Consider the following 143,537-nt stretch of genomic DNA (forward strand, 5'->3'; position numbering starts at 1 on the left):
CGTAAACGTTGCTTGACTTTTTGAAATGTGTTTTTTTTATTAAGAAGTAGAACAAATGTTTTAATTGATAATAGTTTTAAGCACGAATTTTGGTCATATTCCTTCCTGTTATAAATAAATTGTAATTTTCACATCAAATTAAGTATTTAATTTTTCAATTTTATCAAACCATAATATATAATAGGTTAAATTAGTTTTTATCCTCTAATTTATTATTTAGGTTCAATTTAGTCTTTTAATTTTTTGGGTTCAATTTAGTCCTTTAATTTTTGAAATCAATTCAATTTGGTCTTCTATTTTTTATAGATTATTTTGGTTCTCTAATTTTTAAAATCAATTCATTTTTTTTAAAAAAATATGTATTTTTTGACAATTTAAAATCACTTATTGATAATTTTGAACTACTACAAAATGAAATTTCTTACAATTTAAATTGAAGAACCAAAATTAATTGATTTAAAAAATTAGAGAACCAAATTGAATCTAAAAAACTAATTTAACATATATAATATCATTGAATGTATGGATTAATTATGTAGGCAAGGGGTCACACTCTCAAACGTATTCCCTTGTATTGGTCCATGTCAGCTAAATTTTTAAACCCTTGTTTGTTGACAAGTTATGTAGGTTCATCCTTTTTGTAGTTTTTATCTATTTATTTATATATCTCATTGATCATCCGTCAAATGAGTATAATCTTTTATTTTAATCTCTTCGTACTCACACACTCAAGGTTGAAGGACTCTATATCCCTTCTGTCGATCAAGTGATCATGGTACATGTTAACCAATTGACTATTTTTACGATTGAGTTCTCTACACCAGTGGACCACTTGTTATTATCTTCCTACCATGTCACGAGGCCATGATACATGCTCACAATATAATCATTCTTGTATGAATTCAATGGTCTCGAGATGGAGGTTGATTCAAATATGAGAAGTTATTCTTAAAACATTGAGATCCAATCTGATACAGTTAAGGATATATAACCCAACATTTAACTTAAGGATGAACAAATTACACATACTTACTTGAATGATTATGAGATATGTTTCTTAAATCCTATGTGCGATTTAGTTACAAAATTATTATTATTATTATGAAGGTAGGCACTGGACCATGAAAAAAAATCCAAATTCCCCTCACCTTAAGCAAATCCAAAACCTAAATGAAATGCTCTTTTTCTTCACTGGGTAAATTTGAAACGAATAACTAATTAAAACACAATCCTAACAACAAATCAAGATGGATGGGTGGTGGCAAAGGGATCAATGTCAACATTGTATAAGAGTGTGGATGAACAATAACTTTTGCCACCTAACGTTGCTCTTGAGATAGAGTCCCCGACCACGTGAGGTAAGGATTTGAATACTGTGAATAATATGTTTCGGTTTTCATTCCTATTTTTCAAAGATGCTAAATTTGTATTGGAGCAATCACTGCATGTTTATACGTGTGGGCTTATGTTAAAGATTTAATTATAAATTTAGAATTGACTATGAAGTGGAATAACTTTAGATAATATGTTTTGCATTTGATAAAAAAATTATATTGAATTTTGTTACTAAATTTCTATTAGGAAAACAACATCTAAATACAAACCAAATGCTTTCAAATTAAATTTTAATTAAAATTAATTTCCTTCAAATCAATTTTAGATTCGCCTAAACACATACTTTATCTATTCTCCTTCTAAAGATGAAGTTGGACTAATTTTGTTTCTTAATGAAAAACAAAACTTGTGTAAGACGCGACGCATCTAGCAGCACGACCACGAGTATAAGATGAGGAATCATAATAAAATGGGATGATCACCACATAATCCAAGGGTGAAAAATGGCCTAACAAGTAGGAAGGTGACCTTAGTACCACACCCTGGACGCAAATATCTAGCACAGTGCACACTTGACACCAAGCTAAAGCCACCCACTAGTATTTTATTGACCAATTATTCTAACTTTCCAACAACTCACTCAATATAAAATTCAACCAACTCATCACGCCGAGGGCACTTTTGTAATTTGTGCAACTTCCATCCGCGATTCAAAATTATAAATGAATTGGGATGGATTCCATCACATGAAACCGTCTCATTAATTAACATTTTTTAACGTTAAAACAACAACACTACAACATAAATACTCTTCATGATGTTTTTCACCGTCTTAGGTACCTATTTGTTACATTAACTATTACTCTCTTAAGTTTCTTATTAACTTGAGTATTGAAGTGGCTTGACAAATATCCAATTCCTACTTCCATTGAAGCTCAATAACAGGAGAGAAACTAAATCAAACTCAACATTAAACATGTAAAACCACATCTAATCATTAGATAAAAATTTGTCAGTTTAAATTACATAGTTAATTATAAATTTAATGTATTTAATTCAATTTAAAGGTTCCATTACGAAAGTTTTAATTAAACACATAATTTAAATAGTTGGTTTTAATTTAATAAGTATAGTTAAATATTTTAAAATATATATATTTTTTCTAATTTCTATCGTCATACATTTTTTTGATTTTGTAGTCTACGTAAGTTGATTCTTTGTTAATTTTTGTTCATTTAAGCTTTTTTAATTATTTAGATTTGTAGTTTTTTTATTGGACAAAAAATATGAACTTACGAGAATGAAAAATAAAAAAATAAAATTTAAAGGAACTAAAATTTAAAAAACACAAACTTAAATGATTTAAAATCAACAAAAAACACCAAGGAACCAAAATTTTAAAAAAATACAAACTTATACAAATTAAAATAAAAAAATTATAGAACCAAAATTGAAAATTTTGAAAAGTGCAAACTTTATGGAGTAAAAATATATTTATTTATTAATAATGTTGTGTCACTTTATCATGTGTCTTAATGAGCGAGAAACAAAGATAGTATAAAATTAAATTAAATATAGATTGAAGTATTTTTCAGTTCTTGTAATTTAATTTTTTTATTTTTAATTCTTAAAATATTTTAGATAACGTTTTCAACCGTAAAAAATAATTTATTTAAAGTATTATAAAAATAAAAAATAAAATAAACATAATTTATAAATTCTAAAAATAAAAAAAAATTAATTTATAAGGATAAAAAAATTAAATCATAAAAATCAAAAAGATATTTCAACCTTAACGTTAAATACATATGTAATAATACAGTTAGAATTACAAATAAGGTGACTGCAGTAGAATATATGTGTAATGACGATGGATGGGCATCCATGTCCATGATAAAGATGGATGGACATGAACATACATACATATGTGTAAGAGTAGCATGACGTGACACGGGGTAGGACTCAGGAGGTGAGAGGAAAATATCATTGCCACGTATTCAATCAATCTAGGCTTCTCAGAGCTGCTAAAGATCTTCTCTTTCTTTCTCTCTCCCAGTTGTGTTCTCTTCTCTAGTTTGTTTCTGCAGTTTTGCCTCTCTCTCTCTCTCTCTCTCTCACTATCTATCTATCCCACCATAACCATTAACCACCACCTCTTAAATATTTTTCCACAAATCACCAAAATTTCCCATTTTTTTCACCCTCTGAATCACAATTTTTTTCTTTCTAACTAAAATCGCCTCTACACACAAGGATTCAGGTACATTTTTTTCCTGAATTTTCTTAATTAATAAATTGATAATTAATCAATAAAAAATATATATTTTTAGGTTTTGTTGTTGCTGTTTGTGTTAATTTCCGAACTGGATTTGATTGTCTCTTTATATGGTGAATCTGAGTTGTTAGATATTTGAGGGGCTTGCTTTTTTTTTTTTTTACTTATTGTAACTATATTTATTATTTATTTTTTTAATTTGTATTAGCTTTTGAATCTTAGCTGACCTCTTTGGCCTTGAGAGAAATTCAATATTTCTCCTACAAATTCTCATTATCACTACAAATTCTCCTTTGCTCTGTTTGGCAGGATTCTGTTTCAGATTTATCTGTGTTCTGATATTTCATTATTTAGAAAACAATTTTGATTATTTTTTAGCGGTTTTAGAGAGAAAAGAAGCTTAAAGATAACCAATAAATTTGAAAAGTACATAGATTGAAGCTGCATAGGAGGGCAACTAGTTGTTGTGGTAAATATCTATAATTTTCTCGAGATGCATTTGGTTGACATCTTTTGAACTTGCTTTCTGTCAAAAACAAAGCTTCTTCTGATACATGATTTGGTGGATGATTAATTGTTAGTGATGGATTGGTTACTAAGGTAAAAAAAAAAAATATCTGGCCATGGTGAACAGGGAATGGTGAATTATGATATTTTAATTCTTGATTGGTAGCATGTTTTGGCTGGAAGTTGGATAACTGCTTTTGATTCTCAGAGGCAGAAGGAAACAATACCTTGAAAGTAAATAGATGTCGTCATCTTCGTCTTCGATGGCTGCTTCCAGTGAAAGGTGGATTGACCGTCTTCAGTACTCCTCATTGTTCTGGCCTCCCCCACCAGATGGTCAACAAAGAAAGGTGCCATTTCAATCTTGATTCCTCCTCCCAATCCTTTTCTGTAATGTTCTTATCTCAAAATAAACTTTAACTTCAGTGCATTGAATGTCAGTTGCATTATTATTTGGATAATAATAAGAATAATGATAATAATAATATTGTTTTGCCTAAAGTTTCAATGTTTGGAGTAAAGCTTTTAAAACTTCATCAGTTAAGAAATGGAAATTCTCTATGGATATAATAGAATCTATATGTGATCTTTCTATCCTGTGCACTTGATGTATATGTTAAGGGGACAAAAATGGAAAAATTTTATTGAAAAAGGAAAGTATTTATTATACTAGTAACACAAAAATTATTTAGTGCTTGCTTTTATAAGTAATTGAAAGCATTTAGGAGTGTGTTTAATGCCCCTTGACCTATTTGGTTCTTGGTGCATAGGATAGAAAAAATCATTAGCCAACATGTTTGAGGCTTGAAGATGATGAGGTCGAGCACATATTACATACATATGTTTTTAAAAAGTTGGAAATTTTGAAGCATAAATTACATATTCTGATGTGATACAATCAAAAGGACATTTTTTTAGGCTAGTTTTGTTTTGGAAATTGTTTCATTTGTTTTTCTTGTAGTATTACCATTTTGGGTGATGGGCACCTTTTTCTATGCTTTAAATTAATTTATGTGTGTATGAATGCAGAAGTAGAGGTGCAATATTTTCATTAATAATTAGGATGAAAAACTACTTTATTTTTCCTATGCTGATTTTGAAGTTTGTTAAGCTCAATATGTGGCACCATTGGCTGTTGCAATGTCCTTGTAAGAGTATATAATATATAAATTTGTTGGGCTACATATTTGGATTCTTTCATGTTGTAGAAAATATTCATCCAAATTTTTTATATCATTAAATTGATTGCATTTGAAAAAAGTATGGGCATTGGGTGTATTCAATCTAATGAAATTTTCTGGATCTTTCCTGAGTATTTTCCAAATTTCTTTTTTTTCCTCTTCATATTTCTGATATTTTGTTGAAAAAATTGAGTGAAGGTATCATAGTGTTATTGTTTGGACTAATGCATGTGCGTGTACATAATGTTATTGTACCTTTTTAATTATTGATTCATTTGATCCTTAATTAATTATTAATTTAGGGTGACATTGGCTATGGCAATGATGATAAATGAAAGAGGCAGCAGATTAACAAGGTTTTAGAGGGTCTGAGTCTTGCGCTTTTGGTGCATTTTGACTCTGCATAAGTCTGCATTTTCTTCTTTGGTCATAAAATGTCTGCTCAACTCATGGTGATTTTTTTCAAGTATGCTCGTCCATAGCCTTTGGGATGGAACCTTTCCATAGCCACAAATTCATATAGCAACAAAATGATTAGCAACTTTTTACCTCTCCAAAAGATTAGTTAAGGATTTTTTAACAGATTGAAAATGAAATTGTTAAGGTTGCAGTATAAAACTTTCATGTGACTTTACTGAACAACTTAAGCTTTACATGATATTGGAATCTTTATGAACAACTGGTCTATAGTTTGATCCTTGCTGCTCCCATTATCCTAATGAAAAAGTTTAATTTCAGCACAATTTAGGTGGGTCCATGCATTATCCAAGCTTTAAACACAAAGGGCACTTGTGTGAGGGGAATGTATTGGAGATACAATATAAAACCATTCACGTGCCTTTACCTAAGAACTTAAGTTGTTGAGATAGTTGGTTCATAACTGGGATGATATGGAGGGATGCATCTTTGTACTTTAGCCTTAGCATGAAACTAGCAGCTATTTGTATTTAACACAGTCTAGCTGTTAGATATTTGTGATTCTCTGGTATTTTTGGTGACTGTTAGATATCTTGAGAATTTGGAAAACTTTCTTGTATGTCATTTCAAATGTTTTGGGGGGAGTAATTATTAAGGGAGACAAGATTCTACACTGGAATCCAAAGTGTTTATGGTTGGACAAAAGTGCCAGAATTTTTAAGGATAATTTTGTTTCCAGTTGCATTATTTTATGGAATTAAATGATCTTTTTGCTAGCTCAACTAATCTCTATTTTTGAGGGGGTCTCTTTGCTGATAGGCTGGAGAGCTTTGTTCACTTTATGTGCAAGTCTTTTTTTTTTTTTTTGAATTTCTCTTTTGAGGATACCATATCTTCTATTGATGAAAAATTCTCTGAAATGGGATGATATAATCAATTGTTTTGTAATCTTTTCTCAATGTAGTTTCAGACAAGTTTCCCCCATAACCATATTAAGTGGGTTGTTTTTTCAATATTATCTCTTAAAGTTTGTATTTAATCTTACATGTAAGAAATTGGAAACTCTTCAATCTTATTGTACTGGCAAGAAAGCAGCAGTCTTTTGGTGATTTTTTTTATTTTTATTTTATTTTTAAAACAGTCTTTAGTGAATCGTAATGCTGTAAATAATTGCTTCTCAATCTATATGTAAACATTTTCACGTCTTCTGCTGTATCAGAAGCTCATTATTGATTTATTGTTCCATTTTGCTGTTTTTTCTCATATTACTTATGCTTTCCCTAGGATCAAATTGCTGCATATGTTGAGTACTTCATTCAGTTTACATCAGAACAATTTGCTGATGATATTGCTGAGGTATGATAAAATGCACCCATATTTACTGACAAATCTTGTGAACTCGAATAGAAATATAATTATTTCACAAATTCAATTTTTTTTGTATTAATTTTTGCAAGAGAAGGCTAAGAGTTTTTATCAAATGCCACTCACTGTTCAATATTATTTTGACAGTTGATCCGTAACCATTATCCATCCAAGGATATTCTTCTCTTTGATGATGTTTTGGGTATTTATGCTCTATCCCATGTCAGTTTAACTTATGATTGACTCAACATAAATATGGTTACCATGATTTATTTCTATTTTATTTGTAATAACTTCTTTATGTTTTCACATGTAAATCTAGCGACATTTGTCCTTCATCATCCAGAGCATGGGCATGCAGTTGTGCTTCCAATTATTTCATGTATTATTGATGGTACACTAGTCTATGATAAGGCTAGTCCTCCATTTGCTTCTTTCATATCTTCAGTCTGCCCAAAAATTGAGGTATAATTATAATTCCCTGCCCGATATTTTGATTTTATTCATATATAATTCAATTTCATAGCTAAAATGTCTCTTGCTTTCTTCTTTCAGTTTCTATACTGATTTAATATAGCAATTATTCAGTTTCAGTATCTACAAAGGGGTTCTCTATTATTTTCATTTCTTATGTGTATAATTTTGCAGAATGAATACTCGGAGGAATGGGCTCTAGCATGTGGTGAAATTTTGCGCATTTTAACTCATTACAATCGCCCTATTTACAAAACAGAAAGACAATCTGGTGAAACCGAAAGAAGCACTAGTGGCAGTCATGCCACAACTAGTGAACCTGGGAAATCTGGGCATAATTCTTTGACACAGCATGAGAAGAAACCTATAAGGCCGTTGTCCCCCTGGATTACTGATATTTTGTTGGCTTCACCAGTAGGTATTCGAAGTGACTATTTCCGATGGTGAGTATTTCTTAAAAGTAATAGATAATTTAGCTCTATTTATTTGGCCAGAAGTAGTTAATCATGTATGCATGTATGTTTTAACTTTGCTTGCAAGTCCTAAGGGTGTCGAGGTTCAGTTTGGTTCACTTTAAGGTTTGACCCCAGACTCAACCATTTTTCATGGTTCATAATTTCAAAAACAAACTAAGACATCCATCATGGTTTGGTTCACTTTCAAACCATGGTTTATTATTGTTTCAAGTTTCGTCAGTACCACTTGAAATAAAAAGGAAGAACTGAATATATTTTTGTGTGTTTCTAATACAAGCTCTAATCCTTTTTTATAGTCTAAATGGCTAATCCTATTAAAGGAAATAGGGAAATTAACATAAAAAGGAAAGTAAGACAAATATATATTTGCCTATCGAGATAATATCAAAGATATTTACTACACTCCCTCTCAAGTTGGTAAATGAATATCAATTATTCCCAACTTACTAGTAAGTTCATGGAATCTTGCTGTAGGGAGTCCCTTGGTGGATACATTTGCCAATTGAAGCCATGAAGGGATGTAGGCTGTGGCTATAAGATAGTTGCCAACTTTTCCTTGATAAAGTGCTTGTCAATCTCTATATGCTTGGTTTTGTCATGTTGTAGTTGTATGGGATTGTGGGCAATGCTAATAGCCGGATTATCACAAAACAACCTTTTAGGGTCTTCATACTTTATCTTGAGGTCATCAAGAATGACCTTCATCCATAACACTTCATAGATATTATGTGCCATAGTTCGAAACTCCGCTTTTGCATTAGATCGAGCTACTGCATTTTATTTTTTATTCCTCCATGTCACCAGATTTCCTCCCATAAACATGTAGTACTCTGAGGTGGATCTTCTATCAACAATTGACCGGCATAGTCTGCATCTATATATACTTCCATGGATAATGTACATTCTCTTTTGAATAACAATCCTTTTCCTGTACTTGCCTTCAAATATTGGAGGATTTTATTTAATGCCGACAAGTGTATCTTTTGGGGATCATGCATGAATTGACTTCCTACACTTACAACAGAAGCAATGTTTGGTCTAGTTTGGTATAAATAGATGAGATTTCCCACCAATCTTTGGTATTGAGACTTCTCTGTTAGAAAGTCCCACATCACTTGTCTCAATTCTTGGGGTACAACTTATATATCTGTTGGACAACTTCACTTAGAGTCAATTGGTTTTAAGTTGAAATCTAACATGGTATCAAAGCCTATAGCCCATCTTAGTTCTTGCCTATTCTAGTAGGCTCATCTAACATTCTCTACTGTTGATCTTTTCTCCTCACTTCCAATCTTGTGGTTCAATTTGAACTCTAGATGTTTACACCCTAATTTGTTTGTTTGTTTTTTTTTTTAAATATCTAGTACATGCATTCTTTGGGAGATAAAAATACCTTGTTTGGAATAGGCAACCTCTATCCCAAGAAAGTACATGGGAAAACTGCTTCATATCAAACTAGGTTGCCAATTTTTCCCTCAGAACATTCTTTTTAGTCTCATTATTACATGCAATGACCATGTCATCCACATAGACTAGGAGTGTGAGTTTGCCATCATGGGAGTAATGCTTAATGAAAAAGGGTACGATCCCGTTGACATTGTCTGTACTCTAGGGATATCATATCTTTGGTGAATCTTCCAAACCATGCTCGAGGAGATTGTTTGTGGCCATACAGTGTCTTCTTAAGCCTACACACACTTTATTCTTTTCATTATAAGAATCAAATCCTGGTACTCTCCTTTATTAATAACACATATAATTTTGCCGATCAAAAAAAAAAATTATAAGAATCAAATCCTAGAGGAATTTCCGTATACAGTTCACTTTCCAGGTCTCCATGAAGTAAAACATTTTTATCATTGAGTTGTTGTAGGTCCCAGCCAAAGTGAGCAACTAGTAAAAGGATAATTCTCATTGTATTCATATTTGCTATTAAGGGAAACGTCTCTTCCTAATCAATCCCATATCTCTGGGCCCTTTGCAACTAATCTCGTCTTATACCAATGTAGGGTGCCATCAAATTTATATTTCAGTGGCTGATAAAAAAAAATTATATTTCAGTGTATATTCACCTGTAACCGTCTGCCTTCTAATCTTTTGACTTGTCTACAATCTATAACAGGTCAAGTAATTTTTTTTCTTATAATGTCGTCATTTCTTTATTCATGTCCCAAACCTAGTTCTCATCCGTTAAAGCTTCTTGAATTAAGGTGGGAGTTTTGATTTTGTTAAATATATGATATGATTAGATTTATTGTAAAAAGGGAAACTGTGAATGTTTGTTCATACGCGATGCATGCGCCCACATGCATTGCCCTTCTCCGACATGTCAGATTCATGCGCTTTCACCTAATAGGTGGGCAACACCCTCTTCTAACGACCCTCCCTTGTGCTGTTTGGCTTCTGTTTTCATGGCTTCTGATGGTTCCATTTCCAATTCAGCCTTTGCCATGACTTTTACCACCATTCTGCTGATCTCATGCGAGAAACTGATCGGGACAGCAAACTACAGTACTTGGGTTGTCCTGTCTAACTGTGGGTCCATGTTTGGTAGATTCAATTGCCTTCCTTTCACCAGGCCAGACATCACCTTTGCAGTAAGTGTGGTAAGTCAATTCCTTAATGCCCCTTGTAATAGCCATTGGGATGCTATCATGCACATTCTTAGATACATCAAGAATGCACCAGGTTGTGGACTCCTATATGAAGATGAAGGCAATGCCAAGATTGTTGGTTACTGTCTTGTTGATTGGACAGGATCACCATCAGACAGGAGGTCTACCTCTGGTTATTTTGTACTTCTTGGGGGGAAGTTGATCTCATGGAGAAGCAAAATACAGTTTTGCTAAATCCAGCACCAAAGCTGAATATTGTGCCATGACAACATCTGCATGTGAAATCACATTTATATGTGCGTTATCTTGTAGTTATTAGTTGATAGAAATCAGTGATTGTATTTCCTAATAATCAACAATTGATTAACTGTGTAATCAATTACTGATTCTTGGTTGAGATTTCACGACTATCGTGTCTCACCGGGGACTCACTGTCCTCGGTGGGCCCTCCGCTCGCTGTCTCTTTCAAGTGACCTGTTTAAGGTTTTCTGGTGACTGTCGGCGGCTGCTGCTGGTGCTCCAACGACCTTTCTGGCCAAACAACCCGCGTATCTGAACCACCTTCTGCCGATCTACCCCGCGCCATTGACAGCGTCTTGAAAGAACCACCGACACACTCTCATGCACTTCCTTTTGCTGTGCCAAACAGCAGTCAAACAACCCCTGTTCCCAGCGCATAGCAGGGAATCCAGCCATCGTTTTCAGTGCCAGGCTTGCCAGATTGAGGTGCACAAAGCCTAGTCCTCTTCGGGATGTTTCGTAATTGTTGCCTCGACCTTTCCTTTTTTTCTTTCCACCTCTGGACATGTTGTTCTTCACGGGTGCACAGTACTCGCCACCACTATTGTGAACTCCAGCCTTCGCTGCTTTTCTTATTATTCACGGGTGAACAATACCCATTGCCACGACGGGCCTTCGCTGGCTGCTGCCGAGCCATGTTTATCCAGTGCAACCACATGATTGGAACCATCTTCTGTTTCTATTGGGTTTACCATATTTGTAACAAGCTTGGTTCATGTCACATATATGCTCCAGCTTGAGGGGGAGTGTTAGATTACATTTCATCTGTACGTTATCTTGTACACATGATCGAAATCAGTGATTGTATTCCCTAATAATCAGTAATTAATTGATCATGTAATCATTACTGATTCTGTTTCTCTATTATAAATAAGGATCAGATGTGGTAATCTAAGACACAATTACACTAAACACTTTTATAATCCACAACACCTCATAAATTTTTTGAGCCATTGCTCAAAACTCTTTGTTTGCACTCAACCTTGTAATCTCATTTAGCTTTTTACTCCTTCAAGCAATCAAGTTTCCACCCAAGAACACGCGATATCTTGAGGCAGATCTTCTATCAACAATCAACCACTATATAAGTCTGCATATACTTCCTTGGATAACTTTTCGCTCATATTGAAGAGAAGTTCTCTTCCTGGACTTGCCTTCAAATACTAAATAATCTAATTTGTAGATGTCTTTCACATAGACCGTGCATGAACAGTTGCCTGATCATAATTATTGCAAAAACAATATCTGGTCTAGTGTGGGCTAGATAAATAAGTTTTCCCTATCAGTCTTTGATATCAAGCCTATTTGAGCTCTCCCATTCCTATCCAATGATTTTGCTTGATGAGCTCTCCATATGTTTTACGACCCAATTTGCTTGTCTCTCTAAGAAGATCAATGGCATATTTTCTTTGAGAGATAACGATGCCTTTTTTGGAGCAGGCAACTTCTATTTTCAGGATTTTTTTCAGCTTTCCTAGTTGCTTCATTTCAAATTGAGTTGTCAACCTTTCCCTTAGGATTTGTTTTCAACTTCATCATTTCCTGCAACAAACATATCATCTACTTAGACCAAAAGGATTGCCAATTTACCTGTCTGAAAATGCTTTATAGAGTGTGGTCACCTTGACTCTACTTATACCCCAAAGAGAGCATAGCTTGGGTAAACATCCCAAACCAAGCATGCAAAGACTATTTAAGCCCATATTTCCTCCATAATCCATTAGTGAAGTCATACATTGGTGGAATCTCCATATACACCTCCTATAGGTCTCCATGTAGAAATGCATTTTTTACTTCAAACTGTTGTAAGTCTCATCCAAGTGAGCTACCAATGAGAGAATAATCCTTCCTGATATTCATCTTTGCTACCAGAGCAAAGGTCTTCTCATAGTTTGTTTTGTACATCCATCTGTATCATTGTCCTTTTGTCACTCAGTTTATCAACTATCTCCCAAGTCTTATTTCTCTCCATTGCTTTCATCTCTTCATTCATGGTTCAGACCCAATTTTCATCCTCAAGGCATCTTGGACTGTTTTGGAAATTCTGATAGAATCAATAGCTGAAACAGAATTCTAAAGTTGTGCAGAAATATGTTCAATACACAACAATTTGAGATATAGGATACTAAGCCTGGCGAACACTGTAATGCCAATGCCACCACCCACACCGCTCGTTTGTAGTTGAGGAACATGGCGGAAGGTTCTGACACTAATTGACCAGAACCTTTTGGAGAATCACACCACAAAAATTAGCTGTTGTAGTTGGAGAGCCCAAGGCCTTATAAACCTCACACTAGAATCCCATACTTTCAATGTAGGACTCCAAGTCTCATAACTTGCAATTGGATCCTAACAATGTCCTTATATATCACTACAAGCACACACAATGCAGCCATGACTCACCAATATGGTTACCCAATAACTTACTACTTCAGCTGAGTCGATAACTGGTCCGGGTTTTATAACACTGCTTTAGTTTATATAATTCAGTTGGAATATGTGTAGTTTAAACTTTAAACACATGGATTTCATATGTCTCTCGTTTCTCTCATCTGTCAATAGTTACATACCACTCTTAAGTCTAAAAAGATCAAGTAGGTGCCAGTTGAGCTACAAGCTTGTTGGCAGCTTTTCCTGATTGTTTAATGAAATATATGGATTGAACTAAATAATCATCTTTCAAAACAGTGTTATAGGAAGCATCTGAATTCATGTTCATTAGGGTTACCTTTGTTGGTATACCACATAACTAAGTTCAGGAATACATAATTTCATATTTTTCTCAGTAGTGTAAATTAGAACAACTAGTATGGTTTATAGTCTCTCTTCCTTTATCTTGATTAAAGAAACAGCTTACTTGATTTTACTCTCCCGTTTATCATAGTATAATGTTTTAAATTATCTTGTTATGCCTTGAGCGCTGAGTATATTTTTGCTTAAGTCGATGATTTGCTGTATGTTAACAGGTGCAGTGGTGTTATGGGGAAATATGCTGCAGGAGAACTCAAGCCTCCATCAACCGGTACATTAAATTATGATAACTTAATACAGAACGCTGCTCTTTATTTTTTTAAATTGATGTTTGACCACAATATTTTGTTAACAGTTATATCAAAATATTTGGGACATTTCTTCAGAAAGTAGAGAGTTTTGTTAAGTTGTATGTTCACATGAGCTTGAGTTTATGTTTACACCATATGTTACTTAACACAAGTTTTCTGTGACATAACATCCTCAATGCACTGGGAGGAGACTAGGAATTAATTTTGTTTTTCATTGAACAGCTATATTCATCAATGAATTTTATTAAACAAGAATATCATTTTTTACTATCATATTGACACTAATGTTTATGTTCGAAATATGATAAGGAAATGACTTCTTCTTTTTTTTTTTTTTACCTTAGCTTCTTCCCGTGGTTCTGGGAAGCATCCTCAACTTGTGCCTTCAACTCCAAGATGGGCTGTTGCCAATGGTGCTGGTGTTATATTAAGTGTTTGTGATGATGAAGTTGCTCGCAATGAGACTGCTACTTTAACAGCAGCTGCTGTCCCTGCTCTTTTGCTTCCTCCTCCAACGACAGCTCTGGATGAGCATCTTGTTGCTGGATTACCAGCTCTGGAACCATATGCTCGTTTATTTCATAGGTTATTTTGAACTTAATACCTTATCTTGTTTTTTAGTTGTTCATAGAGTTCATCTGCCTGAGAAAATATATATACACCTAACCTTTGCAGATATTATGCAATTGCTACTCCAAGTGCTACACAAAGACTTCTTCTTGGACTTCTAGAAGCACCCCCATCATGGGCTCCAGATGCACTTGACGCTGCTGTGCAGCTTGTGGAGCTTCTTCGAGCTGCTGAAGATTATGCATCTGGCATAAGGGTAAGCATAATGTGCCTTTCCTGCCTTTTCATTATTATGGTTTTCATATGAATAAAAATTGATAGATTCACTTTAACGTCTTCAATAAAAAAATGAAAAGTGAATATATATATATATATATATATATATATATATATATATATATATATATATATATATATATTATAAAGTTCTCGTAACGTTTATCTTTCGTTCGGTGAAAAAAACGTATATCTTTCATATTCATATTTTCATATGTAACTGCAACATATTATTAAAATAAGTTTAAAAAAATAATTTTAAAAATTTGTTTCACAAGTTAAAAATGGCCGATAAGAAGTTATAATTTTTTTACAAATACAAAAAAACTACGTAAATTTTCTTCTAAAAGCCATCCTGAAAATGAATATTTCAGTCTTTTGCCAAAAGTTGCTAAGATTTTCTTAAAAATATTTTGACTCATAAATTTTTCATCTTTGTATTAAAAGATAAAAAATATAACCTAATTTGTTTTTTTATTCAATTATGAATTTCGTAAAAATTAATTCTATTGGTGTAGAATTTTAAAATTTGACTACTCTAAAGTAAATTAATAATCAACTTTAGAAGGTAAAGTAAATAATTCCAGTCATTAATAAAAAGATTAATTGTTGATATTACATGCACATGCATAAAAAATATATATTAATGCATCAAAATATTATTTGTCGATTTTCTTATCAGCAACTAAAAATACTCATTTTATTATTGCTAATTTTAGAGGAGTCAAAAATTGAAGACTTTATTATGAATTTTTAAGGAGAAGGAATAGTTAGTTAATATAGTTAGACTACTAATGAGTTAGTTAGTTAGCTAGTTAGTTAGTTAGAGGGGTTTATTAGATATAAATAGAGGAAAAATGATAGGAGAGAGGGGGATCTTATCATTTGTAGATTAGCTCTTTGTGAAAGGAGAAATCCTTTGTGAAGGGAAAACCCTTGGAGGAGAGTTTTCTCTCCTATTTTCTGTTCTTTTCTTACTAGTTAATAAATTCATTTATTTTCTTCCTCATTGCAATTCTTGGTTCCTAACAAAATTGGTCCGACCTGCCGGATCTTTGAGGGGAAGCTAGTGATAGAGATGGAGGAAGCGCAAATTTGGGCTAAGAAGGTGAAACTGCCAGCATTCATGGGGACAAACCCAATTGGTTGGATTGCTAGGGCTGGAAAATTCTGAGGTACAAGAAATTCCTTCATTCCATAAGCTGCAATATGCATTCATGAGCATGGAGGGTGCTGCAACACATTGGTTCTACATTTGGAGCCAAAACAACCCAGATTCAAATTGGGAGTCATTTTCCACAGCTTTGATCAAAAGATTCAGAGATCACCATGGTAACCACATCTTTGAAAGATTGAGTATCTTGAAGCAAGAAAAGCCAACTGAGACAAAAACCCACATCAAAAAATGGGAGACTTCCACAGAGTTCTTGGAAGGGAGGATCAACATTTCAGAGCGGAAACACATGTTGTGCAAGATATTGAATGAAGAAGTTGATTCCCATGCCTCCCAACAAGACAAAAATAGCATGGAGGGAAGTGGGTCAGAATTCAGTGAAGCAAAGGCTAGTTCTTGGGCAAGAAAGGTGGAACTACCCAGCTTTGATAGAAGCATAGAAGGGGGAACTGATTTGAAGGGGGTAGCAGTTTTGAGTGTGACAATGACCCATTGCAGTTCTTGAAATCAGAAAACAGAAGTAAAGAAGGTTCAGTAATCAAGAACCACACCCTTTGTGGTGGAGAAGAAACAAAAAATGATGAAGCAAAGTTAGCAAGAGAAAAAAAGATTGAAAAGGTTATGGAGGAAGAAGTTGATCCATCGATAAAGAGGGAGAAGCACAAGAAAAGCGGAGTGACGAATGTGGGCTGCAAAGACGATTTTCTTGATAACCCAATTACAGATTTGATCAAGAAGGAAGTCGAAGCTGGTGATTCAACCAAGCCACATTGTTTTCAAGATTCAGATTTCCATAAAAAGATTGTTATGGTGAAACAAAAATCATTCATGAAGGTGGTTGGAACAACAATGGTGCTGGAATCCTTGAATGTCAACTTGTTGGGTGAGCCTTTAGCATTAAATTTTGTTGCATCTATGGCTGACAGCTTAGCCATGGAGTTAAGGCAAAAGGAATGTAATGAGCCAGTCAAGCTGATTAAAGTTATATGGAGTCGACCCTTGTCCCTCCCACCACTGAAGCTACTAGACCTCAGTTTGCATGCAGGGGTAGTGGGTTGTTCCTAATTGAGCTACAAGGGGTGCAGTTGTCTTCCAGCAATCAGACAAAACTTTAGGAAGTTTCAGTGTGAAATTCCAGTTTTCAGATTCCAACCTTGAGGACAAGATTGATTTTTAGGAGGGGTGTATTGTTAGGATATATGGAGAAGGAAGAGTTAGTTAATATAGTTAGACTACTAGTGAGTTAGTTAGTTAGTTAGAGGGACTTATTAGATATAAATAGAGGAAGAAGGATAGGAGAGAGGGAGATCTTATCATTTGTAGATTGAGCATTAGCTCTTTGTGAAGGAAAAATCCTTGGAGGAGAGTTTTCTCTCCTATTTTCTGTTCTTTTCTTACTAGTCAATAAAATCTTTTATTTTCTTGCTCATTTCAATTCTTGGTTCCTAACAATTTCTCTGTTATGAAATTAAATTAGACATCGTCAATAAGTGAAAAATGTTGTGGAAATCATTCAAAACCCAAATTTATATTCAAGAGTTAACATTGTGCTTGACTCAGGTTGTGCATTCGTTCATTTACATTGTTGAATATTTGGTTTTCCTCTAGATTTTCTTTCACCTTTTTATTTCTTAATAGTTGATGAATCTACTAGTTTTCCTGAATTTTTCACTTTGAATTAAGAAAATGTTAGTGAAAATATTTTAAAAATATTGTTTGGCTAAACAGATTTTTATAACCTCATGAATTATAATGGGAAGTCTTATGTATAAAACTCAAGATTATTTGTTTTGGTTTTGTTTTATATACTTATAATAATATTTAGATGTAACAGTATGAGCAACTGTGACTAAAGTTGAGGCTTGTGATGCCTTTGTATTGTATGAACTCCTTGTACCCCACATAAGATAATTGAGACACTGTTTTGGTAGAATGAAGATAATTGATCTCTAATTTACAGGCCAAAAGCTATAGAGCTCCATGTAGCTTGTGCAACAAGCTAGACACTTAGTACATAATTAACTAACTTCTAACAGAAATAACAGCTGCTGCGGAGGCTAACTAAAATGTCTAGCTGACACTTGATATACCGTGCTAACTTTATGGACACTAGCTGACTAATCAGAAAAGTGTTAGAGGCTAAAAATAGAAAAGTACGGTAGTGATGGTCCTATTAAATATATGAGAAGGATTACAAAACTACAAAAGTTTTCCCCTAGTAATCCCAGAGCTCAACTCCTTCAGAGAGTGCAAAGCACCTCTACGCTGTGTACAGCCAAAAGAGAGATAACAGAATGCTCGACCTGCCTTCCTACCTTGCCACTACCTACCTATATTCTCCTCCCAACGTGATAGGTTCTCTCTCCCCATAACCAACTATGAGTCTAGGATAGATTCCCTTCCTGCCCTGTCTAGAATATACTTGCCAAAACTTATGCCCATGATCGGGCTGAACCTGTCCATGCTCAGCCATATCAACTGGGTCCTTAGCTTTCATGACTCTAACAAAAAGCACTAGACTTTGTACCTCTTAGGAGTTATACCACTTTTATAACCACTTGAGAACATTTGAGGGAATTCTATTTTGCAACTTCAGAACAAGTGCAACATAAAATAACAATTATGTATGTGTATTTCAGTGGGATTACTAGCTACTGGACGACATACTATTGTGCATTTTGGTATTTCATCTGAAGAAACTTTGTGAAAGATTTAAAACCATACAATAACTGACTGATGTGTTTGAAAGATTTAAAACCATACAATAACTGACTGATGTGTTTTTCTTTTTTGTTATATGTTATTGCAGCTTCCTAGAAATTGGATGCATTTGCATTTCTTGCGTGCAATAGGGACTGCAATGTCCATGAGAGCTGGTATAGCCGCTGATGCTGCAGCTGCTCTTCTTTTTCGTATACTTTCCCAGCCTGCATTGCTTTTTCCTCCTCTTAGACAAGTTGACGGAGTTGAAGTTCAACATGAACCTTTGGGTGGTTATATTTCTTCCTATAAAAAGCAGGTTGTGTTCACCTTTATCAGTTAACATTTTTATTTTCTTTATGTTATTCTTAATTTGTACAGTCACTCATGTAGATTCTTTCCGTACACTTGAGATCTAAAACATTTGTTGTTGATCAGATAGAAGTTCCTGCAGCTGAAGCCTCTATTGAAGCTACTGCCCAAGGCATTGCATCAATGCTTTGTGCCCATGGTCCAGAGGTTGAATGGAGAATTTGCACCATTTGGGAAGCTGCTTATGGCCTGATTCCTACAAGTTCCTCAGCTGTTGATCTTCCGGAAATTATAGTTGCAACCCCACTACAGCCTCCCGTGCTGTCATGGAATTTGTACATACCCCTATTGAAGGTCCTGGAATATCTTCCTCGTGGAAGCCCATCAGAGGCATGTCTTATGTAAATATTTGCTGCTACAGTGGAAGCTATTCTTCAGAGGACATTTCCACCTGAGTCCACTAGAGAACAAAACAGAAAATCAAAATACCTAGCTGGCATAGGCTTTGGCTCTGCCTCAAAAAACCTGGCCGTGGCAGAACTTCGTACAATGGTTCATTCACTCTTCTTAGAATCATGTGCATCTGTAGAGCTTGCTTCACGCCTACTTTTTGTTGTCTTAACTGTCTGCGTCAGTCATGAAGCTCAATTCAGTGGAAGCAAGAGGCCAAGAGGTGAAGATAACTATTCATCTGAGGATATCATTGAGGACTTACAAACATCTGAAAACCAGAAAGAATCAAAAAATAGGAAATTGAAGAAGCAAGGTCCTGTTGCAGCATTTGATTCTTATGTTCTGGCTGCCGTTTGTGCCCTTGCCTGTGAGCTTCAGTTGTTCCCTTTGATTTCACGGGGGAATAATCATTTAGCTTCCAATAAGGTGCAAGATATAGCCAAGCCTGTTAGACTAAATGGATCCTCCCATGAGTTGCGGAATGGCTTAGATTCAGCAGTACGTCATACTCACAGAATTTTAGCAATTTTAGAGGCACTATTTTCATTGAAGCCATCTTCTGTTGGAACCCCTTGGAGTTACAGCTCAAATGAGATAGTTGCAGCTGCTATGGTTGCTGCCCATGTTTCTGAACTATTTAGAAGGTCAAAAGCTTGCATGCATGCTCTGTCTGTTCTGATTCGTTGCAAATGGGACAATGAAATTCACTCCAGGGCATCATCATTGTATAATCTCATAGATATTCACAGCAAAGCTGTTGCATCTATAGTGAACAAGGCAGAGCCATTAGAAGCAACCTTAATTCATGCACCTATTCGGAAGGATTCCCTTGTTTGTGTTGGTGTTAAAAGGCAGAATCAGTGTGAAAGTAGTAGCTGTTTTGATGCTGGGCGGACATCTGTTGTACCTTCAGAAGATTCATTCCCATCAAAACTTGACCATAATTCTAACAAAACCCCATGTCCAAAGGGTGCATCAGATTATACCTTGGGTAAAGGTGTCACAGGTTTCTCATTGGATGCGTCTGATCTAGCCAACTTCCTCACAATGGACAGGCATATAGGATTGAATTGCAATGGACAAATTTTTCTAAGATCCACGCTAGCAGAGAAACAAGAATTATGTTTTTCTGTAGTTTCACTGCTATGGCACAAGCTGATTGCATCTCCTGAAACACAACCTTGTGCAGAAAGCACTTCTGCCCAACAGGGCTGGAGACAGGTACAAGCACAAATGTTATATTGCAGCAACTTTATCATCTTTTTTTTTTCAATGGTTGAATATATATGTTTTTAACCTATAATGCAACTTAAGAAAATTCCCTTGTGATACAGCTTAGTTCTTGTTAATCATAGAAGTTAGGTTCTGAAAAGCAAGAACTGCAGATGAGGATAAATAGGTGTATCCTGCGTGCACAAGAAACATAGGAAAGACAGCCAAAATTCTGAAACTGCATCATATGAATAAAATTGTATGGTCTGAAATTTTAAAAAGCAGAGAAAGCAACATCCCTTACTATGAGCATTAAAAATTATTTATTTTGAAAATAACTAAATAGCTGCTCTCATCAAAGGCAGATTATTATAAAATCTACATTAAACTGAAGAAGCATCATGCCAAGACAAGATATATTGGGTGTACTTGTAACTTACGAATGTAAAATGAAATAATGATAGGTATTGAAGAATTCATATTTTAGTTGGTTTGTTTAATTGGTAAAGATTGACTAAGAGTTACCCTATTGAGACACATAATAAGATATAGTTACACAATGTGATTGTGTGGATCCAAATATTTCTTTTATGTCCCTATTTCAAGTGAAAAGGTTAATTACTGTCTATTTTGGATTTAATGTTATGTAGGTTGTTGATGCATTATGCAACGTTGTATCAGCCTCACCAACAAAAGCAGCTACAGCAGTTGTACTTCAGGTCCAAAATTCGTCTTATCATGAATGGTTTCATAAAATTACATTCGGAACTAACATTGAACTCCTATTCTGTTTAGCAAGGATACTTTCCTTCTTTTACCCAAAAAAATATATCATTTCTTAAACAGACTTCCAAAATTTATGAATTATCATTTTTAATACCTCTGAGAATTGGCTTTTACTGTCTAGAAAGTTCAATAGCCGATGCTGAAAATCTCATCTATCCAATGTTTATCTGTTGTATATTTTTTTATTAAATATTATTATTTCCCACATTTCACATGTTTAGTCACTTTCCTGGTCTTGTTTACTTGTCAGGCGGAGCGGGAATTGCAGCCCTGGATTGCCAAGGATGATGATTCAGGTCAGAAGATGTGGAGAATCAATCAGCGGATTGTAAAATTGATTGTGGAACTTATGAGGAATCATGAGACTGCAGAATCATTGGTAATTGTGGCAAGTTCATCAGATTTACTACTGCGAGCCACAGATGGGATGCTGGTTGATGGAGAAGCTTGCACTTTACCACAGCTGGAGGTAGTATATTTCAACAAGTGTATTGTTATATTGTGTGTGATTTCTATGTTCCGTATTATATTTAATTAGTTTATCAATTGGTGTTCAATAATCTCTGCGTGTGTGGTTAATCATGTCTTTTCTGAGTCCACTCACGTTTCACATATTTCGGAAACCTAAAATGAGGTCCTAGATGAGGTATATTGTATAGTGATCATGATCATTGTGAGGTAGAAGGTTTAATAGATGTAACTATGCTGGTCCTGTAGAACAGAGAGGACCTTGGGATTGTAAACTTGTCATGGAAACCTGGTTTCTTGGAAGAGTAAGAAGCAAAATGTAGTGGCATAGTCAAGTGTAGAATTAGATTATCATGCTATGGCTAAGAATACTTGCGAACTTGTGTGGGCATCACTTGTTGGAATCAACTTCAGAAGTACTAAGCATACACAAGTTAGAGTGATAGCCTGGCTGTTCATATTGTGTTTAGTTCTATTTTTAATGAGCTGATTAAACACAATGAAGAAGATTGTCACTGAGAAACTTCAGCATTGGCTCATTTCTACAAGTTATGCAAGGAATGAGGTGTAAAAGCTAAATAATATTAAATGTTGTTAAAGGAGGATAGATTACATTGTAGCAAGCTGCACGTGATTAAGACCTTAAATCTACTTAAGAGGCGGAGTGTTAAGACATAATCAATGTTTTAAATGTTTTAAAAGCAAGACCCATCAATAAAAAATTGAAGACACTGAGCCAAAGTTCATTGGCTAAACCATAGTTGAAACCATGGTCAAATCAACAATATTATAATTTTAATATTATATATTAAGTAATAAATTAACATAAAAATACATGGGTAAATTTTTAAAAAAGCATAAAGGGCCATGATACAGGCCCAACAAGATAAAAAAATCAATAGTAGAAGGTTAATAATAGAACATATGTAGACCTTTATGTGAAGGCCTTTATTAATCTCAAAATATAATTTTGAACAAATAAAAAAAAATTGAAAAGTGAAAAGAAAATTAAAAGAAAAACTCTTTTCAAAATTATCTTTTTCCCAATTTTCATTGATTTTAGACTGGTTTGACCAGTTTTTCACTGATCTTTTGCTCTCCTGATTTTTTAGTTTTTTTGAAGTGAGTTAACTGATTCACTGGTTTTCCAATCAAACCTGCTGATCCAGTCCAATTTTCTATTTTATGGATATAACAATGTTTTACTGTGTTTTGCATTAATGTCCAGGGTTTGCCCATTATATAGTGGTATTCCAATTTATTTATTTTTTTGAAAAGGCAATACATCATGATTTTCTAATTTCTACCACTAACAAACTTGATATTTTGAGCAGCTTTAGTGGGACTGTGAAGGGAGGATTTGGTGTTTCATATATTTTGTTTTATAGTTAAGCTTTACTGATATTCATGTTTCAATAATTTATAATGGCCAGCTATTGGAAGCAACAGCTAGAGCAGTTCAGCCAGTGCTCGAGTTTGGAGAATCTGGATTGGCTGTGGCAGATGGCCTTTCAAACCTTTTAAAGGTGAACAAACTTCCTTATTGGAACTTGTAATTTATCTGGGCTATGGTGAATGAAATATGCAGGTTAAACATTGTTAATCTAATTCTAGATTTCAAGACAAGTGAATATTTGTGAGCTAAAACAACCTTTTGATCTCATCTTATTTTTTAGTTTCAGTTTAGTTCCCTAAGGTGTTTTGGTCCTTAAAGTGTTTTTATTAGGCCAAATCGGTCCTTCTGTCAGTTTATCACACTAACATTGTTAACTTTGGCTGACATGGGCAAATGTCCATCTAATGTGGCATCTCGTACAGTTTGCCACATATTACTAAGTTGACTAAGTTAGTATAGTAAACTAACCGAAGGCCCAACTTGGTCTAATAGAGATGCTTTAGGGGACCAAAGTGGAACTTTTTAAATTTGTGATACCAAAATGAAACTAAAAAATAAAATGGACCAAAAGGGTATTTTAGCCCATGTAAGTAAAAGGGCAATCAAGTGCAAAACTAAAGCAATTCATGTGCTATTTTTTTTCTTTTGTTTCTATACTTTTATACAATTATTGACTGATATGCTTGAGTTGTGAATATACCACATGCAGTGTCGCCTCTCAGCTACAATTAGATGTCTTTCTCATCCAAGTGCACATGTCCGAGCTCTGAGTATATCAGTTCTTCGTGACATTTTGCATACTGGTTCAATCAGATGTAGTCCTAAACCTCGGAGATTAAATGGCACCCACAACCCTTCTTATCAATACTTCAATTTGGATGCCGTTGACTGGCAAGCTGACATAGAAAAATGCTTGACTTGGGAAGCTCACAGCCGACTTTCAAACGGATTGTCTATTAACTTTCTTGATATCGCTGCCAAAGAGTTAGGCTGTACTATTTCCATGTGAAATGAAATCATCCATCTTAGTCTGTGACAATTTTTTGCTAGACTTATAGAAAAAGAAAAAGAAAACAGAAGTTATTGATATGCTTATGGAACTAACGGGTTTGCAAATAAGCATAATTCTGCTAGTCCTGTTAAAAAGAGCTGCAATCATAATTCTAGTATGTTTATAGAAAGCTCATTTTGTATCATGCATGTACTCTAGCTAAATTAAGTTTCACCTTGAACTTGCTTGTGACTCTGCTCTGGATAGAACAGACTTGTACAGTAACGAAAAACGACTGTAACCAGGTCCTTTTCTCCATCATTGTCTCATTTTGTGTTATGCTTATGTTGATTTAGCTTGTATGGAAGTCAGTTCCAATTGTTTGGATTAATGTATGTTCAGGCAGGATTTCCTTTTTTCTCTCTTTTAATTTTGTGAGATTGTTGTTGGTTTTCATCTTTTAGCTAGAGATTTGTGTTTTTTCTTTATTATTTTCAAAGTGAGTAAAATATGTTTTTTTCCCTTGTTTAATCTTGATTTCTGTTTTTAGTCCCCTTAAAAGGTTACTATTTTTAGTTCCTTATAAATTGTTTCGCTTTGTTTTTAGTCTCTGACATTAATTTTAGTTGTTAAGTTATGATGATAAAGATAAATTGCATGTGAAATTTTTTTACTGTTCATATGTGGAGGTTTTGTGTTTAAGTTTTTGGTGGGTTTTAAGTTTAAACCGATGCAAATTTTCTGTTAGTCTAAATGTTTATTTTTGTAACATTTATGGAGGTTTTAAAAAAAAATGGTGTTTGGGGTTTTGATTTTTTTTCTTTTTTGCAACATTTTTGGCGGTATAGAGTCTGCGAAAGATTTCCAGCAGATAAAAATTGCTAGAAACTTACAGAAAATTTCTAAACGCAAATTTTGTCTGTCACACAATTAATGCCGAGGATTAAAAATAAAATGGGATAATTTATGAGGAACTAAAAATAGAAATCAAGATTAAAGGAGGGATGAAACCATATTTTACCTTTTTGAAGTTTATACAAATTTATTAAGGCTGTCTTGGATAAAATTAATTGAAATTTTAGCTTAAGTCTTTGATAAAAATAACTGTTGAAATAGTTAAAAAATATAGAATGATAATAAAATAATAAAATTATGTTTTATTTTAAAAAGATAATAAGGAAAATAAATAAATATATAAATGATAAAAGTAAAAGAAAATATAAAAAAAAATTTAAAAGTTAATATCATAAAAAATGTTACTTTGAGTAACGCACGTTAAAAACTAATGAGAAGTTATTAAAATAATTAATTTAATGAACAATGAACTTTTTAGTAAGTAAAAAAAATTTAAAATTAGCTAAAATATCTTGTGTTGTTAAATATAACCTAAAGTGAATATTGTAGTGCATTTAAAAAATTAAAAAAGAAGGAACTAGGTTTAAATGGCTTGAATAACTATGTTCCAACCAATGTCAAGTTCAAGGCCCTAGGTTGGTTTCAAAACTCAACATGTCTTATCCATTGTTATGTTCTATCTTTTTTCTATTTTGGGTGAGATTATATAAAGGGGGACAACATTGATTTTTTGAGATATATCAAGGATAAATTGACAATATCATTAATTGAATGAGATGTATTAAGGGTAGGAATGGCATTAGTATGGGTAGTAGTTATCTCTTACCTATTCTGTTGATGAGTATTTTTGTCTTATACCTTCCTGGGTATTCATTAAGTGGATTTTCATGGATTTTTCAATATTGTGGGTATTTATGGGTACCAATGAATATAATTTTTTTAAGTTAATAGTAAAAGAATGTTTAAAATACAGTTTAACTATATTTTTGTATTTATTGTAATAGTTTCTTACAAAAAAAAAACAGTTTAAAGGTTAAAAACAGTTTACCTCCCTGTCGTTGTCTTATAATTCTTATCGATTAAAATTAAAGGTCTCATTAAATTAATGAGATTGCAAATTAATTCTTAATTGGGGAAGACAAAAATATTAGCACCCCAAATATTTCCAGATAAAATTCATAATGGATACAAGATGGATACTAAAATGGGTATTTGCCGATAATTTAAATATTCGTTATAATAAATTATTTAGATTTTTTTATTTTAAGTTGAGAAAAAGGGGTAAAATTACACATTAATTGATCCTAATTTATCATTTATGATAAATTTATTGACTTTTAAAATAATTATTATAAAATAATTTGTTGACAGTGTAAATTTACATATTAATGTATAATATATAGACATTAAATTCTTTTAAGCATTTTTGTTAAGCTAAAGATTTATTGGTGTTAAAATAGAGAATAAAACATGCCGGTCTTACAGCGAAATTGTAGAATGTTCCACTCCGCTACACATGTTAATGAATAAATACGCAAGCTACCCATAATTGTAAGGATGATCAATTCTTCAGAGTTTCTTCATTTTGCTTTTATGAAACTCGATGACACCATGATGTGCCACAAGCCCTTAGCCAATCGAAGTATGTGATATGCTGATACGTCAGACATGTGTTTTGGATTCTGTCAAGAGTAACTGAATGAAACATTCAGGGATGGATGTATGTTGTATGTTGTATGTTGTGGGTTGGGGGGCTGATTTTTGTTTTTCTAGTACAAGTGAATTTAATATTTATAGGATTACTTTTATTTGATATGAATTGATTTTAGAGATAATAATTATTTTATAATAATAATATTTAAGTATTATATATCTTTTTTCATGATTTCGATAAGATATGTTATTATTTAATTTCCGTTTTATTGGAAAGATAATTGCATTATTTTCTCTTTTTAAACAAAAATATTGGAATATCATTTATTTTCTTTTATAATTCTTTATTATTAATTTAAAGATAATAAATTATTGCATTTAAAATCAAATTGACTTTATTAGTCTTTTATTTATACTGATTGAAAATTTAAAATTTTATTAACTCTTGATAAACTTACGAACACAAAATATAAAAAACTAGACGGCTTGAGTTTTGAAACCCGTAAATTAATATTCATTTTTTCTATCATTATTTTGAGTATATTTTCTTTGTTTTCTCCTCTTGTTCTTATCTTCTTATGGGCACTGTATGCGAGTCCATGACAATGATGTTTAACTTTCAGTGCACATATCTAAATACGTTGATTATAAACTTTGAGAAAGCAAATATAATTTAGTTAAAACAATTTACATTTTCGTTCTTAGTTAAATTTTTTTTAATGTGTTGGAATAATGCTTGTTATACTAAAAGGTTTAATATAAATTTAATGATAAATAATTTTTGTTTCACGCAAAAGCGATGTTTTGATAAATTATTTATTTAATTAATATTGTAAAAAATATGATCATTAATATTTCATATGAAAATAATACATATATGTATTAAAATATCTATGCCTACCATTTTTTTTTTTATTAAAACTAGGGAAGTGCTTCTCTAAAAATTTTAAATAATAAAAAATAGAAGTTAAATATAGTTAATAAAAAAGATATAATAAAAAATAATAATATAAAAGTAATGAAAAACTAAAATAAGTTAAAATAAAATTTTGAAATTTAAAAAATGGTCTAAGGATAAAATTATCCAATGAAATATGTATATCAAATTGGATAATTCCCATGATTAATAGTTATATATATCTATGTAGAATTAACAAATATTTTTTAACTAAAATTTAATTCTATATTCAGGGGATGTTACTCTACATAATCAAGATTTTTATTATGTTGAATTGTGATTTTAGTCCTCCTAATTTTATAAATTTGTAATTTTAATTCCCTAATTTTCTATTATAAGATTCAGCCTTCTCAATTTCTTAAATTAGTGATATTGATCATTTCATCAATTGATTTTTGAATTCTCAATGTTGATAAAATTTATGTGACATGACACACTTATCTTTTGGTTATTAATGAATATTTGTGATTAATATGTTTATTAACTTAATACTAAATTAAAACATTTTATCTCCTTATTTTCTTAAATCTATGATTATAATTTTTTCATTTTTTAATTGAGACATTTCGTTTCATACTTTAAAAAAATTCATTATTTCAGTCTTTCATTCTTTAACTAAGACATTTTGCCTCCACTTTTAAAAAATTTATGATTTTAGTTTCTTTGATTAATTTCAAATATTGATACGTGTCTTTTGTCGATATTGGTAGATACATGTATTTTTATTAGTCACACGACAATTTTTTCAATTATTTAGCTGCTTTTAAGCTTAATTTTAAAAAAATTAAAAAAACACACAGTCAACATTTAAAATTGGTTACACGGGAACTAAAATTATTTTTTTAAAAAATAAAATATCTTAATTAAAAATTAAAGAGATCAAAATCAGAAATTTTAAAAAATAGACAAAAATTACATTTAGTCATATTTTGTTAAGAAAGCAAAGAAAGCCCAAAATCAGGTCAGAAATGGGCCAATGGAGCAGACCAAGCCCACAAATTCCCATAACTCCAACGACTTCGTTCTCAGTGGCCCACACAACAAAACCCTAGCGTAGTCGCAGCACACTATATAAAAGGGACTCGATCCCAAAACCCTAGGTTTCAGATCCTTAATCGGCCAGGACCAAACAGCATCCGCGGCAGCGACGGTAACCCTCCAACAACAACACTTCCGCTGCGAAAAATGGTGCGCTCTCATTATTTCATCGCACCTCTCCCTTCACAACGTTGATTGAAAAGAAAAAAGATTCAATTTTGAGGAACCCTTAATCGATATCTGATTTTTTTTTTTTTGTGTGTGTTGCAGTCTCTGGTGGCGAACGAGGATTTCCAGCACATTCTGCGTGTGCTGAACACCAACGTGGATGGGAAGCAGAAGATAATGTTCGCAATGACCTCCATCAAGGGTATTGGAAGGAGATTCGCCAACATCGCTTGCAAGAAGGCTGATGTTGACATGAACAAAAGGTGCTTTTTTTTATTGGTTGAGTTCAATTGCTCGTTAATTCGCACATTTTTGTGGTTATTGTTGAAATTGGGATTTTTGTTTGTCAGGGCTGGTGAGTTGACTGCTGCTGAGTTGGATAGTGTGATGACTGTGGTGGCGAACCCTAGGCAGTTCAAGATCCCAGACTGGTTTTTGAACAGAAAGAAGGATTACAAGGATGGCAAATACTCTCAAGTTGTGTCTAATGCTCTTGATATGAAGCTCAGGGATGATCTTGAGAGACTCAAGAAAATCAGGTCTATCATTCACCTTTTTTAACTGTCTATCTATTCATTGTTTTGAGTTTTTTTTATTATCAAGTCCGATTTTTGTTTGAATCATGCTGACTGCTAAATCCGTGAGTTATCTATTGGTTGTGGATCTGTTGGTCGTTGGATTTGACGTGGTTTTGTGTTGCTTGTTAGTTTGTTTCATTTTTACTAGGATGATGTAATTGTTTGCCTGTTTCGTTTATCCATGATGATTTCATAGAGATTAAAGATGTGATTTTTGTTATCTAATAGCGTGTTTATCTTAATTGTGGTGTAATTTAATCTCTTTGAAAGAAGCTATTTATAAATCATAAGTGGTTTGCTGGCTTTCTTGGCAAATGACTAGAATTTGGTTTTGTTGTTAACCATTTAGTTGCAAGATGGCAGTGTAACATTGAATTTACAAATATTGCTCTGGTGTGCTCTGAGTGCATATTTACCTGGAGATCAATTTGGGTAAATTGTATTATATTTTTCAAAAGCTTTCTCAAGATGTTGACTAAAAAGCATTTAATTTTAAAAATAAGCTATATTGAAACATTCTCTATAACCATTTATTGTATGATAGATTGACATCATTGCACTCAATTGATGTAGGGATAGATGTGTAATGAAATGATCTAACCCAACCCTGCCATATATTTGTACTAGTCAAATTCTGTAATTTTCCAACTTTCACAAGGATTTCTCTGGAGAATGTGTGCATTGTCTTGTTAATAAAATCCTTGTTGCCCTCAAGCATTGTGTATGCATTGTTTGATTGAAAAACATTGGCTAACGAACTGAAATTGTATCCTTACTATTATGCAGAAACCACCGTGGTTTGAGGCATTACTGGGGCCTTCGTGTCCGTGGTCAGCACACCAAGACTACTGGCCGTAGGGGAAAGACTGTTGGTGTCTCTAAGAAGCGTTAAGCTATTATGTTTGGCTTGGAGATTAGATTTTGTTGAGAAGGAAAGTTTGAAGTACACTAGACATGTTTTGCATCATACCAACTTTGTATCCGTCGTTAAATGGCTTGACAATTTCAATTTTGTTTGTTATTTGCATCAAGATTCAGTTTAGTTAAATGATGTGTTGGTTTTCTTAGTTGTAGAGAACCCTGAATAGTATTATTGAAATATTACGAATTCAGTTTGATCCTGGAAGGGAAATCTCGCCTTTTCAAATACTATATTAGTAAATAAATTAGGAGACAAATTGAATTTGGTTGTGGTTTAGTACGTAGTTTTTACATTCGGAAATGCTGTTGCTTGATCACGGAAGATGTTGAAAAACTATATCCCAACTCTAATGGCTAGAGAAATGTTAAATGTTAGCAATGCTTTTTTTTTTTTTTCTATTTTAGTTAAAATTGATTGAAAATTACCAATTTGTGGGTTTAATTAGTAATTATGTTGGTTTTATTAATTTAATTTTAAAAAGAAGAGCTAAAAAAATGTGTTTTTATGGTTAGAAATCCATGTTTTTAGAATTCGACCAATACTCTTTAAAATTTCAGTTGATTAAAATATATGCAAAAAATTTGTTTAAAAAATGTTGTGGCCCTTGGGCAGTGATCAACATTATAAGTTGTTCAAATGCTACAAATATTGTTTTTTTGTCACTAAGCTATAGAGGCGAAGTGTTTTTTGTCGTTAAGTCAATCATGCAAGACTTTTACCTATTCACCTTATATATCTCTGATAAAAAATGATTGGCCGAGCATTTGAGGTTTTTGCATGTGCTCTCCCTCACTCTTTCGACTATGAGCCCATTCAACAAAAGTAGTTTACTGGACACCAATCCAAAAGCTTGCATGTGAGAATCAAGTGTCGTTTGGCTTATAGGTCGAACAAACCATATTTCATCCCCTATTAAGGACGAGATAATTGGAGAAATTGAATGAGGAAGCAAAGGAGTCAGGGTCCTCATAGTACTTCTCCACAAATTGTGATATATTGTCCCATTCTAAGTACTTACTATGATTATCTAAAATTGTTTATAATTCAATATTTAAATAATTTGTTCTTGATATTTGATTAGTATATATTGAGTTTTTTTTAATTAATATTTGGATATTTATAAGTTCTTTAAATAAAAAATTGAAGATAATGATAAATAGTATAAAAATTTAAAAAGGTAGAGAATAAATAGCCTTATCATGAAAGAGATGAAAATTTTGCATGGAACCTAGTCAGTCCTATGAGGAAAAATATCCACTGGAATCCAAAACAAGAAATAAAATTTAAAGAATTGCAAATGATGTTGAAATAATAAGGTTTTAATTTAAAACAATTAAATACCTCCCTATAAATAATCACCTACCATCTTATGCTCTCAACTTTTGTAAATAAACCCCCCACAAAAGAGTGAATGCTGTGAAAGTGAAACTATCGGTTTTCTATTTTGTTGGTGGGGAGAGTGTGATTCAAACGCTCTTTTCCACCAGGCTTTGATGAGGCATTCCCATACCATATCATTCCAAACACAGCTATAACCATCCCTAGAACCACGTGAACATTGAGACCTTCCCTCCCAAAGAAAAAGAATCCCATTATTAGAACAAGTATTGTCTTCATGTGGCCTAGTACTTGGAAAGAGACAGCAGTGAATCTGCCAATACAGATAAATTGGCTGAGGTTGGTCCCAACCGCTATAGTGCATGACATAAATATGAAAATCTGCCAAAGCCAACACAAAATATAAGAAACTTGGTCAAGGTCAATATCAACAAAAGATCAATTTGTAATTCATTCTCAATTTTGTTCTATAGTTTTTACATCATTTTAAGTTACAGACATTTAATGAAATTAAGACTAATATTAGTTTATTAAAAATCATCACATATATCTTTTTTTTTATCAGAAAATGTTAGTTTATTAAAAATGTTAGTTGGGGGGATTCGAACCCACAACCTCTACCCCCTCCCTTCACCCCTCCTCAACCAATGGTCCAACTTCATATCTCCTTCATCACATATATCCTATGCTCACAACGTCGATAGGGCAATATTTCCTGGGATTACAGTATATATATCACAAAGCTTCCAATGCCAAGCAATTTTTTAGCACTATAAATAAATTTAAAAATTGAGGCAAATTAAGCAGATTGATTATAAATCTAAAGAAATGAGGCATGCCTAAACACAAAGGAATGCAAACAAGACCATATATATCATATGCAAAACCATATTCTTTACATACATATGAAGGTGAAGTCAATATCGATTTAACACATCAAGTCATGCATTACATGCACATCCATGTGAATCTGCAAACGCATCTACTCATTTTCTCAGAGAAAACAAATCATGTAGGGTTTACGCGTTGAGTTTAATAGCATTGATATCCTTTGTTTTCCAGCACTTACCAAAGAACCTGCATTGTAAGCATATCTGTCAACTCTATTGTTTGTCAACCAATAGTCTAGAACAGGGCCTAACAAAAGTAGTGATGCAGCTTGTGCAGGTGCTGTGTGTCCCAAAAGGTTGAAAGAACTTAGTGAATACTTTCGTTGAAGGAAATGAACATACTGCACATGAAACATTTGAAATTTCATTGATAAATCACTGAATAAAAAAAAAAAAAACAATCAGATTGAAACACCTAATACCAATTTACAGAACAGGAGTGCTGCTTGCTGAAACATGATAACTTATGAAATACCAGAGTTTATCTAAAATGCATTCATGTGGACATATAAGCATAATATGTAACACTTTTAAGACACAGATACATCAAAATGTTTGTCTTATTGCATACCTCTCGGTAATGTTGCCGTGCAGGAGTATGAAATCTATTTGAGATTTACTTATGATATTTAAGTTTGAATCTTATAGTGGAATACTGGAATGTCACACTTACATATTGTTGCAGAGAAGTGCTCCACACTGCCATAAAGGCAGAAACGAAACCTTTTGTGTTAACACTCACATCAGTAACAGTGCAAACACCAACACCCAAAAGTACAACACCTATGCTCAGTTTTGTATCTCTTGAATACCGAATGTTGTCGAAAAAAACTTCCAACAGGCAGGATACAGGGATCATACTCAACTTAGCAATCTGCCAATGGTTAAGAAGAAAATTTAACTTCTGAATGCATTAATGGACCTTGGACCAATAGTGAAAATTCAATACAACTCACTTGATAGAATCCAACTGAGTTCCACATTAGACTGACATTCATTCCAACAATAGAGAAGTTAGCAAAGAAAACAAATTTTAGAAGCTCTGGTAAGGGTAAATGAGAAGGTTGGACATATCCCAGAATCCTTAGTAAGGTTGTCATCAAAGTTGTAGTAGCAAAATGAAGACCTGTTAATGTTGTAGCTGCAGGCAAAGGCAAATCATATTTAAAAGACGATAAGAAATTAATACCAAAGCATGATGATATATTATCTGGGACAAGATTATTAGAAATTAGAATACATGGAAACATCTAAAAATATCTTCTCATATCCTATATTGTTCTCTAGGATTAGTATCCTCATTAACTCTCAGGATTAATTACCATATTTCCATATCATATTATGATTTCTTAATTAGTAAGAATTAAGATTAGTATAAATAAGGGTAAATATTCTAGATTTATGAACATAACAAACAACACACTAGTACATTCACAGTTAATATCAATTAATGTTTCATTCACTTTTATCTCTCTTCCTCCCTCTATATATCAAATTCCATAATTCCAGAAACACAATGTAACCCAAGAACAGATAAAAAACTTCGTACCCCATTGCCCAGAGGCTCTTCGCTATGCGAAGGTATGGGGGAGGGATGTTGTACGCAGCCTTACCCTTGCATATGCAAAGAGGCTGTTTCCGGATTCGAACCCATGACCAACAAGTCACCAAGGCACAACTTTACCGCTGCACCAGGGCTCGCCCTCTAACCCAAGAACAGATATCAGTGAAAAATTGGAAAGTTAATTTACCAAAACTGAAGCCATAAGTGGCCATCAAAGCTTTGTTTACAATGATAACTCCTACAGAAGTGACAACATTGAACACCCATGCAGCTGCGTCCACTGTTGCCTTCTTCTCAGCCTTGCTAGCCGGAGCCATGTTCTTGTTTATATTTCACAATTTAACACTAATCTCTTCTAATTAGCCTCCATAACATTCCATTGATCCATTCAAATGATGTTCAGGATTCAATCCATTTAAAATAACAAAGCCTGGTAAGGTGGAAGGTATGAAATTGTCATATTTAAAATATATAAAAATACAGATGGAAATGTGACCATAAAAAAACTAGGATTGAACAATAAATATTCTCAATACATATACATACATATATATATATAACCTAAAATCATCTTATGGGCATCAAAAGGGTCAGAAAGCAATTGACAAACAAAGGAATTGTTATGCATCTCATAATCTTCAACAATAACCCACGGATAATATTATTTATCGATAAACACATTGATGCATAACATCTAGCATCTACTTTGTTCCCTTTCTACTACTTGTGAAAATAGTCCACCTTGATAGAAAGTTCACATGATGATAAAATGAGAATCACTAAACCCTTGAGCTTAGATTATCAAATCAAATTTATGAAATTAAAAGTGATATGCAGCAGCAGATACCGTGAAGACTGAAAATCAGGATTCAGAAGACTTTGCAAATCCTTGATTTAAAGTTCAAAATAACCCACACCGTCCCCTCTCAGGACCTTCAGCTAACATCTCACCTCTATTCTCTCACCCAGCAATCACTGCTATTCTCAGAAAATAAAAAATAAAAATAAAAAAATCCCCTTGGAGTATAGATTGACAACAAAAAACTATACTTATGTATTGACTAACTAAAAATTGTAAATTCAAGCGAAGGAATAAGGATAAGTCTTCACCACAATCACTTTATAGTTTCTTTTAAAACAGGCCCACATGGTATGGTCTTGAATTCATCCCATCATGATATATATAATTCTGACATTAATGGCAATTCCAATTCCAATTTGGCTTTACTGGGTGATTCATGTCAAAACAAAACTCCTAAATTCAGCAGAATGCGATATCATCATAAACCAATTCAAAAAAATTGAACTCCAATTAATCCATCACCAAACGAACCCATAAGATTTGACAATGCAAAACAATTCCCCGCTCTATGGGGAAAAATATAAAATTAAAAACTCGTATTTTTCATATCCATCATAAACAGATCCCAAAAGGGGTCTCAGATCCAGAAGGGTGACACTAAAAAATAATAAATGACGATAATTTATTTTTCTAAAAGAGAGATCAAACACGGGTAAACTAATATTTACCAGGTTTCTATTTTTTTTCCTGTCCCCTTCAAATAAGAAAAATATAAGATTCAATTAATAAATTAAGAAAAGGGTAAAACTTTTGAAGGATTGAGAATGTGAGGCGAAATGGGTTGAGAGAGAATAGGGAAAAGAAGCTAAATGTGAATGAAGAAGGCACTGAGCGTTGGAAATGTTAAGGAAATGTGAGAAAATGGAAATGGAGTTTTGCAGCAGATTGAAGAGAAGTAGGAGTGGCACGCGCTACGCACGGAAGAAGAGGAATAGGAAGAGGAGCATAAGCATGTTAGTTATGGTTGAGTCGAGGAGTAACCATGTTTTCTGAATCCTTCATTCATTCATGTCATGTATCCTTGGAGTTAGTTGGTATGGCCCAACATGCACGTTCCTTCTCGCCTTTACTTTCATTTTGGAACATACATCACGAGTGTAACTGTTATTTGTTTTTTTCTTTCTTTCTTTTCTTAAAAAAGTACAATTATATTAAGAAAAAAACAAATTATACACTAATAATGTAGTATAAAATAATTTCACACGGTTATTTTTATTAACTAGTATTTTTTTAATAATAATAGTTAATCATTAAACTCATTATATCAAACTATGTCAACTAATGGTGTAATTAGGATGTGTTTGTTGTATCATTTCAATCCATCAACATGCATTTTGCATTATTTTGTGAGGAGTAATAATTTACTACTTTTTCTTGCACGTGTTTGGAGTTTGTTGAACGAAAAAATAAACACACTTGTTCCTGTTGACTAAGATATTTATTAAATTATAACAAGAGATTATTTAACTTTAAATTGTATTTATCAAGTGAAAGTGCCTCATCTTTTTGGAATAAAAAATCTAATTTCCATTAAGGAAATGTTCACATTTTGTGAAGAGAAAATTCACATTTAGTAATGGTAACTTGATGAGATTATTTTTATGGGTATCAACTTGATGAGGGTGCTTCTAATAGAAAATACTAATAAGAAAATTAACCGGCTCACATAAAAAAAATCTTTTAATTCCATTTATTGCAATGAAAAATTCTGTATTCTATAACTGATTCACTGTACATAACCTGTAAAAATTTCTGATAATACCACATGTTAATTTTTCCTATTAACTATATTATTTTTTTCCTTATTATTTCTTTCACTTGTAATGACTAATAACCATTTAACTTTTTGAGTTTTCTAACCTTAAACTTTTAAATAACAATCTAAGTATGTTAATTTTCAAAAAATTTAAGAATGATGCATAGTTTGTATATACATAAATAAAATTCCCTACAAATGATATTATTTTCACCAATTTATAAATTGTCTTATCAATTTTAATTTTGTTGTTCAGTAATGACTGAGAGTGTTTGAATATATCCCTCTAATGTAAGACCTTCATTAGTAAATAGTAAAATTGGAAGACATACAATATAAGTGTATAATTATTTATCATTGCGTTAATCCTTTCGGATTAACGTATGATTATTTAACTATCTATTTTTTGTATAATTTTTAATATAATTTAATTAATTAGAGCATGATAATCTTATTGACACATAAACCAATTAATTACCACATAAAAAACAGTTATTTTATCATACCTTATCAAGTCCACCACACCTTAAATCAGAGAAATTAAAAAAAAATTCTTGAAAAAGTAAAACAATGGCCACCACATCTAACTAAATTTTTTATTGGTGGACCGTTTATAAGTATGTCTAAAAGCGTGAAGTGGGCCTTTATGGAAGTTGCTATTTACGCCCCCGTACAGTTCTCTTTCTGCTCCGACTCACAGAGTGGGATCACAGTTGCTGAAGGCTTTTCCTTCTGAATTGGTGGGGACAGTTGAGAACTGTCATTCAAGTGTTGCAAGATGTTACCTCCGTCCTTTTCATGCTTTTTTCTTCAAATCAACGAGACCATCACGATGTAGATCTGTTTGCCTTTAAAGGGGTGAGAAAAAATTGGCAGTGAGGGTTAGTTAGAAGGGATAAACTGATAAAGAAATGAGGGTGGGAAAAATTCAAATATAGAAGATGAAAGTGGGGTGTACAAGTAAAAAGGAGGGTGCCGACACCCAACTCATCTCAATTTATTTTTTTAAAATAAAAACAAGGGACAAGCTTTTTATTACCATCCATCATCAAGTCGAATGTTTTGGGTGGAAACCGATGAAAACCGCAACACCCTTCCCTCTCCTCTCCCACATAAAACCCACAAGCCCCTTCTTCCCATTGGGTACCGCAGAGGCATGGCCAAGAAGAGAAAATCCATATCCACAAGCCTCGACGAGGTGGATCGAACCATCTACTCTTCCTTCTCCAGTGCCACCAATTCCCTCTCTCACCTCTACACTCTCTCCATGAACCACCAGAAACTCTCCTTCCAAGCCGGTGAACGCCACTCCCTTGTATGCAATTCCCCTTTCCATTCCATCTACTTCCTGGACTCCTCATCATTCTTAAAATTAATAAAAAGCTATTAACTTTCTATTATTATTATTACTATTTTTTAAATAATTGTTCTTGAATGAATGGAATTGAGCTCTGGCAGGAGTCCTTGTGTTTAGGGTTAATTGGTGTGAGCTGTGTGTCTGATTTCAGGAAAAACTCTATCAGTGGGTCTGGAGGCAACAAGAGAGTGGATCAAGAGTTGCAACTGTTGATATACTCAGCTACATTCAGGTTGGTTTCATGCTTTTGGTTATTCTCTGTTTTTTTATATCATCGTGTGGTGAACATTGCAACAAAATTAGAGGGAGAGAAAGAGAGGGTGAGGACTTATAGCTGTGGAAGTTAGTGACAAGAAGGTGTGCATATGTGTTTCTTTGTGATGATTTTAAGCCAAGCATAACAAAATGATCAATTTTTGCCCAGACCTGTTTTTAACCGAGCTGAATGGTGTCGTGTAATCCATGTATCCGAGCTCACTTGGTGGTGGAATAAGGCTTTGTTGTTGTTTGCCCATACCACACTCGTGAACAATACTGCTGATGGAAAAGAAAAAAGTACAAGGAAAATAATCTATAAAATATTGTGTTAGGCTTGTTATCTTGACCGTTTTTGGTAGAATTGTTCTCTGGTGTTGATGCTTAATTGATCAGTTGTATTTTGTTTCCGTAGGCTGGTTAATGCAGGCCTTCTCCTTTTCTAAATTGCTTTCCTTTCTGTCCTCTGTTAGTCTTGCAGTTTTATCTTTTTTATCATTCTTTCTTCTGTCTGTTCTCTGTGGAATGCCTAATTAGAGTGTTTTTTTCTTCTTCAATTTATTGGTGATTTTGTTAATGAACTGAAATTGATAAAGTGAGTGTTTGTTTTGTTTGCCTATATGTAAGTTGTAACAGAGACTGGTGGAAATTTTTTTTCTGAACGTGTTCCTTTATGCCATATTAAAGATTTGTAGGATAAACAACTTCCTACAAATTGAAATGTCGAGTATTATGATTTTGTTACTTGGATATTATTGTGGCAGTTTAATTTAGATATTTATCTTGTTTCTTGAAGTATATTACATCCTTGTAAGGGTGGCTGGGAAGGATAGGAAAGATAATAAAACATTTTTTTTTCATGCCATTTTAAAGATTTGTTGGATTGGCAGTTATTAAGTAATTATTTCTCAGAAACTTGTGTTGCACTTGTAGCTAGTTAGATATCTTGAAGTTCTGAAAAAAATGGTTGAAAACATAGTAGGTGTTGGGCTACATTTGGATGCCTTTGCACTTCAATAGTTCAATGTAATACTGGTTTATGTTGTTATTGGTTGCAAAGTGCATGTATGAAAGTTGAGTTTTCTGCTAGCAGAATGAGCTGGATTACTGTGGAGAGGAGCCATGCATGTCCCCTAGAGCTCCACTGCATCAACAACAGTCACAACCGGTAATGCAAGTCACTACTGGTGCAGGTTTTCCAGTAACTACAGGATTTTCTGGCCAAACTATTGTGGGGCAGGAGCTCAGACCTGAGCACTGTGATAATCAATCAAAGAATTCTATGTTTTCAAATGCTTTGTCAAACCCTGTTCGTCAAATTGGTGAGGGAGGGAACCACCCAAGTGGTCTTTCCATGGGGAATGGAAACCAGAGCACCGACTCTGCTGCTTTCAGTTCCAATGATTCTGCCATGGACATGCATGCAGACTAGTCCTGTCCAAGGTTTTATCTACTTAATATTTGTTTGATCACCCCTCTACATTACCTGCAAAAGAAGTGAATAACCAATGGAAGGGCATATCTGGTTTTGCTCGTTGCATCCTACAACAAATAGAGCAGTGTGGAACCAGTTTTATTATCTTATTAAATTAGTTAAAATGCGTATGTCATCCAAGTGATCGCTTGGATGTTAAATGTTCTTTGTAAAGTTTTTTCAAATAGTTTAAAGGCATTTAAATTTGTACCTTGATTGTCTCCTCACTCCTCTTTCTCAAAGACAACCTTTTCAATGTAGGGATTGCTTCTATCTGAAGTTTCCTCATGTAAATCTGTCCTTTTCGCAAAATTCTATATGCAGCAATTTACAACTTCAGGCATCTTTTGTATATCCCTTTGCTTTTCATGTCTATTGTTATTCCTTAGCTTGTTCATTGTTCACTGTTCTTTGCTTTGTATTATTTTTAAGGGTGGGTTTGGGATAGAAGAATAGGGTGGAAAGGAAGAGAATTTTTTTAAAATTAGTGAGTTCCACACCTATATCATTCTATTTTAATTTAAATATTTCTTTATTTTCTTCTCTATTTTTTTTTTCCATCCTACCAAACTCAACCTATGAGAGGGAATAAAGACACCTATTTAGCTGCAATTCATACAGCTTTTTTAGGATGAATTTAACAAAGTTCCTCCTAGTTGATAATATTCATTATTGTATTCGCTTGGTCAAAGCTTGATATTTCTAAAACATTGCAAGGAAACTATATAAAAAAAAAAGAAAAAAGAAAAGGGTCTACACTTAAAGCACATATACAATTTTAAAGCATGGAATTGGAAAAGGAGGGGCAAAGAAAGAAGTAACGAAAGGTGTTTATAATTGGAGCCTTGGAAGGGACGATATGAAATCGCTTGTGCTGTTTATGTTTATAAGATGGCATTGGCTGGGAAGGCATCTTAGCATCAGAACACTTGAAGCTTAAGGTTGAGATTGTGTCCATGTGTAGAACAAGTATTATTGCCTGTACTACATACCGAGGAAGTTATCTTGAAATTTTTAATATTGATATAAAAAAATTGATTATTACTTTTTTCAGTTTCAATGTAAAGTTTTAACATTTAAAATATATATGTATGTGGATATGTTTACACATGTAATTATTGAATATAAAATATTAATATTGTTATATGTAGTTTTAGTCCTTTAATGTAATTTTGACGGATAAAATTAAATATTCTTATATTTTATTTACTGAAAAAATAAAAAAAGTAATTAATAATTTTAGAGAAAAATATGTTTAAAATAAAAAAAGTTGGTGGTCCTTGTTTTGCTTCCGGCTGATTTTCTTAAATTCCTTGATAGTGCAATTTATACAATTATATTCTAGTCTTTTATGTTTTTAATTTTATGTTTTTAATTAAATGCAATTTGATATTTTATTTTTTAAAAGTTTAATTTTTTAAAAAAATTAGTTAAAATAGTTCTTTTGTCAGTTTAGAGATCATACCGTCAATAATTTTAATATTGACAGTAAACAATCCCCACAAAATAATATTGTTCTAAAAAAATATTCTTACATATGTAATTAATATAGTGATAATTTTTAATTGTCATTATATTTTTTTTAAAAAAAATAAACTCACATTCAACTTATGCAGTATTTCCCCCGCAAAAATTGTCTTATCTTTCTTTCACATTTAGCTGGGTCGATGGAGTAAAGATTGAATACAAAGGGTGTTGCCTTTTCTTATTTATTTATTTAATCTAATTGGAATACAATCAACACATCCAATATTAGTATTTTTTTTGCTGAATGACATTCAATATTAGTATAATACAACATGATGTTTTGTTTGTTAGTAGATTGTCTTTTATTAAAAAATTATCCTCATGAAAATAATCTTAATGTACGTTTTCACAGGTTTTGTTTGTTAATAAATGACAAATTTTAGTAGATAACTTTTCTTTATAAAAAATGGTTACTAGATAGCTACTTGCAGGTGATATAGATTTTGGTTTAAGCTTAAGCATCCGGCGGTGTAGAAATTAATTAAGATAGTATAGAAACTAACATTGAAGCAGTCATATATGCAGAGTAGCGATCGAGATGATGGTAGGTAGAGCAGCCTAATACGATGGCTTTCTGTCATTGACACTTTCAAATGACGTCATTTAGTATTAATTAAGTCTCAAAAAAATAACATGTGATCATGATTTCATAAATATATATACTATGGTTAGAGTCTCTGCGAGGTGATGAGGTTATATGATGTATGTGTTACATTAGATTATGAATGCTAGTCCATTTCACTTGTGCTTTTAAATCCCAAATCATGTTATATGATATTTATTTATGACAGGTGATCAAGATCTAATATACAAATTATCGATATGCTTCTGTGTATCATTTTTTTATTACATAAACTTTAATATAACACTTTAAGCCTTTGAAATTATTTACTGCATCAAAAATGTAAACTGCATATGTTCAAAGTATTGCAAATTCTGAACAATCCTACTTTAAGTATTTATTTACTGCATCAAAAAAGTAAACTGCTTTGAAATTATTTCATAATTCATATGTTCAGAATTTGCAATACTAAAAGTTTTCACATTAAAATGATCCAGTTACACAAATTTTCATGTTGGAGAATTCGGTTTTTTAAAAGCAAAGTCTTACTGGAGTCTAAATTGCGTTTCATTATTTCAATGTCAATATTACACACTAATTCAAATGATAGGGTTGGGATTAAGAGAAAAATAACAGAGAAGATAAAAAATTTGGATAATGATGTCCTCTGAAGACAAATTTTTTTTCCCGATTTTGCCTTAAATATTTAATGATTATATATATTATATTAACCTACCAATAAAGTAAAACCAATAGAATTGATTCAATGGTGAAAGAAATATAGATGAGGTCATAAATTTAAACCTCAGTCCAATCATTACCTACCAGTAAGGCTTTGGAATTCAGATTCGAAGAGTCGGAACAAATCAATGGTCTCAAGATGGTGATTGTTAATACTTATTAATTCTCAATTGCCACTTCCTTGTTCCTTCTTAACCTTGCAATTTGCATCGACTTCTTTCCAATTAAAGGGGTCATTGCCTCTAATTGATTCCTGCTATCTCTTGAACAACATTAACTTGACCCCAAATCCAATATTTATTGATGTTATAGTAGTAATATTTATTTGAAAGCAAATGAACGGTACCGTATTAGCTTTTGACCACTCAATCATGCATGCAACAGGGTAGTGGGCTTCAGTTATGCTTTCACAATCATTACGGGGATGCATAAAAAGGGAATTCACGTTGGAACTTTCATGTTTCACGCTTCACGCGATATGATTTTTTTAGTAATGGAGTAGTGTATTACAATAAACTTGATTCAACAAAAAATTATAGTGTTGCTACAAACTTGAATCGATGCATATTTATAATTGTTTCGGATGGCTGAACTTACTTCTAAAATGAAGTTATCGATGGTGATTTTTCGCATTTCCACTTTGATTAGATACATAATTTAGAACTTGCATTTTGATCCTAGGGAACCATGGCATTTTTAGTTGATAAGTTCGCATTACTAAAAACGTAAGTATGCTATTGCTAGGACTCGAACATACAAGTTACTATCAGCCAGTGGGATTGAAAACCACGGTAATTTTTAGAGCATGTTTGAAAATCTGTTCGTCAACTTCAAACCATTTTTTTTAACATTTAATTCAAGTAATTCGTAAACTTAATTTGAACTAAACTTAGTTAAAAAAAATTGAATAAATTTTTATTACGGTAAGGTAAAACAGATTTAACTCAACTCACTTATTTCCATTATTCCACCAAAAAAAAAAAACTCAATTATTTCCAACTATAAAACATGTTTGGAAAAAAAAAAATGAAAGAGTACCGATTTAGGCTATTGGTGTTTATTGTAACTGTTTCACAATCACAAAGACTGCTACTTTGTTTAATTAGGATTGTTACTTGCTTTATTTTTCTACAAATTAATCCCTGTCATTTAATAAATTAAATGGTATTAGATATTTGTTGAATTGATTAATTCCTAGTGTCAAGTAGGACAAATGCTCACCAACTTAGCAAACATTCAAGATTTTATTTTATTTTATTTAAAATCTGAGACTTTTATTAAACGCAAGATAGTTAAGACACTGAAGGGTGAAGGCCAATACACCACGTTGGATTAGGGGCATCTCTTCAACCTAGTACCTCAGTTCCCACGAACAAAAAAAATAAAAAAAAACCATCTAACATGTCTGCAACAAAAAATTGCAGCTTATAGATCAAAAGACAGAAATTGCCTTCACTAGGAATCGTTTAAGGTGGTTATTACTTCAGCAAATGGTAAACTATTAGTTTGTGAATATATATTATATAAGATCGAAAATAAAATTTTTCATGTATAAACCAAAGAAAAAAATAGTTTCAAATATGCAAGTTACTATTTTTTTTCTTCTTAAAATCATTATACTGGAAATCTATATATATAATCACATTTCACGAAAACTTCATATTTGAGTATTTCTCAAATTCAGTAACACCATTATATTGGAGACTGTGGATCATATTTATTTATTTAGACATGGCCTTTTAAAATATTTTAATTTTCATATTCTAATAACACTTTCTACATAGTCAACACCCAATCAACAAGGAGCTCAGGAACTTAATTAAACATTGAAGGCTAACGTTACGTGGTCTAGTGGCCCATCAATAAACTCATTCAATTTAGTTGTTAGTACAGTACCTTATTAATTAGAGGTAGACAATGAACTAGAAACTAATTTATTTTATTTCATGAACTTGAAAGAATGTTTATTTTCTTTTCTTCAATTTTTTTCAGGACAAGAATGTTTCACTCTAAGGCACACATCGTTCTTTCCTAAACAAAAGGCACACGTTGTTTTTTATTTATTTTTAAAATTAAATGTTTTCAAGGAATTAACCTTGCTTTCAGTGTTTACAATGATAAGCAGTAATTAATATTTAGTTTGAATTTTTTTTACCTTCTTTTTTGTTTTAAAAAGTTTATATAAAAACAGTAAAACTAACTTTTAAGGTCTGATAATTAATTTATGTCATAATTAATTATATTTTAGCTTTATGATAAGTAAATTATATTATAATACAATGTAATTTTTAGTTATTGATTATTTATTTAAAAGTAGTAAAATTTAATTTAGAAATAAAGATAAAATAATATATTAAAAGTATTAAAATATTAAGAAAAACTCCTAAAAATAGCCGTGTTCAATAATGTTTTCTAAAAACGTTTTCATTGGGCTTACTAAAATTTACGGGAAGAGAATGACGTCTTACTCCAATGATTTCTTTAAATTTATCCTTTAGTAAGCTAATAAACTTGAATTTTATAATATGCTTAATATATAAAAAGATAAATAAATATATGATTGTACACATTATAAAAATTAATATAATGATAATACAAACAAAAAATTAATATTTATACTTACTTATATAGATTGGTCTATTAGATCTAAAAGATTTTTTGAATTACCTAAAATCTAACCTGTTTAACTAACTAGGTTTTTATAAAATCTCAGCATAATTTTTTTTAAAAAAAAGTCTAACTCGGTCTAATATAAATTAGTCATAGATTCCAATCGGACAATTTGGTCTATATTTTCGCCCTGCTTAGAAGTGCTTATCATCTTACGGTGAATTAGAAAACTCTCTTATATTTGTTGAGTTTGTTTAAATTTATTTTTTGAAAGAAATATTTTTTTTAGTGTCTGGCTAAAATAGTTTTACTTCAAAAAACCATTTTTACTTATTTTGGTAAATAAATCCTACTTGCTTATTAATTTCTTTAAAAAAAATTATTTTAATTTTGTTTTTTAAAATTTAAACAAACCAGTCATTAAACATTTTAACAAATTAAACACTAAAGTCCCTAGCTATCCAGATGGTACTATGGTAGGCAATTGAATTATTTTCGTACAAAAATTCTGATTTCTCTCTTCATCAGATCACTATGAATCTTTAGATGAATTGATATAGACACTCTTGATTTTCCTCATATGCAATATGTATATATTAGTAAGTGTGATTTGGGTGTTATGATAATTTAAACCCATCATATAGACATTGAAGTATGAATGGGAATGGAAAACTATATTTTGGTGTCTTGTGTAGTAAGTTGTATTGCATGAAAATTGGCAACCATATATGTTTTCTGCCGAGATCTCCTCGTGGAGTGAAAACTCTCATGGAAGTGTGTGCTCATGGCATGGCGAGGAAGGAGGATGCTGTTAACGAGGCCAAAGTCTATTGATCACAACGTCGTAAGCGATAATTTTAGACCCTTGCTTTTCATTTCAGAATGCCAAATTTGGACCTTTGCTTTTCAGAATATATTCCACTGCTCGCCTCACAATTTAGGATCAGTGAGTGTGCCACGAACATTTTGTTAGCCTGCTTGCAAGTGCCAATAGATTGCATTGGTTTGGAACAAATGTACAAAAATTAGAAAAATATTCTCCAAGGAATCCTACCACTGCTTATCATTCAAATAACACTCTTGTGCACCGTTTTAGAAGCTAACATTTGTTGAGAAATTGGGTCCAAAGTCAAAAGCAATTTAGAAAGGTTTTGATGGTTGGAATTCAAATTAAATGATAACTAAATAGACCTAATTCAATTGGTTCAACATCATATATATATGTTATAAAATATCCTTTTTTCCTATATGATTAAAAAAGTAAGTGATCCAGTTATATGAATTACCTTCTATATTACACATAATGTCTACATTTATGCTCGTTATATTATATCTATTCGAATAATCTCACTTAAACTTTAAAAACAATTTCACTTCATCTGTTGCAATAATTGGTTCAACATACTTTTGTGACATTGAATAACAGAAAGTGTTCACTGGAGTTCACTGGAGTTTATGGTGTACTTAGGGAGACGCTTTGTATCCAATACAACTTGTTCACTGGAGTTCTCTTTAGCAAACATATATTGACTTATCCTAATTCAGGAAGAAGGACATCTTTTTTCAGGTTGACCCCTCTTTCGTTATCAAAAAGTTACAGGCATCAATTTTCACATTTCAATTTTATCGTGTCTAACATTTTAGTTGACGTTTTATCTTCACTTAAAATTCATCACACAAAAAACATAAAGAGTTAAAAGGAAGTCTTATTACATTATTTCATAAATAAACAAATTATCAACTAATTTTATTTTATTTAATATTATTATTCTAAAAATGCTCTCTAATTAATTCAAATATACACATTCTCCAATTATTATAATTAACGGTAATTTAAAAATATGTTTTTTTTTGTATAAAACTAACAAAATTAAATAAACTTAACTATTATTATTAATTAGTGAAAAGTTAGGTATTCATGTTTTTATTTGAGTCTCGAAAGAGTTTTTTTTTCTAGAATTTTTCAAACACCATAATGAAACTAATTTATTATTCTTTACTAAAACATTAGATTTCTTGTTCAACTACTTAAAAGACATCATCCATTGTAGATTTCTTGTCACAATATTTTTTTCTCAAGAAAGAAAGGATAATAAGCAAGCAATTAAACTTAACCGCTCTTGAACTACCAAAGAAATAAATAACGACAGCTAAAAATTAAAATTTATGTTAGACAAATAAAATTAATAAATAAAAAACATAGCATGCCATTGCGCACATTGAAGAATGGGGTCACGTCGCTATCATGCGCCGTGTGGGTCACTATCCTATCCTCCTTTTAAATAATTGGAACCAGAAGAAAAAAAATATACATTACCGTTTTTTTCCCCTTCTTATTCGTCGTTCAGTTCAATTTCTCGCGAGTTTTTCTTCCAGATGCTACCAATCGTTGCCGTTGATCCACGCGCCGGCGACTTTCAGTTTTGATTCTCCGCCACCGTTTTGGTACTATAAACTCGCTCCTTCTTCTTCGATCTACGATTTACCGTTTTGTTCCCCGAACGAGTGAGCGAAAACCGACACTTCGAAATCTCGCTTTGCGTTGTTCAATTTGAGTGTGATTTCACTGTGTTCAGGGCTCGGTGTTTCTGATTTTCTTTTCTCGTGCATTTGCAAGTAACTCAGAAGCTTTGTTTTATTTTTTTTTCTTCCTATTTTTGTTTTTGCAATTTAATTTGTTTTCTCGGAGTTTAAATTGTGTTTGAGAAATTGCTCCCTAACATGTGTATTCGGAGTGATTGCATTGAAACAGAGATCTTACTTACTTTTTTTTCTCTCTCGGTGTTGAATAAACAGAAATTGATTATCAATGTGTGTCATATGCATGTTCATTAGGTTGGTAATAAAATATACATGACGGTTTATATAAGATGGTTGGGAGTATTGATACAGTGAGTTATGTTTCTATCTCGAGCTTCTTTTTTTTTTCTTTTTTTTTTCTGTACAACTAGTTTGATGATTTTAGCTAAAAAAACGTAATTCAATTATTTTCTGGCAATTTTTGCTGCGTGGGTTTTATTTTTTTATTTTTAATTTGAACAGCAGATTCACCACGTTTTGAGCATCTTGTGACTTGATGAGGAAGGTTTAAAGTGGTTTTAGTTCTGAGTTTGTCCTTGTCCTAAGTCCTAACTCTTAAGGTTTTTGAAATCTGTGTTTTTGATATGAAATGTGCTTTTCTTATCTTATCAGCATTGAGTTTGCTCAACCGAGCATATTTTATCTTTTCATAGATGAAAGGAATAAGTGCAATGGAAAGTATTGTTAAAAATGTTAAAGAAGATATGAGATGAAAAATTTGAAGCTACGGAATATCATTCTGATCTCTGATTACTTTTGGTTTAAAGGCTGTTGTTACTTTGGTTCTTCCGAGAGAAGGGAGCCATATATAGAAAGTATTTTATGGTGTGCCGATGAGCAGAACTGATGTTATTGGCAGTAGAAGGAGGAGGATTCTTCTCTGCTTCGGCTTCAGGGTATACTAAGGGCCTGAGCCTTCTCCTCTTGGGTCAGAGGAATGAGGATAAACCCATGAGAGTAGCGCCGTGGAACCAGTATCAGTTGGTAGACCAAGAATCTGACCCTGAGCTCCAGCTGGCTTCCACAAAGAATCGCCTCTCCCGCGGCTGTGCCTCCTTTGTTTGCTTTGGTCGCACTTCCGCAGGACTTGATACTCCGTCTCCTCTTAAAGTGGGCCCTGCTCAACAACATGATGTCTCACCAGGGCCACTGGTTTCCAACAAGGGAAAGGATCCTTCTGCACATGTAGATGATGAAAGTGATAACAGAAAGGCTACACTAAAAAGTAGCATAAAGAAGCCACAAAATAGAAAATCCGTTCCTGTTGAGGTTGCTAATGAACATGAAGCATCAAGTGGACAGGGGATTTGTACTCCTGGAGGTCAACCCGAAAGAAGGAAAGTGCAGTGGACAGATAATTGTGGTAGTGAGCTTGTGGAAATTCGAGAATTTGAGCCCAGGTATTTGAATAGTTTATCTTCTGTATCAGCTATTATGAAAGGAGGAATCTTTTTATTTTGTTTGATTGCAAAATTTTAACTGTCTTCTTTATCAGATTTTATCACTGGGAGCTCCTGATTCTTAATATTGTGTGATTGATACAAGTGAATCAGATATGCTTGGATGGCCTTTTTTGTTTTCCCCCATCTTTATTGTGATAAATAATGTATGAAACTTTTAGCATATTTGCTTGAGTCTGAGTTGAATGAAATAGGTTTTCATTTTTGCAAAATGAAGTTTTGAACTGAATTCTGATTAGAGATTGAGTGTCTATGGTTTCTCCAAGCCTAAGGTGTTTTACATTTATTCATTCCAAATTCTGTTAGGTCCAAATGGTATCTTGAAGGGTAAGCTGATAGTCTGTGCTTGGTTATTATTGAATGAAAATGTTTGATACATTCAAATACACTTTGTGTTGAAAGAATGTCATTTATGCCTTTCATTCTTGCCTTGCCAGGCACACCCTAAATAATCAAGGGGAAAAGATGTAAGAAATTGAAAAGCTCAATTTTCTTAAAATATGATTAGAAAAAAAGTCAGGATACATGGTTGAGTTCTAAGTTACGGGTTCTAACTTTTAGTTCTACGGAATCCTAGAATTGTCTAGTGCTCTGGAGGATATGATCTTTCTTGATGCTTTATATAAGGCTATAGCTTTCAAGTTTCAACATCAGTTGGAAGCAATGTTGTTAAATAACCGTTATAGTGCCACCATTGTGGCATTTTTCAACCCCTCCGCCATAGGCAATTTGTGAAGGGATGCTCCCTATGGCTGCGTCATAGGCTGCAATGGCCTATTTATATTGGCCTTCTGCCATTGATAACCTTGGTTGGAAGTCTGATCTTCTTTTCTGGTCAGGTTCTGTCTGATAATCTACAAAATCATCATTTATGACAATTTACTGATTTTGTTAATTTAACTTAAAACCTCGAATAGGTAAATGTGTCTTCTTGTGAGTTTTCTCTCTGAACTTAAAGGCAGCTTCTATGTCCTTGAAGTCTTTCTTTTTTAGATTGCTGAAATCTTGGAATAGTACTAAAGATTTGTTGTAGATTAGGAATAGCCTAAAACTCCTTGTTGTGTCTCTTGCTTTACTGAATCTAAAACTAAAGCCATTTGTTTTTGCATTGTTTAGCCACTTTGTATGCTTTAATGATACTGGTGGTATGACTTAACTTTGTCTTGCAAATTTGGGCCCCATCTATTTGAGCTTTTTTTTTAAATGTGTATTTTTTTAATTAAAAGATCTGTTTTAAATTACTTTATAATAATCATGTAAGTTTCTTTTTAAGAAAAAGCAAAAACTTCAAAAAATCTGTTGTACTGCTTTTCTCATTAGCTAAAAATAATAGCTTCTGAAAAAATGTTCTAAAACAAGATGTATCCCATAGTCCCTTTTTTAAAGCTTAAACAAATGGGCTCTTGGATTGTTTTATTTTAAGCTATTTTTAGAGGTTTTTGATGGTGTTAATAGTGGCGGTGCTGTGGCAACCATCAGCATACCTTTATTGAAGTTTTTTGGAGTCTTGAATTGATGAGGCATGATAAATATTCAGGGAATTTTTGCATTTCCTGCACTTGCTTTCCTATGGTCTTTGGATAATGGCTATTGTAATGTGGTTTCTCTATTTGAAGTGGATTTGGAAATTCAAAGGATTTGTTATGGTGATTTGATTTCCCCACTTTGTTTGGTTTTTCTTTTTGACCTTTTATAAGAGGATGCCTTACCATTGTCTTTAATACCATCATAATCAAATTTATTCTTTTGTCCACAGGAAGTATCAAAAATAGATTCCTGAATTTACTTTTTGTTGGAGGTGCGATCAATTAATTTCTGCTAATTTTAATTTCTTGCTCCATTGTTGATCTGTTCTGAGCTTGATCTTATCAATCATCTTTAAACACAGCTGGCTCTTTTCTAAGAGTATATGCACCTACTTATACAAGGTCCTACACCATATTCTTATGTTTGTTATTTATTTATCTTATTGAGCCGTATCACTTTCATGATCTTCAATGATTTTATTTGTGATATAATATGAATCAACTTCTTTTTTTCATTCTTCTCTTTCCCTCTCCTGCGAAACTCTTCATTGGCCCTTGTTTCAACTCCACTAAACAATCAAAATTTCAAATCCAATATTAGCAACTTCTGTATATTGAAGCTTTTTGGCTGAATACTTGTCCTATTCTGGTAAATGTATTTTTTTCAGAGCTGATTTGCTGCCTTCAGCACCATTGTTGTTTCCTTTATGGTGATGGAATCTGTCCACAACCCAGAAAATAGTATCCTCTAGAGTCTACATTTATAATGCTATTGCCTGGTAAACATCTCATAATTTCCTTCATTACCATTCTACGTCCAGCAGAATGCAATTCCATCTGTGAGGACAAAGGTCTTGTTTTTTTGCTCTTGTCATCTTTTGGTTCATTGGTTTCAGTTCAGCAATTCATTGCGTGTTAAGACTTTGGAAAGTCTATGTCCTTCGGTGACTAATGGTCCAATCCAGTGCATCTGTTTCTGGACCTGGTGGTCTTTGATATCACATTTTTTGTTTATTGGATATGGCGAATAATGCATCTATGGTGGATATACCCTAGCTGACTTGTTCTACTGGCCCTGTGAAATGGTTTCAGGAGATGATTTGGTAGTGATCTAATTTACAAGGAACTTTGCAAAGGAACGTATTCTGGTTGTTGGAGCTAATTAGCAGGTTTAGACGTTTAGTTAATTTTAATTGAGTGATGAAAACATTGAGTTCTCACTTGTGATGTTGACATGGAAAAAGTTAGCTGATGTGGACACGTGGCTGTTCACTATGCCACATCAGCAAATCTTGGCAGCTTCTACTTATGTCAGGATCATCAAGACTTATTTAAAATTGCGTGCAACTGCAGGGGCCACGTAAAGCATGTTCTAGTGATATGAAACCTTGAGATTATGTCTCTATTTCGTTCAATATTCCTGTTTATAACTTTATTAAATAGTACTACATCATAAATGAGACCATGCTACAGTTAGTTTGTCAATTACCTGTCTTGTACCCCGTAGGGATGACACACGTTCGGAGCTAGGGTGGGAAGTACCTCCCTATCCCCGTCTCTATTATTTCCCTATTCCTATTCCTATCCCCTCATTGTTCTTCTGTCCCCATCCTGATTCCCACTTAGGGTTAATTTTTTTCCCATCCCTGATTCCTTGAAGGTCCTTGTGGGACCTTGAAATTGTAAATAGTAATAATTATAATAAAGGTATTCAGGTCTCCTTTAACAAATTCAAAATTGCAAAAAATACATTTATATATTGTAATATATATATATATATATATATATAGAGAGAGAGAGAGAGAGAGAGATGGTGGGGGGGACGCTTGTCATTTTAAGAATGTGAGAATAATAAATCTTGATTATAACATATATGGGTGATTAAGATCAAAAGTTAGTAATCACATGATTATTTAAAAAAATCATGTGCACTTATCTTATAATTTTCACTATTCAAATAGTAAGATAGAGTCAATATTTATTATCCATTTCTCACAATAACAAGCATCTTTACGTGAATAAGAGTGATTTTTTTATTTTAAATACATGGAGACTCCTTGGGGTCGGCAGCATGATCCCAAATATACTTCCAAGTATCTGGATAGGTTCACAACCATTAAATTTATGTATTCTGCTGTGCTACATTTTATAATTCTTTGAAGATGAGTTGATTGGGAGGAAAGTTTATAACCTTTTTTCCTTGTCATATATTTTTTTTTTTGTTTACATGTTTTATTACCTTCTTGTAATTGATTCAATACAATGCAATTTGTCATTCAACTGCAGTGAAGTGGATGGATCAGATGATGAATTTGATAGTGGAAATGACAGAACTTGTTCCTGTGCGATTATGTAAATTGGAGTTTCATTAAGTTGATAGGTTCATCGGGTCATTCACTGCTAACATCCATCACTCGATTTGAGACAAAAGAGGCAAAGGTTTCAGTTCTGTGGAGATATATACACAAACATCTTGCCTGAGTGATGTGTCTGTTATTGCTTGCTGCGGCTTTAAATTTTGCTCCTCTGCCCCTCATCAATTTGTATAATTCTTGTCATGTGTGAATTCTTTGCCTTTGATTCATCATTTTTATGCTACTTTATGTTCTTATTTTTATAAGGATTAACAAAGTTTTCTTTCTATGATCTGGCATTATCTTGAAAAAAGGTAATAGAAGTGTAAGATTTTGTGAAAAAATCAGTGTGCCAACCTGGTAACAAACTTGTGATGAGACTAGGATTTGTTAAGGCTTATCTGTTGAAAGTATAAAGAAAGGCTCATGCTCGTGTAATTGCTTTTTAGGCTGTTGAAGATTGTTCGGGATTTTGTCGGGTAAAGTTAACGTTCATTCATGATGTCTAAAAGATGAACCAGTTTTCTTGCATTCGGGGTTGGATTTGGAGGAAAATTTCTTTCCTTTCCATTTCTTTTTCTTTCCACTTTTTTTCTATTTCTATAGTTTTGAGACAATAAATTATATTATCCATTTAATGTGTATCATTTGCATTTCATTTATTTTCTCAAAACTTTAGTAACGAAAGAAATGGAGAGGATCTCAACCTAAATTTGGAATAACGTTTTTGTACTATTTTTCTTGCCGGCTTTATTACTTTTCGGTGGTGTTAAAAGTAAAATTGCTTAGGACCTCTTTGGAGTAGTTGTAAGTCTTACAAATTTTAAAAATAATAATCAGTTTTTAAAATTTAATTTTAGTTTTTTTTTTCTCTAATTTAAACTTCAAAATAAACCCTTGGGCAAATTTATGCAAGTTAATATTAGACAAGGTTGGGTTGGTAAAAGGAGACAAGTTACAAATACTATCACGGAAAGGTGATTAAAGAAATACTAAAAAAGTAGTTTTCTATAGTACTTCATAGGTTATTTTATTATTTTACTTTGGTGCCATATAAATAATATAATTTATACTTTGGTTGCTATTGTTTAATTTAATTTTTTTTCCTGAAAATATCTTTTAAAATAAGCAATTATTTTAAAAATAATATTCTCAAACTTATTTGAATATGTTTAATTAATTAAAATTATTTATTTTAATGATTTATCATGAATATGAAACATATATAGCAAGTGACCCATCGAATGGGCAAGCAATTATACCAAAAAATATAAATAATTAACAAGAGTGATATATTGTGATAAAATGACCGAAAAGCAAAACAAAGGTAATAGGTAATTAATTCTAATATGATCTTGGAAACGAAATTTAACCAACTTGTTTACTTAAATATAAGGATACTGTTTAAAGTCATAATCATACAACCAATAATAAACTTGTCATCTAAAAATTGAAATGTCTTATCAAACACATAATTTATAAATTTTAATATTCTCAATTAATTTAATCTTTTCTGTTTTTATAAATGATGGGAATATAAAGAGGAATTAAAAATAAAATGAGAGTTCTACGCTTCCTCTACCGCATAGTCTCTCAAGTCAAAAACACTAGTCAAGATCCAATGGTTGACGTTTACTCACTTGAGAGGTATAAAATATAAACACGACATTGATGGTGCAAGTTACGGCCCTTGCATCTCTCCTCATAACTGGAGCCACCTTCCAGTGGATACTTGGCCAATCCTTGTCCACAAACCCACCCTCTGATTTTGATAAGACATGTCCAACTTTAAGGTTCAAACAACGCCAATTGTTGTTGAAAAAGTTAATTGCATAAAAAAAATTCAAAAACTAACAAAAATAAAATCTAAAGGATTGAGTATCTGTATCACCAATCCAACAAAAAAAATGTCTGTGGCATCTTCATTCCCATGCATCAAAATCCCAGCTTGTTCCTCCTCTCCAACATGCACATCTTCATCAACTTCATCATTTAGATTTTCTTCTTCCAAGCCTTATGCTGCTGTTTCTATAAGGAACTCTCAGACTGAAGGGCCTCTGAGAAGACCAGTGGCTCCTCCTGTGAGAGAACCATCAAGTAGTGTCCCTCAGCCACTGAAGCCTTCACCTCCTTCTCAGGTTCCGCCCCAGAAGGCTTCTCCTGTTGCTGGGGATGATAATAATGTCATTACATTAGAGTTTCAGAGGCAGAAGGCTAAGGAGCTTCAGGAGTATTTCAAACAGAAGAAGCTTGAAGATGCAAATCAGGGTCCTTTCTTTGGATTCATTGGCAAAAATGAGATTAGCAATGGAAGGTAAAAAAACATATTTTTCTTTTGGGACCTTTTAAAGTTGGAGTTTTTCTTATGTGGGTTTATGTTAATTGCCTTTTTTTTTTTTAAATGTTGGTCTTGGTAGTTAATTTTGAGCTGCTATTTGGTTGAATGTTGGTGGTGGTGTGGTGTTGATCAAAATAGTGGCTGAACTTTAAATCTGTCTGTGTTGTGACGATTGGCTAGCAGATTTCAAGAGATAGTACTTCCAAATTCGTTACATTCATTTCTTTTCCCCCTCTTTGTGACAAGGCTTCAAAAGCAATAGCAGCGTTGATTGTGATGATAATCTTAGTTCTGTAGTTATGATGGAGGAGAAGGCAAATCAAAATGATAATAAGAACAACTCACATTTTGTGGTGTCTGCAAACAATTTTGGAGTTCTAGGTCCATTTTTTTGGGTCTTTTCTTCCATTAATTGGAATGGCAAGCTTGTTTTTGTCAACTTTGTGGGAGAGCTTTTGATAAATAAGCAATTATTTGTTACTCTGTTATAGTAGATTTTGTTACTGATATTGCTAAAAAAATAAGGAAGGGAAACAGATTGCAAAAATTCAGTAGTCTAAGAAGAAATTAGTGTAACCAATGGAGGACTAGATTGTAATGTAAATAAGAAAATATAAATTATTTTCATTTGGGTTCATACAGAAGTAAAAAGTATGAATTACCTGTATTTGTTGACACTTTCATCGTTATCTCTTGCAAGAGGGATAACTTAACCTGATCAAATTGTGTGAGTCCATGTAAAGCTTGCCCCTTTTTTCGTTATCTTACTTCCAATTTCCTTGTTGAAGGCCAAATTTCCTAATTAGTTATAACCCCAAATTCCTTTGGTGAAGAACTTTACCTGAACTCTGTCGGTCAAATTAACAAAGTAAGGTCATGAAGTGTTATGGAATTCAAGCAAAGATCACACAAACAAAGCTGATCTATCCTAGATTAACTTCATTCATGGTACTAAATACAACAAACATCCTCATATCTCACTGTTCCTAGCATAAACATGAGTCAAACAACATTTGAATGGTGATCAAGCATTAAGCATAGCAATTGAAACTCAAACAAGGGAAGGTGTTCATAGAATAACTCAATTAAAATAAGTTAAAGTATCATCAAAGCCAAATTAAATCATTACCCTAGAAACAAAGAAAAAGGAAAAGAAGAAACTCCATGAGATGAAAAGGGATGATGAAAGATTCTCCTTCTTCCACCTCCAAGGTAGTCAGAATGCTATTTCCGGATTGTGCATCCAGTGCCATCTATGGCTTCGTGATTTCAGCGCCATGATGCTATGTATCGAAAGGGTAATCCATGCTTATTCCAATACATTGACTTCAAGTATTCATTGTTATGGCATTGGGCCATGCTTTCTTTCTTCCCCTTGGTATTTTTGCTTACCTAAACAACTAAAAACACACATTAAATTCCTAGCATTAACAAGTAATTAACTTGATTGATTGCGTTTAATAATATGCATTCATTTTTATGACACCTTAGCTTTTTCATGGAATATGTGCATATTTATGCTAGTTCTGCTCTGCCTTTTTATTTGACTTTTTAATCTGGAATTTTGTTTCAACAGATGGGCAATGTTTGGTTTTGCTGTTGGATTGCTAACAGAGTATGCAACGGGATCAGATTTTGTTGATCAAGTAAAGATCCTTCTCTCGAATTTTGGAATAGTAGATTTGGAATGAATACCATAAGATTATATACTGTCAATAGTTTCATGTAACTACTCCTAGCGTAAACAACGTTTCATCTTCATATATAGCAACCAAGCTTGCATCTTTGTCTTCACATTAATGAAGTAACAATAATATCATGATTTTCCTTGTCCTTTATGCACAAGTCTTGCTATAAATATGGTTAAGCACCAATATGTTATAAATATGGTTAACCATACGCCTTATGTATGCGATCAGAAGTTCGACCGTCAAGATTGTGGGTATGAAGAAATATATATCGGAAGAGATCAATCTCTTAATTGAAACTTCATACTTCGAGAGATTAGTTTCTCAGTCACAATACATTGGGTAAAATAATAATAATAATAATAATAATAATAATAATAATAAATCAGTGCATTGCTTTTAGCATCAGATACCAAATGAAATGAGTAATAGTCAGTCATAATTTAAGCATAAACTATTCTTTATAGGAACTGCATTATTTATTCCCCTAACCTGAGGATCCTCGTTATACCACCCAAACCTGCAATATTGTCTCTTCACAAATCGAATCTCATTGCATGCCCGAGCATGGATTATCCAAAGAGTATAATTACACCTTGTGGGAGACTCAAAAAGTAGTAAAATGATAGTATTTTGAATGCAGAACATCTTATGCATTATTTTAACATGCAATTGCAACTAATTAAGTTTGAAAATATTACCATTGGATTAGGTGTCCGGAGTCGACATTGATAACTTCATAGTTAACCACACAAAATTATGTGGCTTTTGTTTTATTTTTAATAAAATTCTTTTGCTTGAATTTTATTGACATTGACATTAGACAATAATACATAGGGGGCAAGCATTGATAATTTGATGCCCATGACCTTGTATGAAATGCTGTAAGAATATTGGTTTTTGAGTTTACGTCAAATTGAGATGGATTAGCAAAGAATGAATTAAAAAGTAAATTTGTCAGTTCAGCGGTGATGAAAGACGACCTCTTGCTATTTTCATGGTTTTCTGAATGGTCACATACCTTTTAGAATGCTGGTTGCATGAGGTGTATCAAGTAACAACTGAGAAGGCACATTCGATCAAAATGGAATAATGTGTAGTAATAATTAAAGTAAAATATTAATATATTATTGTATAATCTATCCATCAATTCAAAATTAAAAATGATTTAAAATTACATAATCACTTTTAAAAGTTACTTGTTTTTTTTGTTTATATTTTAATTATTTATACAAAATTTAATCTTTCCTTTATCTATATAATTGATTTCTCATAATGTCTTTCTTTGGTAGAATGCCAAGTAAAAAAATGAACATAAACGTCGTATGTTATGAGTAATTACTAATGTAATTTTATATTTTTTTTCAAGCTATAACAATTTATCTCTAAATTAACATTAAAGAAATTTATCTCAATTGATTAAGAAGGATGCGTAAGTATTTATAAACCTTCTAAAATATCAGAGTTTGATTCTTAATTTCTTGTAAGATAAAAAAAAAATTATGTCTAAAACACAAACAACTTTGATGTTATATTTGGATGTTGTGAAAGGAGGATAGTAGATGAAAGAAGTGAAAAAAGTCATTTAATTTGAAATAAATACTTTTGTTTTTTAAATGATATTCAATGAAGTTATTATTCAAAACATTATCATGTTATTTTATTTTGTCAACCCCCCATGTGTGATAGTTGGAGTTCATTTAGAAAAAAAATCTTAAACATTGAAAAATATATTTAGATTGGATTTTTTTTTGGTTTGAAGGAAAGAGTTAACCAACTAAGTTATATCTCATTCATATTTTGACCAATTTCTTGAAAACTGTGTTATGAAAGTTAGCCGAAGAAATGCTAATAAAATGATCAAAGTTTGAAGTTCAAAATTGAAATCAAATTTGGTCAGATTTTGTCATAAAAACACAAATTCAAATATAAGGGTTCAAGTTAAGTGAAATTACATAGAGTCTGTTTATATAGGTTTATAGAGAATTTTGCAATCGTTTGGGGGAGAAAATCTATAAATAGGATCGTTGCTTCTGACAATTTACTTCATTTTCAAATTCACTTTTCAGTATATTTCTTCTTTATCCTTGTTACAAGTACTGATTATGCGTCTTGAATAATCGATTTTTTCCTATTTCTTATTTTTGTCAACCATCTTTTTCACTTTTCCCCCCTTCCAAACACACCTGTACAAAACTACATGAAATTTAAACAGAAATGTAGTATGATGTTAGCAAGCATGGATATACGGAATCTTGTTGGGTATCCGAATACTGAGAAGATTGCCGGCTGTGGGACCCAAGAAAAGAATAAAAGATCTAACATCTGTGCCAGAGACAGACACGTGCGCCCAACACACACACTCTCTCTCTCTCTCTCTCTTGCTGTCTCTGTGACACACTCCATATGTCTGTCATTGATCTTCTCACTTGCAACTTTCAAGTTTCACTCTTCGCTTTGCTTTCCACATACAACTCTCTCTCTCTCTCTCCCTCCCAAGCACTGCGCAGTCATTTTCTCTCTCTGCGGAAAACCCAAAGAAGAAAAGTTCCCATTGTTTTTGCCCGTGTGACTGTGAGCGAGAGTACCCACAGCAACACTCCAAATGTGCCGTCCATGGTCGGCTTCTCCCATTATTCCTTCTCTCTTTCTATCTTCTCCTCCTTTTCTTTGCATCCATAGTCCATAGAAACTGAACACCCGTTATTATGGGCTGTGTTCAGGCCAAGTCATTGGATTTGGAAGAAAGTCCCGAATACAGGACCCTAGACAGATTGAAGTTGGATAATGGCTATGTCCCAAGTACCGACTTTGTTGCTCATAGAAGATCCACCGGTCAAAGACATCATGAACCTAATAAGGAGTATGAAAGACTGCATCAGCATCAGAGAAGAGAACAACCCAGAAAGCAAACTAATAAACTTATTGAGTCTGGTGTTGCCAATGGTGAAGGGCTTCATCTTAATAAGGGCAAGGTGGTTGGTAGAGAGGGGAGGAGAGTCACACGTCGTGATGATAAGAAGTTGGAAAACAAGTGTTGCTTTGAGGATGAGATGGTTGATGGCTGGCCAAAGTGGTTGGTTGATAATGTTCCTACACAAGTGTTGGCTGGCTTGGTTCCCAGGAGTGCTGAATCCTACAAAATGATTGATAAGGTTTGTCCTTGTTTCTTAGTCCTTTTCTTTATGAGTTTTATATTATCATATGGATTAGGCAAGCTAGGATAGGAATAGGATAAAGAGTTGTGAAAAATTCTTTTTGGGTCACCATGACGTTAGTACAGAGGATCACTAGCTTTGCTGATGACTAATCTGGGTTGTGGCAAATTCTAAGTACAATTGTGTGTTTATAAAATTTCTCTTACAAAATTACTTGTTGTATTCAGTGCATAATTCAGGTAGTTCATTAGCTCTAGTCCATCAATAAATGTTCCACATCGTATTTGAAAAATTGCTTCCAGACATTTTTCATGATGTGACATCAGTGTTCTGCAACTTAGGTTTTTCTCTGCTAGAATCGAAGGAGTTCCAAAGTTATCTAGCCTTGCATTGAGAATAGGTCAGGCGATTATTGTTTGCAACGTAAGGTTGAAACAGATGGTTCTATTGTTTGTGCAGCGCAGGATCGACTCAAAGCATTATTAATCATAACCTTAATAGTATGTACTATGTTTGATATATTATGAAAACTTCAAGTATTCATGTAATCTTGATACTGATTTCTATCTAGATTAAAAAAGTTATGTTTTCCTAATTATTGAGAATCTACCATGCAAGTTTTGTTAAATGTTTAGATCATTTATGGCAACCAAAACTGAAGGGCTATCCTAACTGATAATGGCAGGAGAGAGCAAGCTAATTTAGTTAGCTTATGTTATTTATGTTTTGCAGGTAGGACAAGGAACCTACAGCAATGTTTATAAAGCTCTGGATCGAGAAACAGGAGAAATTGTGGCCCTGAAGAAGGTTAAATTCAATACATCAGAGCCTGAAAGCATTAAGTTTATGGCAAGAGAAATTATGATACTACAGAGACTGGATCACCCCAATGTATTAAAACTCAAAGGATTAGCCACTTCAAGAATGCAGTACAGTATATACCTTGTTTTTGAGTTCATGCAAACAGATTTGGCAAGAGTTATTGCTCGTCCTGAAGAGAGACTAACCGAACCACAGGTTAAAAGATTCCCTTTGATGCTTTGGTCATTTTAGCATTTGGACCCCTTTATTCTCCTTAATGATCTTAAAAAGTGAATGTAGGTCAAGTGCTATATGCATCAATTGCTTTCAGGTCTCCAGCACTGCCATGAAAGGGGAATTCTGCATCGAGACATAAAGGGGTCAAACCTTTTAATTGATAAAAATGGGATGCTTAAGATTGCAGATTTTGGTCTTGCCAATTTTTATGGTCCAGATCGTCACCGGCCTCTCACAAGCCGGGTTGTGACACTATGGTACAGAGCTCCTGAGTTATTGTTAGGTGACACAGATTATGGAGTTGGTGTTGATCTATGGAGTGCTGGATGTCTCCTGGCAGAAATGTTTACAGGAATTCCAATCATGCCTGGCAGAAATGAGGTGATGAAGATAATGGCCGGCTTTTTATCTTTTATTTTTGGCTATCTGTGAAATTCCTTTCTTTTTGTACTGTCATTTATTTCTGCTCTGTATAATTTTGTGTTAAGCCATCTGCATATCTTACTGACTTAAATTTTCTTGATCTGCTAATTATGAAATTTCCCTGCTTCCAGGTTGAGCAGCTTCATAAAATTTTCCGGCTATGTGGCACACCATCAGAGGAGTATTGGAGAAAATTGAAACTTTCTACAACTTTTAGACCTCCAAAATCTTATAGACCTAGCCTTGTAGAAACCTTCAAGGATCTCCCTCCATCTTCTTTAGGTCTTTTATGCACTTTGCTTGCTTTGGATCCTGCATTCCGTGGCAGTGCATCTAAAGCTCTTAAAAATCAGGTTAGTAAAGAGTAAAGACAACAATGGCTACTCCTTACTAAAGTTATTCTGACTCTGAAGTCTGAACCATTAAACTACACAGCTAGCGATACTTTTCTATAAGATTGATTTTTTTTCCAGTTGCAATTTGTTGGCTATGAATTTGCAATTTCCAGTTGCCAATTAATAGAATACATATCTTATACATGCACATGTGTGCTCTCGTTCTTGTGTGTTAATGGTTTAACAACCTTATACATTTTGATTTGACTAATCATTTTCATGATGAGAAGTACAATGTATAGATTTAATGTTCTCATGATATGATGATTCAGTAGTGGCTCATGATCTTGGAGCACTAATAGATATATAAAGTCACACACAAACATGTGGAATAACATTAAGTTCAGCATGCAATTCCTAAAGAACAGCTACGAAATAATTACATGCCTAAATTACACCAAATTTCCCACATACAAGTGTCTTTTGCGTGCAGTTTTTCATTACTAGCCCATTGGCATGTGACCTCTCTGGTCTGCCTGTTATCGTCAGAGAGGATGATGAGCTTGTTCAAGCCAATGAACAGATCAAGTAAGTCGTTTTTAGCTATTAAGGTTTTGAGAATGGCTTCGGTCAACTTGTTACACATATACATATCCTTATTTTTGTAGCATATATGATAGCGATGAATGGTATATCTCTTATTTTCATAATCAGAATCTCAGAATTGTGCCATATGGGTTATTCTGTTTTCAGAATTTAGCAGACTATTGTTTCATTGAAGCAGTATGTTGTTGCAACTAGTTGACTAAAGGATCCTTCTGTGAATTAACTATTCCATGCCATTTTTTTTGTCTTTTATAATGAGAGTCATTTTCTAACCTCTGTTGCCGTCAATAAAGTAGTTCTATTTGAATTTGCCAGATGTTGAATACAAGACAATGTCAAATTCATGTAACTCTATAAATCCTTTTTTTTTTATTATTACTGATGTACTAGAGAGTGGAGATTTTAGGCAACATATTCTGATGAGAGTAACTTCATATAACCCTTCTCTTGCCCCCAAAATGGATAACTTGATTCACAGTTCATACAGAAGTTGTTACTTGTTTCATTCCCCATATTGGTATTTGTGCTTGGGTTGGGTGATTTTGACTTATGTTTATGCTATGGAACTTTGTTCAACATGTGGCATAGAAAAATTAATCCAGATACATTTGTTCTAGAGTGATGATTATATAAAATATTAACTGACTGAAAGATTTAAATTCTTAATTTCAGTACTGGGGAAGATATCTTATTGTTTTGCTAATATTTACAGGTACATGAACTCTAAAATCAGGCGTTCTCGTACATATCTGGAGCGTCGTAAGAATTCAACATCTAAGAGACCAATAGAACATACTGTATCTTCCAAACAGGTATTAAAGCTTGTGCTTTAGGACATCCTATGACTAATGACAAATTGAAACAGTCCACTCTCATGCTTGATGCGGTTAAATTAAAAAAAAAAAATTGTCGACCTTGAATAGAACCAAGACTTCCCTGTTACGTTTCCTTCTATCTGGTTTCCCAATAGCTGTGGTTGTGTTGACTTGTTTCTCATTATGCAAGACAAAGTGTTTGCTTGGAACGCCTTTTGAGGTTAAGCATGCTCGTTACAGTTGGAATATTGTTCACAGTAGACCACATGATAAAATAAAGCTGGTGCTATGTCTTCAGGGACACAACAATACCAAAAAGAAAAAGAGAAATACATCAATAATTTAAAACTACAGATCTTGTACTGTGTTCTATGTATAGGTTGATGTTTATTCATGCTTTCTTTTTGTTATCATTTGGTTATGTAAATGCTACTATTACAACTAATTTCATGTATGCATGTTTCATTGATGTATTGGATTCACATATTATTTCAGGAATTGATAAGGAATGCGAAACCTGAAACTTTTGTTCCAATTGAAGACACGGATAGCACTAGTACCTCATCTAGTGTAAACCCAGGAGGGGCTAAGGACCAATCACCTTTTTTTCTATCTCCATTTGGAGCTTTAGATCAAAAGCTATCTCCAAAAACCCATCACCATGTTAATGGTGGTGAAAAAAACATCAAGAACCTTCCTCCATTACCCAAGTCAAAACCAAATGCTACCAAGAAAGATGATATCAAATACAGACCAGACCACTTTTTCAGGTCAGCTTCCACCAGAGAATTTAGATACTTAAAAAGGGAGGAACGTTTACTCTTGGAAATTGATGATTAGGCTAATACGAGAATATGTAAAGGCCAATATGGTTGTTTTTTATTTTAGTATTTGATGTATTCTGAAAAGCTCTACACATTCTTTGCACTCTTGGTGTGGTCTGATTTGTCAACCCATTCTCCTAACATCTTGATTCTTCTGTTCAATAAGCATCAGCTCAAGTTGCATGCTTGTCCAAATCTATTTGATTAGATTGTAAATGAGCTTTACGATAAAATTATACATTCATTTCGTACGCATAATTTTATGCACATGGTTCAATTCCATGATTTGAGCATCGAATAATTGATACCACAATTGATACTGTATACAATTATCTCTTATTTATCATTCACTTCATATCTTTTCGTATACACACATCTCAAAAATACTTTTCTAAAACTATAGGGACAGCAAATTATTTTTGTACAACTATGGTGGCTGTCCCTTTAATTTTAGAAAAGCATTTTTTATAGGTGTGTTAGGAAAAAGATGAAAGTAAGTGAAAGATAGACATAATTGTATAAATTGTCAAATATAATGTCAACTATTTGTTGTTTAAATAATAAAATTATTACGGGAAAAAATAATATTTCTTGCTACACGCATTTTAGTGCTTATGTTCAGGTGGGACTAAATACAATAAGATGTTTGTAAGTATGAACTGATGTAACTGCAAGTGATGTGTACCTAGCATTATTTTCATAGAAAATAAACAATCATCAACGGAAGAATTAAAGATCTAATATTTTGTTTAATTATTTTGGGAAGAAACTTACACTAAATTGTTCAATCTTTTGCTTTTGCTTTTTTATACAATCTGTAATGGAAGTTGTCAAAGTTTCACGCAATTAGTCACTAAATTGTCAATTAGGAAGAACGAAGAAAGCAATTAATGTAGAGCTAGAGACATAAAATTGGCTTTGGAACTTGTAATTGATCATTTTCCGCAGTGCTATCAATAATTAAAGTAAGTTATTTGCTTATTCATATCATTATAAAGCCTAGGAAATTTTAGTTGTCCACATCATACATGACGAATTGTGGGTTAAGGTGTCACATTCCATGTTAGCCTAGTCTAAATCTCTATAATCCTTCCTACTTGTTTGTTTTAATCCTTTGTCCTTTTCTGTTCCATGATCAATTGATTGAAAGAGTTCAGTCATTGAATTTGGATTCACAGATTTTAAGACATGCAGAGAAAATAGACTACAATGAGTAAGGAACCGTTGAGTGCTAATCACTGGCTTTAGAGTATCTTTCCTGGGACTGTTCAAAAATAAATTGTTGAATAATGAGTTGGAGTGTTAAAATTGTTAATATGAAATAAATAGATGATTATATTAAAAAGAGATAATTACTTGCACAAATAAATGTTAACATAATGAATATTGGACTGACACACATAAATTTGTATTATGGAGAGAAACTATGCAACTCTTCTTTAATTACAGGGTTTCTTAGAACCATGTGTGGTGTATTGAATATTGAAACTCCAACAACAAATATGCAAATTGCAAATTGTAACAGGGCATGTTTACCTTCGTTTCTTAGGCAAGTTTGGCTTGAATGAAAGGAAAATTTTTAGATTAGCTTCTTGAAAATACTTCAGTAGGATATGAAGTTAAATTAGGCAGATTTAAGCTAGACTTGTCTGCATCTTGAAAAAAAAAAAGTCAACAACAGAAATTGAAGCCCATAAAGTACCATAACAAACCTTTTGACAAGGAATTAAGAATTTATGTAAATGTCTTGGGAAAAGTGAATGATAAATCTAAAGTTGTCTCTTATATCATGTGAAGTAACGAATGTTTGGAAGTTACTTTATTAGCTGTATTAGCCAGGTCTAAAAAATTCGCCAAACAGAAAAGCTATAAACAATTATAAAATAGCTAGGCCTCAAATATCAAGTTTCTAGAATATGATATAAAGGAAAGATTCATTGTTAAAATTATAAAGTAAAAAACTATATTAAGATTTCTACTATTTCAGATCATTATAAAAGAAGTTAAGAACACAGCAGAACACATATCCAAGAGAAACGAAATAAACATAAGAATTAGAGTTTATTACTAATCACAATTTTCAGAAACATTTTTGAATTCTTGCATGTTTGATACAAAGCATGCTAGTTTGCTGCTCTCCCTCTTACCAAAAACCAACCAAGAAACCCTTGTTTGCAGAGCATATACATATTCCAACCCAGCTAGTACTCTCATCATTTTTTTATGCATAACATCTTACCTCACAATACACCACTGCAATATTTTCCTTTATAAAGGCCTTACCTTTAAAGTTGATATTACTGAACAACACATGCTAGCCCCAAGGCAAGCAACTCTTATGGTTGATCCTAGTTCACACACCGTAGCGAATGTCGCTGAACTTGTTCTTGATCCACTTGAAGCTGTTTCTGACATTTGTTTTAAGTTTTCCCTCCACTGTCAATACATTGTAGGCCTTGATCCTCTTCTTTCTCTTGATTTCTGGATCACTTGATGCAGAAAACCCATTTCCCTTCTGGTTTGGACCATTAAAATTATATGAGTTGGACCTTTCACTGAAGCCAAATTCAGTGTAGGAGCAGGAGTATTCAGGGAATGACTTGCTTTTCTCCATGACCAAATCCACTAAAGTTTCAGAAAGAAAGAAGAAAAAAAAAACCTTCTCTTCGATCTCTCAGTGCATGAAACAGGAAATATTTGTATTACATAAGCAAAAATGGCACAAGCTGGTTGAGGGTTTTTAGAGAGGGAAGGGCTACTAACATCAACATCATGATCCTGTGTGGTGGCACCCCATGTGTGGTGTTTGATAGTGCCCTTTTGGGCTTTGAGAATCATGAGGGTCATTGGTAGTGTGGGAAGTGGGACACACTTTGTAGAAATAGGAGATGCCACCATCTACACTAGTGATGACACAATATGAATTCTCATGGCCACCCTTTATAGTGGGGGGGACCCAAGTTGGTTGTTTTTATTTAGTTTTTGATACTGAGATAAGGCACTACTAGGCTGTGCCTTTGAACAAATGCTGAATTGCCATTTGCATGCTATGATACATTCACATTTATACTGTTTGGTCGTGCAGAACATCTTATTTCCCAACCATTTCCTAATGAAATGAAAATGGAAGTCATCTCTCTCTCTTTATGTCAAAATCAGTGGCTTAGTGCTGTATGGGGCCATGGATTTTCTTTCATGCAGATCAAAGATTGAAAATATTATCTTCAGCCGTTTGTTTTAAGTGAGAAATTATCTAATGCAATTATAACTGAATATACCATTAAACACGCGGATCAATTGACGTATGATTATTTTAACTTAACAAGAGGTTCTAGATTCGAGTTCTGAATATACAGTTACGTTAAATATTTGGAGGGACAACTTTGTTGCTCTTAATAATCATACTCGACTATGACTATAACATGATTGTCTCCAATAAAAAATATTTGTTTTCTAGAAAAAAAAATTTATGATCTTTTATATATGATTGACCAAATTAATATCATTATTTGTTGCACAAATGAGACAAAACCATCTGTGCTCCACATTTTCTGATCAAATTTTTCATGAATAAATCCGTTTCATTCGAAACTGTCCACTAAATCTTATCCAACCTAATAAATTTTTTACACAAATAATTGTGGGGGTCGCATGGTTGTGCTATCACATATCAAGTTGCATGCTCAAACCTTAACTTTCATTAATAAATTCAATTTAATAATGTTATGTAAATACAAAAGAGAAATCAGAGTGTCTGTATGACTTAATTAGTGTAGACTTGTGGTGATTGTAGAAGTTAGGAAACTGAGAATTAAAGACTTGGATACATGTAGACCCACATGTATTATGGTATGAGTACCAAATCAACTGGCCTATAAAAGCTTTGGTTCTCCCTATTCCTATAGACTACAAAATATATTAATAGCATCCAAATGGATCACTTGGTCGATTTGGTCCATATAGCGATCAGCATCTTCATGAATCTTCTCAAGTTGAAAATAAGAAAAAGAATGCAAAAAAATATATGCTAATGGTAAAGAAAAAAAAATGAGCCTCAATATAGTCTGAATTCTTTAATATTAAGCATCTTATCAATTTGTTGTCTGGAATCCAAAAATAGAAAACCTTGCAAGCCTCGACCAAAAAATATGCTGAAAAGGGACCTTGCTTATTTCTGAATACCATCATGGTTCAATTGGTGGATCGCATGAAGGTTTATGTTCCCCCTTAGCCAATGCTACTGAATATTCTAAATGCTCTGCCTCTGATTTTACACTTCATATACTAGGGATAAAATCCAATACTTTACATCTAAGCACTTTGTTCTTTATTATTGTTGGCAAATATTAAGGTTGCCTATAGTCAATATTAAATATTTTTTTAGAACAACGAACACTACATAATCTTTAAAGTTAAAAAATTATTTACAAATCGAACGTGTCCATTAGTTTTGCTTCTTTTATGATTTAATTAAACTATTTATATACTAAAATATATGATGACTTATAGCATGTTTGCTTCCGCATTTCTACAAAATCGATTCACGAGAATGAGAGGTTAATCTAGCTTCTACGCATTTTAAACTACGAACATGGAGAGAGAAGCTTGGATCCGCGTTTTTTAATCTTTTCCAAACACCCACTTAAACATTATTAATTTTAACTTTAAACAATTCAAATCGTTTCCATTACGTATTATTTTCCAATTATTATGTCAAATAATGATATAATCTGTTGTGGTAAATAATTATATTTCGGAGCAAATTTTTACAATAATTAGTGAAGCTTAAGTCATTTCTTAAAGTTATAGTCATTCGTATGATTGGAGGGCTTCAAGAGTGTAATTTCATTTTGACAAAATAGCATTGTCTGTTGAAGACTGTGTTGAGTGTGTCACGAAGAAGAAAAACCAAGAAGCATGAATAGTACGTTCACAAACTTTATAGTATTTGTATTTAAACTGAAAGAGGAGTGATAGCTATTAGCAATCACTTTTATGAAATCCTTCACGAACAAGGCATAGCACTCATTGGATGGGAACAATATTAATTCAGGACATGGGTAACAAATCATGAGTAGGTGAGGGGAAAAATAAAATAAAAGTGAAAAAACTGAATCACATGACACTTAAAATTCGTAAACCCATTTGTGTTACAATTTTCAATATTTTTACCAAGCTTAATTAAATTTTTGTTCCTAACTCATGATTTTCTCCCTTTTTATTTATTTCAAATGAGTACTCCGTGAACCTTTTTCTATCACATAATCTGATAGGAATGGGCTAGAAAATCCCAAATAGTCTACAAGATTTAAATATTATCTTTTTATATAGTTTAGTTTTATTTTATATTTCCTAAAAATACTAGATAATACTACTTGTGGGGTTGATATTCTTTGTAAACCTCTATTATAGGGTATGTACTTTGTAAGGATAATCAATGAAAAATATTAATTTTATATTTATCTCTTAGTTTTTCTTAAATGATAGGAGTAATGATAAACTAAAATATCTTGCGCTTATCATAATTTTGTAATTTTCTTTACAGTTGAAATTGTATAATATACTGGTCGATGCCAATTATTATTGCGGACCACAATTAATTCATCGATCCAAGTGAAGACAATAAGAACACTCCTCCGAAGTAGGAATATTTTTTCATGCTGAAAGCAAATTAACATACAACTAATAATTAACCTGGTTTTGCAATTTGCATTGACTAAAGTTGGGTGAATGCGTCCTCTCAGTCTCATCTAAAGTTTTTTACAGCAAAGCCTGCATCATAATAATGTTGATACCAGAAGCATTCGTTGGCATTTCAGTTTGCAGTACTTTGATTTTTTTAACTTAAATCCCTCAAATACAATGACTCATGCCAGTTATAACAATGATTGATCCACATTCCATCACTCAATTACCTATTCTGATCCAATAATGATATGCAATTATTTCTTTTTAGGTTAAATTAAGTTAGACTTTCCCCTTTTAGTCCCAGTATGCAGATAAAGACTTCACATGACACAAAACTGTTCTTCATATGGAGTGGAGTAAATATGCTGCAAACTGCAATCATATTTTTACAGTAGAGTTTTTTTTTTTTTTTTTCTTTACACTGTTATGATCATTACATAAGGGGAAAAGCTATATATAACATTAACAGTATGTGATCATACAGAATATGCTTGTGAGGATTGCAAAGTAATTTGTGCAAGCATCTTGGTGTGATGAATCTTTCTTAAGAAACATGCATATTCAATAAAAGAGTAAAACATAAAATTAGTAGTTAAAATAGTATGCATAGATCATTTTAATCTTTAAAATTATGAAAAACTGATTAAAAAAACTTATATGCACTTTGTTTAAGTACTTTCAGTATAATTTTTTATATATAGGAATTGGAGTTTCTCTTCGATAACTTCTTATTTTAATTTTCAATCACTGAATCAGATTTTCAGCTGTTTTTTAAAAGAAAAAAAGTTGTTTAAAAATACATGCTATATAAAGATTAATGTGGATTATGATAATGATAATTTCAAGCTACTTAATAATTTTTTCTATTTTTTAAAAAGGAAGAAAGAAAAAGCATATATTATAGTCAATTATTACATACGAAGGGTCAAAGAGGACTCGATAATGCACTTGTTAGTATTTAAAGCAAAACCCTTAATTAAGTTAGCAGAATATTGATTGAGTGGTTAAAAAAATAAAAGAAAAAAAAAGTCACTAATTTAATCTTTTACTAATAAAAAACTAACAAAATTAACAATTAAAATTTATCGATAAAAAAATTATCATGAAAGTATAAGACCGACCCAAAGATAAAACAATTAAAATCTAAACTTTAGGCTGATCAACATATGTTATTAATTTTGTTAAAAGAAAAAAAAAAAAGTCACACATATTAACTAAAATACCTCACATGTTACTCTATTATTTATTGGAAAAAAAATCTCTCAATTATTACTTGCCTCAGTTTCTTTGGTCCGGCCCATGTGAGAGTATAAGCCTTTATGTGGAGAAATTAGAATCTAAAAGTTAGGATGGTGCATTTTGGTGGATGCTTAAGGCATAGGTGGTTCTGAGGTTCGCGAGTGGAAGCCGTACACTTAGGGTGTCTCCAGGTCCCCTCTTCTCACTACAGTATCATTAAGCACAAAGCACCCCACCCTTCTTTGTTTCTATATGCCTTTGCACGTTTCCCTGTCTTCTATTTCAATCACTTTCCTTTCTTAAATTTCCAATCAAGATAATTTCTACCTTCACACCAATTTGGACACTAGTTCTTCCTCATCCAAACATGGAGGGCACTCGCATTAATTACCTTGTACCTAATTGGGTAATGGTTCACTCTAATAAAAATGAATTCATATGTGATATAAAATCAAATTGTCTCAGTTAGAAATTAGAATGTAATTAAGATATAAAAAAAATAATACACACAATAAATCGTATATTTAATATTGTAAAATAAACACACAAATGATTGCTTCAAAATGATCCAAAAATTAAGTCCAAGACTATTATGTATTGTTGATTATATGTTTGTTCAGAATTAAATATTAGTGCGTTTATTTTAAAGAAATATATAACTTTGAAATAGAACAAAAAATAAGGTAACTAATGACTATTGTCATAGTAAAATCTTCTAATCGAGCAACTGAGAACAATATAAGGACTAATGTGCAAAATGATTTTAATGGGTAAAAATTTAAAAATGGTAACAAAAGCCGCATGTGATGAATCCTCGTTATTCAATATTTAGTTAATAAATCTAACAGAAATTATTTATTTGTCTACCGTAAACTTGATAAATCACTTGTCCATCGTGGTCATGAAAAAAACATTTTGGGTAAATGATGAAGAGAGAAAAGAGAATTAGAGAGATATAAAGATGGAAAAAAAAAAAAAAGTGCCGATAGAGAAGTAATTGAGATGAGTGGTTTCCAAAGGAATGTTGGGTCTACGAGTGTGCTTATATATTGTTGAATTCTGGAGTATTCTCACTGCCCTGGAATTTGCTTGGCTGAAAGGTATTCATAGACTGGATTGAGAGTGATTCCCTTGCAGCAAATTCGGCTTGCTATTAATGGCTGTCCTAATCAGCACTCTTGGATTAACACGTGTTCACACGCTCCCTTATAATCTTCCCTCTGCGTTTTGTTCATCATCTTGCAGTTTCTTCTATTTTATTTAATTATTTTGAAATTGTCCCACTTTTTTTTATCATGATATTACGCTACTTTTCATTAAAAATATGATTAATTTTTGTCAAAAATTAAAAACACAGGATACATATATTGAATAAATATTTTTCTTTTAATATAATTTATTTCATATTTAAGATTAACTAAAATTTTAATCTTGAATCACTTAATTAAAAAACATAAATTATTATCAAATTATGTCAATTATTAATTATAATATCACATTTCCTTTTTAGTTAAGGCTCTATTACCTTGAAGAAAAAGAAAATAAAAAAAAAGAAGAAATAAACATAAAATAAGATATGATTCACACTTTTATATTTTATTGTATTTTTTTTCTTTTTCTTTCCAATCAACGGAAGAACGGTACCTAAGTTTCGGTTTATTTTGTGGCATGTATTTGCTTTGTTTTTTTTTTTTTTGGTCAACAGTATTGGCATGTATCTGTTACGTTTCTTTCTAGCATATTTTCGGTTTAATTTGGACCTTTGGCCTTAACCAAAAACAATAAAAGGAGAAGTAATTGAGAGATTCCAAATTCGAAAAGTATAGCCGAAAGACATAGGCTCAAATTATTTTATAAAAAAAGTACGGACTAATTTTAACCATTTTTTTTATTTAAAAAAAAAAGTCATTTCTATTTGTGGATGTGCGTGAGAAATGGTAGGTGCAATAACTAGTAAATACACTATTATGTTGATCGGTTTTCTTAAATTAATAAGAAGTTTTTAAACAGTGTTTCCTTTCGTTATTTCTTGATCCATGTCATAGAATGGGATAGTAACTTTTATCTTAATTACCGTAATTTTCTGATAAAAAAATATACTTCTATGTACTTTTTTTCAGTTACATGCATGTTATCATGCCATACACACACACACACACACATATATATATATATATATATATATATGGAACCGACCCATAAATGGGTTTCATGCCAATCATATGGACCGCGATGATCCTGCTAATGTAAAAAAGAAAAATATAATAAGAGGGAAAATTTATGTGTGATGGTAAGGAAGATTTGGTCTCAATGGATACACCAGCCCAATATGGCAGCATACTATTTGTAATATAGCCCTTCGAGTTAATTGCATGCTCAATCTTGCCACGAAAATATAGAGAGAATTAAGGCTTTTGTACTTATTTCTTGAGGATATACTAAGGGAGCATAGTTAAGTCGGTTAGTATGAATAAGTTGAAATTTTTTTGATATTTAAGTTGATCTGTACCGATAAAAAAACATATAAGTTTGAAGGTAAAGCCTATTTGAAATAAATAAAAATTAAAGAGCTTAATTTAATAACTTAAGTTTAATGAAATAAATTAAAAGTGCATAAAAAAGGTCATGGCCTATTTCCATATATAAGCTCAGATCAACTCTTTAATACCCTTAAATAATTCATGTTTGGAGAAGGTCGGCTATGAGGAAATTATGTAGAAAACATACACAGTACCCAAAATTGGTATCCTAATTAAGATGTTGTCTATTCAAATCAACAAGTTCAGATATTAAGGACTAACTATTTTATTTTTACCAAATTTATCATTCTAAACTTCTATTGACATATTTAACAAGAATTTAAATACGACATTAAGCTTACTAATTAATTTTTCCAAAGTTTGTGACAGTATAGTTGCAAATGAGAAGCTCTCATTCATATTTTTCCATTACTGCAGAAGTACAACTAGCTAGGGCCATTACACAATGGTTCCTTATCACCAAAAAAGACCTCTAGGAACAAGAAACAAGGGCTTATCAATTATTCATGACCACAACATATACAACACACATACACTATCGACCCAGTTACGTACATTACATTTCTATCAAAGTTTCGACCACGTCTTGCACCACAGAAGTCAAGAGGGACTTGTTATTGGCATTTCTAACGGAGCAATTGGCACGAATCTCCCCTTGATTCCCCGTGAGCACATTAAGCTGACCCATCTTGAGCATAGCGAACACAAACTTGTCAAAGAAGAGGCTCTGGTTAACGGCAAAGTCGGTGACAATGCCCTTAGTCCTCGTATTAGTGTAAAGGTCTTGGTCGGAGGTGAAGAGGCCCTGGCGGTTCATGAGGTCAACGTAGTACTTGTTGTCGAAGGTGTTGGGGGATCGGATGTCAAGAACGGTGGTGTTGTCGGTGTTGGCGGCGGGGCACGTGCGTCTGAGGTTGTTGCCGAAGGTCTTGTCCATGACGGGGTCTTGGGTGGGGTAGAGCCTGTTGGTGAAGGAACCGCAGTGGCTGATGCCTATGGTGTGGCCACCTGAGAGGGCTACGACATCGGTTGGGTCGAGGTTTTTGGTGGCGAGGGAGCTTAGGATGGTTGAGGCGTTGCTTGAAGGTGGTGGAAGGTTGTCCAATGTCACTTGTCTTGTGGCAAAGGTTAGCCCGTCTCTCCTTCCCAAAGGAATCTCATAGTCTGGTCCTCCTGACTGTTTTTATCAAATTCTTTAATTGTTTTTAATTATGTAAGATACTTCACAAGTTCCTTATAACCATAACTGAATCAATTCACTGTCAAAAAGTTTCTACAAAATTTTAACCTATAACCAAATAATTATTTGTACTTACAAGGAAAACAGCATCTCGTGCAGTGAGGGCAGTGATGTCGGAGCAGGAGACCACTCTTCCACAGCTCTTCTCTAAAAGACCACGAAGGTTTTCGATTATCTTAAAGGCCTCAGGTCTCAAAGTCAAGTTTGGTGGTGCTTCTTTCTCACCCGGCCCACTTGCTGATCCATCCAATAACACTGACCCATCACAACCCTACATGTTTCAATTTTTTTATCCATCCACGTTAATTAATTACCAGCCATAGTCATCAATGCATATGTCAGAATATTTGTTACTCCAAATTAATATTTGTATTATGTTTTCAATAATTGTGTTCTAATTTGGCCTAATGATAATTAAGAGACAGATTCAATTTGATTTGCTTGATCATCATTTATATAATGATTGCTTTGTTAACTTTTCGTACTTTAAAAAAATGTTTAGTGATGCTATTGTGCATGAGTACTAGAAGTCTTACGAGTGTTTGTTATTCGCTACTGCTGCTCATTCTGTAAACTACCCAAGTTAATTATAAGCATAAGTATCAAGTTTGGGTAGTAGAAAAAAATTGTAATAATTAATTGTATATTATATAGATGTTTTTACTGATAAGAGTGATCGAGCTCCTAGCTTGGCTATTTAGTTAATTATTATTACCTGAACAAAGCAGTCATGGAAGTGAAGGCGAAGCAAGCCAGCAGCTTGAGCAATGTCCTTGTTGAAGACCTTTTTGAGCTCTGATCTAACGATAGATTTAAGCTTAGGACAGCTTTTGTCGTAGAAGTTATATGATAGCCCCTTCGCTGTGGGAGGCTTGGCTTGTGCCTCACACACTTTGATATTGTAAACAGAAAGAAAGATGCAGATGAGAAGAAAGCTGAAAATAGCACTCCTACAAGAAATAGAAGCCAGGATGATATCAAAGTGGAAAAGGTAATGAATTTAGATGTACCTAGGCATCTCTAGTATTTAAAGATAAGGAGTGCCTTTCAACCTGGACTAGTGAATCAGAATATTATATTGGATCAAGTGAATATATTCGTTAATGTTTTTAGTAGTTTAGCGTGTTTAATAATATAAAGGTTAAATTAAAAAAATTTCTCTTAATTTTTTGAATTCAATATTTTTTATTCTTCTTATTTTTAATTATAATATTTCATCGTCCTAATTTTATAAATTTAGGATTCTGATCTTCTTAATAAATTATTAACTAATAATTATAATTAATAGAATTATTAAATTAATTATAAATAAATAATTATTAAAAATTTAATTAAAAATTAATAATCTTTAATCAAAATTATTAAAGTTTTTAATATAATAACTCATAGATTTTATTATTTTTTTTAATAGTTAATAGTTTTAAATTAATTTATAATTAAATTTATAGCTTTATTAATTACAATTATCAATTAATAAAAATTGTCAAATTTTAAAATTAAAGCAACTAAATATTATAATTAGAAAAATAAAAATCATAAATTGAAAAAATTAGGAAACAAGAAAGTAATCTAGCCTAATATAAATTGAGTTGGGGAAATTAACATGCATTATTGTTAAGAGAATTATAAGCAGCCGTGTGTGGTAGGTTCAAGTACATCTCTGGTGCAGGCTGCGGAAAATAAATAATTAGACATGAATGACAATGGTAGGTGGTTGAAGGAGCATTAAAGTTTATGAATTGGATTTGATGTAGGTAGGTCATTGTCATTGAATAAAACCCAATGTGTCAAGATAAGGAGAAGGTCACGTGTTGAGTACGAGGGTAATTAGGTTACTGCTTTTAATTAATGCAAGTGGGCGGCAACATCTTGAATTTTAATAATACTACTGTTAAGAGGGGCAGAGGACAGAGGTGGCTGCTGTATTTCAGTAACGTGGAAACTGGAATAAGTTCAGTTCAATTTTGATGCCTGCTTAATCCTCTTTGTTTTTTGCCACCATAGACATAAGAATTTTCTCTATGCCACGGTGATGCGGGAAATTTGAACTTAATTCATGCAAATTTCTTTAAAGTTTAAACTCTTCATTCTTCAATATTACTATTATGGCTAAATTACTTTTTTATTCTTCTAATTTTCTAAATTCATAATTTTTATCTAAATTTATGATTTTGATCTTTTTTATTTTTAATTGTAACCTTTTAGTCTTTTGAGCTTTACAATTTGATTATTTTGGTATACTTCATAGATGATTAACGGATAATTGTAACTAATAGAATTATAAAGATAATTATAAATTATTAACTATTAAAGACTTTAATAAAATTTAATAATTCTGATTAAAGATTATTAGTTTTTTGTTGAATTTAATAATTATATAACCTTTTTCTTTTTAGGTATCGAATTTAAAAGATAAACCACTCATTAATGATCGGATTAATTCGCACCTTTTTTCCCTTGAATAATGTTTATACTAAGATTTGAACATATCACTTCAAGTATACTACCTAATCTCTCATTATTAAGCTGATTCTACGGTTCATTTATTTTAAAGCAATATTGAACTTATTTTATCGTCAACATTGACAGTCAGTACTCTCCAATCATTTCTTAACATTTATTAGATTTTGGTAGTTATTCATGTTAATCTATTATTAACCAGAGGTGAGGTATATATATATATATGTATATATATATATTCATATCGTATTAGTAGCATGAATTATCTACCAACATAAATCATAAAAATTGTTGGTCGGTCATGCATAAGCACAAATATTTTTTGAAATTCACAAATCGATTATGAAAGTTAACGTTTGATCTGTTAATTAAAAGTTAAAAATGGTTTGCTTTTATTCATTGGTAACATCATTTATTATTTGTAAAAATAAAATAAAATGATATGGTACAATTTTAGTATCCATATCCTCTGTTTGAACTATGGAAGAATCATACATATTGTTTATGAAAGCTTTTCTGGCCATTATGAATGATCTGTACAATGATCAATCGGAGTCGTATCAGGTTATGTATAATTTTAATTTTCCGACACGTTGTCCTTCCATCCACTGAACTTCTAAAACCAACGTGCAGGATTTTTCAAACTTTTGAAAATCTCAGCCAACAAAAGCATACTGACTCTTATCTTTTTCTAAATCCGTCCCACCTCTACCTTATATTGTCTTTCACTTTTTCTTTTTCCTTCTATCAGATCAGCGTAATAGACCAGCACAGCACTTAAGATATATGTTAGGAATATTGAAGTAAGTCTATTATATATTTAGGTTAAAGTTAAGAAACTTAATTTTGGAGTAGTTTTATTTTGTAAATTGAATTTGTACGTAAAAGAAATTTTGGTCTTGTTTTTATAAAGATTTAGTTTCAGGTAAAATATAAATATGTAAATATACTTTTAAGAATAATAAAATATGTGATAAAACTGGATTTATTTTTCAAATTGGGTTTGAAGTGCTGCAAATTAACAAAAAATCAAACATGTTCTAATTCATTTCTCTACGAGAAATTACTTTCATACAATAAAATTGGACCAAAAAATTATACAATAATAAGAGAAATAAAACAGAAAAATAAATAATATTGAATAACATAAACTATGTGATAAAAATAGTTATCAAAATGTGTTATATAAATAATATAAGTCTTTTTATAATACCGAAGTTTTTTTTTATCTGCCAAGATACATATTCCATGTAAAAAAAAGTCAAATAAAAAAAACATTGGCCATTATCAAAAGGACAAAATACAATATGATTTCAATATACACAATTATATATGAATTACTTCATCACTAATTTATATAATATTATATATGAATTACTTCATCACTAATTTTATTTTATTTTTTTATAGTGACAGAAAGCAAAAGATGATAAAGACTCAACCATGACAACAGGCTATAACCCACAGACCACGACAACGTTAGCTTGAATATCGGCCCAGCATTATTAGGGTCGCGTTACAAATTACCCAGGCTCCTTAGTCAACAGGCTATATCCTTAATCTCTTTCTTTTTTATAAAAAAGTCTAGTGTACACCAGTGTCCGCTGATTATTGCTAATTACACAAGACTTTTTTAAAAAAGAAAAGAAAGAGATTAACTACACTTGACTTAGGTAATTGAAGTTTGTGACTTTTGTTTGATAAAAAGTATTGACATTTAATATGAGAAAGGAAATGGAAATGTTGTTGGACTTCAAGGCATGGGTTGAGATAATTGGATGCAAGTTTGTGTCATTGAATTTGATAAGTTAAGTAATTGTATTAAACTCAATGAGAGATCATCGAATGGGATGTGAGTAAGGATACTCATTTTTATAATTTTACTTTCCTTATATATTTTAAATAAATTATATATTAATTTTTTAATTATATTTTAATTCACATAATATATAAATATAATGAATAATAAAGAAATGTAAGTTAAAAAATTAAGAATTCAATTATATTTTTTAGTTAAATGTATATTTTTAAGTTTATTTTTAATTATTTAACTATTAAGCTAATTGATTTATATTTTCAAAAATTATAACAATAAAATCTTTAATGTATATTGTGTATATATATGTTGTGACAAAAAAATTATAAAAAAAATATAATTGTGACGGATACATATATAGGTATAATTTGACACCCATCACATTTTTCGCTTAAACAGGTCGGGTAATATATGTAACTGTACCCATATCCATCAAAATGGATATTCTTTGACAAAATTGGGGTAGGTTTGGGGGTATATTCACCGATAGAAGGTTATTTGCCATACCTAGATGTGAGAGTAGTAGAAATGAAAAAATTTAGAGTAAATTACGCTCGCACTCTCTGTGTTTTTTTCAAATTACACCTAACACTCCTCATTTTTGCATCTTACAAAAAAAATCTTAATTGTTTAGCTCACATTACATCCGGACCCCCTATTTCCTAAACACCTTTTAATAATTTAACAAAAAATAGATACATGTTAGTCACATGACTTTTAATGAAATTTTATGTCTAAAATACCTTCATCTTCTTCCTCACACTCACACCCCTGTATTTTTTTAAAAAATTGCACCTGAGACCCTCTTCTTTTGCACTTTACAAAAAACTCCTTAATTATTTAATTCATATTACACCGAGACCACCTCTCTCCTAAACATCATTTAATAATTTAACAAAAAGTAGACACATGTTGATCACATGAATTTTAATGAAAATTTATGTCTAAAATACCCTCATCTTTTTCCTCTTAGCTCCATAAAAGACATGACACAATTTTTAACCTGAAAATATTTTAACACTTTTTCTTCTTCTTTTTTTTTTCTCTAGTTGAACAGGAATCCAACTTTTTATTGGACATAAACACACCTTGTTGGTACACATGTGTTAACACCCTTCCTTCTTCTTGTTGGACCAAGTGGCCTCAATAACTTAAGAAGGGGTGAATTAATTTTCCACTAACAAACTTTTAACCCCCTTCTAAATGATAGACTCAAAATGCAGAAGAAGAAGCAGCAATCAATTTAATAATGTTCTTTAATCATGCAAGACAAAATTGATTGCAATAAAATAAATGAGATCAGGGAAGAGAGAATGCAAACTCAGTTTTATACTGGTTTGGCCACACCTTGGTACCTACGTCCAGTCCTCAAGCAACCCATTTGAGATTTTCCTTTTTCTTTGTAAAATCCTTTTACAAAGTCTGAACCACACAGGGACAACCTATCTCTTGTGTTCAAGAATCCTTATAACTTAAGAGATCATCAGTCCCTTAATCAATCTCTTTGATTGAGAAGAAGAAGAAGAAGAATTCTCTCTTTTAAGAGAAAGATAATACAATGAAGTTCCATGAACTCTTAATAAATTTATAAGTGTTTGTCCAAGAGTTGTTGAGAGAGCATTTGACAATGAAGTTTTCTTGGAATCTTTCTCATTACTTTTTGAAGTCAGACACACACATATATATAGGTCCTTCGTGCCTTTTCAAAATGGTTTGAAGAGATATGTCTTTTCAAAAAGCTTTTTCTGAATTTCTTCACTGGTAATCGATTACAGGTTTCTAGTAATCGATTACACAGTTATATTTTAAAGGATCAAAACTTTTGAATTTGAATTTTAAGAGTTTCGTTGCTGGTAATTGATTACACACATCTGGTAATCGATTACAGATTCAAAATTCAAATTCAAAATCCTCTTTAACAGCTATTTTCCAAACTTCCCTTCTGGTAATCAATTACCAGAGTCTTGCATGACTTTGAAACCCTTTGTTTTAAGGCAATGCTTGATCTTGAAGAAATCTTGAAGCAAAACTTTGTTTGTTGAAGCAATATTGTATTAATCTTGAAGCAAATGTAGTAGCCTTGTCAATCTTGTATTATTCTTGAAGAAAATGTAGTAGTCTTGTTTGATTCTTCTTTGGCATCATCAAAATTATGTATACATACATTCACACTTCTTCTTCCTCCTTTTTTTAGTTCAATTTTTTTGTGCGTGTTGGGCCGTTTTGTTACTGCATTTTTATTGGATGTGTTTCCAACAATATCTAATGATTAAATACAGTCATTTGCTACAAATTTTAATATTTTACTCATGCATTTATGTTTTTAACTCCTTTCTTTAAAATATTTATTTTTGATGACTAGATGTTTGATATAAGGTCTCAATCAAGAGCTACATCTTTTTCAAATGTTAACAATAATGAAATAAAAGTCAAATATTAAAGGAAAAACTAATATTGTCTTAAGAAAGATCCATTTACAAGATCAATTAATAATCTATTATTGAGTATTTAATAAAGATGTTAGTACAATTTTATCTGTTAACATATTTTAATTGACATTAGTTTAAAATATTGTATAAAAAGAGTATCGAGTGTAATTTGAAAAAAAAAACACTAGATACAAGTGCAATTTACTTAAAAACCAATGGTCATGCAAGCTAGCTAACCTAGGATTGGGTCTCACACATTGATTGTATCTTTCTCTCTTATTGAAAAATCCAATAGGTGGAGACAATCCAAACCCTTAACCAAGAGGGGCTCATTTTATAAAACTGTCCTTGAACACAATAACATGTCATAAAAAACATTCTAAACATAGAAATTAAGGATTGCAGGAATGCAGGTAGTAACACGGGAGAAACTCCTTTTATGTAACTGACGTACATCACATTACTAGTCTACTACGAAACATGGTCATTAATTTATTAACAAACAAACATTCCTTAATTAATCTCACATCTGAGCGCTTAAATCCACTCCCTCTTCTTCCACCACAGAGGTGACCACCTTCTTCTTGTTGGGGACGGAGCATTTGGCGCGAATCTGTCCTTGTTTCCCGGTCAACACATCCAACTGACTCAACTTAACAACAGCATTTGAAAACTTTTCAAAGAACAGTTTCTGGTTTTCAGCAAAGGAGTTAACTATTCCCTTAGTCCGGGCATCACCGAACAGGTCCTGGTCCGAGGTAAACAGACCCTGTCGGTTGGCGAGGTTAACGTAGTACTTGTTGTCGAACACGTTGGGGGTTCTCACGTCAAGCACGGCCGTGTTGGGGGACTGGGAAGAGGGACAAGTTTTGATGAGGTTGTTGTTCAAGGTAGGGTCGATGGGTGGGTCCGTCTGGTTGATGCGGCTGAAGAATGTGGCGCAGTGGGCCCGTCCGAAGGTGTGAGCGCCGGAGAGCGCGACCACGTCGGTGGCGTCGAAGTTTCTGCCGGCAAATCTGTCGAGGAGCTGGCCGGTTCGGGAAGACGGTCCCGGAAGGTTTCCTGTGCCGTCTATGCTGAAAGTTAGACCATCTTTTCTTCCCAGTGGCACGGGAAATATTGGCCCCCCTGACTACTCATAGTCAAAGAAGAAAAAAACAAGTCATAGTAAGACAATGCTAATGGCTATTGGCTAATGCGTGTTGCATTAAATAAATACTACTGGTTCAACTTTTTTAATTTATTATACATGTAAAGTGTATTTATGGGGAAAAAAGTTATTCATTTTTTAATTGCTATACTTGCTTTGTGTTAAATATTCATGGCTTTATTTCAAGTATAGTCATGGTGATCGTAGAAATATGGGGAGTTTGGAGAGTGATGATTTATATGAATAATATTTTATTGTTAAAGTGTTGTGATTTTTTTTTGCCAACCAATCAAAAAGAAAAAGTGTTGTGACAGTGGTACTACTAAAGGATAATTACCACCCCTTTTTAGGTGTTTAAAGTGATGTATGGCAAAAATTATCCTTTAGAAGAAGACTTGGTCAAACGGGATTTTTTTTTCCACAATTAAAACGAGGAAAAATTGGGTTTCTTTTAGAATATTTTAAAATATGTACGGAAAAAGTGATGAAAAATAAGTAAAAATAAATAAAAACAATTATTTAAAATATCAATCATCCAACGTACCTTCGTTCTAATTGCATTTTCTATATTACTATAGGAGTTAACTATGTGTTTTTTTTTTTTCAAGTATATAGAGTAAATGTTTGGATTTCGGTTGCAAATGGACAACAAAATGAATCTCTACAGTCCACTCTTTTTTTTTGTAAGATGCGTTTTATATATCATTGATTTAATCTCAAGATTCGTGCATAACAAGGTTTACTGATCGAATACCAAACATGCACATAGGTTTGATATGATTTTTCTGACTATTTACTTTTGAGATGAAAAGAAAGGAAGGGCACAAATTAACTGATTGATATTCTTGTAGAGAATCTGAATATAAGAGAGGATGCATGGATGAAATAAATTACCAGAGAAACAGCATCGCGTGCGGCTAGAACAACGAGGTCAGCGCAAGAGACGACCCTTCCACACTGCTTGTGAACAAGAGATCGAAGATTTTCAATGGTCTGCAAAGCCTCTGGCCTTATCCCTATGTTTGCCGGTTGATCCTTTTCATTTGGACTTCCATCCAACAATATCGACCCATCGCAACCCTTTATTTATCAACATTAAAATAAACATTATTTATACTCCTTAAAAGAACTGTTTATATCTATGAATATATTTTTATGAAAATAAGTACATTTTTAACACGACTCATGGTACACCACCACAGTTATAAAGATCACATGATAAATCTTTGTCAAACCATTTAGGATATCAGAATAAGAGAGACCGACAACTATATTACTTCATCAACATTAGTTGCCACTAAAGATAGTAGTTAAGTATATTGTTTTTGATGAATTAGGGTATTGTTTAGCCAAGAGTCAAGGACTACTCCTTCCACATGTATACTTAGATTTATTTAAAAAATTAATCTGATTTATTAAAATATGTGTTTTCATGCACACATGAACCTTGTAATCGAACTCCAGAGCACATGCATATTTAAGGGATAAAATTATTTGTCAATCACCATGCATGTATTATATATTACCTGAACAAAGCAGTCATGGAAGAAGATCCTGAGTAAGGCAGGAGCTTGACCATTGTCCTTCTTGAACACCTTCTGGAGATGCTTGCTCACTATCCCTTCAAGCATGGGACAGCTCGTCCTATAGAAATCCCATGAAAGTCCATCCACAATTGGAGGAGGTGCCTGGGAGGAGGCATGGGTGCAGGAAGCAAAAAGTAAGGAAGAAATAAAGAACAAAGAGCACAATAAGGGAGTAGTGCTACTGCCACTAACACCAGCCATCATTGTTTTGCTTAAGTGATACTTGGAATTAGTAGCATCCACGATTATTATTTATAGAACAAGGAGCCTTGTGGTGGCGTTCCACATTTTATTATTATTTTTACTATAAAGTCTGTTTCCCAGCAAATCAGAGAGCGACACATGTGCCTCCCACTTTGTTTCATGCACTTGAATCCTGAGCATTCAAATCAGATAGACACAACATGACATATTAAATAAATAAAAAGTATAAGAATTTAAACAATATATATATACGAGAACAAATAGTTTACATGAATAAACAGTAACACAATATCTGTAAGGAGAAAAAACTAAAGATCGAGGATCTATTTCCGGCCAAAATCAATTTTAAAAAAAGCTCATAAAACTTTGTGCATGCTAGTTCTCTACGAATTATATCAATGTATATATAATATTTTTTTAATAATAAGAAAAATTGCTTTTTCATTTGTCAAAAACATTAGCAGCGCTTTTTACAAGAGAAAAGAGAAATTAAAGAGAAACAAAACAATGAGATAATATGTGACTGAAAAAAAAACTAAAAATTAAACAAACGACACTTTTGAATATTTGTAATTTAAGTTCGTGTTAAATAATCATGCATGATACATGTGTAAGCACCAGCTTAATAAATCAATGATCCAAACATAATAATATTGAATTAACTACTTTTAATGAAAAATAAATTTGGTTTAGGCAAGCCTCCTCGGCCCTGGCCCAGGAATTAAGCCCAAAGAAATTTACATCATATTGAATTAACTAATTTTAAAGCAAAATAAATTTGATTTTAAAAAAATATTTGATTTAATTATGAAAAATCATGTAAATTTTCACATTTGAAATATGCAATAGAAAATAAGAAGAAGAAGAAGGCAGAATTATAATTTTTCTCCTAATTAATCTAATCTTTATATTAAATATTAAGTCCTGAAGCTAGTCTATATTAGTCTCTTTTTAACACAATATTTTTTTTTTCATAAACACGCTAACTACTGATTAATAATGATTTTTAAGTTGTTTTAAATTTTTTGTTACTCATATTCATTGTCCTGTCTGGTCTCTTTCCTGGCTTGAATTAGTTAGTAAAAACTGAATTAAAGGCACCTCCACTCCAGGACCATCATCCAATTTAGTTTTCTAAGTTGCAATTAGAATGCCATTTTTATTTAGCATCCACCTATTATACTCATCATGACACCACGCACATGCCTCCTTTTGGGACCGACACCTTTCCAACACTTTATTGCTTCCACTTGGGTTACAGACGCCAGTTACTATGCCCAGTGCTCACTCACATTCCTCTTTTCCTCACATTATAGACACTACACATATATTTCTCTCATCCACGCCACGCGATGTGGGACTTGTTGCATTTTTCTTCTTGGACAAAACACCACGTGAAAAAAGTCCAATTCACAAGGAAAGAAATGTGCTTATTCATCGGGATACGTTAGATTTCACAAACAACTGATCAAACGCGACAAAAGATTGTTTGTACTTTGTTTTGGAAAACTTTGTATTCATTGTGTTTGTGGAGGTATTCATTCCTCTTTCTTTCTTACTAAGATATTTTTTTAAAAAAAAATTGTTTATCTCTTTGTAAGATTTTTTTAAAATTTTTCTTATATATTCTTACTTAATTATTCTTTTTCTAAATATTAATCAGAAATAAGTGAATAAAGAAAAAAGAAGAAAGAATTTTAAAATCATAATATAAATAACTAATAATTTAATTTGATAATTATTTTTCTTAAATTATAAATTGATTAAAAATATCTTACAATTAATGTGTCTCCCCCAAATAAATATCAATTGCATAAGTGGGAGTCATGAATGATCTACCTCAAGCCTATAAGATTCGAAGATATATCCTACATGAAAATGCTGAACTCTAGTGTGTGTGTGTGGACAAGAGAGATAAGGAGTGCCTTTTGTAGAGTATAAACAAGTTCATTTGGGTAATTAAAACTGAATTTTTGGAGTATGATTGAAGTGGATGTAAGTTTTTTTTTTAAATGTTTTTTAGAATATATACATGTTTGGAGTATGATTTAAGTCTGACCTATTTTTTAATATTTTATTTTTGGCTACGTTTTCTTTCTCTTTTTCACCGTTTTTTCAGTTTGGAAATTTGTGGTGCCTATTTTGATTCTTGTTTTTGGTCACGATTATTTGACCAGGTCTTGTTTTTTTTTTCTTACCTTCTAGGCTTCTACAATCTAATTAGAATCAGAGAAATAAATGAATTTTCCTTCAAACATCGGTCACAAAGTCTTTCTTTTTCATTATGTTTGACGTTTTTGTGCTCATTTTCCCATTTATTAAGTCCCTTGTAGTTCTCGGGCTGCAACCCTTCACTATTAGTATAATACAAAAACGAAAATTCTAATTAACATTTGAAAACATACCCTCGTGCAGTGTTACCTTCGTTCCATTTGTATTGTCATGTCCATAACGACACTACTAACTAGAAAAAGTGAATAATAAAAAACAAAAAAAAAACTTGCTTGTATGGCCGTATCTGTATGCTATCATACTTCCAAACACTATATACAAGGTAGAAAGGGGAGAAATTGGGGAACTCTTGCATGGCTTCCGACCTTTGTAAAACCCTCATCTCGGAGTTCATTAATTGGCAACAACAACCAAAAAATGCGATGATTTTGATGGCATTTATTATGAAGATGTAAAGTAATTAATGTTATAGACTTACATACAGTGATAGAAGCGCATAGATACGTAGAAGAAGGTATTTACAGGAGATTAGTTAAAAGTTTCAAAGTGGCATGGAGTCCAACCATTGTACAACTTGTGGCATTTGGGGCCTTTCCTTCTGCATCTCACGTGTGCACTCACACGCGATGCGCACGTACTCCTTAACAGTCTCCTCCCTCAACCCTTCTCCTCTTGAAATATTCACATCCACCATCTCTATCTCCGCATTCTTCTCCTTCATCTTCCTGGCCCACTGGACCATACCAATGTCGTCCGGGCCCAATTTCATCGGCAAATTGGGCCTGTGACTCGACGCGGTCTCAATCATCAAAATCCCAAAACTATACACATCCACCTCCCTGTTAGCCACATTGGACCCTTCTATGCACTCGGGAGGCATGTAGCCAATAGTTCCCGCGAACTGCGTTGACACGTGGGAGTGCGTTTTATCGATTCTACGGGCCAGCCCAAAGTCAGCAATATGGGCCTGGAACTTAGAGTCCAACAAGATGTTGCTGGCTTTTATGTCGCGGTGAATGACGGGCTTGTCAAGGCCGTGGAGGTAGGAAAGCCCATGGGCCACGCCACGGATGATGTTGACACGTGTGGGCCAGGGAAGTGGGGAGAGGGAGAGAGAGAGATCGGGCTCGTGGAGCCACTGGTCGAGGTTTCCCTTTTCGATGAACTCGTAGACGAGGAGGCGTTCAGGGCCTGAGGCCCAGTAACTGAGGATTTTGACGATGTTTGGGTGGCGGAGGCGGCTTAGGGTTTCCATCTCGGCGGTGAACTCGCGGAAGCCTTGGAAGGCGTCAGGGGAGAGTTTTTTTACTGCGACGGTGGCGCCGCTGGAGAGGCGGGCCTTGTAGACGAGGCCGAAGCTGCCGTCGCCGACGATGAGGTGAGGGGAGAAGTTGTCGGTGGCGCGGGCGAGCTCGTCCCAGGAGATCTTGATGAGGTTGGGGTCGGAGGACCAGCTGGCGTCCACGGCGGAGAGGGAGGAGGAGGCTTCGCGGTGGGGGGCGGGGCGGGTTCGGATATGGGAGGAGCGGGCCCGGGTCTTGGTGGAGTTGCGGTGGTGCTGGCAGAGGAGGATGGCGGCGGCGAGAAGGAGGGTGACCACGAAGAAGCTGGCGATAGAGGCGACGACGGCTTGTAAGGCGTGTTCCATGGGGGGAGGGTTTAGAGAGATGATTGATTGATTGAATGAATTGAGAGAGAAAGTGGAATAGAAAAGAAAGAAAACGTGATTGTGATTTCGTGGAAGGTGTAGTGGGAGACCAGTCAACGGATTTGTTTAACTCCTAACTCTCTAACTCTAACCCAACTTTCCTTTTTCTCTGCTGTGATTGTGAATTTTTACTGTTTGTTGACTTGAAGGATTACATTATTATCTATTCTCTGTTGGTAATCCGCTTTTGTAGTAACTAATCTGCACTGTTTTGGATTACTACATGGATGCATCCATAATCACGGAGTGGGAATGAGACACTATGCAGGATTTGATTTGAAACTAATGCATGTTCCCGTATATCAGTTACAAATTATTTGTAGGAGAGTAATATTTTTAAAAAATTAAAACTTCAAAATAACAATAATAAAATTTTATCAAAAATAATGGGACATGACAACATTTCTTTGAAAAAGTTGACAAAATATAGAAAGTTGAAAAGAAAGTGTCAAAAAGAGAGGTCACTAACATTTCTTTTAACATAATATATTTTAAATTATTTTATGTATAGTTAAATAATGCATAAAATGTAATTAAATGATACTTTAATTGTATAATTTATCACTAAACATTACTTTTTTAATGAATTTAAAATTAGAAAAAAATTTGTGGGGGTGGGGAGTATTTTTCAAGAGTATATACTATATAGTGATACTTTGATCTTTCAAGATGTTTTAAACAACACTTTACAGAGGAATGAAAAGTAGTTTCCATAAATTTTCAAGAATAATTTTTTATTAACCGTGTCAGAAATAAGTGTCTTCCTCATGGATATCCTTACATATCCATGTTCCATACCTAATTAACAAATCGTTATATTGCATCCAGTCAACCCGACACTGAGTCTGGCAAATAAGTAATTTAAATAAGCTATCATTGATCTCTATGAGAATATCCCATCCTCTAGTCAAACTCATTCGAAATCTTGCTCACCAACAATGGAGCATCTCTTTTAGGCATGTCCTCCGTGAAGGAAATTCAAGCGCAGATAGGTTAACGAGATATGATTCTACTTATGAGGATTCCTTTTATGTTTGGAACAACTGCCCTATCATCTTGCCTCTCTGGTCTTGGCTGATTCGCTAGGAATTGTTCATTTTAGGAATTAATCTTTCTCTGTTTGTCTTTCTTTTCTGACGCATCAAAAAAAAAAAAATATCCCATCTGTGTTGTGCTGAAAGAATTCCTTGCACGGTGTATATGCTCAGAAAATACATTAAAAAGGCGACGACCATAATAATAATGGTAATAAAATCCTTCGCATACAGATACGGACAGAAGTTTGTCTTTTATCATTCCCACAATAAACAAAATAAAAAATCGACAGGCGGAAAAAGGCAAAATAAAATTATAAGGATTATTTCATCGAGTCTTAGATTCTCTATTTTATTTATGAATTTCAAAAAAGAAGTTTCCTCAAAGTTGCCCACATATTTTGTGACACTGTAAATTACAGATTATATATGGGGAGGGGTGGGGGAAATGTGATAAGAATTTCAACCTGTCAGGAGCTTAATTTCGTTTTCGTTATCAACTTCAGTAGGTTTTACTTGGCCAGATGCCCTTTGCGCAGTGCAAGCAACATTTTTGACAATGGATGAGTAAAGGTCAAACTCCGCCTTTAATTTCAGGCAGCAAGCCTGTATCCACTTCTCTGCTACAGTCGTGGATACACTGTCTTGGCTATCCCTCTCGTGTTCTTCAATGGCAGGCCGTATTTCATCATATAAGGAATCAAGAGCAGATGTAGCATCATCCTTCATTTTCTGCATGGAAGAGACCTTTAAATAAGAGATCAACACAAAACTAGACAAGCAAATACAAATGGCAATCATTTACTATAAAGCACCAACCCTCTATGACCTAGCCATTTAAAACAAGGACCCTCCAGATCCAAATCATGATAACTAAATTACTAAAGCTATCTTTGCAGGATATTTACCTAGCTAACTAGGCTTAAATGATAACAAAATCAAAAGCCATGTTATAATGTTCAGCAATCAGCAACAAGAAAAACTACAGAAAGTCATACCTCACAATTAAAAATCTCCTCTTGTGCTTCCTTGGATGCTAGGAGGGCAGCAGCAAACTTAACATCGATCTTCTTCTCTATGAGATTTTTGAACCTTCCACCATTATATGCCCTTGATCTTTTGGTAGACATGGACCTAGGTCCAAGGCAATAGTTTCTGCCTGCAGTATTACTTCGGATATGTGATATTGCATTCTTTTGAGAAAGGGTATGTTCACTATCCTGTGAATAAAAGTTCATATCCTCGTCTGCTACATCAGTTTTAATCTTCTTAACATCTAAATCTTTCATCTGAACTGAATCAAGGGGCTGAACATGGAAAGCAGTGGACTCCGATAATTGCTCAGCTTTAACTATAACATCCAAAGAGGGTTCGGTTCGTCCATTAAAATTTGACACCGGTTCATCCTCTGCAGAATCATATACAGGAATTTTCTCAACTGAGTACCTGTAAACAATAACATCAAAAAAATTATGCACCAAATCATCACAAGAAAAAGGAATCAAAGGAACAATGTAAAAAAGACAGTCAAAGAGATATTAATAGATAGATTAGACTACAGATTTGATGATTATAGTTAAGGCAGTTCAACTTCAGTCTTCAGCACAAGGTCAATTACTAAGTAATATGCAATGCTGAATTAGTTTGTAGATCACATGTGCTGGACTGCTGGGCTGGCATTATCCAAAACAAGTTAAATGCAGGATGGGCATTTATCCATCCCTGGAAATCAAATCAGTGAAGAATGCATGTCCCCATTCTTCATATGTTATAGCCCCAGCCTACAACACTAGCCCACAGCAGCCAGCATTGATTGCTATTGCCACAGCTTGACGTTTCCATGTCATTATAAGATGACAGATACAAGAACACTGGAAATTCTTAAAAATCAAGATATGATAAAGTTTAGATACGTTAACATGAATTTTAGAAACAAAAAATGCTAGATACAAATGCACAATTTGTAAGGAGGCGTTGATAATTTCTCATCAATATCTAACTATATCATAGAATGAGTGAAAGAAGAAAAATTGATCAAAGGAGAAAAAAAATACACATCTTTCCCTTGCTGCTTACCCTTATCAGAATACAAGCACGATGCATATACTTTGTCATTTTTTATTGTCTAGGTTTCACACACATGTATAATGACAGTAGAGAAATCTGATCATAGCAACCTACAAAAAGCTAAAAATACAGCTACAGATGCTAATTACATTGAAATGTTGTGTATATTTATATTTATATGTTTATACATAATTAGCATAAAATCTTTGGTGTTGCTTATTACAGTGGTGTGCAGATTCCTAACAGAGAAAATGAAAGCTGTTATTTAGATATGAATGCATCACAAAAAAGGAAAATTAAAAATTACCTGCCATCATCATCTTCCCATAGATAAGTATCCTCCTGCTCATAGTTTTCCCAACATTAGAAAAAATAGTTGACTGAAAATCAGTAATAATCAAAGAAAAGGAAAAAGGAAAGAAGAAAAAAAAAAAGGGATATAGCTATAGCTATCTTCCATTATTACAAGTGCTAACCCCCCCCCCCAATAAAATCATTGGAGCAAGCATTTCACTAGATCAAAACTGATACAACAACAACAATCAAGCCTTTTCCCAATGAGTGAGGTTAGTTACATGGATCAAACAAAGGCATAGGATGTGTTTGTTTCAAGGTATCAAAAAGGATTCCTAGGAAAGTAAACTTGCGAATATCACATTCTCATGTTTGGTACAAGTTTTGAATAAATATTCTCATGAATTGTTGATTCTTAGGAATATAAAAAGTTATTTTCTATGATAACTAAATATCCCTATTCCCTACTATTCTTAAGCATAATATTCATGGGAATGTGATTCCTAGAAATACAACATAAAACCTTGAAAGAATGCTCCCATAGTGTTCCATAGACAAATCATAGACCTTAGTTAAAACTTAACTTACCTGAAAACCTCGAGATTTTGCTCCAAGGAATCCAGAACATTTTAGTGCACCACAGAGGCAACGAACCTTGGCACCACCAAACCATTCAAAATTATAATCATAAGCTAACTCAGTTCCAATAGGAATATCATGTTTTGCAAATATTCCAACTCTTATTTCCCCCAACACATTCCATTTTCTCGTCTCACAGTTCGGTTGACTGCAAACTTAAAAATATTCATTTGATATCAAACCTTGGACAATGTTAAACAAAGAGAACAAAAAGAAAAACCTACTATATTTGCATACTAGCAGGTTCAATTTACTTATTTTTCATATTTTTGTTTGAAGTGATTACCAGGAATGATTTATAAATCTAGCAAGGCTTCCTTTCCTGGTTGCATCAATAGATTCAGACACATTAAGGAAAATGATAAATGCATCTTTAAGACCTGCAAAGCAAACAAGAGTTTATCAAAAACGCAAAATTAAATACCAGTCAGATAGAAACATTGAATTAATTGACATATGACCTTGATTTTCATAAGCCTGGGATCTACGTTTGGCTTCTTTCCATGATATTACTTCTCCACAGTATTCAATGACAAATTGTCCTGCCTGTATGAAATAAATAAATTGAAGTATGGCACTACTGAACTAAAGGAATGACTAAATAATTAGCCATACCCATAACAAAACAGAAAATGCAATGACATTCATTAAATTTCCCTTTTCTTTTCCAAATTTCATGGAAATTCATTATATGATTACCTTAATATCCTCATCAGCCAAAAGACCCCATCCACGGCCTTCAGTTTTAAACAACTTTGTTTTTGCATATTCACACTTCTGAAATTTCTGTAACCATGACATATAGGACATGAATATAGTAATTAGTAATTGATGTTAGCTTCATCCAAAATAAAGTAGGCCAAAAGTTCAAAAACTGTGAAACAAAAAAGTTCTAGAAGGGCATTCTTGAATGCTACTGAGAAGTTTCTAAAATGGAAAAGAAAAATAAAAACAAGCGGTAATTATGTCAAGTTCCCTCAGACACAGGTTGGGAGCAAATAAGTAATAACTTCTCATGATCAACCTTTAACTACCTGCAGGATGGTTATAGTAAACAAAAGACTGTATCTTTAATAGTGTTTTGTAATTGACAGATGCATATGAAATTGAATTTACATAATATAGCAATATATATCATCACATACAGGACTAAACATGAATTCACCTGATTTTTGCATAATATATCACAATGACAATAACCAGGGGTGCATTCAGTGCTGGTTAATACATTCAGGCAGCTATCCCCACATGCATTGTCAGGGTCATCAGCATCATATTTGCATTCACATATAGCAATATCCTCCTCCTTCTGCTTCTTATGCCTGGAAAACAAAAAGAAAAGCAAATAAATCAATATCACTTATAAAGGTTAATCCAGAGTTCTGACACCTGATTTCATGAATTTAAAGACAACCAATCAAGATGCATGCTTTGTGTTAATAGAATTACAGTGAAACACCATTAAGCAATCAGTAGCCAATCAAATTCAATAATGCACGGGGTATGAATTCAATTTCATACTAAGAACAGTTTCCATCAAAATATACTATGACCACAAAAGAATTGGAGTTGAAAACAAAGAGGGGGGAAAGATGGAAGATAGCACCATTAAGGAAACTACTAACCTTCGTATGCAAAACTCATTCTGATTTATATGTATGTACTGAGGCAACTCTTCAGTATGAGGATCCTTCAAAGTAATAATGTCCTTGTTACTTGACTCAAACACACATTAAATAGAACAATATTTCTTTTCAATAAAATAATAGATAAAAAAATATAAAAACCTAGATATAGAGGAAGGAAGTGAAGCAAAAACTAAAATGAAGAGAAAAATTACCATCAGAGCAAATGGTTGTATTGTAACCTGTAAAAATAGAAAACATACATAATTTTAGAGAGAAAGCAAAGCACATAAATTAATATGTTCAGGACTCATCTCTGATAGCTTTATACTCACACACAGCAATCAACTAACAAATTAAACCAAACTTCAATAAAAATAAAAATAACCGTCATAATCTTGCAAAATGCCAACGTAGAAAAATAAGAACACAGCTTTCCATTCTCAATTTACTAATCACTATGGGAGGACGAAGTTCAATTTTTTTCCTTTTCTACATTCTTCAAGGAAGTTGTCAAAAATTAATCTAAGTTGTTCAAATTTTCCTTCAAAAAGGATAACAAGAACCGGCACAGTGAGCTATTTTTCACCATTAAAGACATGGGTTAGAAATCTCTTTCCCCATTCAAGCAACCCCAGAAGATATGTTCCTTATAAACTAGTTTAAACCTACAACTTCCCAATAACGAAATCGCAAGAGTGTGAATCCACTGAAAATAACACATTGTTAGTACAAGTTTCTCTAGCTGTCACCACACATAATACACAAATTGTCAAATTTGCATCCAGTTTTTTTACCCTTCCTTTTGCTTTTTTTCCTTTGTCTTGGATAGGGCGTTATCTCCATCACTATTAAACTAAATGTAGTAAAAATTAAGGGACACGAGGTAGTTGAAGGTGACCTAACATAAGAGTCACATCACATCTCACACTATTGAATCAAAAATTCACAATTCTAGTGCTGGTATCACGAATTAAATAGAACTGTTGGTATTAATAAAGAATTGAAATGGTTTAAACTAAAACCCTAAAACCTTGGAATCAGAAAATTTGAGCCAGCTATAACAATGGTAGGGCTAGATTTGCCTCCGAAAATAAGAATTTGGATTAATCTATAAAGAGAAGTCAAAGGTCATTGCAGAAGCGAGAAATGGATTGTGAGGGTGAAACCTGTACTGCAAAAATGCGTAATGATCAACAAACTTCGAATGCAGTTAGCGGTTCCAAGTGGAAAGAGAAGACCTCCGCCAGCACTGGCGGATAAATTTTCTGGCAAGGGCCAGATTTCCGGTTAGTGGTGCTGGTGAAGTACAGTTACAATGACGCCGAAGATGGCGGTGGAGTTGGTCCGTTGGACCCGCGGGACGGAGGAGTAATAGAAACTCAACTCATAAAACGTTTTTCCAGCGATTTTTTTTTCACAATATCTCATGATTAAAATCTAAAATGAATTTTAATAAAAATAAAAACTTAGTTAGAATGCGTATAAAAAATACATAATAATTTATTTATAGATTGTCTTGATGAAATTATTTATTTAAATTATTGAAAAATATTTTGCAGCTCCCTTAAAATATATATAAAAAATAACTTTATTCGTCTAATCAATTTCTTTTATCATTCATTAATTTTGTACTCAATGTAATTAGATATCTTTTTAATCATTAAAATATATTAGTTATATACTAAACCTTCCATGAAAGATCATACTGCATTTATCGGAAGAAAAAAAAAACATACTACCGTGTGTAAAAATTTGAATTTCTTTTTTTGATTTTTTTAACTAAAGCATAGTTTCGTGTTTTATATATATATATTCCGTGTTTACCCCTTTTTAAGCTAAGTTTTGGCTTCTCCCCTATATGTCTCACGTTAAAATATGCAGATTCAAAATAAAAATTGAATAATTTTCAATTTGCGTTGCGATAATCAGGATTTCTCTCCTCTTTATTGGTTCATTATTTGTAACTCAAGTTTTCTCTTTATTATTTTCTATTTGTGATTAAAAGGATGTTTTTCACCCATGTATTACTATTCATATTGGAATTGTGTGTTGATTTTTTTTAAAGGCAAAAAAAATTGTGGAACTATATTACTATACTATTACTGAAACCTTTGTTAAGCCAAAAAAATAACAAAATAGAAAGGAAAATGTTGTTTGTTACGAAAGTGAATTTCATAATAGTCGAACAACGTTTGATTTCAGTAAATCTCTTTTTACATGTTTTTAAATTTTTTTAATCAATATCTATTTTATAAAATCATAACCGTCTATTCTATGTTTCGTGCAAATTACATGTTTTTACATTGGTAGGTATTTTATTACAAATAGCATCACCCAAATAAAAAATATACAACATAGTTGGAATCTCGAAAGTATATATATATATATATATATATATATATATATATATATATACTTACCAAACAGATTTTTGAAAAACTAAAAAGTACCTCCAAACCCAATGATCCAACAAAATGTCCATTCTATAAAAAAATCATATTAAAATTAAAAAATAAATACCTACCAACCTCAAATAACGATAAAAATTAAAATTGAGTTTACCATTTTCTCTTAATTATAAATAGTTTTAAGTTGAATTTTATTGTTGCAAGTGTGTTAAATGGGTTACAATGGTGTACAAGGTAGAGATACTATTAGTTGGGTGGGGGATCCATCGGGTTAATATTGTACTTGCTGAGCATATAAATGGTTGTAGGGGGGATAATATGTCAGAGGAAAGACCTTATAGGAAGAAGGTTTGGAGGTGATAAAAGTCCACTTCTTTTGGCAACCCACGAATGCCCTTTGTCTCTCTGATATGGTGGGCATGGAAATTGAGGTGAAGAACAACCCTGGCCGCTGGAATATGTTGGCAGAATCATAAGCTTGTCCAAGGATATGGGCATGAGGGGAGTGCTACTGCGGCATGGAAGCTGGGATTTCGATATGTGGAGGTTGAGTCAGACTATGCTAATGCTGGATATCTTGAACTCCTGTGATATGAACTCCATTTCTATGCATGTCCATGTTTCCAAGAGTGGAGAAACAAAAGGAGGGTTGTGTAAGAGAACTCACAAATAATTTATATTATTTTGTTTCAAGCTCAAGATTACGTCTAATTTTTTACGACCACTAAATTTTCATTAACTTATCAAAGTTACAAGTATTATTCATTCTAGCTCTTATACTTATAGACTGTATCTCAAACTTGACTTAAACCATTATTTTTTGTTCTATCAAGGCACGTTTGACTCTAAACAAGTTAACAAGATTTGTTGAAAGATTGTTTATGGACTAAAATATGATTTTCTAATTGGCATATATATCACTTAACACTTTTAGTCCTTTTTTCACGGTATATAAACTGTTTTGAGAGCTTTGTATATTTAGTTTTCAGAAAACTTTATAATAAAAAATGAAAGAATGATTCAGATAGATAATTAGTATTTTATTTTTTCAAAGTTTCTTCTATATATAGTTTACCTTCAACTATATGTTGTCTCCGTTGAATTCTTCACTCAATTATTCTTCTAATATCTTTAAGACCTTTGGAATATTTAATGTTTGTATTAAATGCACCTTCTTTTTTGATACAACATGCTAATAGGATAACATATTTGGTACTTTAGTAAGAAAGTCACATCTTTCATCATGGTAAGTTTACAACAATAAGACGGTGTCTTTTTATGAGAATCAACGTTTTTTAAATTATAATTTTTTTTTATTCTTTGTAAGACTTTGAAAGATCCTAAAAAAATATTTTTTGAAAGAAAGAATCTCAAATATAAAAAATTAAATAAATATTTTAAATATATTACTTAAATATATTTATTTACATTTCGATCAAAATAATTAAGATTCATCACATTCAGCGTTATTAATGCATAGGAATTGAGAGCTGCAGCTTACTCTCATACCTCGTGTTGTTAATGGGGTAGCAGATAAGCTTGCTGGTTGGGGTGGGGTATGCGTCATCGGGATCTTGATCAATGTTGGGAATCTCCTCCTGACTTTAATTTAGAGCGTCTGTTAGTGGACTCTTCTACTTTGTAGTTCTTCATCCTTTCTTTACTTTACAAAAAAAAAAAGGATCCCACACATTTTTTTTAGGGTGTTGTTAGGTGTACCCAGTAATTTTTTATTTTTCGAAAATTGTCTTTCTTTAAAATTTTAAAATTTTAAATTAATGATTCAAGTAAAACTCAAACTTATAAATTTCAAGTTATTAGCACAACATTCTGACCAATTAAGCTAATGAATTAATTATGTTATAAAATAAATAATTTTGCTATACATAACATTAAAATTTCCAATGCATACGCGTATGTAAATATAAATAATAAATTTTGATATAAATCATACGAATTATTTAATTTGTATATTTTTTTAAAAATAAAAAATATTTATTTAATATATATTAAATTTTGTAATAATAAAAAAAATTAATGACCCATCAATAATATTTTTAAAAATAAAAAATATTTTCTATTACAAAATTTAATATATATTAAATAAAAAAATATTTTTAAAAAAATATATGGATTAAATAATTCGTATGATTTATATCAAAATTAATTATCATAAAATTTATTATTTAAATTTACATGCACGTTACTTTCGTAAGGATTTTTTTTAATGGAAGAACCTCTTTCGTAAAATTCTTACGAAAGAAATTTTCGTAAAAAAAAAAAAAACTCTTACATAAGAAATTCCTTTATAAAATCATATGAAATAACTTTTTGCGTAAGAGTATTTTGCTAAGTGCACCTAGCAACACTCTTTTTTTTATTGGTGCAGCCATTAAGTAAGTTATGCAAACATGTGTTTGTGTTGTGTCTAGCCTACCAAAACTTAGCATTATGAGCTACCTCATATCAACGTGTAAAAACCAAACTAAATCATCTTACTTCATCGGTTCAATCATGAATGAATTATGAAACTCTTTTTGTTTTTGTTCAATCGCTTAATTTGTTATCTAGTTTACTTTTGACAACTAATTGATTAAAGTTTCAACTAATTAAATTATGACTTAAAATATTTACTAATTCAATATTTATTTTTAAACATTACTTTATCATGAAAATAAACATTTGGGTGACCTTTGTGAATAATAACCCATTCGAGGTGATTGCTGTTTATAGGTTGTCACTGATTATTACATAAATTCAATATTTTTTTTAACTTAAATCACATATTTGTTTACTAGAGACAATTTCGTTGGAATAAAAAATATTTATAATATGGTAGTATTAATTATTTTAATATTTTTTCCACTCAAGACTTAAATTTGGCAAATTATTTTTAAAAAATTAAACTTGTACCACGTAAAAAATGTATGTACTTCAGGAGGGAAAATCTAAATTACAAATACAAGAAATCAAATTTACACTTTATTGTACAACTATATAGTTATAAAAGACAAAAGAAGAATAGCAAATTTGTGTTCACTTTCTTTTGCATTCGGATTCGTATCCACTTTAATTGATGCAAAACAGTGTAGTGGTAAATTAAAGGAAGGGGCGTGCCCTCTTTATTTTATCGAAAACATGTAGGTTTGGTGTGTCCAGATTGCATAACAAGAAAGGCACAATTAAGAACAAACACCTGCTGCTATGCTTAAAAAGCTGACTTTGTAAGGAGAATGCCTAGGTTTCGGTAATGCTTTAATGAACAACTTGGGCATGGAATATTTATCATTACTATTGTTATTAGGAAAAAGCAACAATTTTTGGTATGGGAGAAGCATTAAAGCATCTTAATCTGGCATGGTCAAGCCAAGACCAGCCAGGTTGGAACTTCTCTTTTGTCCATTTGTTTCCAATGCTTTTTTTGGACTCATGCATTGCCATTTGAAACTGGTATTTTTATTCTTTTAAAAGAGTGTGTAAGATTTGATGGAAAGAGAAAATGGAAAAGATTTGATGGAATTATAAAATGATATACTTTCAAGAATCCTCAATAAACAATCAGGTAAAAAAAACTAAATTTGTACCTACTTCCATAGACATTCAAAATTGATCAAAAAAAGTTTTTTTTACTTCAATCAAAACAGTTAAAACCCTATTTTAACTATTTTATATTAAAATTAAAAATTCACTTAAATAACTTACATTAATATTTAATAATTATTTTTATTATGCAAAGTTGCAAACTTCTAAAATAAAATTCTATTTTTAATTTTAAAATATACAATATCAGATTAAAATTTATCCCATTAAAATAAGTTTTAAAATTTTATTTTAATGAATTCAAATTTAAATTTATAAAAATGTTTAGTTAAATTATTCCTTCACACAACATAACAAATTTTCACTTAATCGTTTTATCTGGAGAGTCATCTAATAATATCTTTAATAGAGATACTTGTAAGAGTTGTTTAACTTTAAAAATATTATTTAATTTTTTCATTGAAGCATATAATATGAGGTTGCTTATATAAGCATTGTTTGTTAAATAAGCAATGGTCATTTAATAAAATTATATCATAAATAACATATTAATAAATATAATAGAACCCACCAAATTAATTCAAACACTCATTTTAATTATTTTAACATTAAAACAAATTTTTATTTAAAATATTTAAATCTATATAAAATTATAACACACAATTGTTTTTGATAAATAACTCTTAAATAAATTGTAGATGCTATAACCAATTCAATGAAAGATAAGGAAGTAGTATCGCGGTAAACAACGTTGGATCATGCCACTAAACCTTGGACCCTCCATGCTAACGTGTTCATGGTAAAATAGGTAAAAATATTTAAAAATATATTTCACTCATCACACCCATAGATAGTGACGTGAGAAGATGGAGTGAAACTCAATTTATTTATTTATTTTTTCTGCAAAGTTACTATATATTTTTGTATTATTAATAAAATTTTAAACTTAAATATACCTTTTATTCGTAAGTGTGTTTTAGTTTTGAGTTTTACAAGATTTGATTTTTTTTTATTCCTCTAAAACTTTAAAAATATTATTTTTAATTCTTATAAAATAAGTTATTCCTCTGAAGCTTAGTAATATTTTTATACTAAAATATTATTGATGGGTCATTAAAATTAAAAAATTAATGACCCATCAATAATATTTTAGGTCTCTAGTAATACTAAGTTTTACACTTATGGTGACCCAAAATTTATAGTTTTAATGTAATTTCTAATATTTTTATTTAATAATTATCTACCATTAAAAATATATCTAATAAAAAGAGTGTGAATAAAAAAAGAATAAATTACACTCACACCCTTCTGTTTTTTACAAATTGCACATGATGCTACTCATTTTTTGAGTTCTATAATAAATTTCTTAATTGTTTAGCTTAAATTACATCCAAATATTAACTCTCCCAAATACTGTTTAATAATTTAACAAAAAATAGACACATGCTGGTTACCTGGTCACATGATCTTTAATAAAAATTTATGTCTAAAATATTTTTATCTTTTTCCTTTTAACTCTATAAAAAATGTCATTATTTTTAACCTAAAAATATTTTAACATTTTTTTTCTTTTTTCTCCAATTCGTGAACCCATTTTTTTTGTTGGCATGAACCCACATTGTTGGTACTTATGTGTTAACCCCCTTAATTTTTTTTAGTTCAATTTTTTTTTGTGCGTGTTAGATATTTTGATTTCTACATTTTTGCTGGACATGTTAAAAAAATGTCCATTGATTGAATATGATATTTTGCTTCAATTTTTAGTATTTTACTCATACGTTTTGTGTTTTTAATTCATTTCTTTAAAATATTTATTTCTGATGACTAGATGTTTAATATAATGTCTTAATAAAAAATGACATCTTAGTGTTAGTAACAATAAAATAAAAATTAAATATTAAAGAAAAAATTAGTATTATCATAAAAAAAATCCATTCACATAACGAGTAAAAATAATGTAAAAAAAAAGAAAAAAAAATATCATATGCGATTTGAGAAATTTACTAAAAAAAACAAACAAGGGCACCTTCACCTTGAAATTTTGCATTTCATTATCATTTTCACTTTTTTCTTGCTACAATATATTATTGTAGCCGCGCAACTCTCACAAATTTTTCTTTTCATTTCCCCCGAAACATTCCTGAGTGCAAATCCAAAATTCCAAACTCAGAAACCGCCATCTCTGGGATCACAATCACTTCCTTTTCTCTCTCTCTCTCTCTTCTTTTTCTTTTCTGTGAAGCTTTTCTATCACATTACAAAGACAGAGCCCACAAATTTTGGCTCTCTCTCTCTCTCTCTCTGATTCAGTGGAATGTGAATGAGAGTGAGATGAACACTTGCCAGTTCCGGCTCTCGAACTCTTTCTTCATCTAGTGTGCCAGCCAAGAAGGACTCTTCATGGCTGCAAGGCGCGTGTACCAAGTTTGGAAAGGAAGTAATGTAAAGTTCAATTCTTTTCATCTTCTTCCTTGCAAATTTAGCCTCTTATGCTTGATGTGCCATCTGGGTATGCTCGTGGCTCCGTGATTTGCTTCGTGCGGAACGCTTTTGAATTTCCGGGGCAGGTTTGGTTGCTGGAATGTGCAAGTGGAGTGGGAAAATTTTATGCTCGGAGTTTTTTTTTTTTTTTTTAAATTATAAGTTTGGTGTGTGTTGAAAGTTGAGCTGGTAGTGAGGTGGGGCTATGTGTTATTTTTTGGGGATTCTTCAACTTGCTGAGCTGTGCTGTGTATGATTACAGTTGGTTTCAACTCAGTTGTGTAGTTTATGTTTATTAGTATAAGGACAAAGTACCTGCAACAGTACTTTCATGTTGTGCCTTGTGTTAACTAATTGTAAGTGTTAGGCTCAATTGGCTTGCTTTGACTTTTGGGGTAAATAGTTTATGAAGAAGCAGAATTTGACCTCCCCCCACCCCTAATTTTGCTAAATTTTTTGGTCAGGGTGTGTTTTTTAGTTTTGGGGTGAAAGGAAGGTAGAATTGAAGAGTATAATGAGTTTGGGCTTTTGATCACTTTTCAATTTGTGTCTTACAATGATACTATGATAGTTTTTGAACAAAATAAATAAACAATGTAAGATAGTTAGGACTTTGTTTGAATTAATTGGGTAGCTCCTTTTCTTTTCTTATTTATGTTTTTGACGTTTGTTGAAGAAGGATGGGATTTATTTCAGATATTTTTAGGTGAATTTATGCTTTGAATAGAGCTGTCATGGAGAATTTTTAATTCTCTTGGGGAAATGACTCCTGACTAAAGATAAATCGTAAAGTTGATGAATAGATTATTGAACGAGTAAGATATGATGTAGGTTTGATCATTGATTGTATTAAATTGGCTTAACATGGGATGGACCACTTGAGCAGCCTAGACAGGTGTGTACGACTGTTATGTTCGGTATGATGTCAAGTGGTTTGTGGTAGAACAAGCTTTGAAAGGATGAGAGATATTAAGTGTATGGGTGATTAACAGATTTGGGCATGGGGAATTTTCCATGGTCTAAGTAATTACTCTTGAAGATATGCTGACATTAATGTTTTGATCCACTGCTCTTGCATAGGTTAGTCTTGATCTTTGGTAAATTGATACCCACATGAAGTAATACTCTGCACAGCTACTGGTTACAGTATTTTTTGTTAGAGATGGATGATGGAGGGTAATATTTGCTGGTGTTGTTGGTTGGAAGATTGATGCTAGATAATTGGTTGGACTGAAATCTTTTCAATTATTCTAATCTGCAGCCTACAAGAGGTGATCTGACAAGTAGCAACAATGGATGATTATGTTTCATCATGCGTTTGGGGCTCGCTTGTTTTACCTCATTGGTGTAGAATACAATGAGAAACAAAAAAGATAATAACCTCTGAAGTTTGCGTGATATAAGTTATGATATGATCATGGACACATTCATCAAATGGTAGTTGAACTATTGAAGTTCATAAAGAAATAGAGACATCTAGGTATAAACATGCTAAAATAAGCTGATAATACTATAGGTAGGCCACTTTTGTGGTACACCTGCTGAATTGTTTTGGGGTTCCTAGCCAACAATGAGTTTCTCCAATCATATGTTGGAGCTTTTCTCTTTACATGCCTTAAAGGTTTTGAAAGGAACAAAGAGTGTTAAATTTTATCGCATTGTGCAGTATATGTAGTTATCTAGTAGTGCATTTGGTTGTAATGAAATGCGTGTATTTTCAAGAGCACCTCTTTCCCTTTACAGTCGTCATAGGATAGGATTGTCTCTATGATGGTTCTTGGTTAATGGCTGCTTCAAAGAATCAATCATTTGTATGCGAAAATATTGGAATACTTTATTGCATTTTTGAGCCACTTTGGCTCATTGGGTTCTTTCTGTTTTAGATAGGATAGGAGTTTCTTTCTGTTTTAAATAGGAGGATTCATTATTCTCCTTATAATCTACGTTTGGGTCCTCTTGAAATGTTGTAGCATTCTGTTAATATTGCATTCTTTTGTCTAATTTCATAAGTGTTTTAGTTTTTGTCACAAAGTATTTTCTGCAGATTTTAAACTCTTAGTTTACTTTGTGGTTAATACTTTTCTCCTGATCTTCTGCAGAAATTCATATGTGGAGGGAGGTTGGTATTCGGGCCCGATGCGAGGTCCCTGTTTGTCACCTTGTTGCTGATTATTGTTCCAGTTATCATCTTTTGTGTATGTGTAGCAAGCCATCTCCGGCATGAATTTTCTTCGTATAATTCTGGATATGCTATTTTAGTGGTGGCTATTCTCTTTACTATTCATGTAAGTTCTGTTAATTTTTTCTTTCATTAATTGATGTTTTTATCTTTCTGTATGCATAATTAGTTTTGGCCTGGCCGGTTTTCAAGTTCTATAGTCCAAATTTAATGCAAGCTATCATATGCCAAAGAAAACATGCTTTCTACTGTTCACCACAATACATTCTGTCCATCTCTTCCTCTATACCTGTTATGAGCCCCTGCAGAGAAGTGCTGAAGTGTGGCTTGTTTAACTCAGTAACTGACAAGTCTGACATATCAAATCAGTTTATCATGCATCTATTAGCTTTATTCCCCCTAATAATTTTTGAATTTAATAATTAAAGTTAACAGCAGTTTTGATGAATGGTGATAGCATTTCATTATTAAGATGTTGATTTTCTTTAATTTTCTTTACTGTTCTCTTATAGTATTGTCACAATATAATCTCACAGCCTATGTTTCTAGGTCCTTGTGGTTCTCTTTCTCACTTCATCAGGTGATCCAGGCATCGTTCCAAGGAATCCATATCCACCAGAAGAAGAGTTTCGTTATGATTCTTCAGTTTCTGTTGATGCTGGGGGAGCTGGACGACAAACGCCAAGTCTTCAGTTCCCTCGAACAAAAGAAGTTGTAGTCAATGGCATTGCTGTAAGGGTGAAATATTGTGAGACTTGTATGTTGTATCGTCCTCCTCGTTGCTCGCATTGCTCCATTTGCAACAACTGTGTTGAGCGTTTTGATCACCATTGCCCTTGGGTGGGCCAATGCATTGGTCTGGTATGATAGTTGACAGTCATGACATGATTTTTTGATACATGTTTTTCTTCTTTATTGATGTATGCTATTTACTTGTTTTCTTTGTTCTTATGTATTTTTGTGCCTTTTCCAATGTGCAGAGGAACTATCGTTACTTCTTCATGTTTGTTTCTTCAGCAACTATTCTGTGCATCTATGTGTTTTCCCTCTCGGCTTTGTACATCAAGGTTCTGATGGATAATTATGACGGCACAGTTTGGAAAGCAATGAAAGAATCCCCTGCTTCTGTGATACTAATGGCTTATTGTTTCATCTCTTTGTGGTTTGTTGGTGGACTGACTGGTTTTCATTTATACCTTCTAGGCACAAATCAGGTCAGTCAATTTGTTTTTGACATTTCTGGTTTTAATATTTCATGGATTAGTGTACCTTTAGAGAGGGCGAACCCTGGTGCAGCGGTAAAGTTGTGCCTTGGTGACTTGTTGGTCATGGGTTCGAATCCGGAAACAGCCTCTTTGCATATGCAAGGGTAAGGCTGCGTACAACATCCCTCCCCCATACCTTCGCATAGCGAAGAGCCTCTGGGCAATGGGGTACGAAGTTTTTTTTAGTGTACCTTTAGACTAGTTTGTTACTGTGAATAAAAAAAAGGTTAAAAGAGATGATCTTCATGGTATTAATTCCACGCTGCTTTATCTAAAATACTTCTATTATTGTTTCTGGAGAGTTTTTGTGTTACATGAATATCTTCATCATTCAGGTTATTGCCTCTTGTCTTGCAGACTACCTATGAAAATTTCCGGTACAGAGCTGACGGAAGGATCAATGTTTTTAACCGGGGCTGCTTAAATAATTTTCTGGAAATGTTTTGCACAAAAGTAAAGCCCTCAAGGAACAATTTCAGGGCATTTGCTCGAGAGGAGGTACCACCGAGACCGCGGGCTCCGATCATTCCCCGGGATCGTGATGACTTGGGCGGAGATCGCCGCCCTAAGGTTGAAGCCGATCTTGATATTGGTGAAGACCTATTGAAGATATCACAGCGCAGGAACATTGAAGAACTTGACGAGGACATTCAGGGCAGAGGGAGCAATGGACCACCCGGCAATACATCTGAACCTGACTCAATTATGTCCTCAGATCATCGAGCTCCCACAATTCGATCCGATGCTAGGCACTTGAGTTGGGAAAGGAGTGGAAACTGGGAAATTGCACAAGATGTCCTTGCCAATTCAAATGTCACAGAAAGCAGAAACTATGTGACTTCAAAGGAAATGCGCCAATGAGGGGTGTGGTTTTGTCTCTTACGATATTTTAATGGCTTCAACCATATATGATGTGGGATTATTTGGATACTAAAGATGGAATAGGATATGGGAGCTGAATTGGTTTGAACTTTTGGTATAAAAACTTAGCCTACTTTTTTGTGGTAGCCCTAGTTCTTTGGGAAGGCATAGAAACGTTTGCTTGTAATTTGTTTGAGAGACAGTGTCCTGTTTTTTCTTCTTTTTTTTCCCTCTTATTTTTTAACAGTCCCATATATGGATCTCATCTTTATTTGGCTTTATTCTTTATGTAAATAACCAATTATGATACTGAAAAAGCTTCTCTACATAATAGTATAATACTGCATTTTAGGCACTGTAAAAATGCGTCCTCTGTTGGAAGTGCTTTACATTGCTATTAAATGTGATTGTAAGTGTGATTGGATAAATATATTAATAAAATATTTATTTACTCTCTCGGGTATTTTTTTTCTTTCGATAACACACTCGAGTTTTGAGTACAAGTAAAAAAAGTTCATATATTTTGATGTTAAACATAAATAAATTTTAAGTAACTTCACTATGATTAATAAGAGAATCTCTGGAGTATTTCACCACGGCACTTCTTCTTCCGCAAGGTCGAAGCAGAGCAACGACTGAGGGAAGAAGCATACTTAATAACACAATCTTCAAAATATCTTTAGTTTAATTTAATTGAGATTCTATTTTTAATAATTTATTTTTATTTTTAATATAAAATTTTAATAAAAGATAATTTGAGAAGGAAACTTATTTTCTACGTGGAATTAACTAAATTAAATGATGTTAATTATTTTTTTTAATTTATGCGAAATTATTTTTTAGTTTAATGATTATGTACTATTAAAACAATTTGACACTAATAAATTATTATTTATATGAATTTTAAGATAATTATTATAAAATTTAATAAATTATTATTGATTGTACATACTTCTTTATTTTTATAATCATATAATCAAGATCAGAGGAAGTAACTTAAAAGGAATATATTTTGTTAAGCTTTTGAAACTTAAATAAACAATGTTTTAAGAATATTATAAGATATTGCTATATTTAAAAATTAAAATTCATAAATATAATAAATAAACGTATAATATAATAATTTTTTTTTGTGAAAATATAACATAATAACTGATGAATGAGTGTCAAAATTCAATACACAACATCATTAAAATCTATTATCTTTTTCTTAATATCTACTCCAATTAGTGTCCGATTTTTTTTTTTTAAATATTACTTTGAATTCAAATGTGCATTTATATGAGAATATTAGAAAATCTTCCCGTTTTTATTAACTGTCAATTTTTTTGAAATAATTTGTTTCTATATTTATATTTGTTTTCAGATTTCAAGATAATATTAATTATTTTTTCTCAACTATACCCTTATCTCCATTAGTTATTTTATACATTTTTTACAAAATTAGATAATAGATAATTACAAAATTTAAGAATAAACTGATCATCTATATTGTCCAAAAGCTAATGGATGAATACGTTGGAAAAAGTTTCCATATTCATTTCTTTACTCTCAAAAAATCAAGTGAATTTATTCTAGGAGAGAGAAATCAGCGTGGCAATTTGAAAGCAGAAAACGGAGTCATGGAATGAGTGCAGTAATATATAGGAAATGGAATTGCAAAATGCTTTAGAATCAACAAATTTAACAATTTGCTTGGTCAGTGCAAAATAACCTTAATCAACAAATTGTGTATTTATTATATAGATTGAATTCAAATTTCAAATTATAGTAATTAGAGAAAAAAAGTTTATTATTTAATGTTGAATTGACAATAATTGTTGACTAATTTCTTATCTAGAAAATCCAACTTATAAAAAAAAATGTTTTTCACTCCATGGATCATGACCAATGGTTGTACATTGCTATAAATATGTCTCATTAGCCTAAATCAAACACCAACTGAGGAACTCTTGATTAAAACTTTCTCTCACAAAATGAATTCTTCAGCATTATGTTCTCTGATGCTCACCCTTTGCTTGATCCTAATTTCTCATTCTCTTTTGCTAGCAAATGCTAAAGCCAATGGTCATCGTGGCCTACTTGGAAATAGTCAGAAGCCGATGATTGACCAAATTTGCAACCAAACCTCAGAGAATGAAAACGAGTGCCTTAACATTTTGAAAGCAGATCCAAAAATCGTGCAAGCAAAAGACTATTTTGAAATTTCAAAGGCGATCCTAGAGTTGGCCATAACGAAGTCAAAAAAGGGGCAGGAATTCCTCAAAGGGTTGGCACAAAAAACTGGTTCTCCAGCCATTGCTTTGTGTGCAAACCAATGGTATCCTTACACCGTTGGATCGTTAGGGAGTGCCCTAGCTGAGTTGAAAGAAAGTCCTGATACTGCCAGTTATGATGCCAAAGTTGCTGGTGATGGACCTGTATACTGTGAGGAAGCCATTGCTAAAGCACATATTGTTAACCGTGACATTTCTGCTATTAACCACCAAACTTCGTTGCTTAGCTTTGTTGCATTCCTAGCCACAAATTATCTTCCAGAAGATTAAAGGGAATTTATGGTGTCAATTTGCTTTGTAAATGCATGCATATGTACAAGGTTAACCTAAGGTGTGACAATCATTAAAAAAAAAAACCAAGGTGCGACAACTATTATGTTTTAGGGTCTCCTTTGGTGTGGAGAAAGAATAATTAATAATAAAATGGTAGTTTACTGCTATTTGTTCTTGGAGATTTCACCAATATCTTTTTTGGCTTATGTATGGCATTTTATTTATTGAGATTTAAGCCTTTGTCTCCCTTTCACAGATTCGAACTATATATCTATCATGTGACATTTGTAACTCCACCTTAGCACTTGTTTTATGTGTAGATAGACAGAGTTTGCATAAGTTTTTTTTTTTTTTTGGCTTTAAAATTATTATCGCCATCCTGTAAAAAAAATATAATATTTTATGAAATATAGTGTATGCAATAATTTATGCATTTAATGCTATTAATCTAATAAATAATAAATATCTTGTATCATTTGCCGTGAATAGATATATTTGATTATATTATTAAATATTTTATACGTATTAATTAATAAATGTAATATATATAAGGAGTAATTCTTTTAGAGTTATATTATATTCTCACCATTTATTTTTTTTTCTATAAATTTAATAGTTATAATAAGTTATTAATTTTATCTGTTAAATTTTTAAAAAATAAATAATAAAAATGAAGAATAATTCTAAAAAATTACTTATGTAGGTTGATCCTTTTTCATATATGTATGCTTATTATACAAGGCTTTTCATCCCCTAAAAAAATATAGGACTTTTTATATCTTTTTAATGGAATTATTAGTCGTGTAAAATATTTTACACTAACAATAGAGTGTTACTCCATATTTCTTCCTCTCTCTGCAACCTTAATTTCAATTTCTTCTTCTCTATTTACGTATGGAGAGTTGAGGTTTTGAGATGAGTGAGTGGGGTGGAGGATGGTAGTAAAAAAAAAATGAAATGTTGAGATTTTAAGATGAGGAATTATAACTTCTTTCTTAACAGGAATTAAATAATTAACGTATAGGTTTACTGTACATAAAATAGATAAAAATTAATATATTTTTAGTCCTTCCAAATTAGTATTTTTTTTTTTGCCTTTTGTTCTTGCAATTTTTTTTATAAATTATGTTTATTTTATTTTTTAACCTTAAGACAGTTTAGATAACGCTTGAATAATGAAAAATATTATTTAAAATATTATAAGGATAAAAAATAAAAATATATAATTTGTGAGGATTTTAAAAAAATTATAAGGATGAAAAAAATATTAAATTACAAGGACTAAAAAATATTTAAATATTAAAATGTTCTACTTTCGATCTTTTATTTGAGAAATAAATGATACTTTATTATTTGCTAATTATAAGAAATATAGGACTAATATCAAACATATTAGTGACTATTTTTTTATACCCTTGATTATTATTTTTGAAGCAATACCCCTGATTTATAGTCTATTAATGACATATTATTGATCATTTTTTTTATAAAAGTGAATATATTTAATTAGTTATTAACAGTATAATTGCATTGGATATTGTCGATCAGTATCATTATATCTAACAATGACTTTAACCAATTAATTGAATGATTTTTTTAAAAAAATTTAAATTTATGACAATGTTAATTGTAATTTATTAATTTAACCATTTCCTCTATCTCTAAATATAATACACTATTTTAAAATTTTCTTGTCACTCTTTTCTAATTATCTCTCGCATTAATTATTTTTAACAAAAATATTATTAACTATTTTAGTAAATAACTAATAATTGTTATGAATTATCTATTTTTCTCTCTTGTGAGGATTTAAAAATTAAAGAGTTTATTTTAAAATTTTAATGATCTCTTGCATTAATTATTTTAATTTTAATCAAAATACCCTTAATTATTTTAGTCAATAAATAATAATTACTATGAATCATCTATTTTATTCTCTCATGTAAGGATTGAAAAATTGAAGAGTTTAGTTTTAAAAGTTAAAATTCTATTACTATTATTCTCTCCCATACATTAATTATTTAAGAAAAATATTACAATTACAAGATAAATTTAATACAAATAACTAAATTAATCAGCTTTTTAAATATATGTTAATCTTAATGAATTAGGTATTTATTTCATATATAAAATGAAAGTAACTTTTTTATTGGAAAAATATTTTTTGACATAAGCATCAATGCTTAAATAAATGACCAATAACTTAAAAAAATTGATACAGTAATATAAGATTATATTGTGTTTACATGTGTGAAAATAATTCATTTAACTATAAAAAAATTTAAATGAATAATAACCGGACAAGTGATATTAGTTTTTGTGTGTTCACAACATTTATGATATAAAATAATACAAGGAAAAAAAAAAGCCACCATTGCATATTTATCTTTTCTCGGTACACTTCTCTGATGAGAATGATTACATAGAAATTAGTGCTTGTTAAGAGTTGTGCCAATTAAGCACCGTTATGGTTGCTCTAAGTGACCTTAATGTTGTGTTTGTTTGTTTCCAACGAAGGAAACAATTTTGAGAGGATAGAAATGAGTATTGTTTGTTTGGTAAGGATGATAAAAGTGGGAAATAAATTTAAAAATGATAAACTCATTTGTATTGTTTTTACTTATTTTAACTCATTTCTCTATTTCTTTTTACATTTCTTCTTTATTTTTCTTCGACAAAACAACATTTCTCACATATTTTAATTCTTTTGTTTATTTTCATCTATTTTATTTTTTTCTCTCAACCAAACATAAAAAAAGGTATAGAACAATTTTAGTACTTTTCTCTTAAAAGTAGTGCTGTAGTTTTTTGAATTTACGTGATACTATTTGCTTCATTTTAGGAACAGGTTTTTTCAGAATTAATTCAAATAATAAAAAAATTCTTTCAATTTACTACGAAATAATTGGTGAAAAGTAAAATGAAATGTTTTTGGTAAGAAATAAAAGCTTTAATTATTAATTGTGTAATGTGAGCACACAGCATTCACTTTAATTGATAGTATAAATTTAGTACTGTACTAATTTTTTATTTTTTATTTTACCGACATGAGTGGTTATTGGTCCACTTAGCAACCTTGTAGTGCCAACAAGTTTTTTAACGTAATTTTTTTTTTCTGGTGTACAAGTGTTTGAACGTAATCTTAGCAGTTTGTTAGTCGATGAATTTTAACCACAATTGTTGACTTGAAATTCTAAAAGTTCAATCTAAACCTAGTAAAAAAAAATACACATAAGCATTATTATATTTAAAGGGTGAATTTGTTACATGACTTTTTAACCATTGAAAACCCATGCCAGTCGCTGTACATTCCTATAAACATGCATCATAAGCCAAAATTAGGGTTTGAGATACTATAAAAGACCCCAACCCCTTGAACAATGAATCCACCCCTCCCATACCAAACCACCCAAGGCACTTAAAACTCCCCACCAGAAAAAAAAATGAATTATTCTCTTGCCCTAGCCCTAGGCCTAATCCTCATTTCTTGTTCTCCTTTGCTAGCAAACGCTAGAGGCCACCATCATGCAGGTGGCCATCATCTAGGGTTGGTAGGGCAAATCTGCACGGAACTCATCCAAAACCAGACGACTTGCACGGACCTTGTAAAGGCAGCAGATCCTAAAATTGCACAGGCAAAGACATTCCAAGAGCTTGCACAGGCAGTGCTAGAATTTGCCGTGAACAAGGGAATAGAGGGCCAAACCTTCCTCAAGGGCTTGGCACTGATTGAGCAATCACCAGCCATTAAGGAATGTGCAAACTTTTTCTATGATGGGGTGGTTGGATCCTTCCGTAGTGCCTTACGTGAGTTGAAAGAAGATGCTCAGACCGCTAGCTATGATGCCAAAGCGGCTTATGATGGCCCTGACGGTTGCAATAGAGCCTTGGCCGCTGAAAATATCAATAACCCTGCTATTACTGCTCTTAACAGCGAAATAGCGTTGCTTAGCCAAATTGCATTCGAGGCCATATGCAAATATTCTAATTAAGACAATTTATGTATATACCAATGCAAATATTTATATGCATGGGTATGGGGGTTACTATTCTTTTTGAATCTCCTTTGGTGTGGTGGGGGAGTAATCAATAAAACCAAAGCTATTTGTTCTCTATTGATTAACTTTTTACTTTTTCCTTTTCTTTGCATATATATATATATATATTCTTATTATTATTGAATTTGATCAATGGAATACAATCTTGATAATATATAAATATAATTTAAAAATTAGATAGAAAAAAAATAACATTTTATATTAAATTACTAAATAATATAATATTAGTTGTTTAAATTATATATGTATAATTTGATTTTTCCTATCTTCATAAACTGTTCGTAAAATAATTTGTGCAGCTGTAACAAACTCCCTTTATAAAGTTCCTTTTCCCAGAAGTTTTCTAGCGCAAGAATTTTAACTTAATTTGTTTATGCAACGTTCAAAAGATTGTAGCTAACGTACGTGATTGTGATATTGTGATGAGTGGGACTGTGGGACAGTGGGAGAGGCACGTTAGCAAGAGCATTTGTTGGGGCACATCGTCAAGCGCTTCAAAGCATGCTTTCTATATTTATATGTCATTGAACAAATTAACTTGCAAACTAGTACGATAAATACTTTTCAGTTCTGTGGTGTCTTTTATTCAGAGTCCGGTTTAACTATTTTTGGCTTCCTTGTATGTATATAGACATTAGACCATATGCAAATTAATGTAGCTAGCATTATCTCTAGGTCCAGAACTAATATTAATAGGGTCACGCACCATAGATATTAATTAGTAATAATCCTACTATTTTTTGTACATAGTAATAATCCTAACTAGAAGTTTCTTTGATTTCTCCTTCCACATGGTCCGGGTTTTTGTTCATTTTTTTTTTGACAGAATGGGTTTTGGTTCATATTCCCACATGTTTTTGTTCATATTTTGATTTTTATATATAATTCCTATATTCTTTGCATGCCAGATTTCGTTAAAAAAATGGAAATGGGAAAGAAAAAAAAGGAACGATATGTAGAGAAATCAACGAGAAATTATATTTTTCAAGGATTTAGTGTCTTTGGTCATGCACCATATATGTGATTTTTGACATCTCTTTAAAATGGGCTGGTTTTAGGTTTTGCATTATTTCAACATTTGATGTGATTATTTCAATTTTCCATTTTGATTTATTATAACACAATAACTGACTTGGAGGACAATGAAAACTACTGTTGCATTGGAGTTTTCTCTGCACCTTTTGCTGACAATGATATCTGCTGCAAGCCTTGTAAGTGTTGATTGGTGCTTACCCAAATTATTGCCTGTTGAGATGTCTTTTTGCATCTGAAAAAACATCCAAAGCAGTTATCAGACTACAAAATTAAATGGATATTTAGCTGCTTCTGGGCCCAACTGGTTTCCAACAGATTTCCAATTACTTATTTAACCGAGAATTATTCAAATTTTGATATTCGTTTTGTAACACACTTTTTACATTATTTTTAATGTATTTTTTTATTATTGATTAAAAATTATTAGAAAATAAAATTTTATAATTTTTTATTTAATGGGTTTCACCTGTAATTTTATATTTTTAATAAATTTTAATTCATTATAAATGTTGTGTGAAAATACATAGTGTTTTTTTTTACTTCAGTATTCCATAGTGTGTTACTAACCGTTTATAACTCTTTATTATAATGTAGTGCAACTTGTACTTGATCATGTTGCAAGCTTGAGCTTAATTAAATATCAATATCAAAATGACACGCGTAATGAGGGGAGTTAATCTTTCTTTCTTATTTATTTATGGTTGAATGATCAAAGATTAGTTATTCTTTCAAAACGTTCTCTCTCTTAAGTGTGTGTCTTGGCATCTTATAACTATACTTTGCTGCCAAGAGACAGTGAGACAGTACTGTAAAGTGTCAAATACTGTCTGTCTGTAGAGCACAAGCAATTTCACGACAGAGGAAGAGGCTCAGCAAAATATTCTTGAAGTGACAGAGAAAACACACTGGGAAGATATCATGAGAAGAGATTGTTAAGGTTTGTCTTAAACTAACATTTTTATCTCAGTATCCATTTGTTGTACGTAAATTTGCTTAAAATATCATTTCTATTAGTCTCTCTGCCTTTCAGAAATGTGACACAGAAAAATGCCAACAATGAGAGTTTTCACCTGCAGTACAAAGTCCACCGAATCAAGGTATTTCTAGAGGCTATCCATTGAGACAAAGGGTCCCGGTAACCCCTAGTTTGGTTACATTTTAATTACAATGTTGTATAGTAATGTTACAATCAATCCCCTTGTATTATTTATCTTGGCTAGATGAGATGTTCTAATTTTTCATTTTCTGAAGGTGAAATTACCATTACCACTCTATTAAATTGTATAATTGATTTGCCAGCGCAAGTAATGATGGTTATCTAAAGTACCGAAGCTTAATTTGCTATTCCTTCTAATGGATACTTGAATTTGGCCTAGCAATTGTTGAACTTTTGTAATCAAATAAGTTGGAGTATTAATTTATATCGTGAGAATACTAGATAATTAACCGAATATTTATTGCCAAATTATGCATGAAAACGCATTAAAACATATGATTGTAAAAATAGAATTGATGAAAAGTGGGAACAAATCACTAAAACATAGACAGTTAATATTTAGATTTTTTTTCATTTTCTTTCCGACCACATAAAAGAAATATTTCATAATTCGTATATTTTTTTTAAAAAAATTCTAACTAAACATACCATAAAGCAAAAGAAAACAAAAGAAAATTAGGGCTATTGCCACCGCAAATTAACTTTGAGAAGAGTACTCTGGAACTTCTTGTAAAGTGTATATAGATTTGTTATTTTGCTAGCTAGATAGTCCACTCAGGCGATAAGTGTTATCCAAAAAAAATCATTGTCAGATAGAAATAGTAAATCTTACATCATTTTCTAATTATATTATCATAAGGTTCAAACATTGTTCACGCGTGATATCAAATTGAGATGCACATCATGTTCAATACTTATCCTGTTGCAGCTTATATGATGACTCGAACGCATATTATATTTCATTGGAGCCAATTGTCAAACAGTTACAAACTTACTCAAGTTTTATGATGGCCTTTCATTAATTTAATAACTCATCCAAAAAAAAAGTGAACAAATATGCCACATTTTTCTGAAAGTGGAAGGAAAAAAAATGCCATACCCCAACTTGGCATATGGAACAAGCAGATCAAAACACATGTGGATGATCCAAACCCTGCCGTGATGCTTACCCAAAATGGTAGGCAACCTAGCAATACAATCACCACTCTCAAACTCAAAAGCGACGAAAGTGATCCACTCCACTTTAGATGGATTTTTTTTTTTCCCTGTAATCAAAATGTGTGAACGGAAAAAGTTATGTTTGAGAACGTCAATGTCACTTGTTGAGGCTTTAATAAAGAATTTTAATATCTCATTCAGACGAAAACAAGTAGGGGTAGAGTAGGTAGGAGTGTGTGGTTGCCCGTAAGTAGGTGTGGCCAAAATAAACTGAATTACACTGAACTGTAGTTAACTGAACCAAAATTAACTAAAAAAAACTGAACTGCTGTAGATAAAAACTGAACTGAACTATTTTTCAGTTCAGTTCTAAAGAACTAAACTGGTAAATGAACGATTGAGTGAACTGCCATGAACTGCCAAACTGTTACCAGAGTTGGAAAAAAATCAGTTTCAAAGAACCTGGGACTTAATTTCTGAATATATTTATGTTTCTCGTAAGTGGTAAACCAAAGTTTTGACTTGATTTTGTTTTTCTCTTTTAATTATGCATGTTCATTGATGCGGTTAAAATATTACAGTTGTTTGTGTCATTAAACTTTTGGACCCAAAACTTAATTCTTAATTTCTTATTGTGTACAAAAGTCTGCATTTTATTGTTTTATTTATTTATTTTCCTTTAGGGAAGCATAGTTGCATTTAAATTTCTTATGTCGTTCTTGTTATTCTACAACATAAAGGGATAATTTCTTATAACATTTTTATACTTTATTTTTTATTTATCATATTACTTATCTAATTCTATTTTTTCCAACACAAAATAAAAATGAGAAGCAAAATTAAAATGTGGTATTTTTGTAATTAAAAGTGAAAATAAAAATATTTTTTCAAAACAAATGGCCCTTAAAAACAATTTGGTACAGTTCAAAAAAATTCACATCAAAATGGTTCAGTTTACCTACGGAACAATTTACTTCTGTTCGCTTGAACTGTTTAGTAGTTCAATAAAAATAAATTACTTTTTCAGCTTGAGACAATTCATGACATTTCAATTCAATTCATTTTGAATTGAATAGCCTTACCCATAAGAGACCTATGGTTCAGCCGGATTAAGTAGTAGAACTTGTTTAGCAAAAATGTTATACTCAAGTTTTTTAAAAATTCTTTTTAGTTAAATTGGTTGGAACATAGGTCATATAAAAAGTCAATTAAGCTTGACGGGCTATTTCAAACAATAATTTTCAATAAAATTATTATTATTAATATGATATATTACTATAATTATTTTAATTAAATTATAAAATTATTTTAGTGGTTTAAAAATTTGAATCATTTATTGTTTTGAAACATGTTAATTCTTATAAGCATAAAATATGTTTTTTTAGTGTGACTTAAAAGACTTTGGTAGTTTGTGACATGTAATATTTGTAAATAATTTTTTTATAACCTCTAATGGTTTAAAATTGTCTTACTATTTTTAATGAAAATAATAGACTTAAAAATAAAGTAAATGGAAATTCAACACATCCAATTTTGTTTAACATAGGAATAACATGTAAGTCATTATTTTACACGTTAATATTTTAATGCATAATAATTTAATTATTATACAATAGTTTTTTAAACAAGCCTTTAAAAAGTTTAACGGATCAAGTCAAACTCATAAAAAAAGGTCATATCTAAAAAATAGATTTGTGATAGAAAACAAACCTAGGCTTGAATTATAAAAATATAAAATAGATGAGTCAAATTTAGGTATAGTTTGACCTAATTCAATCCATTTGCACCCCTAAAATTAATGTATAAATAAGATTCTAAGAATATAGAACCTTTTTTGACACCTTTTAATATATATATATATATATATATATATATATATATATATATATATATATATATATATATATATATATAAATTTCATTAATTGAATCTCATTTAATTCAAATCAAACAACATAAACTATTTTATCAACATTTAAGTTAATCCAAGTGCAAATGTGCAATAATCAACTCGAAGTTTTGAGCAAGTCTAGAGTTAGCTGAGTCTCATTGTGATTTCAGTTGCAATTAAGTTTGCGACAATTGTCAACAATGTGCAAGCAGTGTTTGAATAGAAAAAAAATGATTGAAAATAAAAACTTTATTAAAAGTAATTTTCTTATAAATATTAATTCTTGTTAAAGTTGATAGATATTTTTTTACCAATAATATGATAAAAAAAAGCAAAAGTAAAATAATTTTTTAAAGAAAGTTAATGTATTTTTCTTTTCTTTTTTGCACAAGACTTGGATGCACTCATAAATTTGTTGATTTTATCGTGACAAGTCTGAGAAATAACTTTTAGCATTGGTTTTTTATACGACTTTAGCATATTGATTTGCATTTACAAAAATGAAATGTCATTTTTTTAAATAAAAAAACATGTGTTGTTTAAATGAATAGAAATAAGAATCCTTCTGTTTAGATAAATAAATTTATATGAAAATATTTTATACTAGCAAAAAAAAAATTAGCCTTTTAACTTATTTATTTATTCTTTATCAAAAATAAGTTATAAAAATTATTTAATTTTAAAAAAAATAGAACAGTGACTGCAACGTGACTTTCGGATCGAGGTTTGAAATAAAATTTTAATATTATCTTAATTTACATTATGAGGTTATATATATATAATTTTATATAAATGTATTTTAATAGTAAAATTTTGCATCGTCGTACTCTGCCACATGTACGATAACACTTGGAATGTTTGTTTGGTGAAAGCCTGAAACCACGCGGCAGGTGATGCCACATGGTACCAAAGCAAAATTAAAATAGAATAATGAAAGGAATATGGACAAAGAAAATGAATTTAAGATATTTTTATTCCCTCTCTCATTTTTTACGTTGTTGGAGATGGAAAAGCGAAAGTGATGTTTGCCGTTTGGGCTTGGTACTTCTGACGAGACGTAAACCTTAATCTCACGTAATCTCATTGTGATCAGTATTATAGCATTTCTCTTGGCCAAGGTATTATAATAATTTCACAATCTTCTACGAGATAAATATCATAAAGAGATGCACCAAGCAACTAGCTATAGCAAATTTAATTTTCATCTATTAATTTACTACAACACTCTTTTTGTCGTTTCATATTACATCCAGAGTGGGGTTGCTGTTTCGCAATTGATGCTTCATGCTTTGGATTCTAGTTGGTTAAATGTTTTCATGCACTACTTACTACTCATTGCATATTTTCAGCCTTTAAAATGTGGAATCTGGTATGGAATAATTAAAGTTTAGGTGGGTTCAGTATAATTCCAGAATTAAATACCTACAAATTTAATAACAAATAAAATTTAATGACTATTTATAATAATTTTACACTATCATTTAATTATAAATTATCATTTAAATTATTTTAAGATATTTTTTAAAAAAATTAATAAATTTATTATATATAATAAATTGTGATTAAATGATTATATAAAAAAATTTACATTGTCAATATATAATAATTTTCTCTTACAAACATTGTCGTATTGAGTGATTAATTTAGGTTATAAACTTATAATGGATTAAACTTGTATTAGGAACATTTCGTGCTTAGTTTAAGTTTTTTTTAATCAATAACCGTTGGTTTAATATTAATGAGAAAAATTACTATGCATAACTAAATGTCTATCTAAAGAATGACTATATATACAACTCTTACTGTACCATGATACATGATAATGTGCACCTTTCATCATAATGGCAAGTTGCGGTCAAGCAGCCTAGGCAAGTATATCTTTTCATATTTAAATTCTTATATACGTTAGTCATTGAAATTAGATGTCAAATCCACTAAAAAGAATATAATTATATCATTGTAGAAATCAACATGAAGGTATACGGCGACATATTGTAAGTTGTAAGGAAAATTCACGAAAAATCTTAGAGATTAAAATCACTCATTGGTTGGAAATCGTAAAATAATATTAATATTCTCTAATACTAAATAAGTTCAATTGAGTATGCATTTTTAGGATTTGTAGCACCAATTAAATCATCAATCGAATTCTGTTTTGGTGTTATTAAAGAGTTGGAAGTTTAATAATCTGTTCACCCTCCACCATATCCTCTCCCTCTTCATGTGCAACTTTTCTGACAACGTGGGAAGGGAACATTGTCTTTTCCTGAGCACAAATAGAGTGTAAATGGAACTAGCTAGTGAAGTGAGATTGTGAGAGTGAGAAGAAAAGACAAAGTGACTGGTAAAATTAGAAGAGGAGTTTCTGTAGAATTGCTTGAGGAGAACAAGAATATAGTTTTGGAATGATAAATGGAGCTTGTTGTGGAGGGGAACCCAAACAAGAAGGTGGCTAGCTTTTTTTTTTTAGAGCTAGAAAGGTGGCTAGCGTTGGTGGTATGAAAAACTGATGTTGAATTTAACAAATGCATCAGTTTTGTGGGTTGAAAACTAAATGCTAACTTTAATCAAATTATAGATGCAAGTTTTGAGAGTTTTAAACTGTAAAAGAATTGTTATTTAGACTGTCACAAATTTTGAAAGTTTGCCTCATCAACATTGTTGTTTGTGATGACGGACTAAATTTACAAACACACACACACACACACACACATATATATATATATATATATATATATATATATATATATATATATATATATATATATATATATATATATATATATATTAAAAAATAAAAGACTAATTTGATCAATTTATAAATATAAGGAAAAAAATAAATTTGCGAGAAAATACAAGGACCAAACATATATAAATATGTCATTTTACATTTATTAATTAATTTATTAGTTAATTAACCTCATCAAAAACTTTTAATTCAATTAATTCTTTTAATTTGTGCAACTATGTATATCTTTCATAGACAATCATATTTGAAATAATTCAGATCATTGAGAACAATAAAGCACCTTTTCCAAATATGTAATGTAAGTTGCATGAATTCAAAATCATTAATTAAGTTAAACTAATTTTACATCAACTTTCCATACATTTAGTAATTTTTAACCAGTTATTTAAAAAATTTCAGTTTTTCAAATTTTAATTTTTAGCTTATAAACTACCAACTAGTTTATAAGTTTTTTAAAAAATTCAAGCACACTTTAACTTACTTTATTTTCTCATCAAATTTTTATAAGGCATTACGTGAAGATTTTTTTTTTCTCTTTTCTTTCTCTTCCAATGAAGCCTAATCTTTTAAAGAGTATATTTCTCACGGCACCCACCACGTAAGCACTTCACCTAATTAATTATATGACTAGTTTACTTTAACTTTAACAAAAAAAAATATTATAACTGTAATTGTTAATTTTTAACAAAAAATATAACCTTGCTTATATATATAAACTTTATGTTTTAAAATAAACTCAGATAAAGTCATAGCTTGCCAACATATGCATGTTGTCATGTTGGCTTCATATTAAGTCAGAAACGCAGGGATTGAATTAATAATTCCCATTTTTAAAGTCGATTTCCGTAATAGCTCAACAATTTTTTCAGCAATAATCTCCTTATGACGTTGGTCCAAAATTTGTCAAAAATCCAAATTAATTTTGATCTATTCAACAGGACGCCTTGAAACGTAGCAAACTTTACGTTATTCAGAGTCCAAAGTCCAACCAAAACTATGTCAAATTGATTATATATTTAGTAAAATTCTGTAGAACTATCAGAAATGTTCGAGACTATTATTCCTTTATACCTCAATGATATCAGAAAACGTAAGATGATATTAGTTAAATTTAAAAATAAAAATTACATAAATATAAAATAATTATGGTAAAAGCATGCATGTCATATAGTTCTGCGTAGCGTGGCTATATCCGAGACTAATATATTGTTTTATACCGCATGAGATGAGATGAACGAATGACGAATAGCGCTATAAGAAAAGTAAGATAACATTAGTTAAATTATATGAATATATAATAATACTAATACAAAAAAAAATAATGGTAAGTATTCAATATTCTTGATATTCTGTATAACTTAATTTTTATATTGAATTTATATTCTTGATAACATTAGTTTATATTGAATTTTTTTATATTAATTTTTATAAATATAAACTTAAAAAAAATACTGATTAGTGTAAATATTTTTTACATTATTATTTGATTGTTGTGATGATAAAGTTACTGACTTCTGTAATGATTCTTTTAAAGTTTATATTTATATGAGTAATGTTTATATCTTATAATTTTTGTTTTACAATTCTTCCTAGTATTTTATAAATTTTTTTAATAAAATTAAGTATATTTAATATCTTAAATATATATATATATATATATATATATATATATATATATTTAAAATTTACCAAACAAAACAAGTAAAGAATTAATAAAAATATTATAAAATGATTTAGAATTATTCTATTTAATTGACAAAATAAAAATCTTCATACTAACAAATACAGTATATATTTTTTATCTTCTAAATAATGTCAACTAATCTTTATCCTTAACTATTAATTTATTCTTATCAAATATAAGAATGTCTTGATTTCATGTTAACTAACCACTGCTGGTTTATCCAGCTGTCAATTTAATGGCTTTGGAGGCGAGCTAGGTTGTTTAATTAATGACAGAGAATAATTGCATTATTCTATCTACTATCGACTTTAATTAATAACCACTTAATCACCCTCGCTCAAAATAAAATTAAAAATCACTTAATCAGGATTCGTATGGAAAGGTTGTTCCATTCAAATTGTTCTCTTTTTTGTGTCAATTCATTCACTAAATAGAAGCTATCATAAATAAATGAGGATTTCGAACTATTGTTAATATAATTGTCCATAGCATAAGATTTTTGCACAAAACTATTGAAAACTGAGGCCAATGATAATAACGAGTTTAATTATTGACAGTACTAGACTCCAACTTCTATTCTTAACACATTTCCTACAAGTAACTAATACATTCTCAATTCGTATTTTATTTTATTGCATTTGGTGAAGGATAGTGTCTCCTGGGTTAATGCATCTTAGAAGATGTTGTAGAATACTTGTTAGAATGCAATACACACACACATATATACATATATATAAAATTAATTTACATATATGTATTTATTATTGTGGAGTAAAAATAAAAAAATAAAATATTTTTTGTAATTATTTTATTATATTTCTTACTTTTTATATAAAAAAAAAATTTGATATATTTCCAAATTTTTATAATAAAAACGGAGGAAATAAAGTTGGTTTATTGGGAACAGGTTTTGTAAAAGATATTGGTTTCTTCACCTTTGCGTGGATCGTTGACAAAAAGTTAACATCAAAATCAAATCGATTGAGTTGAGAATTTGGAATAAACTCAGCTTCCAACCTAAATGCTGTTTTGTCTTTATCTCTAAACTAGGCTTCAAAGTGCTGCCTTGTACCACTTAAACTCAATTTGAATTCCTATCTAATACCTCTAACCCTCCCTTTTTCATGCATCCAACCTCCCCCACACTCTTCAAATAATTTTATTTAAATAACACCTGCAAATAATAGTTTAACCCAAAACCACATAAAAATTCAGCAAACTGAACTCCAAGTAATTTTAAAAACAAAAACGGATTAATTAAAATAAAATAAAGTAAGAAAAAAAAAACCTTGTTCTTTCTTTAACCGAAGAAAGAGAAAAAATAGTATAAAAAAGAAAAAAAAAAAAAGCTGTGTATTCCAATTTCCATGTCAACCAGGTGGTGGAGGAGGATAGCCACTGGTATCTGACCAAGTCGAAGGTAGAAGCTCTGTGAACCCCGACCCGCTACCACCGTCTTCTCCGCCGTGACCCTGCTCTCCCGGCGGCCGGAAAATCCCCATTTGCTGGCTAGAAGAAAACAGAGGATACGAAGCAGAGGAAGGCAGAAACGCCGGCGGCGGCGGTGATGGCAACAACGAAGACGGCAAAGAAGATTGAAACGCTGCCATTTGCGAATCAAAGAACCAGTGGTCGAGTCCATGGAACTCCCCTGTACTCCTCAGCAGCTGAGAATACCCCCAATAGTCTCTCAGAAAATCAGAGGAGTCCTGAAACCGCGTCCCCTGCATCACCGTCGGCGCAAAACCTGTCACAACCGAACCGGAACCGGAACCAGCAACCGCACTTGCCGGTAAATTTGGAAGCGGAGGAGGAGGTTGAACCTGTACAACATTTTCGGGGAAATTAAGTTTGGCTCTGTTACCTCTGAACCTCAATGCGGCTTCATCGTAAGCTCTGGCTGCAGCCTCGGCAGTGTCGAATGTCCCAAGCCACACTCTCGCCGCTTTGTGAGGATCGCGAATCTCCGCCGCCCATTTCCCCCACGGCCTCTGCCTCACTCCTCTGTATCTCCTCCTCCTCTCGCCGCCGCCACTTTCATTCCCTTGTGTTTGTGAAGAAGCTGCTGCAACAACACCAAGACCCACACTTGCACCCGCACCCGTGTCGTCTTCACGGGCTCTCTTGTGGCCAACGCCAAACAGAGGAGACAATCCTGGAGAGGAAGGAGCATTCATAAAACGTGACATCATTGGAGAACCACTTGCCGGGACCCACTGATTATTGGTTTGGGCCGAAGCTGCAGAGACCACATGGCTCGGAACCGAACCTACAGTACTCTCTTCCGTTTCCTCATCGCCGCCTTGTTCCGCCGCCAAGAACTTCCCCGAACCTGAACCTAAACCCCTCTGGTGCGCCACCGTTAGAAAGCACGTGTGACTTTACTAATTAACCTTTTTTATGTATTGATCCACTTCTGAGAAAGAAACTGAAACACGTTATTATATATATATATATATGTGTGTGTAAGAAGATGAGTAAGAGAAATCGAACATGATGAGGAGCTGGCTATAGCCCCCACAACAACAGTGATCTTGTTGCGCCTCTATTACTCTAGCTTCCACCATGCATACACATAATTAACACACACACATACTCCACTACCACTACCTTCTATTTCTCATACAATTTCTTTTTTTAAATATTCTAGGTTCTGCTCTACCTTTGATTCTTCTAAAAAGAAATATATGTTAATCAAAAATGAAAAAATAAATAAAGACTGTACCAATAAATAAAGAATATGTGGTTGCGGTTGTTGGTGTCTCGGAGATGATTTTGGCTTGTGGAATTTCACACCTAAAAGAGGTTTTGTTTTGACTGAAATTTAATGGAGGGAGGGAGGATGCAAAATGGAACTAACTAGCTGCACTTTCTGCAAATCCTTTGAGTTGTCGGTTTCCTTTTTGAGATATACAGAAACAAAGAAACAGTGATCATCTTTGAGTTGAATATTATGTCCAGTAAAAATAAACAAAGAGCAGATATATATATATATATATATATATATATATATATATATATATATATATATATATATATATATATATACTTTAATAATTTTCGGGCTCCCTGAATTATGATTAGCCCATAGTTAACTGAAGGAAGGTCTGGTTGAAAAACAAAGCACAAAATAAACTCGGGATTAATAAGTCACAACTCGATCACTAATGATTTGCTTAAATATGAGATAAGGCTTAAGCTCTGAACTGCTGTAGATTAGGTTGGGAATCACTGCTGAAGTTTATATATACAAACAAGAATTATTTAATGAGAAAATTATTTTTATATAAGAATAAGAAAAGTAAATCTGAACCTTATAACTATTTAGGGAGTCATTTTTTTAAAAAAAAAAAATCACATAACTTATACATTTTAGTCTTAACCATTTATAAAAAGAACTAACGATCAATATTTAATCTTCTCTCTAATAAAAAAATGCCTAATTACTAGATAGCATATACGTTTCATATATTGCAATCATTTAATACATAATTTTATTTTAAATTTTATTATTAATTTTAAATTTATTTTTACATCAATTATATATACAATTTTTTTTAAAATAAAATTATTTAATATTTCATTCATATATTATTTTTTCAAAATAAACTAAAATATAAATTATTTCATTACATTTTTATTATCATTCAATTTTGAAAAAAAAAATTGGCACAAATAATCAAACTAGATAAAGTTATAATTTAATAGTTGAATTGATAAATTTACATTTTATATATTATTAATAATTTAATTGTTGCTATAAGTTACAATGATATAATTAAGTTATTAATTTATTAATTTAATTTCTTTGTATATATATATGTGTGTGTGTGATTATCAAGCTTAGAAACTTTTTAAAGTTGTATAATATTTTTAAAAAAAGATGTTATATAACTCGTGTGTTTTAATTATTTATGATAAGATTTATTAATATTTATTTTAATCATTCTCTTATAAAATATTTATCATTTAATACATGTTTTATATATACACGCACGTCTGCATGCATAATAATCTCACAAATGAATTGTTTGGAATTTTATTTTGTCCAATTATAATTAAGATGTTTGGAATTTATTTTGTCCAATTATAATTAAGATTAGATTGTTCTCGCAAGGAAAAAAAATTGTTGAAGGAATCTCATTGTATGGTCAAAACACGGCTCTGTGGGAACTTAATTAGACAGCAATTCCATGCGTGACTGTTATATTAAGTTACATTAAATTAAATCAAACAGAATAACACAGCATTTGACCTAATATTTATATTATAGGTGCTAGCTAGGAATATAAAAGAGGAAGGGGAGGGTGAGGGTTAAATCTAAACATCTAAGTTAGGCATGAATTCAACGACCGGTCGGATTGTTGAACTTTAACAGAAGGTTATTGAGAGGTACGTAATGTATGTTACGCATCATCCAAACACAATAACAAGATAGTGAAATTACAGGGGAAGTGTATAAAAAATAAAACGAAATTAATTGTAATTAGATAATAAAGATTATACGGATATAAAATGAGATGTACTAAATATTGTGTGGATTATATTGTTTTAGAGTGTTTGTTTCGAATTATATAGATGGGTGGGGTTTGTCCTTATAATGAACCCATCACTCAAAAAGATTAAAGACAAATTCTCGTCCTCACCCTATTTTTCACCCAAGTTTTTTTTTTTTTGCGCAAGTAGGGTTTTACATTACTAAAAAAAATATTTTCTATATCAATTATTTGACCCATTCTATATCGATTATGACACGTCATCATAGCAGATGATGTTAAAAGTTTCATGTCTTTCAACATCGGTTATCGGACCAATGTAAAAAGTGAACATTCTACATCGATTTTATCAGATTTATTGTTTAAAGACTATTTATGGAGGAATATATTGAGTAATTTTAATGCAGTCGTTAATTTATGTTAGTCAAATTATCTTAAAGTTAAACAATTTGATAATATTATTGAAATAAATTGAGTTAGAGTTTTTATAGAAGAATAATTGATTGTATAAACAAATACAAGCAAAGTTGATTAATCATTTAAAAGCATTTTTTAAGTCGAAATGGGAGAATTACATACTAATTAATGAACCTGAGTTTGAATGTGAGGATTTAGAATTATTCTATTTAATATATTGAATTTACAATAAGTTGATCAACGTTACACTTATAGTTTTCATAATTTATATTTGCGAGTTTAATTATGAATTAGTTATTTTAATTATGTTAATTTTGCAATTAAATGATTCTGTTTTTTTCAAGTACTAAACATATACTACGTTTTAAAATTAATTAGTTTATATATTGGAATACAGTTAAATATCTTGTTAATTTTATCATGTTTTATAATTATAATAGTAAAAAGTATTTCTTTTTTATTTATTTAAAGTGTTACTAATAACTTTAGTTATGAATATCTAGATATATCCGTAATGTATGGGAATGAGTAATAGTACTCCTCTGTGTCTTTTTTATAAGATTTTTTTTTTTGCGTATTTTTAACCAAAAATTGTTTCTTATAAAAAAAATGATTGAAGAGTTATTATTATGTGTGAATATAGGAACAAGTATTTCTTTTTTATATTGTGTATATAAAGATAAATATTATATGCTACCTTATTCAAAAAAAAATTTATGCTACCTTATTCAAATTCACGTATCATTCCTACTCAATTTTTTAAGGGTTAAATGGTTAGTCTTACCGGCCGGCTAATAATTTTTCTAATATCTAATTAAACACCATTTTATTTAATTATGAGATAAAATATCCTTTTGTTGCTATACTAGAAGTTATTAGTGAGGTTCTCTGAGTTACATTAAGAACCAAGATGAGTGATAATACAAGTGCTAAATTAAACTCAAAAGAAATGGGGGTGAAACAAGGTTGATTGGTTGATTCAGTAAAAGACTTTTGCCCTAGCTAGTACATACGTTATTTTAAATAACTATCATGATTACTAAAGTGCATGCATCAATAATAAGTTAGGTGATAAATACCATTACCTAATTGATATGAGGGGTCATGAAAAACAATGGCACGGGAGCAGGCATGAGTGAGCTTCTCTACCTTTATTTTCGTGGTGGGTATTCATTTTACTGTATGATTTTTATGGGGGTAAACAAATATTTATGGATATACTTGTAAGTATATAAGGAGTTAACATAAAAGGAAAAAAAAAATACAACTCACATCTCAAGCCTCTACCATACGTTTAATTAATGATTTAGAATTTTCAAAAAAATAAAACAATATATTAAATAATCTTTCTAATTTAATTTTTTATACAGGTCATTCATATTATAATTAATTTAAGTTTTATAATTAAGTATTTTTATCCAGACCACATATATCTTTTATCAAAGATAATACTATTAAAGTCAATTAGAACTACTATGAAATGACAAATATTTAGTTATATGTATTTGACATAATAACATGACTAAAGTTCAAACTCAGAAATTATTGATTAAACCGGAAAAATCTACACTAGTTCATCAATAAATTAAACAATTAAGTGGTTTTATAAATAAGTATTTGATATTCCGATTTAATTTCCATTGTTTACTTTTGAAAAATCCCAGTCATTCGAATTAAAGTGGCCAACTTTAAGTCTAATTTTGGGTAATTTAATGGATAATGTTCAGTTAGAGGTTTTGATTCAGGGACCATGATAATTCCATTAAGATATTTGATAAAGAGTGTGTGGTAATATTATTCAGGAATCATGATAATTCCATTAAGATATTTATATTATACAAAAGTGATTTATTAAGAAGTAAATAGAATTTTATTTTTTTTAAAAATAAAAACATTATTTCTTGAAATATAAAAGCAGTCAAAATTAGTCTGGATCCGTCTAAATGATAAATTGTCTTTGTTTTTTTTTTCTTCTCTAAATAAATTATATACTGTCTATAATTTCAAAAACTAAAATAATAGTTTATTGTTAGATAAAAATTTAAGAATTAAATTAATCATTTATTCTAAATATAGTTAGCAAAGATTTTATTTTTTTATACATATCATCAAAAACTCACTCACCTACTAATTTTACCGGAGATGTTGTTAGTACATACACTTCTTATTCTCAATTAAGTTTAATTTTGATGCATTATTGTTGAAAAAAGTTACACTTTTAACTATTTAATTATTGTTGGTATATGACTATATATAATCAAATAATAATATAAAAACTTTAATACATTATTAGTATATTTGAAATAAATTATTCTCATTGTGATAAAAAAAAAGTTGAATTTAACCTTAAAAAATAAATTTTTATATACTCATAAGAAAATTATATATCATGAATGATTAAAGTTTCTTAACTTTCTCAAACAAATAAATTTATCTGATTTTCCTAACCCTAGAAAGATTTCGAAATATGAGGAGTGATGAAGGTGTTTGAGAAACAAGTAGCCAAACAATGTTTTCCAAAATGGCTGGTATAACCACCCAAACTCTAGCACCAACTGCTTGACACGTGTGTATCGTTTTCATCACCACAGACCATCGTGCGGGTTCATTTCATTGCAATCTGTATCATCAATTAATCATTCACTATAGTATATGCTTAGCTTTAAAGTTGAATTTTTAGGTTCCCGTCCGATTTAGGCACGTGTTTTATATTTTTGTCTTGTACTTCCAAAGACACACGAATGCATATTTCCATATACTTTAAAAGAATCTAGCTTGATCTATATATTTAAAGAATTAGATATATAAATTTTATTTTAATCAATTAATGATAATGTGTTTTATTGATAATGTGTTTTTTAACAATTATTTTACTTGATGTAAAAACCAATTATTTACTTAAATTATCTACATATTAATTCTTTTATTAAGGAAAAATGTATATGATTATGTAAATTTTGACTTGAGTTATAAAAATATTTATGTTCATATTAAATTAGTTTTTATATTAAATTATAAAAATTTTGAAAAGCTTAAAAAGTATTTATCCATAGACGGAGAAATAGTTTTATGCATAAAAGTATTTATGTACAAATTAGAAATAAAATCTGAAAGTATTATTTCCGTAATACTTTCAGTTTTTATTTCTAATTTGTCAAATACTAATAAAATCAAGAGTTAAAAAATAAATCATGACCATGTTTGTATATTTATATGTATTAAATAAATTAAAAGTAAAGTTATGTCAATGCACAAAATAAAAATTGTTTGGGAATATTTTTTTTTACATTTTGGAGATATATAATAAATTACCTGTGTATTAAACTAATAATTTTTTTTATCAATTCTGTATTCATATAATTAATTTCCAATGATATAAAACAGGTTAATTTTGAGAAATTATTAATAAATTAATAACTAAATTAACCTAACTTTTTCAAAGTGTGTGAAGTAATTAAAATAGTATTATATTTAGGAATAAAGTTAGTGAATCATTTAACCGTAACCTAAACCGACTCATTTGAATCATCCAAAAATTGATTGAGAAATTCCTGTGACTACATGGTGATATTATTTCTATAATACTTTCAACTTTTTATGTATTAAGATCATATTTGGCATGAATTATTTTCTTAATATTTAAATCATTTCAATGCATTCATTTTTCTATAAAGATATTTGTAAAACACAAATATAACTTGATATTATCAACATATGTGTTAAGCTCTGACAAAAAGATGTTCCACTTATTAAAAAGTCAAATTTCAATTTGTTACAAATACTTTTTTATTTATACAAATAAAATACACTGAAGAACCAGAATTTGATGTTAATGCAATCATTGAAATTTTTATTTTCTAACAAAACATTATTCCTTTCTAAATTTTACACATATTTTTAACCTATTTAAAAACTGAATTTTTAACTTTATTTTTATGTAAATTATTAATTTGTTTATTTTAACAATTTAATATAAAATCTAAATAAACAATATTTTTTACATATCCTCAATAAAATCGTATAAACGCCATTCTTCCATCGCACTAGACAACATACTAGTTTACTATATATTATAAACCTAGCCGGTACAATACACATGAGTATTACTACTTCATTATATTTTAAATAGCACAGTGCTTGTTAAAAAATGACATATTTGTTTGTTTGTTTAATTTGTAACCTAAATCTTCGTACAAGCTGCTACTTAAATTTCTTACTACTAGTATTTGACCGACTTTATTTAATTATAGAGTAACGTAATTAAATGCTAATTAATTATTCAAATATATCAATTTTAAAATTTTATAAACTTGTATATTTTGAGATTTTTAAACTTAAAGATTGTTGATAAAAATACTTACTTATATATATATATATATTAATTTAAAATGTAATGATTTCCAATTCATTATTATTTGATTCAATTCTCTTAGTAATCTAGCTAATATAGGACATTTACTGGCTCAAAAGACCATCATCTTATTAACAAAAATCCTGGAGTCATATGTCATCCCATGTCTCCTCTCATCGTAAATATTGCAACTGTTCCAAAGAAGTTTCATAAGGAATAAAATATAACAACTGAGGTTTATTTTTTTTATGAAAAGTACTATCTTATTATATAGTATTATTATATAATACAAAATATTAAGCTCTGTAGGTTGAAACAAGGAAAACTAGTCACGGTCTAAGGCTATTGTCAATTGGCCAAAATCACCAAATTCATCCAACGAATGATTCGCTCTTTTTTGACTTAGTATGTTTTTCGGCTGATTACAAAATCGAAATCTGCATTGCAATTGGGTGGGATCAGTATTTAACTTCCTAATGACTACATGTTTTGAATTTATAATAATTTGACCTTAGTGTTATCATTATATAATAGTGCATTTCTTTGATTCCTTGTATTTTTGTTTGCGTAACGGAACAGAAGACTTTGTGATGAATTTTTTTCTTTTGTTCAATCAACGATTAAAATTATTCTCTTCTGCCAAACCAACGCCAAAATGTATGATTAATGTGATCTAAGCAAAAAATTATTAATTTGCAGGGTACATAACAAGGTGTGTGTAAGCTTTAGAAAATAGAAGAAAAAAAATTTGAAAGGCCAAAGGTGATAAATTAAAAATAAATAAAATATATACTACTGAGTACTGACTTTTATACTGGTCTTTAGTTACAAACTGTATTTATGATTGATTTTTATAATTATTATCTATAAAATTTTGTTAATAATAATTTCTGATTAATTAAAAATGTAAAAAAAAATTCTATCAAAAAAATGTAAAATTTTTTACATGCATATGTATATTAAATTAAACTCATAAATTAATATAGAAAAGGTTTAGGTTTTGATGCTTGTTATATTATTTTTTTCGTAAAAAATAGAAATATTCTAAGGGCCACGGAACTCTAGAAATTAATGATCATATACATAATATGACATGGTAAAAATATATTATTGTGATAATCATAAAAAATTTAAGAGTTAAAAACCTTTAGATTTTAATTTTGAAAAATATTAAATGTTATGAAAATAAAATTCATGCATCTCACATGAACGAGGTGAAAAACATATTTGTTTCTCCTTCTGCTTATTTCTCTTAATTTTTTTTTTTTTGAGTTGTTTCATCATTCAACCACGTACTTGATGTATGCAACGATCAAGAGAGAAACAAGTGCAGAAACACATGCTTAAGAATATGAAATTATATGCAAGTGTCATGATAACAAGGAGGGCATGTCATGCATGGTGGAAGGCAAGTGTGAGAAGCACAATTACATGGTTTTGATTGTTTTGTTGTGTATTGCAGTGTGAGAGTCAAATAATATAATATCATGTTTTTCATTTTATTAATAAGTTTTTTTTTGTAAAAAATCATTTTTTTATTTAATAAATTGTGCATATAATTAAAATAAATCATTTGTGCACGTATTGGAGAAAGATATACATATTGTTTGTGCATTTCATGTTTGACTGATTCATGATTTTAAAGAAAGTGAAATTTAGATTAAAATATATTCTTTAGCACGTATAAACCCATATTTGGTGGTCACTAAGGGAGATTTTAACTCAATAAGAAATATAAGTTATATTTATTTTTTTAATACACTCAAATATGTTTGATAAAGTAGATTCTCACTTAGTAAGAAACATAGGTTGCATGTATTTCTTAATATATAATACACTTGTATTTTGTGGTTAAAAAATCTTATATTTTAACAAAAAATATGAATAGACTACATGTATTCCTAATATAGCTATTCTTACAAATTTTATGATGATCTCTATCTCTTTAAGAAAAAGAACTATATCTATGAATTTTAGTATATATTATCAAGTAATATCATTAGTTGATGATAAGACAGTCATTTGACTTGCAAATTTATTAAAGAGTGTGAGGTGGTTACTCACATATACTTTTTTTTTTAATTGTGTCTTTGATTCCTTATTTATTCAAACCAATTGATGATACTATAATAGTTAGTGAGAGATTAAAAACATAGTTTATTAATAAAAATATTTACATGTGATCATCTCATGAGATCCCTTGTGTAACTAGTCAATCGAATATGATAGGAATCATGATGGCGAGACCAATAACTTTTGCAAATCGATTTAATTGTAAGTTTTTGTGTAAAAGGTCAATTTGATAATCTACTGTTTTTATATGGATTAAATTTATGTTTAAATAATTAACATATAATTTAAAATTCAATCTAAATCGATAATCTGAACTACTAATCCAATTTTATTTTTTTTGTTTAAGTTAAACTGATTGGGTCATTAGATCAAATTACACCCGTAACCACCTAGAAGGAGGTTAAATAAAACATGGTTTATTTCCAACTAAAAGTTTATACCAAAATGGAATATCCTCCTTATAATAGATATACATAAAATAACATTCTTTCTCCTTACCCTAACCAAAATGATAAAACTCTACTAACTTTTTAGTTGTTCATAAAGTATCAAAGGGTAATTCTCTTCCACTTTAAGAAATAACTTTTGATGTGAATTTCAACAACATTAACTTTAATCCAAACTTGCATGTGCATTCTATCAGTTGTCTTTATATGTTATTGTCTTCCTCATTTATCATGTCACGTTAACACCATTACACCAATCACAATCATCAACTTAACAACAATTGATATTTGAGACTTGAGACCATATATGCATGTACTTTTTATGTTTGTTGTAAATGTGGACATGAACTCTTCAACAAATGAAGGTGTGAGACTATTGAGAATAGTAGATGGATTCATCAAGACATTTGTCTGAGATCTATTGAGAATGCAAGTGTAAATGTACATTACAATAAAATAGTTGTGTTATATTTGACTATTTTAATAAATAATTGGAAAGAAAAATAAATAATTGAAAGGTGTGAGACTATGGATTGCAACAAACACACATGCACATATTAGAACAACTTCATTATAAAACATTAATAAATAATTTTGTAGCTTAAAAATCTAAAAAATTAATATAAAATTAATATAAAATTAATAATCAAGGAATATTATTTTAATATTTTTAAAATTTAGTCATAGACCTCCTAATATACCTAGACACCTAAGTACATATTATAACTAACAAAGAAGATAGAAGCTTCGAGCATGTATCATGGCACATACTCGTTAATTACATAGATGTTGCTCTCTTTATAAAAAAAATTGTGACAATATGCTGAATTAAAAGTGAATGATTATTACAAAACATTAAAAATCATTTCAATTACTGTTAGGAAAAGATTTTCAAGGCTAGCTTCTTCTTAAGTTTAAGAATTGATGATTTTGTGATTTCTCATGTAGAATTTTTTCAAGAATATTAAAAGAAATGAGAGATACAAATTGACACTCATAAGTTAAAGAGACAAATGTATAATATAATAATGATAATTATTATAATATTTTTGGCCAAGAAAATAATTATAATTTATAACAAAGAGAAATATCATACTGGCTACATTATTTTCCTCTCAAAGTAACATTTTATAGTTCATAATCAATGGAAGGCTTCCTTTCATGTATGAGGAGAGAAGAAATGAGTGTTAATGATTTCGTTATCTTTCTTCTTTGTTGTGCAGTAACGAGTCTAGAGAAATTTTGATTTGGGGGAAATATTTATATAAATTAGTAATTTAATTTATATATTAATAGTACATTGTAATTTTTATATAATTAGAATTTAAATTATAATAAATAATTTTTAATTTAAATTATATTATAATAAAAATTTATAATATATATATTATATTGGATTAATAATGAACATTTCAAATTTTGATATAAAATCATTTTTAACTAATGATATTTTAAAAAAAATATTAAATTAATTTAAAATAAAGATAAAAAGATAGTGTAGATTGAAAATTTAAGTAGTTAAGAAAAAAAATACAAATAAAAATACAAGAAAGATTATTTGAAATGATTATGAGTGAATTTTTTTTTTCAGTTTTAGGAATAGTACGAAAATATTACATCAAAGAAAAAAAAGAGAAAATATTAAAAAATGTCTAATTAATAGAGTAAGAATACTGATATTAGAAGTAAATTTGTGGGGGTAATACTAATATTGTAATTAATTTTTTACTACATATCAAATTATAAAAATAATTTCTAATTATAAATTTGTATTATATTTACAAATTTTAAAAAGTTAATAGGAGTAAGTGCCCACACACCATTGCATGTAGCAGGGGCGTGTATAATTAGGTATTTTTAGGCCTAAGTTCAATTTTGTTAAAAAAAATTAAAATTTTAAGTTACAAAATAATTTATTAATGATTTATAAACAAATTGTTCTAATACGTGCCTATTTGTGTGTGCCTTTGTGTATATTGAAACCGATAGCCGTACATGTTTCAATTTCACTTTCAATTATTTATTTCTCTCACCAATTTATGATTAAAATGGAATTTAAATCTTGAATATAAATGAAACAAAGAAAAAACATTAAAGTAATACCATCATTTATACCCAGGATTTTAAATTTCATTTTTAGTGTCATATATTTGTCTAAGATTTTTATATTTAATATTATACCATCACACATCACACACAAAAAAAATACTCACCCCCACATATATATTTAATCACACTTTCAAATTTAACACTACTACACATTTTCTCTTATTTCTATAGACACCTTTTTTCCATTGTTGCCCATATATCAGGAAACTCATTAGGAGGTAACGCTTGGTTTTCATCACTTTCTTTCAAGTGACCCATTTGTTTAGCTGTTCAAAGAAATCGAAGTTTTTCTAATATTTTTCCAATGTCGATGTTGGTGAATGCCAACAAAGGGCTCCAGCAAGACTTGAAGAAAAAACAAATACAACAACTAGAGAAAAAGGAAATAAGGTGAAAAGATATTTGTTGAAGATATGACATTGGCACGATGACTAAGGAGAAAAATGACTTGAAAATCCTGTGAGGAATATCATTTTGAGAACCAGTTTCTTTATCTTTTAATCAAAGACAAGGCAAGCGGGGTAACAACAACAACATATTTGTTGCGCCACAATACCAATTAACACTCCAAGTTTATTCCAAATAACATTTTATGTGGACTAACAATAACAATAACATGTTCATACTTGCAACCAATTTGTTTGGTTGACCACTACTCAACAATACATTTTCTTCTTAATATAACTTTACTGTTAAACCATGTTTGGTGGTCATAATATGTATATGTGCGTATCTTATTCATACATCAACATCTTAAAGAGAAGATGGAGGTAACATATATAAGGAATGTTGAAGTTCTTATTTGGCCACTGGCCACTGAACATATATATATTTTTTATCCCATTATAGGCTAAACCAGATGCTGATCTTTATAGTGCAAAGTGGTAATACCTACTACAACTAATGGCAATGACAACTCTCCACTCAATTTGCCAAAGAAATCCAAACAAAAATGAAGTTGTGCATTGTGCAATATTACTGCTACAAGTGACAAAGGGTTGAACAACCATCTTCAAGGCAGGAAGCACAAGGCTAAAGAAGCATCTGTAAGATATTAGCAAATTAATGAATTTATTTTTATTTTTAAATAATGAATTTATATTTGTATTTCTAATTATACAAAGACGACTGAAATGTTTTTATTTATTTAACTCTAGAAAAAACTTCACAATATTCAATTTTGAGGGAGAAGTAGTCAAAATAAGATCACATTCTCTAGGGAAGTTTGTAAAGAGGTTGTAGGCTATGATATATGTTGATGGTCCGATGGATTTTGCTTTTGTTATCCAAAATTAAAAATGATAGTGACTCTGGTATTAATACTTTTCATTTGATGTCTCAACCTGGGTTCATTTGTACTTCTGTTATTCTTTTCAATGCAGCAGTCACATTACACAATCAATGACATTTTTTTTAAGATTTTGTTTGGATTTTTCTTCGGTTTATGTTGATATCCTCATTTTTGGATATAAGGATACATGTTATAACTATTTATTTTGGTATAGTTCATTAATTGCTTTATTGTGTCTCTAAAAAGAAGATTGTAAAATAAAACTAGTGTATCTCAATGTTAGAAGGCTTCTCACTATGTTATGTGAATGTATGGAGGAGTGTTATTTTACGCAACTTTACCATCTTTAAGCTATATTCTAATTAGTTTATATTTTTCATTTGTCTTCCTTGAGAATTGTCACTTTGATACTTCTGATGAAATAAGTATTGACTATTGGTAATAAGCTGGGAATAATTTTGAATCATAATTATCACATTGAGGATTGAGCAACCTGCTCAGCAAGGGGTATAAAGGGGTTGAGAAAGAAGGAGGAGAAGAAATAATGAACATGTTCTCAATCCATATGCATGCCAAGAAGAAAGAAGAATAAGAAATGGAGTTGTTAGAGGAGGAGGGAAATATGTAGCTGCAAAAGGGAAGAGTAGACCAATTGATAGATACTTCAAAAACAAATACAAAAAGTAGCTTCTTAATCAATTGGAATAGAATATTTTTGACATGGATTGAGAATACAACAGAAAGGCCTACTTACTACTCTAGCCTGAATTACAAAACATATACAACAATGATTTATAAAAACGACTATAAGAAGGTAGTGAATCCCCCTCCTTTCTATTCCCCAAGAACCTATCCTCAATCACAAAAATGTACACCTCCCCACTACATTATGTTAGCATCCTACATAACTAGCAGAGCAATGCAGATGAGAAGATAAATGATTAAAGATGAAAAATGAAAGAGTAGATATTAAGAGTAAATAAGTTAGAAAACAAAGCAACCAAATACAAGATAAGGAAGATGATCATCATCAGCATAAGAAATATCCTTCCCAAATTCAGAATCCTTGTCCACAACAACTGTTGCTCTGGTTGTCCACAACTCCTTAACAAAGACTCATATATTCTGTAACTGCGAAAAGGAGATACGGATTACTGAGCCAGAAAGTGTACTTGCATGCTTGCACACAAGGGCTTCAGTAGCCTGCTCCTCATTTTCAAACTGAACCAGAGCCTGCTTTTTCCCGTTCATCTCGAAGACTTTGCTGTTGACAATGATTCCATGTTCCTCTACAAGGCTCACAATCTCCTCTTCAGTGATGTCTAGTGGAAGTGTGGACAAATGAATCATCTTTGTTGGGGGGCAGCAATACCGATAGTTTTTGGCTGCATTACGGTTGAAACGATTGAGATTTGAACTGATGTATTCATGTGTGTCAGCACCTGGGGTTATTTTTGGATGCTTGGAGAAGTTGACCTCTAATCGTTTCTCAAACAACATGGCTCCCTACATCTCAAAGGTGAAAATGTTTATGATCAGCTTACAACCAGAAAAGAAGGTATACAAATTAATTCCAACAAGCATGCAGTGTGAATGTGAATGTAGTTCATTGTTCTTCTATTTTCTCCCATATGCAACACAAACCATCAATTAAAATTGAAGTGTAGGCGATTCAAATTTGATGAGATTAAACAATGTCAGCTCATTAGGATATTCAACTATGGTTTTCATCAACAGTATATTTAATGCTACTGCATGTCAAACAACACAAGTAAAATTACAAATGAAAAAAAAAAGTATGGGGCGCACACTAACATTTTTTAATAGTGAAAAAAATCTTTAGATAAAAAAAATCCTCTCATAAAATAGATCCTTCAATTTCAGTCCTGATCCATACAACATACAGAAGCATCAGGAAAATAAAACCATCAATAAATGAAATTAATTTTAAGACTTGGGTAAAAGATTTTCATTGACTGTTGGAGACAATGTCAGAAGGCATGGTAGAAAGTTCCCTGGAAGATGTATTTAGAAGTAAATTTATCAACAGAATAATCAAAATATGATAAATTTTCGGGGAAGTTTATATATAGATTTAATTAAAAACTGACAACTAGAACCTCTGGAAAAGATATTTGATTTTGCTCTCCCAAAGTTTCTTCATTTTCTTTTAAAATTGTACAAAATCACTAAGCAAACTTGTGATGAATTGTCAAATATATGCATTGAAATTGTGGAAAAAAGAATTGAAGTAATACAATGATATATCACCGAGAACAATAATAACATATGTAACAAACAACAGTAACTTCTCATTTGAGTAAAGATATCACTGAAATCTACAGCAAGGTATATCTGAAACACACCCTCAGAAAGTGTACAGCCAGTTTTGCTTGAAAACCATCTCCCATCTGGATAAGTGCATGATCTGGCTTATTTCGGAGAAGTTTAATTCTCATAATGTTCCCATAAATAGAGAACAAGTTGAATAGTTTATCCTCATCAATTCTCTGAAATAAACATATTTGAAGCTAAATAAGCTGAGAAATGGAGAGAACTTTCTAGATGAAACCAGACACAGTGCTTACATCAGGATTAAGATTTGATACAAGAACTGTACACCTGTCATTTGTCCCAGTTATTCCAGGAGGCAGACCTCCCCCAAAGGCAGCTGCAATGGCTGCAGCATTTGCCATCTATAATTGAAAAAAATAATAAGTAAATTGTTTTTTCAGGAAGAAAGCATCTCATTGTCATCCATGTCTGTAATCATTTTACTAAAAATTAAAAGATGAAAATAATGTGTTCATATTATCATGTCTTTTGTCTCAAAATGGAAAGAAATCTCTCACAGTTCAAAAAGCAAAATCCCAACACACATACTCCTCTCTCTCTCAATTAAACCCCAATTTGAAAAGTGAAATCAACTTAAAAACAAAGCTCTAACATATTGTGAGATAAACAAAAATTCCTACAAATTGGTTTGCTACAATCATACAAACTTTGTATGCTGTACCTTTATATTTTAGAAAGATCAGTAAAACAAGAGATTAGTCATCACATGTCTCTAATTCTACACTTTCACAAGATACAAAATGAATGATGATAATTTCTTCATATATTCAACTGTTCAATAATATCAAATTGGGACTTCAACTGGACATGAAAAATACCCACCTGTGGAAATCCAACTGTAAAGAGGAAAAAAGACAATCGTCAGTACATTAAAAAATAACACAATGTGATAAACAAACCAAACCAAACCAACCAAAGCAGTTTAAAATATTTAGCACCTGCCCTGGCTCCTGAACCCTGGGCAGCATACATGTTTCCTGCATCACCATATCCAGGCTGCTTAACAGAAGATGAAAGGAAAAATATATATATTAGAATGGACTTCACAAAGATCAACAGATTTGATTCATAAATAGACAAATAAAGAACCAACAGAACATACTTGTGAAGGTCTGCCTTTCTGCTCTGTGGGGAGATTTGGGTTTGTGAAGTCCCTGTGAAAGATGCAACAAAGTCAGCAGCAATGTCATAACAAGATGTCAAAAAGAGATTAACTAGCAAACAAAAACAGAAACACAATAACTGACTGAATCACCTTGAACGGTCATTATTGTAGTTCACTTGTAATTCATCAAGGCTGAAAAATTAAGATGAATTAAATGTCCATATAAGAAAAAAGTAAATAAAAAACAATTAGAAAATGAAAAGACAGTTTTTTTTTTGTTGGGGGGATACAAGTGGGTTCAGCATAAGCTCTATAAACCCACAAGCCAATACACAATGAAATTGCTTAAATAAATTTTAACATACTTTGAGAACTGAATGTCCAGCTGACAGCAACCATCATAAATATTGCGTCCCTAGAAATTTCCAAAAGTTCAATCACTATTCAGAAACAATAATAAAATTAACAAGGCAAGTAAAGCCTGAAAGGAATGCTAAACAACCTGAAGTGTACTTCTTGCTGCAACAGCACTCTGACGTGATTGATACTGGATGAGAGCCTGAAAGCCTACAAAGTTTGCAAGTACATAATAAAACAATTAGTGGAACATATGGTACACTAACATGCATGCATAAATCAAATATAACAATAATTTTTTGCCATAAAGGTTTTATTAACAATCCTCATAACTGATTACAGGACAAGGGCATATGCATTTTGCTATGTAAATATAAATAGGAAAAGAATGTTAGTTAGTTAGTCATCTAATGTTAGTTAGGATTTTATAGCTATTAGGTAGCTGCCTATAAATAAAGCATGGCTGTTATATTTTAGATAGACAGGAATAATAATAATAATAGAAGTGCAGTGCTCAGTTCTTTGATCTCTTTCATTTGTCATCTCTGATCTCTCTCTCTCTCTGTTTTGTTCTTCTTCCCTCTCTTTCTCACCTAAATCCCATATCATTGGTATCTAGAACCTACCTGTCCTTGGCCACCAAACCAGAATTTTTTCACCCAGGGGCACAGAAACACGATCACTGGAGATGATGTGCAAAATGGAAGAACGCTAAGATCAACCTGAGCATAGGCTTGCAAAGGTCGATACACCATTAGACATGGAGGAGGGCATTTCAAATCAGCTTCAACGGCTAATGAACAAAAGAGTTGATGCCTCTGACAATCTTGAAAATGGTTGCAAAGGAGGGAGCCATGATACGCACAAAGAAAATAACATGCGTTTGAAACAACATGGCACCTTGGCAGATTTTAATGATGAATTTGATGCAACTTCCTGTGAACTTTGCTCTTCTGAAGAATACCTTGTCAGTGCTTATATGGCTTGTTTTCAGGAAGAATACACTAGCCCAGTCCATTTTTTTCAAGCGAAGAACCATTAGAGAAGCTCACAGCTTGGCACATATGCAAGAAACCAAGCTGCAAAAGTAGGCTAAGAGGAAAATGTCAACCAAGAACGTGGCTTCTGGG

The 143,537-nt window shown here is 31.5% G+C and overlaps 16 protein-coding genes, 2 long non-coding RNA genes and 1 pseudogene across 24 annotated transcripts in view; 10 read left to right on the forward strand and 9 right to left on the reverse strand.

The window, feature by feature from the left end:
- Window positions 1-3,374: 3,374 nt before the first annotated feature.
- LOC114371129 (protein GIGANTEA-like) lies at window positions 3,375-24,775 on the forward strand. Its single transcript, XM_028328557.1, is given in 15 exon segments — window positions 3,375-3,595; window positions 4,245-4,467; window positions 7,000-7,071; window positions 7,228-7,282; window positions 7,403-7,545; window positions 7,729-7,997; window positions 13,912-13,967; window positions 14,352-14,592; window positions 14,683-14,833; window positions 18,837-19,046; window positions 19,166-20,713; window positions 21,355-21,423; window positions 21,741-21,959; window positions 23,392-23,484; window positions 24,064-24,775. Coding segments are annotated over 14 exon segments (3,534 nt in total). The 5' UTR covers window positions 3,375-3,595; window positions 4,245-4,359; the 3' UTR covers window positions 24,364-24,775.
- A 4,069-nt stretch (window positions 24,776-28,844) lies between these two features.
- Window positions 28,845-30,727, forward strand: LOC114371949 (40S ribosomal protein S18-like). Its single transcript, XM_028329287.1, has 4 exons — window positions 28,845-28,999; window positions 29,120-29,280; window positions 29,368-29,556; window positions 30,382-30,727. The coding sequence occupies exons 1-4, from the start codon at window positions 28,997-28,999 to the stop codon at window positions 30,485-30,487; spliced, it is 459 nt and encodes a 152-aa protein (XP_028185088.1). The 5' UTR covers window positions 28,845-28,996; the 3' UTR covers window positions 30,488-30,727.
- Window positions 30,728-31,717: 990 nt separating this feature from the next.
- LOC114371948 (UDP-rhamnose/UDP-galactose transporter 6-like) lies at window positions 31,718-36,236 on the reverse strand. 3 transcript variants are annotated; one of them, XM_028329286.1, is made up of 6 exons: window positions 36,153-36,236; window positions 34,497-34,739; window positions 33,702-33,886; window positions 33,419-33,619; window positions 32,925-33,086; window positions 31,718-32,236 (listed from the first exon to the last, which is right to left on the reverse strand). In XM_028329286.1, exons 2-6 carry the CDS (start codon window positions 34,624-34,626, stop codon window positions 31,946-31,948), a joined length of 969 nt encoding a protein of 322 aa, XP_028185087.1. In that variant the 5' UTR covers window positions 34,627-34,739; window positions 36,153-36,236; the 3' UTR covers window positions 31,718-31,945. The 3 variants fall into 3 exon arrangements, with proteins under 3 accessions (XP_028185087.1, XP_028185085.1, XP_028185086.1); XM_028329284.1 differs by having other exon boundaries at window positions 35,840-36,213; XM_028329285.1 differs by having other exon boundaries at window positions 35,157-36,213.
- Window positions 36,237-37,959: 1,723 nt separating this feature from the next.
- On the forward strand, window positions 37,960-40,367 carry LOC114369406. 2 transcript variants are annotated; one of them, XM_028326637.1, is made up of 3 exons: window positions 37,960-38,242; window positions 38,436-38,516; window positions 39,630-40,367. In XM_028326637.1, exons 1-3 carry the CDS (start codon window positions 37,985-37,987, stop codon window positions 39,969-39,971), a joined length of 681 nt encoding a protein of 226 aa, XP_028182438.1. In that variant the 5' UTR covers window positions 37,960-37,984; the 3' UTR covers window positions 39,972-40,367. The 2 variants fall into 2 exon arrangements, with proteins under 2 accessions (XP_028182438.1, XP_028182439.1); XM_028326638.1 differs by having other exon boundaries at window positions 37,963-38,242; window positions 39,633-40,367.
- Window positions 40,368-47,760: 7,393 nt separating this feature from the next.
- On the forward strand, window positions 47,761-53,811 carry LOC114372165 (annotated as a pseudogene). Its single transcript, XR_003658166.1, has 3 exons — window positions 47,761-47,898; window positions 48,801-49,433; window positions 53,306-53,811. The product of XR_003658166.1 is annotated as an uncharacterized LOC114372165 (transcript).
- A 1,349-nt stretch (window positions 53,812-55,160) lies between these two features.
- Window positions 55,161-57,549, forward strand: LOC114369581 (light-harvesting complex-like protein OHP2, chloroplastic). The gene is made up of 2 exons (XM_028326816.1): window positions 55,161-55,687; window positions 57,288-57,549. Exons 1-2 carry the CDS (start codon window positions 55,281-55,283, stop codon window positions 57,400-57,402), a joined length of 522 nt encoding a protein of 173 aa, XP_028182617.1. The 5' UTR covers window positions 55,161-55,280; the 3' UTR covers window positions 57,403-57,549.
- Window positions 55,761-57,288, reverse strand: LOC114369582. Its single transcript, XR_003657663.1, has 2 exons — window positions 56,841-57,288; window positions 55,761-56,559 (listed from the first exon to the last, which is right to left on the reverse strand). It is a non-coding gene; the product is annotated as an uncharacterized LOC114369582 (long non-coding RNA).
- A 2,183-nt stretch (window positions 57,550-59,732) lies between the features above and the next one.
- On the forward strand, window positions 59,733-64,853 carry LOC114372374 (probable serine/threonine-protein kinase At1g54610). The gene is made up of 7 exons (XM_028329885.1): window positions 59,733-60,554; window positions 61,290-61,574; window positions 61,659-61,976; window positions 62,150-62,371; window positions 62,847-62,941; window positions 63,672-63,771; window positions 64,270-64,853. Exons 1-7 carry the CDS (start codon window positions 60,108-60,110, stop codon window positions 64,612-64,614), a joined length of 1,812 nt encoding a protein of 603 aa, XP_028185686.1. The 5' UTR covers window positions 59,733-60,107; the 3' UTR covers window positions 64,615-64,853.
- A 1,787-nt stretch (window positions 64,854-66,640) lies between these two features.
- On the reverse strand, window positions 66,641-67,436 carry LOC114372375. Its single transcript, XM_028329886.1, has one exon. The coding sequence runs from the start codon at window positions 67,210-67,212 to the stop codon at window positions 66,952-66,954; it is 261 nt and encodes an 86-aa protein (XP_028185687.1). The 5' UTR covers window positions 67,213-67,436; the 3' UTR covers window positions 66,641-66,951.
- Window positions 67,437-74,436: 7,000 nt separating this feature from the next.
- On the reverse strand, window positions 74,437-76,305 carry LOC114371811 (peroxidase 12-like; the record flags this gene model as incomplete). Its single annotated transcript, XM_028329140.1, has 3 exons — window positions 74,437-75,242; window positions 75,382-75,576; window positions 76,021-76,305. Coding segments are annotated over 3 exons (1,101 nt in total), but the record flags the coding sequence as incomplete, so codon positions are not given.
- A 6,001-nt stretch (window positions 76,306-82,306) lies between these two features.
- On the reverse strand, window positions 82,307-84,978 carry LOC114372326 (peroxidase 12-like). The gene is made up of 3 exons (XM_028329825.1): window positions 84,687-84,978; window positions 84,055-84,240; window positions 82,307-83,142 (listed from the first exon to the last, which is right to left on the reverse strand). The coding sequence occupies exons 1-3, from the start codon at window positions 84,948-84,950 to the stop codon at window positions 82,534-82,536; spliced, it is 1,059 nt and encodes a 352-aa protein (XP_028185626.1). The 5' UTR covers window positions 84,951-84,978; the 3' UTR covers window positions 82,307-82,533.
- A 2,520-nt stretch (window positions 84,979-87,498) lies between these two features.
- On the reverse strand, window positions 87,499-89,041 carry LOC114369198 (phytosulfokine receptor 2-like). Its single transcript, XM_028326394.1, has one exon. It carries the CDS (start codon window positions 88,828-88,830, stop codon window positions 87,724-87,726), a length of 1,107 nt encoding a protein of 368 aa, XP_028182195.1. The 5' UTR covers window positions 88,831-89,041; the 3' UTR covers window positions 87,499-87,723.
- A 1,083-nt stretch (window positions 89,042-90,124) lies between these two features.
- LOC114372444 (histone-lysine N-methyltransferase ASHH1-like) lies at window positions 90,125-95,980 on the reverse strand. Its single transcript, XM_028330000.1, has 11 exons — window positions 95,719-95,980; window positions 94,765-94,791; window positions 94,550-94,614; window positions 94,090-94,246; window positions 93,624-93,710; window positions 93,386-93,470; window positions 93,211-93,304; window positions 92,874-93,072; window positions 92,299-92,333; window positions 90,923-91,370; window positions 90,125-90,656 (listed from the first exon to the last, which is right to left on the reverse strand). The coding sequence occupies exons 2-11, from the start codon at window positions 94,765-94,767 to the stop codon at window positions 90,387-90,389; spliced, it is 1,443 nt and encodes a 480-aa protein (XP_028185801.1). The 5' UTR covers window positions 94,768-94,791; window positions 95,719-95,980; the 3' UTR covers window positions 90,125-90,386.
- A 6,599-nt stretch (window positions 95,981-102,579) lies between these two features.
- On the forward strand, window positions 102,580-107,597 carry LOC114370020 (protein S-acyltransferase 8-like). Its single transcript, XM_028327309.1, has 5 exons — window positions 102,580-102,942; window positions 105,081-105,266; window positions 105,710-106,021; window positions 106,141-106,374; window positions 106,783-107,597. Exons 1-5 carry the CDS (start codon window positions 102,901-102,903, stop codon window positions 107,284-107,286), a joined length of 1,278 nt encoding a protein of 425 aa, XP_028183110.1. The 5' UTR covers window positions 102,580-102,900; the 3' UTR covers window positions 107,287-107,597.
- Window positions 107,598-109,252: 1,655 nt separating this feature from the next.
- LOC114370458 lies at window positions 109,253-109,907 on the forward strand. The gene has a single exon (XM_028327818.1). The coding sequence runs from the start codon at window positions 109,263-109,265 to the stop codon at window positions 109,830-109,832; it is 570 nt and encodes a 189-aa protein (XP_028183619.1). The 5' UTR covers window positions 109,253-109,262; the 3' UTR covers window positions 109,833-109,907.
- A 3,316-nt stretch (window positions 109,908-113,223) lies between these two features.
- LOC114369361 lies at window positions 113,224-113,965 on the forward strand. The gene has a single exon (XM_028326580.1). It carries the CDS (start codon window positions 113,279-113,281, stop codon window positions 113,825-113,827), a length of 549 nt encoding a protein of 182 aa, XP_028182381.1. The 5' UTR covers window positions 113,224-113,278; the 3' UTR covers window positions 113,828-113,965.
- A 1,677-nt stretch (window positions 113,966-115,642) lies between these two features.
- LOC114369394 lies at window positions 115,643-116,282 on the forward strand. Its single transcript, XR_003657622.1, has 2 exons — window positions 115,643-115,865; window positions 115,959-116,282. It is a non-coding gene; the product is annotated as an uncharacterized LOC114369394 (long non-coding RNA).
- An 8,312-nt stretch (window positions 116,283-124,594) lies between these two features.
- LOC114370243 (ethylene-responsive transcription factor ERF110-like) lies at window positions 124,595-126,385 on the reverse strand. 2 transcript variants are annotated; one of them, XM_028327539.1, is made up of 2 exons: window positions 126,133-126,385; window positions 124,595-125,823 (listed from the first exon to the last, which is right to left on the reverse strand). In XM_028327539.1, the coding sequence occupies exon 2, from the start codon at window positions 125,597-125,599 to the stop codon at window positions 124,778-124,780; it is 822 nt and encodes a 273-aa protein (XP_028183340.1). In that variant the 5' UTR covers window positions 125,600-125,823; window positions 126,133-126,385; the 3' UTR covers window positions 124,595-124,777. The 2 variants fall into 2 exon arrangements, with proteins under 2 accessions (XP_028183340.1, XP_028183341.1); XM_028327540.1 differs by lacking the exon at window positions 126,133-126,385 and adding an exon at window positions 125,901-126,101.
- A 12,865-nt stretch (window positions 126,386-139,250) lies between these two features.
- The window catches only part of LOC114372029 (polypyrimidine tract-binding protein homolog 3-like), an 8,288-nt gene continuing 4,001 nt past the window's right edge, over window positions 139,251-143,537 (reverse strand). For both annotated transcript variants that reach the window (XM_028329407.1, XM_028329408.1), the window contains exons 7-15: window positions 142,553-142,617; window positions 142,416-142,465; window positions 142,201-142,242; window positions 142,048-142,099; window positions 141,884-141,941; window positions 141,768-141,781; window positions 141,179-141,286; window positions 140,957-141,100; window positions 139,251-140,096 (exon numbers count right to left, since the gene is read on the reverse strand). In XM_028329407.1, the coding sequence (XP_028185208.1) occupies window positions 139,707-140,096; window positions 140,957-141,100; window positions 141,179-141,286; window positions 141,768-141,781; window positions 141,884-141,941; window positions 142,048-142,099; window positions 142,201-142,242; window positions 142,416-142,465; window positions 142,553-142,617 (923 nt within the window). In that variant the 3' untranslated portion in view covers window positions 139,251-139,706. The remainder of the gene's footprint in view (window positions 140,097-140,956; window positions 141,101-141,178; window positions 141,287-141,767; window positions 141,782-141,883; window positions 141,942-142,047; window positions 142,100-142,200; window positions 142,243-142,415; window positions 142,466-142,552; window positions 142,618-143,537) is intronic.

This window comes from Glycine soja, chromosome 10 (genome assembly GCF_004193775.1).
Source record: "Glycine soja cultivar W05 chromosome 10, ASM419377v2, whole genome shotgun sequence".
NCBI classification, from domain to species: Eukaryota; Viridiplantae; Streptophyta; class Magnoliopsida; order Fabales; family Fabaceae; genus Glycine; species Glycine soja.

What these genes read in the sequence shown, in the direction of transcription:
- LOC114371949 (XM_028329287.1), top strand. An exon ending in GATGTTGACATGAACAAAAG is followed by an intron (nt 29,281 to 29,367) that starts GTGCTTTTTTTT and finishes TTTGTTTGTCAG; the next exon opens with GGCTGGTGAGTTGACTGCTG. An exon ending in GAGAGACTCAAGAAAATCAG is followed by an intron (nt 29,557 to 30,381) that starts GTCTATCATTCA and finishes ACTATTATGCAG; the next exon opens with AAACCACCGTGGTTTGAGGC.
- LOC114371948 (XM_028329286.1), bottom strand. Translation starts at nt 34,626, where the DNA reads ATGGCTCCGGCTAGCAAGGCTGAGAAGAAGGCAACAGTGGACGCAGCT. An exon ending in ACTCAGTTGGATTCTATCAA is followed by an intron (nt 33,620 to 33,701) that starts GTGAGTTGTATT and finishes AACCATTGGCAG; the next exon opens with ATTGCTAAGTTGAGTATGAT. An exon ending in GCACTTCTCTGCAACAATAT is followed by an intron (nt 33,087 to 33,418) that starts GTAAGTGTGACA and finishes TTTCATGTGCAG; the next exon opens with TATGTTCATTTCCTTCAACG.
- LOC114369406 (XM_028326637.1), top strand. Translation starts at nt 37,985, where the DNA reads ATGTTTTGGGTGGAAACCGATGAAAACCGCAACACCCTTCCCTCTCCT. An exon ending in CCGGTGAACGCCACTCCCTT is followed by an intron (nt 38,243 to 38,435) that starts GTATGCAATTCC and finishes GTCTGATTTCAG; the next exon opens with GAAAAACTCTATCAGTGGGT. An exon ending in ATATACTCAGCTACATTCAG is followed by an intron (nt 38,517 to 39,629) that starts GTTGGTTTCATG and finishes GTTTTCTGCTAG; the next exon opens with CAGAATGAGCTGGATTACTG.
- LOC114369581 (XM_028326816.1), top strand. Translation starts at nt 55,281, where the DNA reads ATGTCTGTGGCATCTTCATTCCCATGCATCAAAATCCCAGCTTGTTCC. An exon ending in AATGAGATTAGCAATGGAAG is followed by an intron (nt 55,688 to 57,287) that starts GTAAAAAAACAT and finishes TTGTTTCAACAG; the next exon opens with ATGGGCAATGTTTGGTTTTG.
- LOC114372374 (XM_028329885.1), top strand. Translation starts at nt 60,108, where the DNA reads ATGGGCTGTGTTCAGGCCAAGTCATTGGATTTGGAAGAAAGTCCCGAA. An exon ending in CAAGCCAATGAACAGATCAA is followed by an intron (nt 62,942 to 63,671) that starts GTAAGTCGTTTT and finishes TAATATTTACAG; the next exon opens with GTACATGAACTCTAAAATCA. An exon ending in ATACTGTATCTTCCAAACAG is followed by an intron (nt 63,772 to 64,269) that starts GTATTAAAGCTT and finishes ATATTATTTCAG; the next exon opens with GAATTGATAAGGAATGCGAA.
- LOC114372375 (XM_028329886.1), bottom strand. Translation starts at nt 67,212, where the DNA reads ATGGAGAAAAGCAAGTCATTCCCTGAATACTCCTGCTCCTACACTGAA.
- LOC114372326 (XM_028329825.1), bottom strand. Translation starts at nt 84,950, where the DNA reads ATGATGGCTGGTGTTAGTGGCAGTAGCACTACTCCCTTATTGTGCTCT. An exon ending in TCCATGACTGCTTTGTTCAG is followed by an intron (nt 84,241 to 84,686) that starts GTAATATATAAT and finishes TGATAAATAAAG; the next exon opens with GGTTGCGATGGGTCGATATT. An exon ending in CACGCGATGCTGTTTCTCTG is followed by an intron (nt 83,143 to 84,054) that starts GTAATTTATTTC and finishes GACTATGAGTAG; the next exon opens with TCAGGGGGGCCAATATTTCC.
- LOC114369198 (XM_028326394.1), bottom strand. Translation starts at nt 88,830, where the DNA reads ATGGAACACGCCTTACAAGCCGTCGTCGCCTCTATCGCCAGCTTCTTC.
- LOC114372444 (XM_028330000.1), bottom strand. An exon ending in TGGCTGATGAGGATATTAAG is followed by an intron (nt 93,471 to 93,623) that starts GTAATCATATAA and finishes TATTTCATACAG; the next exon opens with GCAGGACAATTTGTCATTGA. An exon ending in AGATTTATAAATCATTCCTG is followed by an intron (nt 93,073 to 93,210) that starts GTAATCACTTCA and finishes TTAAGTTTGCAG; the next exon opens with TCAACCGAACTGTGAGACGA.
- LOC114370020 (XM_028327309.1), top strand. Translation starts at nt 102,901, where the DNA reads ATGGCTGCAAGGCGCGTGTACCAAGTTTGGAAAGGAAGTAAT. An exon ending in AAGTTTGGAAAGGAAGTAAT is followed by an intron (nt 102,943 to 105,080) that starts GTAAAGTTCAAT and finishes GATCTTCTGCAG; the next exon opens with AAATTCATATGTGGAGGGAG. An exon ending in TGGGCCAATGCATTGGTCTG is followed by an intron (nt 106,022 to 106,140) that starts GTATGATAGTTG and finishes TCCAATGTGCAG; the next exon opens with AGGAACTATCGTTACTTCTT.
- LOC114370458 (XM_028327818.1), top strand. Translation starts at nt 109,263, where the DNA reads ATGAATTCTTCAGCATTATGTTCTCTGATGCTCACCCTTTGCTTGATC.
- LOC114369361 (XM_028326580.1), top strand. Translation starts at nt 113,279, where the DNA reads ATGAATTATTCTCTTGCCCTAGCCCTAGGCCTAATCCTCATTTCTTGT.
- LOC114370243 (XM_028327539.1), bottom strand. Translation starts at nt 125,599, where the DNA reads ATGATGTCACGTTTTATGAATGCTCCTTCCTCTCCAGGATTGTCTCCT.